The following is a 136,047-nucleotide window of genomic DNA, read 5'->3' as shown; positions in this document are numbered from 1 at the left end:
GCAAGGCCACAGCCCAGGATGTCCCTACTAGGACAGCAACCATGAAAACCCAACAAGGTGGGCTGGACAGATGGCTCTGCAGGTAAAGGCACGGTGGCCAAGCCTGACCTCCCACAAGCACACACACACACACACACACACCATGGCACACTATCAAACACACACACACACACACACACACACACACACACACACACACACACACACACACACACGCACGCCATGGCATACATGTGCCCCCATGTATCCACACAGATACATCATAATAAATAAATATATAAATATAAATGTAGCTGAAATCAAACAAACAAGCAAAAACCCACAAGAGCTAGGGGTGTGGCTCAGCCGATGGGCTTGCCTAGCATGTTTGAAGCCCAAGGTTTGATCCCTAGTACTGCATAAACTGGGTATGGTGGCGCACACCTATAACCCCAGCACTTGGGAGGTGGAGGCAGGAATTTAAGGTCATGCTTGGCTACGTAGGTTGAGGTTTAGGCCAGCCTAAGACCAAGGCAAAAACAAACAAAACCTCCAAAGTCACAGAGAACCAGTGTTGGCAAGGATTTGGCCAGCCCAGGGACCTTGTGTGCCTGCTATTGTCGGGGCTGTGGAAGGTGTTCCTGCTGTGGAAACAGTTTGTCCATTCTTCAGAAAGTTTAATGCAGGCTCAGCAGATGACCCAGCAATTCCATGCACTAACCCAGCATGTGCCAGTAAGCCCAATAAATCGGAGGAGATACTATGTTGCTCAAAATAAGCAGGCAGGGAACCTAGAGACCCGGCTCAGTGCTTAAGAGCGCTTTCTGCTGTTGCAGAGGACCGGGGTTCAGTTCCCAGCAACCACATGGTGGCTCACATGGAGCATGTATATACATGCAGGGAGAATATCCATGCATATAAATAATTTTTAAAAATATTTTAAGCCAGTTGAACAGGACAAGCGCTCTATGGGTTCTTTCATCTTTTTGAGACAGGGTCTCCAATAGCCCAGGTTAGCTTCCAGTTGGTACATAGCTGAGGCTGGCTTCAAACTTCTGAGTGCTGGCTGTATGTGGTGCTGGGAATCGAACCCAGTGCTCTGTGCATGCTAGACAAGCAGTCTACCCACTGAGCCACACTCCCAGCCCATGTGACTCCTCCCATATGATGTCCAGCAAGTAAATAAACTGATAGGGTCAGACAGTGAGGGTGGCTGCTGGGAGCGGGGGTAGGAGTGGAGGTGGGGGGTGGGGGAAGAACAAAATGGAGACAAAGCTTTGACTGGAAAAGATGAAAACTTCAAGAGATGGATGGCAGTTGGTTACACAATTCGAATTATTTAATGCCCCTGAATTGGACACTTAAAAATGGTTAAAATGGCATGTTTTACCATAATTGGAAAAAGCTTAAAAATTACTTTACCAGGAAATAAAAGGCCAATTAGGCAAATACAGGGAAACATTAATAACCATGGAACCCAAGTGGGGATTGCTTGAGCCCGCCAACAATTCAGAATATTTGTGGTGTTTTAAGTGAGATGTCTTCTATAGTCTTGTCCATTTGAATGCTCAGTCTCTCAGTGTTACTGTTTGGACCTTTGAGTGGGTGTGGCCTTGAAGAATGATGCATGTCACTGGGGGCAGGCTCTGAGAGTTTAAAGACTTGCACCATTCCCAGTTCACTCTGCTGTTTGTAGCAATGCCTGCCGGTTGTCACCCTTCTCTGACGTGGCGGCTGTGGCTTCCTATAACTCTTGAACCATAAGCCAGAATAAGCCCTCCCTTCTGTAAGTTGCCTTGTCATATTTTATCAAGCAATAGAAAAGAGACTAACACAATATTTTCATAATAAAAATTAAATTAGGGCTGGTGTCAGACATGGTGGCAACCTGTTTAATCCCAGCACTCAGAAGGCTGGGAGGATCTCTGTGAGAGTTTAAGGCCAGCTTGGTCTACACAGTGAGTTCCAGGATGGTCAGGGCTACATATAGAGTCCCTGTCTCAAGAAAACAAATAAAGAACAACAAAGTACAATATGCAGCTGGCAAGACGGCTCAGTGGGCAAAGATTTTTGTTGCATATGATGATGCCCTGAGTTTGACCTCTAGAAACCACATAAAGGTGGTACCCACAGCCCCTAGGAACAATCCTACATTTTCATTTTGTTCCCCTTTGGGTGCTGGGAACTGAACCCAGAACTGGGAACAGCATGGACTGGGAACAGCATTGACTTTACCCCAGCCCCTAGACGCTGCTTGACTTTATCCCAATCCCCAGAGGGTGGAGTCCTGGGGAAGCTTGTGATTGGTCAATTTGTCACATGCCCTGCATTAGCAGGGAAGAAGGAGCTGAGCCCAGTCTCGCTCCCTTTTTGGACCGCCACTAAGTAGAGAGGACACACGGATACCCAGACACGGAAGGAGCAAGTATACCTCTGTGAGGAATGAAGGGTGGACTGTACACAGACCTCAGTTCCTGGCTGCCTCAGTTTACCCCCTCCACTGGCCCCATGCATTCTGCCTGACTGCTAACTGTCCTGAGGTCCCAGGTCCTCAGCTTCAGCCACCTTGGGTAAGATGGCCTTCTCTTTCTCAGAGCCATTTGTGGCTTCTGAAGCTGCAGACAATCCCCATCATGTCACCACACTTGGAACGGGGGTGGGGGGTCAGGGGTGGGGGCAGGGGTGGGGGGTCAGGGTGGGGGCAGGGGTGGGGGGTCAGGGGTGGGGGGTCAGGGGGGGGGGGGGGGGGGTGGGGGGGGGCTCAGGGCAGGGGGTGGGGGGGGGTGGGGGGGGGGGTCAGGGGTGGGGGTTCAGGGGTGGGGGTGGGGAGGGGGGTCAGGGGAGTCAGAGGGTGTGTCAGGGGGGGGGTCGGGGTGGGGGTCAGGGGTGGGGGGTCAGGGGGTGGCGTCATAGAGATGAGAGGAAGAGGGAAGACTCACAGTTGGCATCTGTCCACTCCAGTGTGAAGGCATCTGGCAGGCGCGTGTTCAAGTCTTTCTGTTGGCATGTTTACCAACTTGGTGGCTCAGCTAAGTCATATGCAATAACTCATCACACAGGACCTTGGGGACAGTTGGAGGAGGGCTGTGTGTGTGTGTGTGTGTGTGTGTGTGTGTGTGTGTGTGTGTGTGTGTCTACAGCTGGGAAAGAGGAATAGAGAGGGCTGCCCCTTAGGAGCTGCCGGCTGGGAGGGAGGAGGGAGCAGACACAGATCCACATAGCCAGAGGATGTAACCATGGCTCCACCACTCTTCTGCAAGTGCTCCTGACAGACTGAACCCCGGAGAAAGCGGAGGACAGCTCACAAGGCCCCACAGGGGCCTATTCCAGCACAGGGTGAGGAGGGCATATGGAAGCCCCGAAGGCACCAGGAGTATCCTGTTACCCAAGTTGTTAGGGTCAGAGCCTGGCTGGGCCCTGGCAGCACTAACAAGCTAGGCTCAGCCTCCAGTCCCCAGTAGACCAATTACCGAGACAAACAATGGTGAAAAGCAGAGGAAAGAGATTTATTCAATGTGGGCACATGGGGAGGAGACACAAAGAGGTCCATCGACCTCCAAGTTCATCTGAGGATTCTGACATGAGGTTTATGTTTAAACAGAGGGCAAGAGGCATGGAGAGCTAAGTAGTCCTGGTCAAGGTAGGGACTGGCTTGTCAGTTGCCCCAGCTCCTCTCTCCTGCGGATGATCTAACAAGTGGGCAGGATGGTGTGCAATCTCTTCCTGGGAGACAAGCTCTGCTCTGGTTGGTGTAGGACTTTAGCCTTTCCCTTCTCCTAGCATGAGACTCCTGGGGAGATTCCAGCATCTCGGGGTTCATCTTAATAGTCTAGTAGCCAAAGGGCGGTGCACAAGTGTCTTGTTAGAATGTCTTCCTGGGCTGGGTGGTGGTGGCATATGCCTCTAATCCCAGCACTTGGGAGGCAGAGGCAGGCAGATCTCTCTCTGAGTTTGAGGCCAGCCTGGTCTACAGAGTGAGCTCCAGGACATCCAGGGCTACACAGAGAAACCCTGTCTTGAAAAACAAAACAAAACAACAAAAAACCCAACCAAACAAAAAGAATCTCTTTTCTTCTGCCAGAATCATTAAAATTCCAGCTCCCTGAAGGCAACAGCCAAATCCCTGTGCTTCTGAGGGGACACCTGGTGTCATCTCCTGGTCCCCAACTTCAGATCTAGTCACCTGGTTCCACAGCCTTTTCCCTTCCAGCGATCTCAGAGCTGTCAGGCCTGACTGTCTGGAGCATGGTCACACTCGCCCCCCTTCTGTACCAGCTCCTGATCTGCAAGGTCTTACTGGATCCAGTGATACTGTAGTTGTTATGATAAAGCTTGAGAGCAACCTTGCATGGGGGACCTTGACCAAGGCCGGGGACAAACACGCCAGGCAGACAGAGCTTAAGTGAGAAGTTTCATTAGAAAGGGAGGGAGGGGGAAGGAAAGAGAAAAGAGGTGAAGAGTCAGAAACAGACAGAGGACAGAGGAGAAGAGGGAGACAGGAAAAGTCCTGTCTGCCCCAGTGGGAAAGAGAGCAGAAGCGGACCGGGGTCTTCCTTTTAAAGGGATCCTTTGCATCTGTGTGCAGACGACACAATAGTAGAACCCTGAGCTGACCAGGGCACTGCCTGGGTGCATTCTGCCAGGTGATAGGGGCAGGCCAGCACAATGCCTGATTCCTTACAGTAGTGGCTCTAGAATCAAGGGCTAAGTCCCCGCTGTGGCCCTCAGAGGCAGGGCTGGGGAGCACCTAGTGCTGTCCCCCAGCAGCTAGGTCTGTACTTTCCCTCAAGACATGAGCACTGCCTTTCCCTGGTCCTGGCAGATCCCTCACTGTATGGGTCCTCTGGCTACATAAAAAAGGAGCTAACACATCCACTCATTCCACCAATCCTTAACCAAGCTCGGGGCTGCCGAGTCTCTTTACAAACTAGAATATCCCCACAGTACTGGCTCTGCAGAGAAAAGCTCTGCATAGAGTTGCTGGAAAATAAATCAGCATGGACCTGGCTTAGAACAGGCCAGCAGGGAGCAGAGGCCTTATGAACCGGGCATACCACACCACTTCTCCATCCAGGCTATCAGTTCTGCCTCCCAACACTGCCAGCCAGACACCACCCCAGCACTGTCCTGCCCTCTCTACTCACCCCAACTGTGTCCATCTGCAAGGCTATTTGCACTCTGACCCTAGCTAGCTAGGAGGTCGAGGAATGCTTGCTAGATTTCCAGTCTCTCGAATCTTCCCAGAAAAGGGCTGGGACAGACGGGTGGGCTGGACAGATGGGGCTCAGGGCCAGCCCAGTGTGTCCCCAGTGTAGGTACCTCTCTCCAAGAGCTGAGGGTAAGAACCTGCCCCCAGCCTGCCTCTGGCCTTGAACTTAACATTCAAGGAAGTGCTCCCAACATGGGACAGGACAGACATTCCTGCTGGGGGGGGACCCCAGCTCACCTTTGGGAAGAGTTATGGGATAGATAGCGCTGCCCCCAATACCAGAAGCGGGGTGTAGAGGTATAAAGACCATGCAGGGCTCAGCCTTCCTGGTCCCTTCTTGAAGGAGGGGGCAGGACAGACAAGAGGGTCAGGTCCCTGCCAAGCTGAACAGCTGACCCCCAGAGGGAGCCAATGTGAATGAAACGCGATTGTGCCCCAGCCGGGCCCACACAGGCGGCCAGTCTCCCTTTATCATCCACGGCAAGCATTTACAGTCAATAAGCGGCCTAATTAATTCCCTTCAAAGACCTCTCAATTACTCATCCGGCTACAGAGAACAATTAGAGCTCGCAGCATCTCGCAGCTCACAGTGGGAGTGCGGCCCGCCAGAGCCACAGATGGAGCCCCCTGGGCCTGCAGCCTCAGTGTCCCCAAGGACCCCTTCTCTGATAGAGGCCTGACCAAGGGTCCCTGGGGCTCAGCAGGGTGGCGCCTCTCAGAAGCGCCATCTTCTTTCTCAGACGCCCCAGCAGTGTAAGCAGCAGGGCGTAGAGGGGGTGGGGGTGGTTCTCCCGACTTCTCAAGGCAGGGCACTGAGACAGCTGCTGGGACCTCTGGGGTTCCACAGCCTTCCGGAGACTGACTTGCAAAGCTAAACTCCAGGCTGTAGGGACCTTCGGGTCTCCAGGAAAAGAATTTGTGCCTGCGGGACAGGGGAGGAAGCCAGAGAGGGGCTGCGGCTCAGGCCAAGCCAGACAACCCCCCCTCTCTCCTCTCTCTCTCTCTCTCTCTCACACACACACAGAGGCTGGAGTATGACTGGCAGTGGGCCCCAGTAAGGCCTCCCTGAGGCCCAGGGGGCTTGGCTAAGTCAAGGCCAGCTTGGTTTCCCTGCTCCAAGTTCCAGACTTGCTCAAGCAACTGGCCAAGATCATACCCCTGTCCACTTTCGCTCCTACCCACGGTCCCCACTCCTGGCTCCCGTTCCCCTTTTCCCCCAAAGAACAGCCCCCGGCATACGCAGGGTTAACTCGCAGCTGCTCCGGGCTGCCACGAGGGGGGTGGGGGCCGCAGGCGTGCCTGTCGGGAAGTATGGATCTCGGCAGTGGTTTTACTGGAAAAGCTGTAGCTGAAGGTGGGAGGGGGTCACCATGGCAACTTCTGGCTGTGGGAACAGGTTGGCTGGTGGGAACCAATTCTTTCTTCCAGGGGCCCAAGGGGGGCCCGGAGGCCCTGGCCACCCCCAAGGATCCTACCCGTCCCCCTTCTCTGCGGCTCGGCGAGGCAAGGAGGCCCTCCTTAACCTGGAATCACCGGTTACCCCGCCTCCCTCCCGCAATGTCTCCCCAGGGCCTGCCCGAGACTCGGCCTCCCGCCCCCACCCGAGAGCCTCACACCCCAGCTGCGAATCGATGCACCAATTACCAGGCTGGCAGCCCCCCCCCCCCGTGGGAGCCGCAGGGGATCTCCCGCCTGGAAGAGTTCTCCTCCGGAGAGCGCTGCTCACGGACTCCGGGAGGTGCGGTGGGGATGCTCTATTTCAGGGGGAGACTCCTGCCCGGGCCCCACACACCCGCCCCGGGGGCCCACTCGGATCCCAGGGGTGAAAACTCCGGTTGAATCACCAATTGCCAGTCCTTTCCACCCGACACAAACACGTAGCGCGATGGAGGCCCCACGATGGGTGTGAGCAAGGGATTGGTGCTCCCAGGGGCATCTGGCTGCCTCACTCCCGTGGGTTTGAGAGTAGCTGCTGGGACAGATGCGGGCCAGCTTCCTTTCCAGGGGGAGAGGGGGAACCTCTCACCCACACTCTCCCTGATGCCCTGCCTCACACGATCTGGTTTAGGGTGCACACACAAGGAGCACATCAGGGCTGACCCAGTGTGGGAAGGTTGACCTCTGAGAACGCAGGGGCAGGTGCGGGGCAAAGTCACTTCACCAGTCTCCAGTGGGATTGCCAGAACTCGGGGACCTAAGCAGGGAGGGATGGACCACACCCACTGCGCTCCATTTGTCCCAGTCATGCTCGGAAGCCCCTAGTCACATCCACAAAATAAACACAATAAGGCCACTCCAGTTCCCAAGCCCTGGAGAGGAGGAATTGAGAACAGGTCACACGGGTGTTGGATGCCAAGGTCTTTGCCTCGGTTGATTTGTTTGGAGAAAATGTTGTTTGTGACAAGCTGTGTAGCCCTGGCTAGTCTTTAATTCACTGTATTGACCAGGTTTGCCTCCAACTCGCACTCACAGAGATCTGCCGCTCAAACGCTGGGATTACAGGTGTGCACCATCATGCCCGGCTCATGTAGGCCTTTGTGTTTTTAAGATTCATTTATTCTGTGTGTATGAGTGTCTGCATGCATGTATGTTTGTGGACTACCTGTAGGCCTGATGCTCAAAGGGGGGGGGGTTGTTCAGAGCCACAGGAACTGGGGTTACAGGCAACAGATGGTTGTGGCACCATGTGTATTCTGGGAACCGAACCAAGACCGGCCAGTGCTTAAAATATTTTTAAAATTATTTTATTTTATGTCTTTTGGTGTTTTGACTGAATGTGTGTATACTCACACCAACGAGGGCTGGAGTCACAGATGCTCGTGAGCTGCCATGTGGGTGCTGGGAATTGAACCTTGGTCCTCTGCAAGAGCAGCCAGTGCTCTTAACTGTTGAGGCATTCATTCAGCCTCCTAATTTGGTTTTTTGGAGACAGTTTCATGTTGCCCAAGCTATCCTAGAACCCACTATGTAGTCCATGCTTGCCTTAAACGCCCAAGCCTCTTGTCTCTACCTCTCGAGTACAGGGACTCCTCGACACACAGCCAGGGCCAGGTTTAGGGCCCTTCTTAAGGCCTCATGGGTGGCTGGCTGCTTGTGCTGCTCTGTTCCAGGAGAACTGGTCCTTGGAGGTGGTACCCCCTGCAACCAAAGCAGAAAGGTGGGTAAACCTGCCAGCCATAGACTCCCATGGGCACAACACATGGGTGCAGCTTCCCAATGCTATCGCATGGGAGAGTCAACACTGCCACTGATGCACCTTGCACCCCGGGGCCAGGCTGATTTGCATCTCTCTGCCTCTACCCCGTTGCCTGCCATGCATGCTTGACTATCTACAGAATCCCAATCAAACATTTGGGGGAGATAAGTGCTCCGTATAAATAATTAAGACCACTGCACATTTGCCAACAACAACAAAAATTAACCCCCATTCCGGGAACAGCTGCCCATGTGGGGCCCTAGGCAGGCTCTTCAGACCCATCCCCTGTGGACTCCACAGGGAGGAGCCCTCCATATCGCTACCCAAAGCCCAGGGGCCAGCCCAGAGTAAGCAGAGACAGGGTGGCAGTAGGGACTGATGCCAGGGGTGGGGTCAGGGCACTGACATACCATGAGGTAGCTTGGGCACCCTGAAGCCTAGCCCCTAGTCAGGGCTCCCCAAGCCTGGTGCCTGGAAAGCTCTAGAAAGTTCTTGGTTCCCAAGTAAACACTTACACAGGACATGAGTAAATTGAACACATGACCTCCAGATTCCAGGGACTGTGTGACGTGAACTGTGTGGCCTAGGCAGGAAGCTGAGTAAACTTTGAGAGGGATCAGCTGCCCTCCGTGCCCCCTCCTCTGCAGGAGGTCCACACTGGACTGTAAAAGGAAGGCTTGCTTCTGTGATGTTCCTGGTTAGGAACTTGCCATGTCCCAGCACAGGCAAGCTGATCTCGGTGAGTTCAAGGTCAGCCAGTGCTGCACAGTGAGATCCTGTCTCAAAAAAAAAAAACCAAAAATCAAAACTCTGGAGGGGCCCCTGACTGTAGGAGCTAATCTCACTTTTCCCAGGGCAGGCATAGCTCCTTGTCTTTGATGAAGTGTCCCCTGGTGCCCACTCCCCTTGCTCATGCCCGTCCTCTAATTTCTCCAGAGCCATCACCTATCTTCTGAAAGAAGCCCCTCTCAGCCTTCCTTTCTCAGTCCTCATGTAGTTCCCGAGGATCCACTGATAATGCCCCACCTCATGACAAAGACACAGAAATGAGAACCCGTGACAGATCCAAGTGAGGGACATGGGACAAACAGTGCCAAAGACCGACTCTGCCTGGAGATAAGCCAGGTACAAGAGAGATAAGAATGGGGCTGTGACTCTTGGTGGAGGTGGGGCTACCATGGGAGACTTAAAAATGGAAGAGGCATTAAAAAAGAGGGAGAGGCAGGCTTAAAAATGGTGGTGACTCATCCAGGTACAGAAGGTAATGAGTGCCTCCTGCCTCACAGCACTGTTCCCTGCTGGCTCCACACACAGCTGGCCCCTACTGTGGTACACGGGAGCCCACACACAGCTGGCCCCCTACTGTGGTACACGGGAGCCCACACACAGCTGGCCCCTACTGTGGTACACGGGAGCCCACACACAGCTGGCCCCACTGTGGTACACGGGAGCCCACACACAGCTGGCCCCCACTGTGGTGCACGGAGCCCACACACAGCTGGCCCCCACTGTGGTGCACGGGAGCCCACATACAGCTGGCCCCTACTGTGGTACACGGGAGCCCACACACAGCTGACCCCCCACTGTGGTACAAGGGAGCCCACACACAGCTGGCCCCCCACTGTGGTGCACGGAGCCCACACACAGCTGGCCCCCCACTGTGGTGCACGGGAGCCCACACACAGCTGGCCCCCACTGTGGTGCACGGGAGCCCACACACAGCTGGCCCCCACTGTGGTGCACGGGAGCCCACACACAGCTGGCCCCCACTGTGGTGCACGGAGCCCACACACAGCTGGCCCCCACTGTGGTGCACGGGAGCCCACACACAGCTGGCCCCCACTGTGGTACAAGGGAGCCCACACACAGCTGGCCCCCCACTGTGGTGCACGGGAGCCCACACACAGCTGGCCCCCACTGTGGTGCACGGGAGCCCACACACAGCTGGCCCCCACTGTGGTGCACGGGAGCCCACACACAGCTGGCCCCCACTGTGGTGCACGGGAGCCCACACACAGCTGGCCCCCACTGTGGTGCACGGGAGCCCACACACAGCTGGCCTCCACTGTGGTGCACGGGAGCCCACACACTGGACGTACAGACTCCATCCAGTCCTGCAGCACTTACAGGCTGGTAACTTTACCTCCTGAGCCTGTTTCTTCACCAGTGAAGCCACTGTCCTGCAATGAAGAACTCCTGGAGGTCCTCTTTGACAGGAGACAAGGCATTCTAACCCGGCACCCAGCAAAGGCTAGCAAACCCATAGATGGGCTGAGAACCCTGGAGTTTTCTCCCAGGGTCTTCCTCTCCCAAATGACAGCTCACCTCGTTCACATCATGGCTGCGCATGCACTGAAGTTGCTGGCACCGCATAGACCTTCACCACCCACGAGAGGAGGAATGCTTGGCAATGTGGTCTGCAGTCGCCCCTGCCTGGTCCAGATTGCCTGTGGAATTCTGCTGCTCCCAGAAGCAGGTCTGCCCGAGGTCCTAAGGCCCCACCCATGGCAGGTGTAGCTTCTGCATGCTGTTCTGTGCTGAGTAGACCGGTCTTATGGTATGGTCATAGGGTCCCACACCTCAGGGTCAGGGCCACTCAGGCTTGTCTCCGCCCCCAGAGAAGCCATTCCCCACTAGAGAGAAGCTTGAGCCTATTGTCACTTGCTCCCCCTACTATGACAATCAAGCCAGCTTGGGACTTTGCATTGCAGACAGCCCTCCAGATAGCCCAAAGAGGGACCTTCCTCCAGCCTGGGCTCAGCAAGTGGGTGCCAGGACGAGAGAGGGGTTAGACCTGGGAAACATGACTTTCAAACCGTACACTGCTAGGACTGTGCACCTACCCGCCGATAAAACCCAACATGTACATGGCAGTTTACAGATTGTGAGGCTCTGTGGGACATGTGTACAATTACTGCATATAAAATATTCACCAAAAAGCCGGGTGTGGCAGCTCATGCCTGTAATCTTAACACTTGGGAGTCTGAGGCCAGACTGCTGTGAGTTCTAGGTCAACTTGGTCTCCATAATATAGTCTCCACAGTACATACCAGGCCAACTAGTGCAAGACTCTATCTCAAAGAAACAAGCAAAACAAAAGCCGTGTACCTCGGCCTTGCACAGCTCAAGGGATTGAGCTAAGTGGGGTAGCCAGGGGATGAAGAAACGATAAACACAGACAGACACACAGACGCAGAAAAGTTGGGATCCAGTGGACTGGGCTCTGGTGGAGAAGGCATAGCACCCAGAAGCTTGGCTTTTAACTGTAGACAATCGAACAGGGAGGCGGGGTTATTGTCTACACATGAACAGGGAGGCGGGGTTATCACAAACAGCTGAACGGGGAGGCGGGGTTATCACACACAGCTGACCAGGGAGGCGGGGTTATCACACACAGCTGAACGGGGAGGCGGGGTTATCACACACAGCTGAACAGGGAGGCGGGGTTATCACACACAGCTGAACAGGGAGGCGGGGTTATCACACACAGCTGAACGGGGAGGCGGGGTTATCACACACAGCTGAAGGGAGGCGGGGTTATCACACACAGCTGAACGGGGAGGCGGGGTTATCACACACAGCTGAACAGGGAGGCGGGGTTATCACACACAGCTGAACGGGGAGGCGGGGTTATCACACACAGCTGAACAGGGAGGCGGGGTTATCACATACAGCTGAACAGGGAGGCGGGGTTATCACACACAGCTGACCGGGGAGGCGGGGTTATCGCATACAGCTGAACGGGGAGGCGGGGTTATCACAGCTGACAGGGAGGCGGGGTGAACAGGGAGGCGGGGTTATCACACACAGCTGAACGGGGAGGCGGGGTTATCACACACAGCTGAACAGGGAGGCGGGGTTATCACACACAGCTGAACGGGGAGGCGGGGTTATCACACACAGCTGAACAGGGAGGCGGGGTTATCACATACAGCTGAAGGGAGGCGGGGTTATCACATACAGCTGAACAGGGAGGCGGGGTTATCACACACAGCTGAACGGGGAGGCGGGGTTATCACATACAGCTGACCAGGGAGGCGGGGTTATCACACACAGCTGAACAGGGAGGCGGGGTTATCACACACAGCTGAACGGGGAGGCGGGGTTATCACACACAGCTGAACGGGGAGGCGGGGTTATCACACACAGCTGAACAGGGAGGCGGGGTTATCACACACAGCTGAACGGGGAGGCGGGGTTATCACACACAGCTGAACGGGGAGGCGGGGTTATCACACACAGCTGAACAGGGAGGCGGGGTTATCACATACAGCTGAACAGGGAGGCGGGGTTATCACACACAGCTGAACGGGGAGGCGGGGTTATCACAAACAGGTGATCAGGGAGGCGGGGTTATCACACACAGCTGAACGGGGAGGCGGGGTTATCACACACAGCTGAACAGGGAGGCGGGGTTATCTCATACAGCTGACCAGGGAGGCGGGGTTATCGCATACAGCTGAACAGGGAGGCGGGGTTATCGCATACAGCTGAACGGGGAGGCGGGGTTATCACACACAGCTGAACGGGGAGGCGGGGTTATCACACACAGCTGAACAGGGAGGCGGGGTTATCACACACAGCTGAACGGGGAGGCGGGGTTATCACACACAGCTGAACGGGGAGGCGGGGTTATCACACACAGCTGAACGGGGAGGCGGGGTTATCACACACAGCTGAACGGGGAGGCGGGGTTATCACACACAGCTGAACAGGGAGGCGGGGTTATCACACACAGCTGAACGGGGAGGCGGGGTTATCACACACAGCTGAACGGGGAGGCGGGGTTATCACACACAGCTGAACAGGGAGGCGGGGTTATCACACACAGCTGAACGGGGAGGCGGGGTTATCACACACAGCTGAACAGGGAGGCGGGGTTATCACACACAGCTGAACAGGGAGGCGGGGTTATCACACACAGCTGAACGGGGAGGCGGGGTTATCACACACAGCTGAATGGGGAGGCGGGGTTATCACACACAGCTGACCGGGGAGGCGGGGTTATCGCATACAGCTGAACGGGGAGGCGGGGTTATCTCATACAGCTGAACAGGGAGGCGGGGTTATCACATACAGCTGACCAGGGAGGCGGGGTTATCACACACAGCTGAACGGGGAGGCGGGGTTATCACACACAGCTGAACGGGGAGGCGGGGTTATCACATACAGCTGAACGGGGAGGCGGGGTTATCACACACAGCTGAACGGGGAGGCGGGGTTATCGCACACAGCTGAACGGGGAGGCGGGGTTATCACATACAGCTGAACGGGGAGGCGGGGTTATCACATACAGCTGACCAGGGAGGCGGGGTTATCGCATACAGCTGACCAGGGAGGCGGGGTTAACTAATTTCTGTAGGGAGTGGTCTTCAGGCTGTAAACGTGGCGGCTGAGAGAGTTATGGTGGGTATTTTCTGCACACACTGTCAACATTCACACTCGGTCCCTAGGTAGGCTTTACTGTCCCTCGTGCTGGGGGAGGTTTTGCCATTCCCATGGGACTGAGGCATTGGTCCTTGACACAGCTGTCCCCGTGTGCCCAACAAGCACATTCACACGCTCCTACAGCCACGAGTGGCGGTGTGCCTCCAGCATATGAGGTGAAGACAGAAGGGTAAGAGACTGCTAGTTACACAGTTCGAGGCTGGTCTGGGGTATATAACACCCTGTCTCTACCCTCCCAATACAAAATAACACTATGAATAAAAAGGCATTAGGATTAGCATTAAGGAGAGTGTGACTGGGCTGGAATGACGGCTCATCGGTTGAGAATATGGCTTAAATGTGAAGTGCAGAATCCTGTCCAGCCCCTGGTCATTCTGCAATCCCACCTGGAGAACAATGCTGAGGAAATGCCCTGGGGACTCCAACTGTGCAGAGTCTTGATGCCTTCTGCTTGGGCCCATCTGCCAGCTCAAACTCCAATCTCCTTCTTCCCAGAGATCCCCAGACTCTGCCACTGCGACAAATGTCACTGCTGATGGATCCAGGGACCAAGAGGGAGGCTTAAGGTGGCCACTGTCCATCTTCTGCCAGACTGCCAGAGGAAGAGAGGTGACAGCTGTCTGTGGAAGGGGATGAACAGTATCAAAATAGGGTCTTTGGGGACAGATAACAAAGGGTTGGCTCCTTCTAATACCAAAGAGTAAAGGCCAGCATATGGCAGTTCAAGCTCTGGCAAGTGAATCCTGGCTCGGGGTAAATGATTGCTGGAGAGCCTACAGATAAGATCACATAGTGGGGGCTGCAGAGATGGCTCAGAAGTTAAGAGTACTGCCTGCTCTTCCAGAGGTCCTGAGTTTGATTCCCAGCAACCACATGGAGGCTCACAACCATCTGTAACGAGATCTGGAGTCCTCCTCTGGTGTGCAGGTATACATGCAGGCAGAACACTGTATACATAATAAATAAATCTAAAATAAAATCACATAGTAGGTAGTCAGTATGCGATATTGAGTGCCTAGTAGGTATTTGACACACAATAGGTGTTTGTGCACAGTCGGTGTGGGGCAAAGTAGGTGTTCAGTACACAGTAGGTATTGGGCACACAGTAGGTGTTCAGCACTTGGGAGGCACTATACATGCCCTTCACTCAGAGTAGCTATGATGAACCATCCTAGATATAAAGTGGCAGATGTGAACACCACCCCTAAGCTCTGGAACATCCCAGCAGGAGCCACAGTCACAGTGGGGTGTGTGGTTTTCCTGATGGTCTCGGGGCTGAGGAGCTGTGGTCCAGCCACTGACCAGAAACTGGGACAGTCTCCTGTCACGTGTTGACAGTCTCCTGTCACGTGTTGACAGTCTCCTGTCACGTGTTGACAGTCTCCTGTCACGTGTGGACAGTCTCCTGTCACGTGTTGAAAGTCTCCTGTCACGTGTTGACAGTCTCCTGTCACGTGTTGAAAGTCTCCTGTCACGTGTTGAAAGTCTCATATCACGTGTTGAAAGTCTCATGTCACATGTTGAAAGTCTAGGAAAAGCTCAGGACAGGAACCATTTCTACTGACTGCTTTTGCTTCACACCCAGTAAAGTCCAGACAGCCTTAAGTTGGGGATATCTGTGAGAACACTGTCCCTGAGCAGAGCAGGATCTGACTGTCCAAAGACTCGGGTCCCAGGTGGGGGGCAGGCAGATGTTTTGCCCACACTCCCTGTGATCTGAGATGCCAAAGTGTACTCGGAAGCCTGGGGAGCCTACCTACCAGGGCTGACAAGTGGGCCGGTCCTGAGATTGTGCATCTCCAGCCGACCTAAAGCCTTGAACACATTCACACACATCTGTCCAAGCCCATCTCCCAAGCCTTCCCACACTTACCCACTGGGCTCTGGCCTCAGGCTGCAGAAGCAGGGATTTCAGGGAACACGGGGGAAGGTCTCAAGACAGGCATGCCTTGTGGGGTCCTCCCACAGGGGCAGAGTGAGGGACACTGCCACTGTGGGCTGGATCCTGAGCCCCAGGGCCAGAGTCCTCTCCTGCACATAGCAGGAGTGGCTAATGAGCCAAGCCCGTCCTGCAGCTGGCCACCCTTCCCCAGCATCTGACCCCTTTGTCTTCCTGCCTACTGATGCAAAAGGTCAAACCTGGGGCTCCAGAGGGGAGAGAGATCTCAGCAGCCTGGGTGCTGACCCCACACCTCAGTCCAGGCTCAGCAGCAGGAAGCTTGAGAGGCGTGGTACCAGTAAGTGAGATGTGAGAGATTAGAGGTCTTGCTGCCTGGTCAGAAGCCGCCTGAAGATAGAGGACAAGTTCCTGGAAGAAGAAGGAAGTTGCACAGTAAATAATGTCAAACGGAGCACTGCCCAGGCCCCAGTTGATAGGAGCCAGGCGGCCCTGTGGGCAGGGAGCTGGGAGCAGGAGCCAGGCTACACTGTGGGCAGGGAGCTGGGAGCAGGAGCCAGGCTACACTGTGGGCAGGGAGCTGGGAGCAGGAGCCAGGCTACACTGTGGGCAGGGAGCTAGGTAGCTGGCATGGAGGGAGGGGCAGGACCTAGAAGGGAGGCTCAGACCTGGAAAGGAACAGGTGGCAGGAAATCCGCAGAAGTACAGCCTGCTGCCAACTGGGGCTTGAGGCACTTGGGAAGGGGTCGTCCTCACACTCTCTAAATACGGCTGGCAGGGATCAGGAAGACTGGCTTCTCTAAAACCCTGCAGGAAAGCCTGAGGCCTCTGCCCTCAATGCCCATGCCTACCACACATCCAGCCGCTCAGAGCGACCCTTAAGTGGGAACTGGGCTGTCTCAAGTACCCCATACTCCTCCCTGCCCCACCCCAATCTGAGATTCCTGGAGGCTGAATGCCTTCCAACCACACACAGGGGCAATCGCCCCCTAGGACTCCCCAGGGTGTCCTCTACTCTTCTAACCCTTTGTCTCTGTTGGGATCCCAGGCTCCAAAGCTGCCCCACCCCACCCTCGCAGTCCCAGAGCATGGGACCTCAAAATATGGGTACATCAGCTAAACACTGCAGTTCCAAGACATCCAATCTCAGCCCTTGTGACATCTGGGGAGTGGATGGCACTGGAGGCAGTGAGATTTACTTCAGCCTGGTCAGAGGGGAGCTGGCTCTTAGCAGAAAGCAAAGGCAGACCGGATCATGAGCTGGTCATGACTGTAACATGTGACCATTCCCCTGACTGGAAGAGTAACACATGACCACCTCTCCAGTTGGGACAAGGGAGCATACACAGGATGTGAGGGTGTGTGGTCTCCTCAATGGCCTGACAAAAATGCTCAAAAGTGACTGGTCTCTGTCCTGCCCATACCTGTCATGGGACGCTCCCTTCCCTCCTGCTCCTTATGAGTCCACATCTGATCTTCTCCCACCGTCTGTGGTCATTCCTCTTCTTGGATGTGTAACAGTGAACCCAGAAGCTACAGGCTTGGAGCAGTTTTGGCAACTGTGGATTGTCCAGCACCCTAGCTTACCAAGAGCCAAAACAGTCTTCAGCCCCTTTTAGAATCGAATTGTCATTGTTGGCTCTATATATGGGGCTCACAGTCTGCCCAGGTCACCTCTGAGTCCCCTGCCCTGGTTTTGGTGTCCCTGGCCTCCGTGGTCCACTCATCATTTCTGGCCATTCTCTAGACCCATGTGAACTGTTCTTTCTTTGAGTCCAGTCCCCTTTGGTTCCCATCTTGTGTCCTGTAGCCTGTCATACTAGCCAGAGCAGGGCATGATGGCCATCTTGAGGCCCATAGGGCAAAGAGGGGGCCAGACATCTCTCCTCCACACTGCCACCCCTCTGAGGGGGCAAACATAGCAGATGGTGAACACACACATGCACGCACGCACACTGAAGATGTGCACACAGCACCATTTCCCCTTGCAGAAGATGAGAGGTGAGAAAACCTGTGACCTTGCAGTGCCGAGGAGAACGTCACAAAGGCTAATCACAAGTCAGCCGTGGTGGCAAACAAAACAACTTTAATTTAGCACCAGGGAGGCAGAGGCAGGCAGATCTCTAAGAGTTTAAGGACAGCCAGAACTACACAGTGAGTTTCAGGATAGCCAGGGCTATGTAAGGAGAACTTATCTCAATAAATAAATTAACATTAAAAAGAAAAGCAAACAAATAAATGCCATACAAGGTAAGAGCAAACCATGGGGGGGGGAACGGGGGGGGGGAAATGGGACCCGGTGTACACTTTTCCTAGCGGGAGTAGGTTACACCCATTTAGAAGCTAACCACTGACTGACTGGTCCTCAGGAAGACAAACCTGTTGCTTAAAGGAAGTTCAAATAGCCCAAACACAAAGCAAGGTCCTGCATGTCCCAAGGACACACACACACACACACACACACACACACACACACACCCCACATGCCTGCCTGCCCAGAGGGCTGGAGTAAGTCTGATGACGCAAGTGTCATCCAGATAAACCAGCAGCAGGGAAGTCGAGGAGCACACCACTTCCATCCCTTGGGGAGATGGCTTGAGAGGTAGCCTGTTATGACTCACTGGTTCCAGCCCAGGCCTGTGCGCCACAGAAGCAGAGGAACTGGAGCCTGGAGCAAGGATGTCCCCAGCATCACGATCTCACAAAGCTGACCTGACCCAGCTGAGGGTCTCTGGAATGGAACTGTGTCCTAGGGCCTTCGAGATGATAGTTCAGCAGGTAAAAGCATTTGCTACCAAGCCTGGTGACTTGAGTTCAAGCCCCAGGACCCATGGGGTAGAAGGGCGAGAATTGACACCCTAAGGCTTAGGTCTGGAGTGGAAAGGTACACGGCCACCACCAAACAGGAAGGACACCCAAAAAGGTGGATGGCTCTCAGGAAGACGGTGCCTAAACACAAGAATTCCACATACACGGTTCAAAATCCAGCCATGGTCTGCTCCCCTGAGAGATGCACACATACTGGCAAACCAGAATGGAAGCAGGTGAATGAGCAGGCAGAGGGATACGGTGGATGGGAAGGAAGTTTCTGGAACCCTGGCCATGGTCCACTTCTTTTTTCTTTTATGATAGAGTTTCTCACTCTGTGACCCATGCTGACCTCAGACTCATGGCAATCCTGCTACCTCAGCTAGGACTGCAGGCCTGAGCCTCCACCAAAGCTAGGTTCAAGGTCCCCTCCTTGATGGGAGTGGCCACGACGTGGGAGTTCATTTACTGTTCACATTTGTTTGTGACACGGCAAAAATATGCTTCGTGTGCTTTTCTGTCAGAGTTCGATTTCATCACTGAGAGAAAACAAAACAAAAAACAAAACAAACAAACAAACAAAAAAAAAAAAAAACCAGGAAAACTCTGCTGAGTCCTGGGATCCGGCCATGCCCAGCTCTCACAGCCAGTGCTGAGGTGAGCTGGTGCAGAGGGGAAAGGCATTCTTGTCCTCCTAGGAACTGAAGCCCGCTGCAGCCTGTCTGCACAGCGAGCCTGCCTGCCTGCTGTACCCCTCTTCTCACTCCCCACCCTCAGAGCACAGCACTGATCTGTCTCAAGGCAAAACCTTCCAACCACATAGGGCATGTGCAAGGACTTGGAGGAACTGCTTTCCCGTTCTCAACTCTCCATCAAAACATGGGCCAAGTACTTGTCCCCTGCTCAGCCCAGCCAGCACCACCCAACTCGGCTAGCACCTGCCCTTGCCCCTCCCCCATGCTGGAAATGGTGATGTCCCGGTCTCCGAGGGTGGTGGGTCTGGGTGGGACCAGTGCCCTATGGAGGGGTGGGCTGAATGGATGGGAAAGACATTTCCCCTGTTTACTGGGGCCCAGCTGCTATCTACAGCTCCAATCTGCTGCCTCTCTTTATCTCTGAGGGACCGCCTGGGTTCCCAGCAGCCTCCCCGCCGCTCACTTCCTGCCAGTGGCCCAGCATTACAGGAATACACACACACACACACACACACACACACACACACACACACACACACACACACACACAGCACACTGAACTAACTCAGCATGTGAGTGTGTTCGTGCACACTTGTGCCCACACCCCAGAGCCTGCACCACCCTGGCCAGGTGTCAGGAAGTCATAGGTACCCCCAGAGGCAGCTCTCCCCCAGAAATCCTGACATGAGCCTCTTAGAATCCTCCCTCAAGTGGCCCGAGATGGTGAGGGTGGGGATGATCTTCATGTTCTCCAGACTGTCCTCAAAGGCAGGACAGCACCTGTTCTCCATGTGTACGGCAGTTACCAAGATCAAGGGGCACTGAACCAAGTGTCCCTCCCCTGTCAGCCACTCAGCTGCCACCAGGATGACTTGACCTCAGGGACACACATATGTGCAGGCTGCCCCATGAGTCGCTCTCTCATCTGCCACTCAGCTGTCATTCACCAAGTCCCAGAACTGGGCACTGGGCTAAGCACACAGGGCTGGCCTTTTGTGCTCAGTGTATCAGCTACACAGAGCGAGTGACAGAAACGTGTGCCTGTGGCTGTGGACAGGGGGAAGACAGAAAGATACCCAGAAAAGATGGCCTGCTCCCTTCCTTGTTGGGCGGGGGTGGGGTGGGGGTGGGGGGACAGCAGGGAAGCACAGAAGCACATTTGGGAGCCGACCAGCACAAGGCAGGTGCTGGTGAAAAGCCCCAGAAAAAAGCCACATCAAGAGGCTGGTTGGGCAAGGAATGGCTGGAGAGATGGCTGCGCTGGGAAAATGCCAGTCTTGTAAGCATGAGGGCCGGAGTGCCTTCCCTGCACCCATGTGAAAAGCTGTGATGGTGGCCAGCATTTGAAATCCCCGCTCTGGGGATGCAGAGACACACATATTCCTAGCTGGCCAGGCAGCCTACCCTAATCAGTGAGTCCCAGGTCCCAGTGAGAGACTGCCTCAAGAATAAGGGGGCAGCACCAGAGGACAGACACCACGTGAGGCTGACCTCTGGCCTGCATGTGCGTGTGTACACAGATGCATGGCTGTGTCTGCACACAGAAGGGACCACTACGGCAGGCACTCGGGTCATCCTGCCCTGCCCAGAGTACTGGCTGTGAGGAGAGAGACAACTGGCAAGGTGAGGTCACCCCGTGACCTCTGCAGTGGGGACTCTTTAATGCTAACACTGCAAACAGGTTACAATTAGAGGAAAAGGGACAGGGGTGGGGGTGGGGGGACCTGGAGACCTGGAAAAAGGCAGAAAACAAAAGGAACTGGCTCAGGAGATTCCTCACCCTACCCAGGCTCATCCCCAACTGTCACCAGTCTATAAACGATCCAGTTAAAGAATTAAAAGGCAGGAAAGGTCTGGAACACAACCCGGAGCATCAGAGCCGCCTCCAGCAGGGCAGACAGGATCAGCAGGCAAAGTAAGGCATTTACTGGGGGTGAGGGGATGTGCACGGCCAGTTGGCACACAGAGAAAAAGACGCTCTGCCCAGCAGAGCGGCCAAACTCCCAGTGTCTTCTGAGGCCTGTGGGCTGGAAAACCTTTGAAATTTTGCATCCCTAATTACAGGCTGGTCAGTTTGGAGAAAGCTAGGACAGTTGACTAGCTCAGAACTGTTGTGTGACATGTCCAAATCCAGCCTTGTCCATCACCAGGGTGCCAAATGATGGGAGACAAAACCTGCCAGGCTTTTGTCTCAAGTCAGAAGGTTGAGGAAGAAGATGGCCATCTTGGAAGTTTGCCAACTTGTATATCCGTCTGTCTATCAGGAAGCCTGTCTATCTCCTGGCCTCTTACAAGGATAACTCAAAGCTCAGGCATAGCCAGGTAAGAATGCAAACATGTGTACACACAGAGATGCACACAGATCCACACATAAACATGCACATATATTATGCAAATGCATTCAGATACACACACACACACACACACACACACACACACACACAATCCATACAGATACACAATCCATACAGATACACACTCAGATACACACACAAGAGAGAGAGGGGAGACAGAGACAGAGACAGAGACAGAGAGCAAGCAAGCTCTGGTACAGTCTCCTCCAAACACACCTGGTTGCACACACGTCAAGCACCAGGAAGGAGGACCTAGCCATACAAACTGTTTGTCCTATAGCCCTGGAAAGAGTATATGCCTCCGCAGGGAGATAGGCCCACTTGGGAAGGACAAAAGCTAGTGGTCCAGCTATGCCACCTGGGTGGGGTCCTCAAGCCTTGTGCCTTGTTCCTCCTCCCCACAGCTGCTTAATGATTGACAGGCAGCCCCCTTGGGAAGGCCTTATAGTTTCTGAAAGGGTTACAAGCAGGTGGCCAATCTCTGGTTCTGCCATCAAAGGGAGGCGCCTGCTCTTTTGTCCCCTCTCTCCCCTGAGAGCCCCTGTGGCTGCTCCCAGCCCATCCACCCCCCTTCCCATGGAGTCTTCGCTCCCGCCCCCCATTTCCCAGCAGAAGGGCTGCAGCCAGACAATGAGATAAGGCCTTGTTTTCTAAAGACTGGAATTCGGGAATTAGGCAGAGCTTGTGTGTGGGTCAGGGCCAGAGCACCCTGCTATGGGGAAGCAGGGAGCCTTTGTACTAGGTGGAGGTCCCTGGGGCCCCAGGCCTATAGGGACTTGACCTCTGCCCCCCCTTTAGGATGGCTCCGCTACGAGTTTGGGAGAGGGGAAGAATCCCTTAGAGTTGGCTCTGTCTCTGCAGGTGGCCTCTGGCTGCATCTCCTCACTTCTCAGGCCCCCTGGACTTCTTCCCACAGGGTCTGCCACCTTCCTGTGGCCCATGCTGTCCCCTACCCAAGTCACTCTCCCCTCCTCCATCACTTGCTTAGTAGACTGTCCTGTCGCCAAATACAGTAGTTTCTTCCAGGAAGCCTGCCTGGCGGCCATGCCTTTCCAACACACCACCTGCAGACACAGCAGGAAGAAGAAGGGGAAATGACAGAGAGGGGCATGGTCAGCACCTGAGACCAGATGAAGTCCCCTAGAGGCACCTCGTTAGACTGGGTCTCCCCTCTCAGACCAGCTTGCTCCAAGCCCACCACAGACAACTAGGAGGGTTGAGTTCCTGACCTCCCGTCACCTTTTGGTCCTGGTAAGTCTGAGTGTACCACAGCAGAAGCACCAAGTTCCAGGGCTTTGCAGCAGCGCCAACATCAGGATAAACAGAGAAGTCTCCCATGAGCCAGGCACAGGGTCATTACCAGAAAGGTACAGCCTCCAGTTCTCACCATAGTTGGGGACTCTGGGCACAACTTGTCTACTGACACTCAGCTGGGAGTGGAGTGGGAGAATCTTATTCTCTCTCTCTCTCTCTCTCTCTCTGAAACAGGGTTTCTCTGTGTAGCTTTGGAGCCTGTCCTGGCACTCGCTCTGGAGACCAGGCTGGCCTCAAACTCACAGAGATCCTCCTGCCTCTGCCTCCCGAGTGCTGGGATTAAAGGCGGCATGAGCCACCACCGCCTGGTGAGGGGGCGGGATTTTATTTTCCTTGCTATTGTTTTATTTTGCTGAGACAGAGTCTCTCACTCTAGTGCAGACTGGCCTGAAGCTCTCAACCATGCTCCCGTCTCAGCCTCCCAAAGGACTGGGATTACAGGCATGAACCACCATACCTACCTTTTTGCAGTGCTGGGGAACCAACCCAAGGGTCTCATATTGCTAGGCAGGTGCACGGTCACACAGTGCTCTTGGGCATGACTTCCATGGAAACGTCTTGTCTCCCAAGGACAATAGTATAGGAAGGAAGGGATTTCTAGATACCTCTGTGACTCAGTTTCCCATTATCCCCTGGGGGATTATACCTCCAGCCCCAGGAGAAGACATCCTTGAGTCCCCTGCCCGGTACCTAGTTAGTCCTCGGTAAAACCATATTGAAGGCTGGACATGGTGGCTCATTCCTGTAATCCCAGCACTTGGAAAGCTACAGGGAGATTTCTCAGAATGAGATCTAGGTTAGTATGATAGTCTGCAGCGTGAGATTATATCAAAAACAAACAACCCCAACAGAGGTACTGGAGAGATGGCTCAACACTAAAAACACACACCTTGTAACTCCAGCTCCAGGGTGTCCAAAGCCCTCTTCTGGCCCCAATGGGCAACTACACTTGCGTGTACATCCTCCCCACTCCCCCATACACACATAATTTACAAAGTTTTAAATTCATTTTATGAGAGACAGAGAGGAGAGAGAGAGAGAGAGAGAGAGAGAGAGAGAGAGAGAGAGAGAGAGAGAGAGAGAGAGAGAGAGATCGCTGGATATGTATCCCATTTGGTAGAGTGCTTCCCTAGGATGCACAGAGTTCCCAACACAGTATAATCTGGGCATGGTGGCACACACCTGTAATCCCAAACGGGACAGTAGAAGTTCAAGGCTACACAGTGAGTTCAGAACTAACCTGGGATACATGAGACCCTGTTTCAGAAGAGAAAAATTAAAAGGAGCTACTCCTTAGGTGCAACATGGCACCACATATGATTCCTGGACTTGAGGAACTCACAGAAGCAGCGTCTGCAGTCTGCTTCCTCCTGTGTGAAAGGACAGTGGTGGGCTCAGCAGTATTCTCAGCACCCAGGTGGTTTAGAGGCTGGCACGCTTAACTAAGTTAAATCTGCAGTGCCGCGAACAGTGCCAGGTGCACACTAAAAGTCACCTGGAGTCAGCTGCATAAAAGATTACCCCTTTAGCAAAGCGAGGAGCTATCATTCCAAATTCTCCTAGTCGGCACGGCGGAGACGAGCTACGACTCCCAGCGTGCTGCGGGACTCACCATAATTGTATAAAGTTCCACAGAGGACTACAACTCCCAGAGTGCCCCGGGCCTACCCCGCTCCGGTCGGTCCGCACCGGGTCAGAATAGTCCAGCCTCCCGGATCCCCGGCAGGCCCGGAAGAGTGTCCACCGCTCCTGCGCGCAAGGCAGGCGGGCGGCACAGCCATGCTCCGCAGACTGGCCCGGGCTGCGGTCCCGGGGCTCAGGGTGCCCTGGGCGCGGTGGTCTAGGAACTGGGCGGGGGTCCCGGCCCAAGTAGTAGACCTGCGCAGCGACACGGTGACCCGGCCAGGGCCGGCCATGAGGCGCGCCATGGCCGAGGCGCTCGTGGGAGACGACGATTACGGAGAAGACCCCACGGTCCACGGTGAGCCGGGCGAGCAGGCCCGGGGCAGGGGTCGCTGCGGTGACCCCGGGACACTGTCCGTGGTGCTGACGGGAGGACAGCATGGACGCAGAGTGGAGAGCCTCCCATGGCCTTTGAGGACGCACCTACAAGCTAGGTGGTGCACTCTGCGCCCCTGCTCGTTCTCCTGCAGATCCTCGGTAATGCAGACTCTTGAGCTCCACGTTGGACGTGGGGAGCCAGAATCTGCATTTTAACTGGACCGCAGGGTGATTTCTGTCCACTGTCCCCCAACTGCCCAGATGGGTGTTGTCCAGCCTTGCAAAGAATGGCTCTGGGGTGGCCAGAGTGGAGCTCAAGGACCCGTATCAGGAACAGGGAAGAACCAGGGTTGGAGATGTCTTATAACTACTCTCCTTCATTCACTGACTGACTTCACAAAGACAGAACCAATCGAGGAAAGGTTTCTGGGCTTGCCGCACCTTCCCAGGGGCAGAATTTCATAACCTAGGCAGTGCTTTAAGGAGACAGCAAACCAAAGCCCACCCGGGGTCGACAGTCACTGTTAAAGTGGACTTCTGTGTTGCTGGGGTGTGTGCAGCTTCTGGGCGTCAGAGATAACCCTGAGATCACCACTTTGACCCCTGGAGGCCTGTTTGTGGGCCCAGGGGTTATTGAGGCTGATACCAGGAACTTCAAAGATGCTGAGCTACTCCTCTCAGCCGACACCTGGGGTGTAAACAGGTCCCCACATCAAGGCTGGGGAGGTGCTTGCTTCAGGGATCTGGGGCTGGGAGGAGGACAGAGTAGAGCTTGCTAAAGTCTGAGTGTCAGCATTCAGGGTGCAGGGAGACACCTGTGTCTTCTGGGGACAGAATCTAAATCACTTTAGCGTCGGATGTCCTGCCACGGAGGGAAGCCACCTTGGGCTTTAGACAGCCCTCTCACTCACCCACTAGCTACACCCTTGATGCCAGCTCCCCCGACTCCTCCCTAGTGATGTGGAGAGGAAGTCTGCGGGGGGGAAACCGCAGGGCCTCACCTGCCAGGGCTGATGGGAAAGGAAGAAAAACAGGTGTGAGGTTGGGGTGGGAAAGGGGGTTCAAACCGCTAGACAGTTTCGGTGGCCTGGGGCAGGGGACTGTGACCCAGGAGGAAGTAACATGCAGAGGACTGACAGAGGGGCTCTGGACATGTCACGTGATTACCAAGACCCACAGACTACAATGGATGGTAGATGGGCTCCAAGCCCCGCCATGGGCCCTCATCTGAACAAATGCCCTTTTTTGGAGGGAGGGGCTTAAGACAAGGTCTTGCCATGTAGCTCAGGCTGCCCTCAAACTCAGCTCTCCCCCTGCTGCAGCAGAAGCAGAGAAGTACAGGTGCACTCCATCACACCCAGCAACAAGTCATCACTGAACTGTACCAGGGGACAGTGGCTCTGAGCAATTGTTGATAGGCGCGTTCTTGCTCTACCCTCCCTTCTCCCTTCTCAGAACTGCAGGAAAAGGCTGCGAAGCTGCTTGGGGTGGAGCGGACCCTGTTTGTGCCCACCAACACCATGGCCAACCTCATCTCTGGTGAGTGTTCACCACCCTCTGAGCTGGGGTCTGTGGCTCTGGTGGACACATTCCTGGGTTTCTTTTGGGTGCAGCCAGTGGAGCACCCTGGCAGAAGGCAGGGGGTGAGTTAGGTCTGCAAGTCTCTGCCACTCCCTAGCTCTTTTTTCTGGGCGCTTACCTTGCAGCCCTGGCCAGGATTGATCCCCAGTGTGCTTTTGTCCTTAGTCTTCCGACAGGGCCTAGTTGCTGCTAGTGCCCTGGGCTGCCTGTTCCCAGTGACAGCACCCTGGCACTCTTCCCTGCTGGAAGTGTTCTGCAGTGGGCCACAGGGCTCTAATGCAGGTTGTTGGCAACCTAGCCCAGAGTTGTGTGTCACACTAGCCTTTGCATCACACAACAGTGAGGTGTTTGAGGGTTGACGCAGCTCCCTAACTGACAGAGGTGGTCTGAGCTCACTGGGGCTCCAGGCTCAGCTTGGCCACGCTGAGCAGGGGCAGTGGGACCCTCTTGGACCCAGTTCCAAGTCCTTTCCTCCTCCCATATATCTCAGTGATGGGTCACTGCCGGCGCCGGGGTTCCCAGGTCCTCCTTGGGCAGGAATGCCACCTCCACGTCTATGAGCAGGGCGGGGTGGCTCAGGTAAGGACCAGGTACCGCTCCCCTGGGGCCTTGGACATCCTCCAGCCAGTTGGGATGCCAAGGTAGGCACCTGCTTCCCAGACACCAGGCCAGAACCAGCAGAGGGGAGAAAGGGAAAGGCACAGGGAAGCCAGCTGGGAAGATGGGAGGGAGGGCCTGGGCCCAGATTTGCTCATCTGCCTCGGTGCCTTACTGCCCTCTAGTGGGAAGATGGAGCACTAGCACTCCAGAAAGGCACCGAAAGACATCTGGACAGAAACTAGCAGCAAGGGGCCAGCAGCTTCCCCAGATAGGATACTAATGCAGATAGATGCTCAGAACACTCTGGACCCCAATGGTGGCTCCTACTGCAGAGGAGCCTTCCTACCTGGAGGAGCCACTAGACCCACCTGATCCAGTGTCCTCTTGGCCTTCAGATTGCCGGGGTGCACTCCCAGCCCCTCCCAGACATGCCCCATGGCACCTTGGACCTGAATGAGCTGGAGAGAGCACTCACTCGGGGCTTTGGGAGTTCCTACCATCCAGTCTGCGAGCTCGTGTGCCTGGAGAATACACACAGCAGCGCCGGGGGCCGGGTCCTCTCCATCGACTACCTCCGCCAGGTAGGCTGCCTCCCAGCTGGACCCCAATAGCAGCTCACTCTTGACTTTCTGTGCCCCCTGAACAGTCCCTATGCCTAAGGATAACCCTTCCTACACATGCCATGGGCGCCTATCAGCGGGCGGAATGTCGTAGGGGGATGAATGTGTTGGTCCTAGGCTGAAAATGGCTTCAGGCTCCTGATCTATCTGAGGACAGAAACATGAGCAAAGGATGACTTCTCAGGTCCCAAATACACAGAGACAGCAGGCTTCTGAATCTAGACCACTCATGCTGAATCTAGACCATTCCTCAAGATGCTGAGCTCTGGGGAGATTGAGTGGTTAAGAGCAGTTGCTACTTTTTTCCAGAGGCTGAGTTGGGCTGGATCAAAATATCTGTAACTCCGGCTCCAGGGGATCCAGTATCCTCTTCTGGCCCCATAGACATGCCACTATACATGGCACACACACCCCCACCTCCCACACACACATAAAATAGAAATAAATCTTTGGGGGTTTTTTGTTTTGTTTTTTGAGACAGGGTTTCTCTGCAACTGTCCTGGAACTTGCTTTGTAAACCAGGCTGACCTCAAACTCACTGAGATCCACCTGCCTCTCCCTCCCAAGTGCTGGGATTAAAGGCGTGCGTCATCACTGTCGGGCAATGGTTCAGTGGTTAAAAGCACTGGCTCTTCCAAAAGACCTGAACCCGATCCCCAGTGCCCACATCAGGCAGCTCACGCCATTCTGTAACTGCAGCTCCTGGGGGACTCCAGTGCCTCTGGTTTCCACAGGAGTTTGCACTCATGTACATATCTACATGCAGATACATACCAGACTAGTTAGTAATAAAATAGTAAGTTTTAAAAATCTTTTTTAGAAAATGATGCCAAGCCCAGATGCTCTCCCTACCCTGGCCCCTCCTTGACTGTTGCCTGACCTTTGCCTGACCTTTGCTTCCAGGTGCACCTCTTGGCCCACATGCATGGAGCTCGGGTCCACCTGGATGGGGCACGGCTGATGAATGCAGCTGTGGCTCTGTGTGTGCCCCCTGCTCGCCTCGTGGAGCACTGTGACTCTGTGTCCTTCTGCTTCTCTAAGGTGGGCCGACCATCCTGAGGCAGATAGGGTGTGGGCACCCCACTGAGGGTACAGCTAGATCCCTGAGCTCCAGGGCTCCCAGAGCCTGCCAGACCTGCGAGCCCTGGGCAGCACACCCACCTCCCCACCTCTAGGAAAGGCTGTGAAAATAGGCCCGTCTCTCCTCTCTTCTCTTAGGGCCTCGGTGCACCAGTGGGGGCTCTGCTTGGGGGAGCCAAGGACTTCATTGAAGAAGCCTGGCGCCTCCGCAAAGCCCTGGGTGGAGGCATGCGGCAGGCTGGCGTACTGGCTGCGGCTGCCCTGGTGGGCCTGGCTGAGGCAGAGGAGGTGCTGCCAAGGGACCACGAGAATGCCCAGAGATTTGCTAAAGGTGCCTGGACCAACCCCCACCCTCACTTGACTTCTCCCTACTGACTGGGCATAGATGTCCCCAGCCGCAGGACCAGGTTCCCAGCCGCAGGACCAGGTCCCCAGCAAGCTTCTAGGAGGGCCCGGATCTTCTTGCCTCACCGGGCCCCTGCTCCGTGGGCCACTCACACAGGGATGCAACCAGTTGTGTCAGGAACCAAGCCAGCATGGAGCCTCTAATATGGGCCTTCTATACATTTTCTAAATTCTCCTATGATGATATGGGCCTTCTATACATTTTCTAAATTCTCCTATGATGATATGGGCCTTCTATACATTTTCTAAATTCTCCTATGATGATATGGGCCTTCTATACATTTTCTAAATTCTCCTATGATGATATGGGCCTTCTATACATTTTCTAAATTCTCCTATGATGTCCCCATGCCTGAGACCCAGAGAAGTAGAAAAGCAGGAGCCAAATCATGTTCCCAAATCAGGACTCAGGGTCTGTTCCCAACCACAAGATAATGGGGCTGCTCTTCTGCCTTCCCTGCAGGGTGGTGGCCCACGGTTGGGCCCTGGGGTGGGACTGTACTCACCACTGTGTCTGGCTCCAGGACTCCAGGACCTGGCATCACCCATTTGTTCTGTGGATCCTGTCACTGTGGAGACCAACATAGTGCTGGTGCAGGTGGCTGGGCTGCCTCCCGCAGAGCTGTGCCAGCGTCTACAGGCTGTGAGCGCTGAGGAGGTGGCTCAGACTGGCTGTGCCGTGAGCGTGTTGCTGTTTCCCTGGACAGAACACTCCGTGCGGGTTGTGTGGCACCGAGACGTGTCTGCTCAGGACACGGAACTGGCCCTGAGGAAGTGGGAGTTTGTGCTGAGACAGTTGAGGCCCTGAGGTCAGGGAACCAGGGATCCTGTGACCCTCTTAGGATTGAAGTGGGGAGCCATTAGCCTGGTGGAGGGTGACACCACTCAGCCTCTGCTTTCCTCCAGTGACTCTCATGTGATGGCCTCATTCAGTCAGGAGTAACCGGGCACAGGCCAAGATAAAATGTGGCTGAAGGTCAAGAGAAGGAAATGGGGGGCTGGAGAGATGGCTCAGAGGTTAAAAGCACCAACTGCTCTTCCAGAGGACCTGAGTTCAATTCCCAGCAACCACATGGTGGCTCACAACCATCCATTATGAGATCTGGTGCTCTCTTCTGGTGTGCAGATAGACATGGAAGCAGAATGTTGTATACATAATAAATAAATAAAACGTTAAAAAAATTTAAAAAAAGAGAGAAGGAAATGGAAATAGGAAACAGATCCCCAGGCTGGGACATGTAATATGGCTGCCTGGTGTGCATCGGCCCTGGGTTCAATCCCCAGCCCTGTATAAACAGGTGCAGTTTATACTAATACTAGCATGCTGGAGGATTAGAAGTTCGAGGTCATTGCCAGCTACAGAGTGTGACCCGATCCTGGGCCACATGAGACCCGTTCTCCAAACAAACAGATCCTTATGTGACGGGCATAGTTATTAGAGATGGACTGTGAAATAAAGTATCGAAGGAGCTGTATTGGTTACCTTTGTGTCCTGGCTAAATAAAGACAGAAGCAACAGGTTTGAATCCCAGCACCCACACGGCAGGCAGCTCACAACTGCGGCGGTGGGGCTCGGCGGCTTTTGGTGGAAAGATTTATCGTAACACACAACCATCTCTAACTCTAGTTCCAGGGGATCTGACACCTTCTTCTGGCCTCCACTGGCATCAGGCATAGACCTACATGCAGACAAAACACTCATACACATAAAATTAAAAATAACTTCAGTATCGGAACTGGAGAGATAGTTTATCAGTTAAGAGCACTGGCTACTCTTCCAGAGAATCTGGGTTCGATTCCCAGCAACCACAAGGCTGCTCACAACCATAACTCCAGCTCCAGGTCGAGGTGGCAGGACGCTCAAAGGAGCAGGCGGGGACATCAGTGTGACAGTTGGGGCTGCAGTGAGTGCAATTGGAAAAGAACAGGAGACTGCAGCAGAGGACTGTCTGTCTCTACCCTCACCCCTTGGAAAACTCTAGATATATCTGGAGTTCGGGGCTCCCCATGCCCCAGAGCTTTTCTCCTGGGCCTGAGGTGGGGGCATGAAGCCAGAGCCTTCTCCTTTGTTCTCCCACACTGCCTTTAGGAGATATGCATTAACTCACTGCTGAGGAAGGGCCACATACCCCCGCCCCCAAGCTAGTACCTCAAGCCGGCAGGAAATCCTCACTAGTTCTCTGAGTTCCTGGCCTTAGGAACTGGAGGGTTAGCTTAAGCTCTGACCTTTCCTAATCAAGGAATGTGGGCATCTGCCTCCGTGGCGGCTTGTCTGTACCCTGGTCTTATACCCGCCTGCCTGGGCAAGCCCCTTCTCACCCCAGCCTTGGCTCAGTCGGCTCCCCTTAGCACCAGTGACTGAGAGATTGAGGCAGGACCTCCCAATGCGAGGCGACATTGTCTGCTTCTCCCTATGTATCCCCAGGTCAGTCCTGACTTAGTGTGTCAGAAAAGGACCTGAAGGGGAGGGAGGGACGATCTCCCCGACACCTGGAGGCTGCTGCTGTAGCGCATGGATGCTGGCCCAGGTGGGGAGTGAAGCCTGCATACGGGAGACACCGAATTCTCACGGGTCAAGCTCTGGTGGCATCAGAGGGTAAATGGCCAGAAGCAGCCATGGCATGGCAGAGGAAAGAGGAGAGCAGGGCCTTTGCAGATGAGTAGTGAGCTCCGGGGCTTCCTAGCTGGGCCCACATTTGGCTGCAGGAACTGAGGCACACTCATGGAAGACTGAGCATCCTGCCTGTGTGTGTGGGCAGGGGGGGGGGGACTACGGGGGCTGGCTCCCCACTTGTCTCTCTTCTCTCAATGTAAGACACACTGGAGCCTGCTGCCTGTTCACATCAGCTCTGAGCTGCTAACTCCTCCCTGGACAGCACTCGCCTGCCTTTTCACCTGGGCCTCACAGCCCAGCTACCCACTGAACCATGAAACAAGACAAAACCCTTGGGCCAGTTACTAAGGAGACTGGCCCATCAGAGCAAAGGCCTCAGCTAGCTTCAGTAAGTCCCATGTCTGGTCACATGCCCAGGTACACAAGCACATACCCTTAGGCAATTGTGGGAATCTTCACAGCCACCATGTGGGTCTTCCCCAGGGTAATCAGAAGCCTAAAGCCACACACATTCAGTGGGGCTGGAATTCATAAACTAGCTTCCAGCAGGCAGGCACCTCAGCAAATGTCCATGAAGCCAGACAGGGAGAGGCCATCACTTTCCTGTAGCTCCTGTGAGCCACCCCAGGTCCTGCTGAGGCCCAAGGCTCCTCTCAGTTTCTAGAGCTAGGAAGGAGGAGGCAGTTGTGTCTCATGCACACAGGATGTCTGTGACAGGCATACGCGCGCACACACACACACACACACACACACACACACACACACACACAAAAGCACATCACTGACGGCCAGAAACACACACTAGTGTGTGTTCGCCCTTCCAACATCAGGAGAAATGAGTATGTTTCACCTACTTTGAAGAATTCTAGGCTGGCCCTGGTGATGCATATCGGAAATCTCAGCACCAGGCAGGCTGAGGCAGGAGGCAGCAAGTTCAGGCCTACACAGTGAGGCTCTGTCCCTGTGCACACCCCTTCCAAAAATAATACACCACGTGGCAGAAAGAGAAAAATACACACATTGCAGCGGATTTATTGGGACACTTGGCAGTGCTCTTACATGGGATGGCAAAGATTAGAACACAACCTGGGAGGTCGCCATCAGCTCCAGTCCTTTGCCCAACGTGGGTCACATTAAACCCTGCAAAGTATTCCCTGCTCCCTATGAGCTTCCCATATCCTTAGAAGCAATCAAAAGTGGCTTGGGGATACCGCCAGGACAAAACCTTGAGATGAACTACCTTTTCTGGTACTTATCCTAAACTCACGAGGAGCCTGTACCAGAATCAGGTACAGTTTGGGGAACTGCATAGGCCCTACCTTACAGCTGGCCACTGTCCAATTACATAAACTCAGGTCTGCCCCCTGACCAGAGATAATTCAGTTCCTACCTGTGTTGTCCCAGACTGGGAGTGAGTGGGCTGAGGCAGCCTGTGAGCTGAGCAGCCCACACCTGCAGCCAAATCCCCAGGCCTAGCTTCTGCCCAAAGCAGAAGTTCCTCTCTCTAGGCAACCCAGCAGGCAGGCCAGGGATGGCTCCACCTCACCCCAACTGTGGCCAGACTCAAGATACCCTCCTGGTTGTTGCTGCAAAGAGGAAGTAGCATACCAGCAGGGCAGCAGCCTGTGCCAGGACAAGGACCTAGATTTGAAGGTCCACCCTGCCTGGAATCACTTAAGTAAGTGACCCACTTGGTGGCTTGAAAACCAACCTAGACTGTAACCTCCCACCCAGCCCCAAGCCTCCTCCCTATCAACCTCCCCTTGGGAGAAGAAACAAAACAGAACCGGGGTCTTGCCAAACTTCAGTGACACCCGGATCTGCCATCTGTCCTCAGGTTTTCTGGCTCCCACTCTGTGGCATAGGGTGAGTGGTTACTAATGCCTAGACTGGGGATGGAGAGGTAAGGAAGCCCTCAACCAGCTCCTAGCACAGAACGGACTGCCTCAGCAACTGAGGGCCAGAGTGGGCCCTCAGAGTAAGAGCACCCCCTGGGCACCCTGAACCCTGAGGCACCCCATCAGACTGTGCCATCAACAGCTCATGACTGGAGACACGGGCTATCCATCTGGAGAGGAAATGAGCACTTCCCCAACACGTCATCCCCAGGGCACCTTCCCAGCCAGGATTCCAGCAAGTGCTAAGGGTGCCTGAGCCTTGCCTTCTCCCCACCACCCTGCCACCCGGGGACTCAGATGATCACAGAGTGGGGCATTCCTGGGTGTTGGCTCAGGCTGAGGAAGCGGGCAGCTGTAAGCAGGAGGGCACCGCTGAGCACCTCCAAGGCGCAGGAGCCCCAGGCCAGGGCCAGCGACCAGCCGAAGCTGATGTGCACATCCTGTACATGCTGTACCCCATACAAGCGGGCAGTCTCCACAAACGCCAGGTGTGAGTAGCTGATGTAGACGCTGACCCCCGCCAGGGTCAGGGCACCTGGGGAGAGAGGGGCAGCAAGACTGCTCAGACCCAACTTTAGGTCTCCACTCCTAGGACAGGCACAAGCATAGTGAATTCTGAGTTTTAGGGGATGTGGTGCTAGAGAGTTCCAATACAGCCCTCCAACCTGAGACCTCATGGACAAATCACTTGTAAATAGCTCCAGGACTCAGTTATGCCAGAAAAAAAGCACAGATCTGTGGCCCAAACTATCTGGCCTCCATCTACCCTAGCCCTTGGGGTGGAAGGGGAGTGAGTGGATTTCTTTTATTTTGTTGTTTTTAGACAGGGTTTCTCTGCATAGTTTTATAGACCAGGCTGGCCTCGAACTCATGGAGAATGGCCTGCCTCTGTCTCCCGAGTGCTGGGACTAAAGGTGTGTGCCGCCACTGCCCGGTTGAGTGGGTGGATTTCTAACCGCCCACAGAAAAAGCCACAGGTTTAATCTGGGGAAGGGTGTGAAACAGACCCTAATACATTGCACGCTGGGAGAGGCAGGGGTGGGGTCAGCACCACAGAGGAACTGCCATGCTCCCAGGCTTCCCCAGAGCCAGCACAGATTGTGTCCACCTCACCTGTGGCACCCAGCTCCCTGGAATGGCGACCTGTCTCCCAGCCTTAGCCTTCTTACAGTCCATCTCCCATCTGGTCCCTGAAGCCTTGGCTGACAACTCCAGAGCCATCTGCCTCAGCTCCTGATTTCCGGACTCAGGGGACCCCAATCCCTTGCTCCTTTCCCTCTGAGGGCCGAGTACACTGTGCTCAGGAGAGCTGTGGTCAGCTCCCTCCGACTCGCCACATCTACCAGTGTCTTTACTTCAAGAAAAATGCAGAGGCTCCGTGTCGCCATGAAGCTTTCCAGTTAAAGTCCCAATCCCTTATAGTTGTCCAAGGTTTCCCCGTGGCTTCTTAATTGGATTTTGCACTCCTGGGTCTCCCGGGTCAAGGCTGTAGAGACCTGGGTCTCCCGGGTCAGGGCTGTAGAGACCTGGGTCTCCCGGGTCAGGGCTGTAGAGACCTGGGTCTGAACATCTGTCTCATTAGCTTGTGGCTGCAGGTTCCTCATCTCAGGGCCATCCCACTCCGAACAAAGATCTCTTGGGGAGCCCAGTGCTTCCTGGAGGGAAGCGGGCTTGTCTGGGAGATCTCAGCGTCACAGCTGAGTCATAGCCCTGAGAGTAGGACTGGTCCCAGGCAACAGAACTGCACAAACCTGGCCCCAGTGATAGATAGAGGCTGCTGTAGATGGATAGACCCCTGCAGGGCCACATGCCCACTGTGGTGACAGCTAGCCTAGGTGGCTGGAACAGACTGTACCAAGAAGGGGGCAGACCATCAGTTTCCTTCTGGCTCTGGAAGCCTTGTGTGTCTAACCTGCTGCAGTGGCCTTAAGGAGCCACCGGGGAGCTCTTGGCCCCGTGCTGGGGCTAGTTATAGCCCTGGAGTAGGGCGGGTGAGAGCCAAGGATGACATGCTCTTGCCTGCCCTGCTCTACCTCAACCATTCTCACCTGGTAGGAGAGAGGAGCGGATGGGGTCAAGACCCACACCCCTCTTCTTGCACCATCTGCCCACAGAGCTAGTCTTGCAGTTACCATGGAGACCCGGAAGTCTCTGGGGCCAGGGTAGAGGTAAATGACAGTCAGAGCCCCACTCCCACAATCTGAGGTCCAAGATCCTCCAAGGGACCTCTCACTCACCCCCTAGCAAGAAGTAGCAGCCAGTGATGAGCAGCAGAGGGACACTCTGGGACAGGGAGCTGAGCAAGCCACAGACCCAGCCACACACGATGAGGATGAGGCTGAGAGGCAGGACCACCATGACTGTGCGATGCAGCGCTGTGGGAAGGAAGAGTGGGCTCCGGCAGGCAGAGAGAGGGGCCTGCCTCTAAGAAGGAGCCGCCGACAGTCATGCCTTCACCTGCTCAGGTCGCCCGTAGGGTCGAGCAGATGCCCATCTCCATAGTAACATGAGACCCTCCCAGGGGTCATCCCTTTCTGGTACAGGGCTTCCTGAGGCCAGGCTGAGAGAGGCTCTGCCAATGCCCTCCCCGTCTCACCCCCACCGTCAGGCTCTCAGGGGCAGTAGGTGTCTATGGCCATCCAGCTAGAGAGCTGGCCAGTCCAAAGGGGGGCTTGTGTGTCCCATGAGGTCTAGTCATGCTCTGAGCTGGAGCACATCCTCGTTGAAAAGGAACTGAGGTATGAGGAGGGGAGGGCAGGCTGGGATCCCAGGATCTGTGGTCAGGGGTCTATGATGGGAACACCCTTGGGGTCACCAAGGTCTCAGAAACAGTTTGGTGGGCTGGGGTGAGGCGGCTGGGGTAAGGTGGCTGGGGTGAGGCGGCTGGGATGAGGTAGCTGTGGTGAGGTGGCTGGGGTAAGGTGGCTGGGATGAGGTGGCTGAGGTAAGGTAGCTGAGGTAAGGTGGCTGGGGTAAGGTGGCTGGAATGAGGTGGCTGGGGTGAGGTAGCTGAGGTAAGGTGGCTGGAGTGAGGCGGCTGGGGTAAGGTGGCTGGGGTGAGGTGGTTGAGGTGAGGTGGCTGGGGGGGGTGGCTGGGGTGAGGTGGCTGGGGTAAGGTAGCTGAGGTAAGGTGGCTGGGGTAAGGTAGCTGAGGTAAGGTGGCTGGGGTGAGGTGGCTGGGGTGAGGTGGCTGGGGTGAGGTGGTTGAGGTGAGGTGGCTGAGGTAAGGTGGCTGGAGTGAGGCGGCTGGGGTAAGGCGGCTGGGGTGAGGTGGTTGAGGTGAGGTGGCTGAGGTAAGGTGGCTGGGATGAGGTGGCTGGGGTGAGGTAGCTGGGATGAGGTGGCTGGGTAGGGTGGTTTGGCTTCAGACCTGCCTGAAGAGTCAGAGATAACACTGTCCCAGGACTCACAGAGAAGGTGCTGTATGGAGGGGGAAGCTTCCAAGCTGTCGCTGGCAAACGGGTCAACCAGGGGTACACAGCTGTTGTGTCCTGAAAGTCAAAGTACAAATGGGGGCTGGGAAACACGGGTGTCATAGCCTTGGGATCCTATTGAACTCTTGACTGAGGCCCTGGCAGGTCTTCCTCTGACCTCCATGGAGGTACCTAGACCTAGAGAGGCTAAGGAGATACAAACTGTCACGTTACTCAGAAGCAAGGGACAGAGCCACGGTCCACCTGACCTGTCAATTCCCAACGGCACCCCAACTGTTCCCAGGCAGGCCCCAGAGGAAAGCTCTTCAGAACTTCAGAAAGCATAGTGCCAGCCCGGCCCCCTTCTTCCCACCCACCGCCACGATGGCAGCACCTGCCCCTGAGCTTCTTCAGGCCCTTCCACAGCCCAGCTGTCATCCAGCAATTTGAGGGGAGACTCCCTGGGGAGCGGACCGAGATGCCACAGAGGTTGAGCAGGAGGGAGTTGTAGGGGCAGGAAGGCAGAAAGTGGAAATGGACCAGGTGGGAGGGGAGGGGACCTACTGGGTCTCCGGGAGCATCTCACCTTCGCAGGTGCGCCAGAGCCCAGAATGTGAGGAGAGCTGCTGCGCGCCGCCTCCGGAGCCGGAGCCGCCAGCGTTCGCCACCTCCAGGATGTACCAGTAGTCGCTGGCCACCGCCGCCGCCAGCAGTGCGAAGCTGAGCAGGGCGCCCAGGGCTGCGCTCAGGAGCAACGCGGCCACAAGGGCCATAGGGCAGCAGCCGGGTAGGGATGCAGGGCCGAGTGGGAAGCGCAGCTACGGATGGGCTGCACGGATGGGCTGCACGGAAGGGCTGCACGGGGTGGCGGGGAGTCGGAGACAAAGGGAACTGTGGGCTGGGGGCAGTCAGGGTTCTGGACAGAACTGATGCAGGCTGATGAAGGTTTAGGCGGTGGGAGGGGCGGAAGCCTCAGCAGGAAAGGGCATGGGAGGGGTGTTGAGGAGCAGAAATGGGTGGAGGGCAGGGGCATGGGAGAGGCAGGCGCTGTCCTAGGGTCTTCAGCTACCGCTACTTTCCTGCCACCCTGACTGGCCAAGCTAGCGAGGAAAAGGATGCACCTTTCTGTGCTGGCCAGGCAATAAGGGAAGAGAAGGGGAAATCTAAGGTCGTGGCAGAGCTGGGGACCACAGAGATGAGTTCAAATACCCATGTTGCCACAAACTGGTCGACACAAGCGTGTTCCCTCCCCACCCCTGCCGTGTGGTGCTGAGAAGAGGGTCAGAGGTCAGCCGGAGACTGCTCCCAGGAGCATGGGCAGCGGCAGCCTGCGACTGGACTACTGCACCAATCACCAATAGCTCCTAGGAAAATGCGTTTTCTCCCTGCTGCAGGGCTTATCCCATTGATCCTCGGAACTGATGAAAGCCAGGACCCCAAGCTGAGATGTGTCACACTCTGAGTCGTCCCTATGTGTGCCCAGCTGGGTCCCATATGTTCAGGGCACACACTCACAGGGCACTATTTACAGTGCGCACACCTACAGGACACACACAAATCACACATAGAGACCCCTTGAGGACAGGAGTCAGATGGTAATGGCAGGAGAGACAAAGAGGCCTGACCAGGAGGAACCTAGGCAGTGAAGCTGGGTGGTTGGGGTTACACTCTGGAGAATGCCAGGGCCTCTGAATCATTGCCCTGGGTGGACAGAGCCTGAAGGCGGGGGCCAGAGGTGGTCTTTCTTGAACACAGGAGCTTTGTGCCTCAGGTCAGCCAAGCCCTCCCTTGGACTGTTTGGAGATTTCTCTCTGAAAGCTCTTGGTTTGAGGAATACAGTCCTGAGATAAAAGCCATCTTAGCAAAGTTATTAAAACAATATTTCAAGTGGAATTCAGACAGAGCACAGAATCCTTCCAGTGTTTTGTGAGCTGTTCTTTCTACACATACACTGGGCCATCCCTGCCCACATCTGCTGTGTGGGAACCTCTGCAGCTGGCACTGTCCTGCAGACACCCCTGCTCTGGAGCCAGGTAGTAGCCAGTGGCCCACTGACTGGGAAGGACTAGGAACCCAATGGGTACTCAGAGAGCGGCAGCCTTCCCAAGGCAGGAGGAAAGGGAGAAGGGAGACTCTTGGATTACAGCTGAGGAATAAGGGCAAGTCACACAAACTTGAGGTCACCTAGCTGTTATCTCATGGTGTCACAACATGGTAAGAATCAGTCTTGCTTTCCGCCAAAGGCTCCTTTTATAGAAAATGTGGATTGACATGCTGGTCTCGTAAGCATTGTGGGGTGAGCCACAGAATACTGAGTGTTACAGTTGGGAAGGAAAGGTATTCTGCCACTCAGGAGCCAAGGAGTACCACAGGTCATAGTAAGCATAGCAGCTTACAGCCCTGCTCCAGGGAAAGGCTTCCCCAGTGTAACAGCTCTGCTCCAGCAGGGAAGGGTTTCCCCAGCAAAGTTGTTAGAAAGTGGTACAACCCTGCTCCACTTGCTCAGTAAGAAGTTACTTCTCTCCTCTGCTCCATTCCCGCCAAGGAAGGTCTCACCCAAACCTCATTCAAGAAATTTATTGGGAGGGAAGAATCCAGGAGAGTGGCTGCCTCTGGCATGATGGAAGCAAGCAGGCAGCCAGCCAACCACAAGCTGAACAGACAGGGGGTTTATATGGGGCTTCTTAGGGGCAGAGTTTTTCCAGGGAGATTTCCAGGGTGGGGATTGGTCAGATTTCAGTCCCTGAGCTCAGATTGGCTAGATCTCATGCTCAGGGATTGGTTGGTTTGCTGCTCAGGTTCAGGGTCAAATTTGGCTCTGGTTTCAGGACCATAGTATGTTTCTTTCACTGGTCCTTTTTAGCCTTTTGGCTCGAAGGGCCAGAGTGTATTTCTTTCACTGGCTGTGATTCCAGGGACAAAGTGTGTTTCTTTGGCTGGCCATCTGCCTCCCTCTCATTGAGCTCCCTGCCCTTGAGCTGGTTTGCAAAGGTTCATGCTTCTGCTACAGAACCAGCAGGTCTAGTGCATCTTGTTAGGGTAGGCAGCAGCCATGCCAAGGCCACTGCTACCCTGGGGAAAGTGACAGCAAGAGGCACCCACACCATCTCTGCACTAATTCCCCCAAGCTGAAGGGCTGGAAGATGGCCTGCTAAGAAGTCCATACCCACTTCATTTCCAACCCTGGGTTCTGTGCAGCTGACGCCACTGATTGTCTTTTAGGCAGCAGGCGCTGGTCCCTGAGGGGTGGCTCTAATGAATTCTGCCAGCGTACATCCCCAACTGGACCCAAAAGACACTGAGCCCAGTCTGCAGAGGTGCTGCTTTAGAACGACCCAGCACTCATTACATGCTGTCTCATCAAATGTGTGAGCGTATTAGGCAGGCTGTGTGCTGCCAGTGACTCTTCAACACCAGCAAGATCCATCATCACAGATGTCAAAGACAGGTGGGCTTCTGGAGGAAGACGTCCAGTCTTGAGTAACAAAAACAGGCTGTATCCAAGCCTCTTTAACTAGGTCACATTTGCAGCTAGAACGGGAGTCAGTTTCTAGTGGAAACCATCTGGCTGATGAGCCAGCCTCCTGCCCCAGGCTCTCTGGCTATTGCCTCCAGCCTGAGTTTAGGGAAGCAGTTGGAACTGTCAGCTAAATTACCCTCCAGCAGCTGGGCATCAGTTATACTGACAGCTCATTTTACTGAGCTTGGCAAACATCCTCCCACAGATGAGCCTCAAATTACTGTCCAAGGGGGCCGTTCGTCTACCCAGCATGCGGGATGCAGCTGGCTAAGTCCAGCAAATGCAAGAGCATAGGTCAGAAACACAGAGCTTTTCATCTTGGACAAACAAGTCTGCAGCCAAGACTGTTCACATACGCTTAGGAAGCACTGAGCTGGATCCATTCAGAGATGTGACCATGTCTAGGGGGCAGTAACTGGAAGAGCAGGCAGTCCCAAACCCACAGGTCTTTGTGGCTCCACCTGCTGAGCTGGCCACAGAAATCGGAGAGAAAGAGTAGAGGAGTTGTTGGAGGAGAGCAGAGCCAACAGCATGGCTGTGAGAGGCAAGGACCCTTGTCTAGACAGCTCTCCAGGGAGCCTGCCTCCAGCTGGGACTTTGCTGTGTGAAATGTTTCCAGCACCATGTCCCCGCCACTCTACCATCAGACTACATTTAGTGAGCAGAACCCACACCTCACTCCTGACCTGTGCACACGCCTGTGCTGGTGCAGCTGTGCTCCTGACAAGGGCTTGGATGACATAACAACGTTCAGAGATGCCTCTTCCTGTTGCCACCCAGGGTGCTCAGGCACACTTGCCCAGGGCTCTTGCTGGCCTTTTATCTTCTTAGAGTTCAGAAAGCAAGTAGAGACTTTGTCAGCTGACTTCAGGAGATGGGGTCCTGGGTGCACTGCCAGTGAATGCACTCAAACTAATGTCATCACTTTGGTAACTAAAGGGCACAGCCCTTGGGGGCCGAGACCCAGTTTGTTCCCTCCCTGTGGAAACCTATCAAGTCCCATGGACTTTGCCAGTGGGCAGTGGGCAGGAAACATGCAGCTGTGCTGTCTCCTGACTGTCCCCTGACTTGGTTCAAGATTGAGGTGCAGTGGGCCAACGGCCAAGCTGGCCTCTGTACAGGCGTCTTGGTCTGGAGCCTGCCCCACCTGGGCTCAGATGTCCACTTGGTGCTTGCCCATGGCCTTGATGAGTTCCCACCCATGTGTTGGCTCTGCCCTCCTATTTCTGATTTCCGTTTGGTGAGGTGGAAATAGGCACAGAGACCCAGCTCTTAACGTGCACCACAGTTCCCTTGTCCTTTGTACAGAGCTGCTGCAAGGCCTCAGGGAGGCCACCAGAATGTGTCAGGTGGTTCTGGAGACAGTCAGGCCCCAGATGTGCAGAGCAGCTCCTAAAATGGCTGCCCAGCAGCTATCTAAGTGAACACAGATATCTTGCAACATTCGTTGAACCAAAGTCCGATCCTGAGATGGCTGGTTTGGTTTGCCAGTGCTCTTTCTGAAATTCAGTGGCAGGCTGGGTCATTCAGAGCTGCTGGGGAGCCTCTGCAGGCCACCTGGGCTGTCATTTCTTCATTGCTTCATGCCCTCCCTACTGGCTTCCTGTGCTGATACTCTGGAGTCAGTGAGGCTGGGAAGCCAGGCAGAGAGCAGAACTGGACTCTGGCCAAAGACGCTTGAGAAGAAGTTTATCAGCATGGTCTGTATGGGATAAGCACAGCTGTGAAATCTGTCACAGCGCAGTGTGCCTTTCCCCGCATGCTTGGAGAATGGTCACGTGGTTTGTTTGAGTAGGGTGTCCTATGGGCCAGGATGACCTCGGCCCCATACGTACAGCTTAGGGTAACCTTGAACTCCTGATCCTTCAGCCTCCGCTTCCACCCAGTGTCTTAGTTTATCCTGATGTGTGATCAAATATTCTGACGAAAGCACTTGAAGGGCAGAGTTTCCTGTGGCTCAGTCCATCATGGTGGAGAGTCAGGACAGGTCAGCAAGCAGCTGGTCAGTCAGGAAACGGAACAACAGCTCTCCATTTATACAGCCCAGCACTCCACATCAACTAATGTGATCAAAATAACCCCCAAAAGCCCATCTCCCAGGTGATTCTAGACCTGCCAGGTTGACAGCATGACCATCACCCCTGACTGCCTTGATGGGGTTTCATTAGGGAACGAAACCCTGCCCCATGGGAGTCATGCTGTAATCCCTGTACCTTTTCACTGCTGTTCAATTATGCAGCTCATGCTGGGACTGACACTTAAATGCCACCCAATTTATGACATCATAGGGTAAAACGAACAGCACCTGGTACAGTGTCATGAGTCAGCGTCTCAGCACCTGGGAGGCAGGGGCAGCAGGACTGAGTTCACCCCCTCTCAAAAAGCCAAACCATTTCCAAGACAGAAAGAGCTTGCAATCCATTTTTTAAATGATTTTATTCCATCACCCTGCAGTAGAAGACTCACGCCAGAGGACAAATGAATCACCAGCATAATACATAACCACACCTACAGTGCACGGGAGGCATCAGCTCCCGGTAGGAAAACATGAAGACCAGAAACACCTTGCAAGGCCCCCCTCCCCCCACAGGTGCTGTCACTGGACACTGCCCTTCTCGCCCACTCGTTTCCTCAATGCCTCAGTCCAGGTCACAACAGAGCAAAGCCACAAAATCAAGAGAGGGAGGCACACAGGCTGAGCCACTTCCAAGCGAAGACAAAAATAATATTTGACATCCAGTTTCAAAATATCATTATTTCTTTCTTTAAGACACTGCTAAGCGGCCCAGGCTGGGAAAGCTGGGACACGTGGCTTAAATGTGGCATGTCACTCAGGTCCAGGTCACCCCCAGCAAAGGCTCACTTCGAGGCAACCAGCTGCTCAATGGAGCAGCGAACGGTCTTTGCAGTTTCTTCAAATTCTTTCTGCTTGCTGTTGGTCTCCTTTGCCTGGAATAATGAAAGGATACATTGGGGCTGGGGTGTGGCCTAGAGGGGCTTGCCTAGCAAGAGTGAGGCCTTCATTACATTACCAGCATGACAAAATAACTAAATTATTATAAGAAAAACTAGTGTGTATAGCTTGAAATTGAACCTAGGGCCTTATGTATAATAAGCAAATACCCAAATACTGCAACTTCTTTCTTGCTTTTTTTTTTTATTTTTTTATTTAAGAAATAGGAACTCATGCTGCCCAGGATAGATAGCCTTTAATTTACAATCGCCCTCCCTCAGTCAACCAAATTAGTTGGGATTGCACCCTAGGCTGTATCCTATGCCACCAAACCAGGGTTAAAGAAATCTTAATTTAAAAATACTCAATTAAAAAAAAACAACAAGAAAAAAGCCCCTGGAAAATGGCAGTCTTCTTGTGGTGGGCACTCCACAGACCCACAGAGCAGCAGCCTTAAAAACATCCAGGCGGCTAGAGATGGCTCAGCTGCTGAGTTCCCAGCACCCACATGGTGGTTCACAACCATAGCCAGCTCCAGTTCTAGGGGTTCCAATGACCTCCTCTGACCTCCACAAGCAGAACATCCCATACACATACAAAAAGTATAAATAAATAAATGGCAGTGCACGCCTTTAATCCCAGCACTCGGGAGACAGAGTTGGATGGATCTCTGTGAGTCTGAGGCCAGCCTGGTCTTCACACTGAGTCCCAGTGCAGCCAGGGCCAGGGCCAGGGCCAGGGCCAGGGCCAGCTAGCAGTCAGCCTTCAAGCATCAGGGACACAGTGCCTCTGCCTCCTTCTCGGTGCTTTGCCAGTAAACCCCTGCCTGGTTAAATTTGAACTTCAGATAAACAAACAACTGCAGTGAATAATCCATGAAAAAACGGAGGACAATGTTTACTGTGAGCTCTGGCCTCTGGCCAACCTAACTCTTGTCTGCATGGGAGCCGCCTGCCTTCCCAGTGAGGTCCACGTGAATGGACAAGAGGCCAAGTCCGGCTGGACCTCGGCTTCTGTCCCCCCCTTAGCCAACACTCTCAACCACGGTTTGCAAACCTCTACCCACACTGCTGCAGCCTGTGTCACGGGCTTCCCACAGAAGTCGCCACCTAGGTGAGAAGGTGATCCTGGTTAGGAACCACCTTTCCTAAGGGGACAGGTCTTCTGACTGTACAACCCCAGGACCATACTCTAGGTCGGTCCTGTCTGTCCTCAACCCCAGACGCTCCCCAGGGTTTGGAGCACTTCCTGAGGCAGACCCTCCAGGGCTTCTGGGGGACTGGCTTTGCTCTCAGTCAGCATCCTCGGTAATACATACAATTTTGTTCTTGGCTCTTTCTTTGTCCAGTTTCAAGAATTCACTGAGGGTCAGTTCTTCAAACTGCTTCTTGACAGTCAGGAAGGCACACTTAGGCGAATGCTTTTTATGTTCCTGCCTGGAGAAACCAGTAAACCAACATGGCATCACCACCAACAGCCCATCTCTCATCACCATAGCTGTCCTTGGCATACACCGCTCTGCATCAAGAGCAAAGCATCAAGTCCAAAATGATCGAGAACACCCCACACAGCCCAGCTTCTCTCCACAGCCCAGCTTCTCTCTGCTGTGTCTCCCCCACACAGCCCAGCTTCTCTCTGCTGCGTCTTCCCTACCCTTATGGCTACATCCTTCTCTGGAGCCCTTTAGCAATCATAGGGAAGGCTGTGTGGTTTAAACTCAGAAGAGCTGAAGAAATGGCTCAGTGGGTAATAACACTGCTGCTCTCCCAGAGACCCTGGGTTTGGGTCTGAGCACCTGCAGGGACTCTAGACAGCCTGGACTCTGGCAAGCAGGACTCCGTCAGGCCTTGCCTTTCTCTCCCATCTCCTCTGCCCTGCTAAAAACTATTAGATTACATTCCTAAAGCTAGCCACTAAGTTCCATTCCCTCATTTGGCCACTTCCTCCTCCTGAGGCTGACTGCCAAGGTCCAGCTACCAAAGTATTGAAGTCCAGCAATCAGAAGCCCCCTAATTAACATGCCCAATCAAAATTAAACACCTCATCCTAACACGGGGCTTCTCCTTTTATCTTTATAAATGCTGCTTGCCCTGGGTCACATCTGTCTCCTGTAGGGAGACACCGTAACCAGATCAGCTCAGCTCCACTAGAAGAATGGGTTCTGCATACTGCCCACATGGACTATAATATACAAGATGCTGGGATCTGGGCAGGAGAAGCTGTCCCAAGAGGTTTCAAAAGACAGCAGGAGATTAAGAGTCCCATAGATGATGACAGAAGGGCTTGGGAAGGAGCAACACCTTACAGGGATTGATACAGGTACCAAGAGGCCAGAGTTCATCACTACTATGAACCAGAGCCTTGGGTAGGAAGAGCCACTCCAGGAGTCCATGGAAGCGTCAGGAACCTAGATGTTTCAGCTCTGGTAGAATGGGACATATAAGGAGAAATTGTAGGCAAAGAAATTCTAAAGATCCCTCATGCGAAAGACCACTGCCATCTGGGTTGTGTAGGAGATGTGGTAAGGACAGACACTGAATCAATGAGTGTAGATAGGCCAGGGACATGCAAGGGAACCCGTTAAGGCCAGAAAGCTCCAATGGGGGCCTCCAGAAGTCCCCCACATCAAAGAAGGTTCAGTCATTTCCAGTAACTGTAGAAGACAATCTGTCACAGGATGAATAGATAGCTCTTCGTCTATTGTGACAATGTCACAGATGGTAGTCTGGCTATCGATAATGAATCAGGTAAGACTGGACAAAATGAAAAGCGCATATTTTGGCAGACCTCAATCAAAGACAAGCAACCTGACTTACGGGTACAAATTAATGATAAAATTGACGGGATAGTGGACACAGGCGCTGATGTCACTATCATTACCCACAAGTCCTGGCCAAAGGAATGGCCACTCAGGGAAGGGAATGTACAATTTTTGGGTAGTGGAACACTATCTAGAGTTCAATAGAGTGTTCGCTCAGTGGTCTGCATTGGACCGGAAGGACAGAGGGAGAATAAAACCTTACATGGCAAATATAGCTATAAACCTATGGGGCCATAATCTCTCTCTCTCTCTCTCTCTCTCTCTCTCTCTCTCTCTCTCTCTCTCTCTGGTTTTTCGAGACTGGGTTTCTCCGTGTAGCTTTGGAGCCTATCCTGGCACTCTCTCTGGAGACCAGGCTGGTCTCAAACTCACAGAGATCCGCCTGCCTCTGCCTCCTGAGTGCTGGGATTAAAGGTGTGCACCACCAACACCCATCGGTCATGATCTCTTACAGCAATGGAAAACTCAAATTAACATCCCTCCAGTGTCAGATACGAATTATAGAGAATCGCTGGATAGTAAAAAGGATCGGGTAAGACGCTATGGAAAATGGTTACCAACCATCCAGGCTGTACAGAAACTAAATACAAATGATAGACCTTCTGAGGAACCAAAGGCCCTGCCATTAAAATGGCTTACAGATAAACCTGTCTGGATAGGGCAATGACCTTTGACCTCTGAGAAGCTAGAGGCTCTAGAAAAGTTAGTATAGGAACAGCTAGAGGCTGGACACATTGAGAAGTCTACCGGCCCTTGGAATTCTCCTGTACTTGTTATCAAAAAGAAGTCAGGTAACTGGAGAATGCTGACATACCTGAGAGCCATAAATAAGGTAATTCAGCCTATGGGCTCTCTACAGCCTGGAATGCCATTGCCTTCCCTAATACCTAAAGGATGGCCGATCACAGTTATTGACTTGAAAGACTGTTTTTCACTATACCATTACAAGAAAGTAATAAAGAGAAATTTGCATTTACTGTACCAAGTCTTAATAACTCACAGTCAGTTCGGAAATATCAGTGGAAGATTTTACCTCAGAGGATGCTAAATAGTCCTACTTTATGTATGCTGCACAAATAAAACCTTGACAATGCTCCAACAAATGTCTCCAACATATTGGAAGTTTTTCAAATATTGTAACATAAAGCATGTGACTGGTATACCACACAATCCTACAGGTCAGACAGTGGTTGAGAGATCTAATAGAACACTAAAGGAGGTGCTCCATAAACAGGTTGGGGGAACAAAAACCCCCAAACATAGGTTACATAATGCTTTATTAACACTAAACTTTCTTAATGCCAATGAGAAAGGACAAACAGCTGAGGAAAGACACTGGACTATGGAAAAAACTGCTGAACTTAATCAGCCTGTATACTTCAAAGATGTACTAACCTCTGTATGGAAACCAGGACATGTGTTAAGTTGGGGTAGGGGTTTTGCATTTGTTTCCACAGGAGAAGAAAAACTTTGGATACCATCAAAGTTGATCAAGATTCTTTGAGTTGCAAAAGACAAACCTCTCGACAAGGATGAGTGACAGGAAAACCCATCTCCAGAAGACCAAGAACACTACATGGGTAGATGCTTAAGAAGAGAAGGTAGCTATAACCATCAAACAAAAGGAACGTGCCATAAGGTAAACTTTACAGCTATCTCTCAAATAACTATTTCTCTTCATTTCCTAGTCCCTATTCAAGTAAATCAATGCTGGATTTAGAGTCGGATTTGGCTTTCCTCCCCTAAAATCCAAGCACGTTGGTTAACTATAGAGTTTCTGTATTATATCAAGAAGCCAACTGATGTAACACAGAATGAGAGAGGAATTGGGGGACTGTCTTTTTCTTGTCTCTTTTCTTCAAGGTGTACACCGTCTCACAATCATTACTTTTCCACGATTGCCTTTTCCAGCATACATACATGTACAAGCAAACATTTCTCTGCCGACACTTATGTTTGAGTCCCACACAGCCAATGAAGACCCGCCTGACAGCAATCCCTGGACGCTCTGGAAAAGGAATTGGGCCACACCTCCTAGATGCACTGGATCCAACTTACTCTGTTTCACCTGACACTCCGACCACAGCTTAAGTACTGACTTCAATCAAGTTGATATTTCAACCTAGATCTTCAATCAAGCAAATCCCATCTAACATGGACTTGATATAACCCGTTATATTCTTTCACTATACTAACATTTTTTCCCACAGGACTCCACAAGGCTACCATCGTCCCATTTCAACAGGAAGTAACTTGGAGGATGCTCCGCCCCCATTCCCCATTATTGTCTATTAGGGTAGTGTAAGCCTAGTTAGGAATGACTTTCCTGTTGTTTAGGGTTGGGATTGGAGGAGGTGTGGTGTTCAGGTTGGACACCTCTTTCAGATGACTTTAGGGTTTAGCTAAAATAGACATAGGATGTACAATAGCAGATTATTGTATCTTCTTGTATTTCACCTTTAAGACTGTTAATTTTGGATATTTTACACTGTTAAGTTTTAATCCTCTTTTAGACTAAAAGGGGAATTGTAGGGAGACACCGTAACCACGCCTCCTAAGGGCTGGCCTCCTAAGGGCTGGCTACAAGTGTGCCTGACTACATCTGTTAAGGCGTGGTCAAGGTGAGGTCAGAGTGACACGGCAGGGGCTCTTAAGTGTCCACGAGGACATGAAACAGTCTCTTCCCCTTCGGCTGCCCCTTCTCTGTGGCCTTCCTGCCTTGCTGCTCCTGGGCACGCTCTGGCTTGTGTTTGGCTGGTATTTATCTGAATAAAGGTATCTTGAATCTACAAGCCTTTTCCTTCAGTCTCCTCTCTCTCTATCCAGAAACAAATGCCCCTGCCCCCTTTCCCTTGTGCTCTATCTCCTTTACCACCACATCCTAGCCCATTCTAACAGATTATCCCCCCCTCTCTTCTTAAAAGTGGCACCTGCAAGGTCATCTGCTGCTGTTTTCTGCCTGAGTCAGAAAGCAATCACTTTAACTTTTCTTCCCTGGTTAATAAAAGGTCTCTGTGAAAACAGGTGTTGGGTGTAGTTTGTGCCTAATCCAGGGTCCAGGAGGAAGCCCCCTCTGTGTGCAAGTCCCCTCAGCACCCATATGACGGCTCCCACCATCTGTAACTCCAGTTCCAGGAGACTGGATACCCTCTGAAGGGTATCCAGTCATGCAGACGGTGCACAGACATACACGCAGGTGAAACACCCATACACAGAAAATTTAAAAATAAAACAAACTCAGAGGAATTGCATGCCAAATCCCTTTAAAATATGTGAAAATAACCAGGCGTTGGTGGTGCATGCCTTTAATTCCAGCACTTGGGAGGCAAAGGCAGGCAGATCTCTGTGAGTTCAAGACCAGCCTGGCCTACACGAGCTAGTTTCAGGACAGCCTCCAAAAGCCACAGAGAAACCCTGTCTTGAAACCCCCACCCCCCCCAAAAAAAAAATCTGCAAAAATGGCTCAGCAGGTGAAGATGCTTGCTACCAAATCTGCTAACCTGAGTTTAATCCCTGGGACTCACACGGTAGAAGGACAGGACTTCCCAAAGTCTTTGTCCTGACATCCACACCTACCACAACACCCACATACAAAGACACGCAGAATAAAACATAAAGTAACAATAATATAAAAAAAAATAATCTGTGGCTAGAGATGGGATAGTGGTTAGGAGTCCCTGATGCTCTTCCACAGAAACCTGACTTCAGTTCCCAGAACCCCCACATCAGGGATCTCATAACTGACTATAACTCCAGCTCCTAGGGATCCGACACCCACACCGGTGGCAGAAATGAAGACATGCATGTGGCATATTAGCCAAAACAAACAAACACCTGAATCTTAAAATATCTCAGGCAGGCCAGGCCGTGGTGGCGTACACCACTAATCCCAGCACTGGGGAGGCAGAGGCACGAAAATCTCTGAGTTTGAGGCCAGCCTGGTCTACAGAGAAAGTTCTTGAACAACCAGAGCTACATAGAGAAACCCATCCCAAACAAACAAAAATCAAAACAAATACCTCAGGCAAAACCATGCAAGCTGGCAGCACTAGGGAAACCGAGGCAGATATGGAGAACTCAAGACTAGTCTTAGGTATATAACAAGTTCAAGGACAGCCTGGAACACGTAACGAGTTAGGAAGACCATGCTCTCCTACTAAATTCAAATCGTTTTCCCCCCAACTCCAGTTCAACCCAGTAAGTTCCCATTGGAACCGGGGCACCAGGGACTTACATGGGGTTGTCATCTGGCTCCCAGCCTTCCAGCTCCTTAAAGCAGAAAAAACACTGGGCCAAGTCAGGCTCGTTCTCGGTAGGGCAGTGGATGAAGCCGGCTTCCGCCATCTGAAAATGACAGCACAGCTCGTGAGCAGAACCAACCGTCTGGTTTTGATTCTGTCACTCCCTGGGGTCGTTCCGGGCCGGCCTCTCTGGGGACGGAGGGAAGAGGTCGGCCCTGTCTGGCCCTGTCTACCGGGCGGGCCTGACGCCTGACAACAGCCGTAGCGAAGGCTGGGGGATTAGTGGGGTGCCCTGGTCGAGGACAGTGCAGCCCTTTCACGTCCTGGGCGGAGCAAAGCAGCCCAGGGAACAGTGCGAAGCGAGGGTGCGGCCCAGGCAGCGGGCCGTCTGTGTGTGTGTGAGCACCACTGCGAGCGCGGGCGAGCGAGCGGGCGGGCGGGAGGGCGGGCGAGCTCACCCGCTCGGGGGTGCAGGAGCAGCCCTCCAGGAAGGGCCAGTTCTTGAAGGTGGAGATGCGGTGCTCCATGAGATACAGCTGCCAGGTCGGGGGCAGAGCCGGAGCCCCCATGGTGCCACCGCCGCCGGGCCGCCTGCGAGCGCGATTCAAAACCCGCGGGCGGCGGCCAGCCGCAGAGCATGCCGGGAGCGCCCCGCCCCCACGCCGTGGCCCGCGGCCTTCTGGGAGTGGGCGGCGACCAGAGCGCCGCGCAGGCCACGCCCTCCGCCGCGTCCTGAGCCGCCTTCTGGGCGGGGACGGCGCGAGGCGAGCCGGGAAGGCCCCGCCCTCCCCCGAGCCCCGCGCGTGGCCTGCTGGGAGTTGTGTCCTCTGCGGCGGTGCCGGAGCTCGCCGGGCGCCTCCCGGAAGGCGCGGAGCGTGACCGGGCGTGGCGCAGTGGCCCGGGCGCCCCCGCCGAGCCTCTCGCCTCCCTGCAGCCGGCCTTGCTGCTTGCGGGCTCCGGGCGGCTGGCTAGGTGCACGGCCCCACCCAGGAGGCCGCCGTGCTCCCCCTGCAGCCGCCGTGCTCCCCGCGGACTCCCCGGGTTGGAGGCGCCGTCTGCGGCCGCCGCCGTACGCGGTGCTGTGTGTGTCTCTTGCAACCCCAGCCGCACCCAGAGGCTGGGGCAGGAGGATGGCGAGTTCCAGGCTCTGGAGTGTCTGAGAGGGGTCATGAGATTCTTGTCTGAGACCGTGGCTTGGCTCACACTCGAGAGAAGCGCCCGAGCACCACCGCAGCGAGCCCAGGGTGGGGCCGCATCACCTCACACTGGGAGCAAGCGCGGGGCCCCAGGCGAACCGCCAGGCAGCTGCGACGAGAGCCGGTTTTGTCAGGTCCCAGAGATACCCGGGACAGGAACCACCTGTGGGTCCAGCCAGCACTTCTCACCCAGGGAGCTTCGCTTCCCTCCCTTCCCCTCGCCTCTCTCGTCTCTACAGTCCTGCCTTTTCAACCCCGCGCTCTCCTGGTCCAGCGCCCTCTGTTCCTCTCTTGGTGCCCTTCCCCTCTCTCCTCTCTCGCCCGCTCTCTCTCTTTCTGTCCATGGCCAGGCTCAACCTGGACTCTTCAGATGTCTCTGGCTGTCCCCCTCACATCTACAAGGAAACCTTTGTCCTCAACCGTGCCTTTGGAGACTTCATGTCCTCGTTTTCATTTATTTTTTAAAGGCCTCAGGCCCTGCTGTGTATCAGTACACTTGAAAACATTTGAAATAGCCACAGTTGTCTGTACCGTAACTCCAAGCTTAAGTTGTCTTGAGCCAGCCCTGCACGGGACAGCTAAGATTCCTCTCCTGCCCAAGGGTAGTTACAGTAGGGGTTTTTGTCTTTTGATTCCCCAACACAGCAACTGAGCTGGCTAATTTTATGTTAACGTGACACAGGTTAGAGTTATCTGACAGGAGGGAACCCTGATTGAGAAAATGCCCCCACATCGGGCTGTAGGCAGGCCTGTAGAGCATTTTCTTAATTAGTGATTTTATGTGGGCGGGGTCAGCCCATTGTGGGTGGTGCCATCCCCGGCCTGCTGATGCTGAATTCTATAAGAAAGCAGGCTGAGCAAGCCATGGGGAGCAAGCCAGTAAGCAGCACTTCTCCACGGCCTCTGCAGCAGCTCCTGCCTCCAGGTTCCGGCCCTGCTTGAGTTCCTGTGCTGACTTCCTTTAGGGACAGACTATGCAGTTTTCATCATAGTAATAGTAGCCCTGGGGCTGAAGAATGGCTCAGAGGTTAAGAGCACTGACTGTTCTTCCAGAGGTCCTGAGTTCAATTCCCAGCAACCACATGGTGGCTCACAACCATCCGTTATGAGATCTGGTGCCCTCTTCTGCTGTGCAAATATACATGGAAGCAGAATGTTGTATACATAATAAATAAATAAAATCTTTAAAAACAAAAAGTAATAGTAGCCCTGACTAAGACCGGATAGGTTCTTTGTTTTATGGCTTTTTTTTTTCTGCTTCAGACCCCTAAGTGCTGGATCCTTGGTCCTGACTCTCTCCATCTTTGGCTGAGATCTTAACACCTCCGGGGCCCAGCAGGTGTGGGAAAAGGGTAAAGGGTTTCAGGGTAAAAGGTTTTGTAGCAAGGACAGAGCTCTGTCCTTCCCAAAGTATATGCCACCCAACTTGGGCTGTGGATTGTTTTTGAAGACAGGGTTTCTGTTGTGAGATATTTGATTACACTGTGTAAAGAGATGTCACTGTGATTGGTATAATAAAAAGCTAGATGGCCAATAGCTAGGCAGGAGGTATAGCCAGGGCTTCTGGACAGAGAGAACGCTGGGAAGAAGAAAGGCTGAGTTGCCAGCTGGATGCAGAGGGAGCAAGACATACAAGAGGAGAGGTAAAAGCCATGAGTCACGTAGATGAATAGAAATGGGTTTATTTGGGCTGGAGAGATGATGGCTCAGATGTTAAGAGCACTGGCTGCTCTTCTAGAGGTCCTAAGTTCAATTCCCAGCAACTACATGGTGGCTCACACCATCTGTAATGAGATCTGGTGCCCTCTGCTGGCCTGCAGGCAGACATGCAGGCAGAACACCATGTACATAACAAATAAATAAATCTAAAAAAGACATGAAGGTGTGATGGGGACATGCCGGTGAGGCCAGACTCGTCTATGTACTGAATTCCGGGCCAGCCAGAGCTACATAGTGAGACTCTCACAAAATAAGTAAATAAACAACAATCTGCACAAAAAAGTTGTCCTCCCTGTATATGTGTGCCCACCTTTCTGTAGAAAGGCACGGGAAAATGTAATTTACAAAATAAGTTTCTGAAAAAAAAAAAAAGAGAGACGATGGCTCACGAGCTCCTGCATTGTTCTCTTTTGTTACAAGATATATGTGTATGAGTACTTTGCCTGCATGTATGAAAGTGTAACCACCTGGGTGCCTGTTGCCTGTGGAGGCCAGAAGTATTGAGATTCCCTGAGGCAGGCTACAATGGTGGTGAGTTGTGTGTGCCAGGAACTCAAGCAGTGTTCTCTGGAAAAGCAGCAAGTGCTCTTAACCACCAAAGCCCATGCGTATTTTTTCTCTGATCACGCTTTTCTTCTCTGTGAGAGAGTTTTGCTTTGGTTTAGTTTTGTTTTTTGTTGTTGTAGTGGTGTGTTTTTGTTTGTTTTAATGGGGTTTTTTGTTCTGTTTTGAGACAGGGTTGCTCTGTGTTACAGCTCTGGCTGTTCTCACTCTGTAGACCAGGCTGGCCTTGAACTCAGAGATCTACTTGCCTCTGCCTCCGGAGTGCTGGGATTAAAGGCATGTGCCACCAACACCTGTCCTTCACCCTTTTTTTTAGATCTATTTTTATGTGTATAGGTGTTTTTGCTTACATGTATATATGCAGTGCCCACAGGGGCCAGAAGAGGGTGTCAGTTCCCCCTGGAACAAGAGTTATTAGACAGTTGTGAGCTGCATGTAGGTGCTGGGAACTGAACCAACACCAATGCAAGAGCAGCCAGTGCTCTTGACCACTGAGCCATGGCTCCAGCCCTATTCCAAGATGGTTTTTGGTTTGGTTTGGTTTTTCAAGACAGGGTTTCTCTGTGTACACCTGGCTGTCCTGGAACTCATTCTGTAGACCAGGCTGGCCTGAAACTCAGAGATCCACCTGCCCCTGACTCCTGAGTGAGAGTGCTGGGATTAAAGGTGTGGGCCACGCCCACCACCACCACCACTTCCACCCCACCCCCCACCCCAGCCTATTTGGCTTTTTTTGTTTGCTGTTGAAGTCTTGACCTCTCTGGAAAATGTGTCCGTGAAAGACCTGAGAAAAGGTTTGTGATGTCAAGGTCTGATTAGGCATCCCCACCCCACCCTGATTACTCAGTAACCAGCTTCAAGCGTCCCGGCTTGGTCAAAGTCGCTCATGGGATAGACCTGTCCCCACAGCTCTCTGTTGACTTGCCTGTGCCTGCTCTAGCCAGGTTATCTCACAGGTGTGTGGAGACTCAGAGCTACTGGGGAAAATCTGGAAGGTTCCTGAGTCCAGGTGAAATCAGATCCTGAAATTAATCTACGAGCAGCTACTGGGTGCTAGGCAATCAGAGAGACCCAAGGCAGGCCCTGGCTTCCCAGGCAGAGTCAGAGAGCAGTTCAGTAGGGCCTCACCCCTAAAAAACCCAAAGCTTTCAGACAACACCAAAACCCCCCAACACCCCCAAGTGCACATGAAGAGCCAGGGCACCCTGTGGAAGTCAGAGGACAATTTTTGAGAGTTGGTTCTCTCCTTCCGCCTTGGGATCGGGGATAGGGCTCAAATGGTCAGGCTTGTTGAGCAAGTGCCTTGACCTGCTGAGCTGTCTAGCCAGCCCTTTCGTGGGCTTTTTGAGTTTTGCTAGGGAGCCCTGACCAGCCCAAGCTGGTTGTGTTGAACTGACTACACTCTTCCTGCCTCTGCCTGTCTGCCGGGATTGCTGGCAAACACGTTCCCAGCCCTTTTCTCTCTACCTGTGTTTTCACATGTAGCATGTGGTATACTTGTGTAAGTGTTTATGTACCCATTTGCTTTTTCTCTTGCCCGTCCTAGGGTACAGCCTAGGAGCAACTCCCAACCCAGGTGAGCAATACCCAGAAATGTGTTCCAGACATTCAGGGAGGGCCTGTGGCTTGTGAGTCACCTTCCTTTGCAACTCCAGAGTGGATTCTGGTCACAGCCATGACATTCCAGTCTCCCAGCATCCAAAAAGGTTTCTGAGAATTTTAATTTTCCTAATTCAGACTACACTAAAGTCCTCAGTCCCCTTTCAGCTCTTACTGTAAAGTCAAAGAACCCAGACAAAGCAGACGCCCCCTGTGTCTTCCTGGCACCACGCCCTCCCCAGAGCACTGACACCTTCCGTGTGGCTCTTTCTAGACTTTTCCCTTGCTAGTCATTGCTCTGTGTCCATATAGAAATGCATGGAGGCAGTGCACTCTGTTAGTCCCAGGAAGACAGAAGCAAGCTGGTCCACCTGAGTCCCAGGCCAGCCAGGGCTACAGAGTGAAACTGTCTCAAAGCCACAAATAAAGCAGAAGCCCATGGATTTTTGTGGCCTCATGTGTGACATTGTGAGACTGGTTGAGCATCTCACTTTCTGTCACTAAGAATGTATATTTACTTTTGTTGTTGTTGTGTAGCCTGGCTGTCCTGGAACTCCATCTGTAGTCTAGGTTGGCATCAAACTCACAGGAACCCACCTGTCTCTGCCTCCCAAGGGCTGGGATTAAAGGCGTGCACCACCACCCCTGCATATCTTGATTTTCTATGTGGTAAGTGTAGATCTGCCATTGGCCTCATGGCAGTTGTCACTCAGACGTTCGGGTGCTCAGTGACTTAGGATGGGGCTCTGTTCCAACAAACTCCCTGTGAACTGAAATTATGTGAAAAATGCATTTAATAGATCTGACCTTCCCAGCATCCTGGCTTAACCCCACCTACCCATAAAGTTGCTCAGAAAGCCAGGCATGGTGGCTGGAGAGATGACTCAACAGTTAAGAGCGATTCGTGCTCTTCTAGGGGATGAGTTCCATCCCAGCATCCATGCTTGGCAGTTCACTGTGTATCCCAGGCCGGCTTCAGACTGACAGTGCTCATTTTGCCTCAGTCTCCCCAGTGGTGGGATTACAGGCATGCTCTACCATGTTTGGCTTTAAGATGTGTGTGGGCTCTGGAGGCAGAGGCAGGTGGATCTCTGTGAGTTCGAGACCAGCCTGGTCTATAAGAGCTAGTTCCAGGACAGCCTCCAAAAAAAAAAAAAAAAAAAAAAAAAAACCCAAAAAACTGTGTGTGGGAGTGGGGAAAGGTTTGTGGGCCCCAAAAGAACACACAGGAGCTACAGGGACTAGCTCCAAGCTTATAGAAGCCGTAAAGAAACTGAGACCGGACCTAACCATATGCAGTGGCCCCAGGAATGAAGTTCAGAGAGTTGCCACCCATGCTTCAAGGGCTTTTCAGGGACATGGCTGCCCTAGAGTCAACTACGCTCCTGTCAGTAACCCAATAAACTCACTGGGTCGCTCGACTTGGTGGAATCCTCTTTGGTCTGTTGTTGGTGCCCTTTCTGGGGTGAGGAGATACTGTTCATATCACCTCACAAAGTCATGTGATAGCATGATGCCTGACAAGGACAGACAAAATAGAGGGGGCAGCTGGTGGCATGGTTCCCAACCGAGGCTTAGCTTGTCTGCCCAGAATGGGAACTGGCTCACACACGAGAACAAGAGCATACAGACGCCCCACTCTAATGAGCCTCCCATTTGGCAGAAAAGGGTGAAAAGGGGGGTACCACAGAAGTGTGGGTTTGCCATTTCTTATCACGATCAGGATGCCAGATGCCATAATTAGCATCAACTGTCAACCTCACGAAAACCTAGACACACACCTGGGGAGAGAAACTCAGTTGAGGAATTGCCTCCATCAGAGCGGCCCATTGCCATGTCTGTGGGATTCTGTCTTAACTGCTAATTCATATAAGAGGTCCAGACCACCGTGGGCGCTGCCATTCCTAGGTGCGTCTGGACTGTAAGGGAAGGCAGCTGAACATGAGTCTGGGAGCAGGACAGTAAGCCCGCCTCTGCTCACTTCTGCTTCAAGTGCCTGCCTTGGCTTCCAGCAATGATAGACTGCAAACTGGAAGAGGAAATTAACCCTTTCCTTCCCAAGTAGCTTTTGGTCATGGTGTTTATCACAGCAACAGACAATCAAACCAGACAGACAGAACCAGAGTATAAATTAGATGTGTGCTCAAGAGCCCTTCCTGGGCCCAAAGGCCCTCCTGCCTCTATGGCTCCTGGCATGCCCCACCACACCCAATTTGGGCTTTAGAGGCTATGGTGTGTGTGTGTGGGGGGGTGCTGCAGGAGTTAGGTCTGGCGGAGCCTGTCACACAGGGGTCTTTGTGCTGGTGGTCTCTGTGGGAGGCTGCAGTTCTAAGTAACTCCTTGTGTTCGTTTGTACAGCAGGCACAAGCATGGGCTTTTATTACCATCACCACCATCACGCATGTGTAGGTGTGTATGCTAAGGTCCACATATACATGACAGTCAAAGGATAAATTGGGGCAGTTGGTTGTTTCCTTCCATATGAGTTCCCAGGACCAAACACAGGTTGTCAGACTTGGTGCCAAGTGCTCTGACCTGCTGAGCCATCTCACCAGCCCTCTTTCTTTGAGACAGGGTCTCCCTATGTAGCTCAGGCTGGCCTTGAACTCACAAGCAAGCTTCCGTGCTGGGATTCAGGTGTGCACCACCACACCGGGCATGCCCATCTCTCTTTCTCTCTCTCTTTTCCTTTATCATCTCTCTTTCTCTCTCTCTTTTCCTTTATCTTTTCTTTGTTAATACCAGGGATTGAACCCAGAGTCCTATGCATGGTCAATCATTCTACCACTGAGCTACACGCAACCCAGTGGCTGGTTGATCTCTTATGTCTTCATTCCTTCTCCCGACCCCACCCTCTTTTGTAGAGGGAGATAGGGGCTGAGTGACAGTCCCAGCCCCAGCCAGTCCACAGTGATACTGAAAAAGGCATAGGAAGCAAGCCAGGCGCTGACTGTCAAGCCCCATCAGCAGGAGGGGAAACAGACTCAGCCAGCTGGTAGCTATGTGCATGTCCCAGTGCCAATCTGTAGGGTTCCCCTGGAGCTCCATCCCGTTGGGGAGAATGACAGGCAGGGTGTGTCCACAACAGGGAGAGTGCACCTCATGGACAGACAGACAGGCCAGTGTTAGGTGGAAGTCTCATCTTCTGGAGGTTTTCTGAGGTGCACACAGGCTGGAGACCAGGTGTCCTTAGAGCATCAGGGAAGATTGTTTTCAAAATGGTCTGCAGTAAGAAGAGAAGATGGGGGGGCTAGAGAGAGGGCTCAGCGGTTACGAGCACTGGCTGCTCTTCCAGAGAATCTGGGTTCAATTCCCAGCAACCACATGGCAGCTCAAAACTGTAACTCCAGTTCCAGGGGATCTGACACCCATACCAATGCACATAAAATAAAATTTAATAAATTATTTAAAAAAGAGAAGAGACAATGGGAGATCCCAGGCTGGATGGCTACCTGACTGAAAAGCATCTGTGGGTGCTGGGGGTGGTGGTGCATACCTTTGATCCCAACACTCAGGAGACAGAGGCAGGTGGATCGCTGAGTTTCAGGCCAGCCAGGCTACATATTCAGATCCTGTCTCAAAATAAATAGACAAAACAAGATGAATAAGTAAATTAAAAAGGTCAAAGCTAGCTGGGCGTTGGTGGCGCACGCTTTTAATCCCAGCACTCGGGAGGCAGAGGCAGGTGGATCGCTGTGAGTACGAGGCCAGCCTGGTCTACAGAGCGAGTGCCAGGATAGGCTCCAAAGTCACAAAGAAACCCTGTCTCAAACTCCCACCCCACCCCCCAAAAAAAGGTCAAAGCTAGCTGGGCCATCCATGGTGGTGCATGCCCTTAATCCCAGAACTCAGGAGGCAGAGGTAGGTGGATCTCTGTGAGTTTGAGGCCAGCCTGGTCTACAGAGTAGGTGTCAGGACAGTCAAGGCTGTCTCAAAAACAACAACAAAAACCTAAAACAACAAAAACAAGTCTATCTAGGCTATTTAGAAAGATCCTGTCTCAAAATGTAAAAGTAGGGAGCAAGAGCGGGTGAAATACATGACAAGCAAATCTGAGGGCTGAATTCAGAGTCCCAGCACCTGCATACACACACACTAGCTGCATGCACCAGCTGTTCTGTGAAGTTGGGTTTCACTTTTGCACCTAGACACAGGCCAGTGGTTTTCTCTGCCCTTGTTGCCCTGGCCACGGCCATGTGTAGTTCCCACCTGGCAGATCACTCCACACTGAGGGGAGAAGGTGGGCTACAGAAAGCCCAGGACGCATTTGCCCCCTGTGTCAGGGGCCAGGGGCCTCAACCTTTGGGATGCTGAGGTAAGCCAGCCCCTCCATGTATTAAGGCAACGGGACCCATACTCTCTACCTCAGAAGGGCTGAACTGAGGGGAAGGGTGACCCCACCTGGGTGAGAACATCATCCTCTTGGGTTAGATTCTCTATGATGTCAAAGTGATCCACGCCAGGCAGCTCCTGGAAAGAGGCCTTCCATCCTACTCGGTGTAGCATCTGGACAAGAAAGGGGGAGGGGGAGGTGTATGCGGCTGGGGGAGGAGGCGGGGTTCTTGGTCCTGTGGATGGCAGGCTCTTTTGAATGCATTTGTTGAATGAATGAATGACCGTCTTAGAGTCCAGTTAGACAAAATACGTCTATCTATTACAGTCCTGGGGATCCTACCAGGGCTTTGCTCATGCTTAGCAAGTATGTTACCACCAAGAAATGTATTTGCTTTCCTTTTAAATTTTGAAACAGGGTCTCTCTAAGTTACTTAGGCTGGCCTTGAGCTCACTTTACAGCTCACCCTGACCTCATGGTCCTCACTCCGGAGTAACTGGTACCACGGAGTCCAGTTCATACGGGCAGAATAATGAGCAAGGCAAGATCACATGACCCTCAACCAGGTGCCATAAGCTAGCCATTGGCAGTACCTCATAGAACTCCCTGGACTGTCGGTGGAATTCTGGGGAGTCATGCTGACCCACAACAACCAACACAGGACAGGCTGGACCCACAGGCTTCGCTGGAGCCACCTCCAAGCAGTGCTGTGGGCTGTTTCTCTGAGCGTCTTCCCTGGAGGAGGGAGAATGGAGGAGTCAGGACAGAGGGGAGGGAGGCCTCAGGTGGGGGGCTGGAGACAAGGGCGGACAACTCACAGGGTCATGTGCAGAGGGGCATTCTGGGAGGTATATATGAGGGGCTCCAGGTCGTAGATCCCACTCACCAGGAGAAAGCCTGTGAAGGTGAGGAGATCAGGCCAGGGACCAGCAAGATGGACCTGCCCATCCTCCAGGTCAGCACCCCCGCCACCAGCCTTTCATCCAGCTGCTCAACCCTCCACCCCTCCAGAGAGGAGAAGAGCTACCTGGCCAGGCCCCAGACCCACAGAAACCGTATGGATTGGACACCAGCCTGGGCTACCTGAGGTCCTGTTTTAACAAACAATAAGAAACCTTGAAGGTTGGGCGTGACACCATGCTTGGTCCAACCGGCAAGGAGCACCATGGCAGCCAGGTGAGCTCCCGCGGAGTGTCCGCAGAGGTAGATGCCCCTGGGTCAGACAGAGAGCTGGATTGTAATCCAGCATCAGGGTTCTGCATCCAGCTCCACAGATGCAGCCTCCCTGCATCCACCAAGAGTGTCAGCAGTGATACCTACCCGTTGCTTGGATACCGCCTCTGTAGGAACACAACGCTGCGGGTCACCTGGTCCACCATCTGGTCCAGTGTGCCTGAGTAGAGGAGAAGCTGGGTCAGGATCCGTCAGGGGCTCTGCCCTCCCCAAGCATCCTCAGAGGCTACCTTTGGGTGCAATGTCGTAAGCCACGATCGCCACGCCCACGCCCTGTGCTGTCAGTGGGTTCACCATGAAGGCCGAGTCATCTTTACTGTGGAAAGACAGAGGGAGTTAAGAGTACTGGCTGGTCTTCCAGGACAAAGGCTTGATCCCTAGTTCCCATGTGGAGGCACACACACGTCTGTAACTCCAGTTCCTCTTCTAGCTCTGCGTGCATTAGGCATGCAGTGGTACACATACGTGTATGCAGCAAAACACTCATACATAAATAACAGCAATAATAATAATAATAATAATAATAATAATAACGTCAAGGAGCCTGTAATGCCACACTTGGGAAGGAGAGGCAGGGGGATCAGGAGTCCAGTATCATCTTCAACTACTTAGTGAGTTTGAGGCTAGCCTTGGCTACATGAGACCCAGTCTCAAAAAACCCCAACAACATTAAAAAGATAAAGTGACAATTGGAGGCATCTTGACCATTTCTGTAAGTCCTGGGCACACTACATGGAAGATATGTGTGCTGAGAAAAAAATAGGCTGCCCTCACTCCGTCATGCTGGCCACAGGAGCTCTGTGGAGTTGGCCCTCTCCTTCCACATTTATGTGGGTTCCAGGGATTGAACTCAGGTCGCCAGGCTTGCATGGCCAGCATCTTTACTCACTGAGACATCTTGCCAACTTGAAATTGGCAATCTAGGAACAGGCACATCTACACCTAAGACAATGCCTTTAAAAAAAAAAAAAGATGTATGGTCAGTGAAGGAGCACACCTTTAATCCCAGCACTTGAGTGGCAGAGGCAGGCGAATCTCTGAGTTTGAGGCCAGCCTGGTCTACAGAGTGAGTTCCAGGACACCCAGGTATACACAGAGAAACCCTGTCTCAACCCTCCCCCCTGAAAAGACCTATTACTTATGTTTATGTACGTGTGCGTGTCTGTGCACATGAGTGCAGTTCCTGTGGAGGCCAGAAGAGGGCATCAGATCACCCAGAGCTGGAAGAACAGTACGCACTCTTAACTCCCGAGCCAGGTCTCCAATCCTAAAATAGTGTCTTTATGAGGATCGGGAGCGCTGGGACACAGTCATCAACGGCCATGTGAAGGCAAAAGCAGAAGATGGAGACACAGACACAGACACAGCGGAGGAACGCCCAGCAGGAAGCTGCGCGCCTCCCCTAGCTCCTCCAGGCAGGCCCCAGGCACCGTGCTTCTGACCTCCCGCCCCACCCATGTGCTAACGTGCACAGCAGCCTGGGAACACAGCCGATCGGGGAGAGGGGACTCCTGCTCTTCCACGGTCACCCACACCCCACTCACCTTCCGCTCTGCCAGTATCCTCCGTGAAAGAACAGCAAGAGGGGGGAAGCTGTAGCAAAGGCAGGGGGCGCTGGTGAGTCTCGCGCCCCGGGGCCTCTGCCGGGGACCAGGAGCCCTGCTCATCTCACCCTGGGAATGCTCATCAGGAAAGTAGATGTCCATTTTCTCCCCTTCGCCATCTCCATAGGGGACATCCAGCTGGTTCCTCCTGGTGGCCCGGGCCTTCCTGGTAGCTGCAGAGGCAGACAAGTTAAGCTCCCAGCGGGAGGCTTCCCCAGCCCTCACACCTAACCTATCTAAGCCTTTGAAGGAAAGTGATATATTTCTTTTTTTTTTTTTCTTTTCTTTTTTTTTTTTTTTTTTTTTTTTTTTTTTTTTTGGTTTTTCGAGACAGGGTTTCTCTGTGTATCTTTGGAGCCTCTCCTGGTACTCACTCTGTAGACCAGGCTGGCCTGGAACTCACAGAGATCCGCCTGCCTCTGCCTCCTGAGTGCTGGGACTAAAGGTGTGTGCCACCACCAACACCGGGCAAAAGCGATCTATTTCTACTTGCATTTTTTATTATGTTTTTATCCATACATTCAACGTACGTGTGCATGTGTTAAGGTGTGAACTAGTCACAGTAGGCTTGTGGGGATCTGGGGGGTGGAACTCAGATCTTCAGAGGACAATTTACAGATGTGTGTGTGCCTGTGAGGGTGTGAGCGCTACCAAGCACTTCATTAACTGGCCTGGCTCCCTGTCCCTTGCTTTATTTGTCTTTGTTTATTTTTATATTTATTTAAAATATTTTTTTTGAGATAGGATGTCCCTGGCTGTCCTGGAACTCACAGAGATCTGCCTGCCTCTGCTTCCCAACGGCTGGGATTGAAGGTATGCACCACCACACCTGGCTCCTTGTTTTATTTTTTGAGGCAAAAAAAAACCCAAAAAACAAAAAAAGTTACATGGAACTCAGGCGGCCAAGCATTACCTGCTAAACCATCTTGCCAACCTGAAATAATAATAATCTTGAGACCTCTAATTAAGGAAAGGGACATCTGAATCTAAGACAGTGCCTTTTGAAAGAGATTATTTTATGCCTTAATCCCAGCACTCGGGAGGCAGAGGCAGGCGGATCTCTGTGAGTTCCAGGCCAGCCTGGTCTGCAGAGCGAGTTCCAGGACAGGCTCCAAAGCTGCAGAGAGAAACCCTGCCTCGAAAAACAAAACAAAACAAAACAAAACAAAACAAAAAAAAAAAAAAGAAAGAAAGAAAGAAAGAAAGAAAGAAAGAAAGAAAAGAAAAGAAAAAACAAAGTGGAAAAGGATTTATTTTATTATTCCTAACAAAAACTGGAACTGGCGCGGTGGCTGCTCTAAGAGGAGTTGGGTTTCATTCCCAGCACCACAGGGAGCAGGCCCATCTGCTCTGGGGTGTTAGCCACTTCCTTAGCTCAGACTGTATACAATGTGGAAGACTACTTGACCCACAACACCCCTTTCTTTGAGTAAACAATGTTTTATTGGCAGCACTGGGCCAGCTAAATATCCAACGTATCCCTACCTCATGCCACAAAGACCAACTCCCGATAGGTTAAACACAAAACAGACTTTCAGAAAGCACCACGGGAGCTATCAGGATGGCTTAGCGGGTAAAGGGGCTTGCCACCACGCCTGAAGATCTGAGTTCAATCTCTGGGACCCACGTGGTGCAAAGAGAGAAACAATCCCTGAAAGCTGTCCTCTGCTGCACACATGCCTCTTCCCCCCACTCATAAAAGGGGCGACAGCAAAACAGATTTTCATGACCCTGAAGTCAACAAAGACCACACACAACCAGAACCCCAGAAATATTTAGAAAAGAAATGAGAGACTGGGCTGTGATCTGCCAACACTAGGGAGGCCGAGGCAGAAGGGTCTTACATGTGCTTACGGTAAGACTCTTTCTCAACAAAACAAAGTATTTCCTCATGCAAACAGCAAGCGCAGGTCACACAGTCATTCTTTCAGCCAGCCACATCGCCTTGTCCCCGCTGCTCTGCCCACAGCTCCTCTCTCTAAGGACTCTCTCTCCACCGCCTATCCTCAAGCAGGGTCCCACTCCCATCAGCACTGAGACTTCCTGGTGGGCTCTGTCTTGTCCCTGGAAGGCAATGACACCCCTCTCTATCACAGTGGGCATTCCATATGGCCACTCCTCGGCTGAGATCCACCCTTGGCCCTGTATAGGTTATCTTGGGCTGCGTAACAACACATTAGGGCTTGTACAACAGAACTTCACTCTCCCCTACTTCTGGAGGGAGAGGTTTCTGGTGAGGCCCCTCTCTCCTTGGGCTGCAATCCTGCAGTCAGTGCTTCACTGAGAGCCTCTGGGCCAGTTCCACACCTGGGCTGTCACAAACCACCCAGCATTCCCTGTTGACCCTGGGAACTAGCACCGGCAGGAAGTGTAACGTCTGGGCTGGAGAGGTGGCTCGGCCACTAAAGGCTAGGCTCACAACCAAAAATATAAGGAAGTGTAACTTCTGGGTCAAAGGGTGGTGCTTGTCTTTAGGCAGTTTGGCCTGTGCTCTCCACAGAAGCTCCCAACAAGTGAGCTGTGTGTGCCTCGGGCCAGGGGTTGATCAAAAGCTAGCGACTTCATTAAGAGTCCTGACAGTTTGCCTGGCTGGGTTAATTTTGTTTTTTTTTAAGATTTTTTTTTAAGATTTATTTATTTATTTAACATGTATACAGTGTTACGCCAGAAGAGGGCACCAGATCACATTACATACAGATGGTTGTGAGCCACCATGTGGTTGCTGGGAATTGAACTCAGAACCTCTGGAAGAACAGTCAGTGCTCTTAACCCCTGAACCATCTCTCCAGCCCCCCCTCCTTTTTTTTTTTTTTTTTGTTTTTTTTTTTTTTGTTTTTTGTTTTTTGTTTTTCGAGACAGGGTTTCTCTGTGGCTTTGGAGGCTGTCCTGGAACTTGCTCTGTAGACCAGGCTGGTCTCAGACTCACAGAGATCTGCCTGCCTCTGCCTCCCGAGTGCTGGGATTAAAGGCGTGCGCCACCAATGCCTGGCTCTAACTGGGTTAAATTTACTTGGTGCAGGTGCATGGGAGCAAATAGTCAAAACACCAGCGGCAGCTGGGTTGTCACCTGTTACCTGTTTCAGGAAGGTGGAGGCAGAAGGATCAGGGGGCTCACGGTCATACTTGACAAGCTCAGGTAGGGGCGGAGGACTGAGGCTCGGGCTCAGAGAATTTTCAGTTAAAATGAGGACCACACAGACAAGTGAAGCAGGGAATAGACACAGAGAAGTGGCGCTCCGAGACGGGCGGGCGGAGGGCGAGCGGGCGGGCGGGGGGCGAGCGGGCGGCGGGAGGGGTAGAGGCGCACCCTCCTCCTCGCTCTGGGCGGAGCAAGCAAAGAGCAAGCACCACAGAGCAGGGCAGAGTCCAGTGAGGAGGCTCACAGCCTCCTGGAACTCCAGCTTCAGAGACTCTCACCCCTCTGTGGGCTCCCTAAGCACCAGGCATGCCTGTGGTGCCCAGACATGCATGCAGGCAAAACACCCATACACATAAAACAACAACAACAAAAATTTTAAAAAATAAAATCAATCTTTAAACAGTAACCACAAAAAGGACTTACAGAAGGAACTGGAAGACTGGATTTAGGCACCTGCCTACCCACTGAAAACCTTAGGAAGGACCAGCAGGATGGCTCAGTGAGCAAAGGGACTTGCTACTATAGCTGTGGTTCTCACCCGATGGGTCGCAACCCCTTCAGGGGTCACATACAAAGGGTATTTACATTGTAATTCACAAAAGCGTGAAATTACAGTTATGAAGTAGCAACGAAATACTTATATGTCTGGTGTCACCATAACTCAAGGAACTGTATTAAAGGGCGCTGCTTCAGGAAGGTTGAGAACACTGTACTACAGTGTGGGCCACTGGCCCATGGCAAGCAAATAACGAAAGGTCAAAGCAAAACTTGTGAAACACACCCAGCCTGGCGAATGTTCATGGGGCACCGCCAAGGGCCGAAGGTGGAAAACAAGCCAGTGTTCACAGAGGGAGAACCAAACTGTGGCGCATGGTGGAATATTGCTGGACCATGAAAAAGGAATGCAAACCTGTTCCCTGCTGAAACGTGGATAGATCTCAAAGACATCACCTAACGTACAGCTCTGTTGTGTTGGTAGCTCTGTGGAGACAGAAATCGGTGGGGAGGTGTGGGGGCTGGGGGAGCCAGGGTGTCGAGCCACTGCTTACGGGATAGGGGTTTGCTCTACAGATGACTAAAATGTCTGGGAACTAAAGCTAAGTCATATTTGTAGTTCTTGCACTGGAGAGGCTGAGGCGGAAGAATTTCAGAGAGTTCAAGTTCAAGTGAATACCAGGATATTCAAGCACATAAAATAATAATAATAAATAATCAAGGAAGAATTGGGGCTAATGTTTTGCAAGTTTTTGTTCTCTTCCATCTTATCGAAGTAGGAAAATCCTAGCTATAAGGTAAGGTCTGCTAATCAGCCAATGGGAGCAGCTACTGTCAATCACAAAACCCCACCTACCTCTCCAGGAAGGTGATTAGTCCTCTGAGAGTCAAGGCATGCCTTGAGTCTCAAGGAGCAAGAAGTGTACCAAGCCCTAAGTTAGGGCACCTTGCCAGGAAGCCTGGTCTGTCATATCCCCAATGTCTCCCTGTCCAGCCAGAGGACAAGTAGTCCTAACATGGCCACTCAGCTCTGCAAACCAGAGCTCCCAGAAGGAATTCCACAGCCATTGAATGGAGCCCCACACATAATTAAATCTTTTACAAAACAGCTGTGAAGCAGGGCATGGTCACACACCTTTAATCAAAGCATTTGGGAAGCAGAGGCAACGGATCTCTGAGGCTGAGGCCAGCCTGTCTACAGAGTGAGGACAGCCAGGCTGCACAGTGAGACTCCTGTCTCAAGGACACGCTGGAGCGGTTTCCCTCTCCTCTGCCCTTGCAGGGAGGTTCTCTGAGATGGCTGGAGAATGCTTTTCAACTTTTCCCCAACACCATCGGTTTACATCACAATGAGGTAACCTCTGAGCCTCAGGGGCAGCTCTGAGGAAGCCTTGGGACAGCTTAGAAACACAGGGGAGGGAAGTGGTTTCTGGTTAGTAGTCGGGTGGACAATTTGACCTTATCCGGCAGGGAATTGGGACATGCCTATCATATATAAACTATAAGGAGGGAGAGGGAGGGAAACAGAGAGACAGAGAGGGAGAGAGAAAGAGAGAGACTTGACTTTTACCAACTCAATAATTAAGGGCCACATTTTAATGCAATAGCCTGTTTGTTTTGATCTGGTTTTGTTTGTTTGTGTCTGAGACTGGCCTCTAACTCACTAAGTAGCTGAGGATGCCTGGTGCTCCCGTTTACCACTGGGGGAGAATGGGATTATAGGTGTATACCACCATGTCCACCCAATGCAATACATTTAAAAATAACAATAAGTGGGGCCAGTGAGATGTCTTAGCAGGCAAAAGCTGCCTGCTGCCAGTGAACCCTTACAACCTGTGCTTCATCTCACGTGGCAGGAGAGCAGACTCCAGCATGCTGCCCTCTGACCGCCACGTGCACACATGGCACTCATGCCCACTTATATGCACACACAAAATAAATGTACACTATGCCGGGCGGTGGTGGTGGTGTGGTGGCACATGCCTTTAACCCCAGCACTCAGGAGGCACAGGCAGGCAGATCTCTATGAGTTCGAAGCCAGCCTGGTCTACAGAGCAAGTTCTAGGATAGCCTCCAAGGCTACAGAGAAACCCTGTCTCGAAAAACCAAAAGAAAAAAAAAGTAATTTTTAAAAAAAAGTTATTTTTAAAAACTGCTAGAGGCTGGGGGCTGGTTCGGTGGCAAATGTGCTTGCCTGGGAATCACAGGAGGAAGACAGTGGGAAGAAAGCTGAAACCCAAGCCCTGCTAGGACACAGCTCACTGTGTAGCCCTGGCTGGCCTTGAACTCCCGACCCAGACCACACTGGCCTTGAACTCTTAGGGATCAGCCTTGAGTGCTGGAATCAAGAGTTGTGCCACCAGGACAGCCCTGCTGGAATTTCTTGAGAGCTGAACACAAGGGTTTCTGAGCAAGCTGGGGTTTCTGGCTACTCTGAACTCTGGCCATTTACGGGTGACGTCCTTCCCCCAAGCTGGCTTTTTTATCCCTCTAGACAAGACAGGCAAATGGGCTCACTCCAAACCCACACATATCCACGTATTTACTGAGATGGCCTTCCGAGCCCAAACCAGGCAACAGCTCCACCCCACACTAAAGGGACAAGGACCAAGACAGAAAGTGTGGATGAACCCCCAAAGCCTGATCCACCCTGGCTATCTCTGTTGAGGAAACTCCCTAGTGCAGGGTCTGGTTAGTCAGCTGAGGCCAGGCAGGAGGCCAGCATCCAGCTCCCCCTCTGAGAGAGGACAGCTAGCAGCCTCCACACCCTACTCTCTCCTAAAAGCAGCTTTCCACTCAGCATGGACGCCTCACCAAGGGTTAGAGCCACCGCCCAGCACTCGGGCTGACCGAAGACCTCACACACACACAATCCCAAACTTTGATTGTTTTAAAGGAAACCAAGGCTTAATTCCTACCCATCGCCACTCCCTTCCTCCCTCCCTCCCTCCCTTCCAATCTTCCTAGTCATGGTCTCATGTATCCCCGTCTGGCTTGGAATTCACGATGTAACTGAGCATAGCCTTGAACCTCTGCTTCTCACAGACATGCATTACCATGTAGGTTTATGCCTCATTATGCCTCACTGAGAACTGAACCCAGGGCTTTGCATGTAGACAACAGTCCACCCAGCATACCCTTCCTCCAGCACCTCCTTCTACACAGAGCAATGATGTGACCTGGGCATAGTGATCCATACCTGCAACCCAGCACCCAGGAGCTGAGGCAAGAGGTTTATGTGTTCGAGACCAGCCTGGGTTACATAGTAAATTGAGGCCAGCCTAGGTTACACTGAAAGACCCTGTCTCAAAATAAAATAAAACAAATTAAAAACTGTTGGTTGACAGCTAGGTGGTAGTGGCACACACTTTTAATCCCAGCACTTGGGAGGCAGAGGCAGGTGGATCTCTGTGAGTTTGAGGCCAGCCTGGTCTACAGAGCGAGTGCCAGGATAGGCTCCAAAGCTACACAGAGAAACCCTGTCTTGAAAAACCAAAATAAATAAATAAATAAATAAATAGCAACAATAGCTTGCTTTCTTCCCTTTTTTCAGCTCACATTTCTATGCTAACCCTAACATGACCTTTTAGAGCAGTGTTCTCAACCTTCCTAACACTGTGACCCCTTTTATACAGGTCCTCATGTTGTGGGGACCGCCAGCCATAAAGTTATCTTCATCCCAACTTCATAACTGTAATTTTGCTACTGTCTGTCATGAACTGCAACGTAAATATCTGATATTTCTGATGGTCTTAGGCAGCCCCTGTGAAAGGGCCGTTTGACCCCCAAAGGGGTCTGTGACCCACAAGTCCAGAAACACTGCTTTAGCGCCTGGAAGCCCTTGCCAACCGGGAGGGAGGAGAGGCTGTGTTTCACTAGAACTTGGCTTCATCCAGGCCTCGTCTGCCTCCAGCTATAGCCCCACTTCTTGCCCAGGCAGCAGAGGTTATAAGGGAGGTACGCCTCAGCGCTTGGGTGCAGCCCCCACCCATAAGTGGCCACGGTGTCCACAGTGGTCCCACAGTACCCTGGCTTCCTGTCCGTACGAAGGTGCTGACAACTTCCTCCGCTTTCATCCGGATGACCCACCTGCTGGGCGAATACTGTCTCTCCAGCTCCTGTGGGCAAGACGGTGCTTGTGAGATGCCCCCTTAGCTGCATGTGCCGACCCTAACCCTAACCTACCCCATGACAGATCCTCCTGTCTGCTTCTCTGCCCTGAAAAGACCCTCTGTAATACACTCAGCTTCCTTCAAGCCCTTTCAGCTTCCACTCCCCACACCCCCCACTAGCTGTCCCCAATTAGGTATTTCAGGAAAACACTTAAGTGCCCTTAGATTGGTGGCAAAGCCGGACCCCAATGGCAGCCATGCCTTTAACCAGCTAACAGCCTTCATGGAGATGAGGTCTGTAAAGTGTTCAGTTAATGACATTGGGAGCCCACATTTCTACAGAAACTGAGACCACAGGAGGCCAAGCAGCTCCGTGGCCATTAGCTCGGTGATCAAATAGCGTGACTCCATTTTCCTAAGAGGACAGTATTCTGATCACAGCTAGACGAAGGGTCACAGGAACAGAGGTGAGTGAGAGAAATCAAAGGTCAGTTTGCAAATGCTGCCCAACCAAATGGCTAAAGCATGGGGTGTGAGGGAGGCAGCTGGGACACAGTGATGTCAGCTGTAATTCCAGCGCAGCAGAGGCAGAGGCCGGAGGAGCAATGCAGTTTTGAGGACAGCCTAGAATATAGCAAGGCCCTGGATAGATAAGTAAGTAAAAAGAAGGAATGTAACCAACGGCAGAGCACAGCACCACGAGAGGAAAATGTAAGATGCCCACATTCAACACAGAAAGTAAGGAGACAGATTACAGACAAAGGGCCCTCTGCCAGCACTGTGGGACTCCTGAAGATGCTGTGTCATTACACAAAAGGCCTGGGGCTGAACCCCATCAACTTTCAATGCTTACTGGCTGTCTCTAGCCTCGGTCTCCTCATTGGTACAATGAGGGTGCTGGCACCCCCATTAAAGGGTTCAGAGAAATAATGTAAACCACACAAACATAGTTGGCTCCCCCTGTTGAATGGCACTCATGGTCAGTGTTAGTATCCAGGCATCTGCACTGGCCTGTCCTTGGGGTTCTGACAGGATTCACCCTCAGCTGCAGACACTAAGAGCACCACCTGTGCACATTCACTATCTTCCCTTTGAAAAGAGCCCTGCCCACCTCCTGTGTCTGTCTCTCTCTCCTTCTCAAGGTGTCTCTCTGCCCCTCCAACTCTGCCTCTCTCTTCTCTTCTGCCATTCCGTTCCCATAGGCCCATCTCCCCTCTCCCCTTCCCCATTCACCTTTCCCCCCAATAAAAGCCCCTCCACCCAAGCTCTGTTCGAATGTCATCTTTCTCTCGAGCTGCTTTTAAAATTACAACAGTCAGAGGTCTTCTGAGCTGTAGAGCCCTTGATACCCACTGGATGTTAGGGCTCCACTTGGCCCTCCAACTGTTGTCATCTTTATAGGTAGCTGAAGCTGGCCTTAAACTCCTCATCTCCTGCCTCAACCTCCCAAGTGTGAGATTATACCCACGTGCCAAGATCCTTTTTTTATTTTTAAATCAGTGTGTGTGTGTGCCTCAGAGCATCCTCTTGGAGCTGGAAGCTGTGAGCCGTCTGACGTGGGTGCTGGGACTCAAACCCAGGTCTCTGGAAGAGCAGTACATGCTGAGCCATCTCTGTAGTCCCTTTCATCATTTTTACTACTAGTATTTATTTATGACTAGTACTATTATTTATTTATTTATTTACTTATTTATTTTTGGGCTTTCAAGACAGGATTTCTCTGTGTAGCCCTAGGCTGTCCTGGAACTTGCTTTGTAGACCAGGCTGGCCTCAAATTCAGAAACTTATCTGCCTCTGGCTGGGATTAAAAGTGCTGAAATGCACTTTGCGTATGCCGTTGGTCATCCATGGCACATAACCAAACACAAGTTCATATTGCGGAGAACACTTCTAGGCATGCTCACTGTGAGCCATAAGGATTTTTAGCTGGAACTAAATGAATGCTCTCAAGTCACTCAATACTGTCTGTCCCTGACGGTGCCTGCCTTGCTTAGCGAGTCACAGCAGGGACCCCAGCCTTTGACAACTTTCAGACCCTGGCTACATAAACATAGACCCACATTGCACAACCTCAGAATAAGGTTCAAAGCCTCAGCCCCTTAGCTCTGCTGGACTTCAGTTTTTCCCTATCTCGTCTTCAAAACCAGGTTAACAAGCTAAACCTGCCCTGAAGGGAGAAAATGAGGAAACCAGGCACGTGGTCTCCCGGAGGGGTGGTCGAGTGCCTTCCTAACATTCCGGCCCGGGTTCTGGGCAGCTGCACCCCACCTACCTCTGCAGACAGGGTCTTCCAGGGCGGCTCGCCCGCGGGGAGCGCAGAGGCTGCCATAGCCGGGTCCAGCTCAGAGGGCGAGCAGCTCGCTTTGCAGGGACAGGGGGAGAGGGGCGGGGCCCACATGCGCCCTGGCCTTGGCACGCCTCCGTCTTCGGCTGCGATTGGTCGGTGAGCTTTTAAAGGAAAGCGCGAACCTGAGGACGCTTCCCACTCACCGACCCCGGACCTTGGCGCTCAGGCTCGCACAGCCGCCATGAATTACATCAATCTGCCCACCGTGCTGCCCGGCTCCCCCAGCAAGACCCGGGGCCAGATCCAGGTGCGGGGTCCGGGCTGCGGGGGTCGTGGTGGTGGTTGGTGCCGGGGCAGGCGGGAGCAGGGACCCCCTAAGATGACTTCTCTCCTAGGTGATCCTCGGACCCATGTTCTCAGGGAAAAGGTAATGAATGGGCTTGGGGCGGGCGGGCCTCCTCCTCTCTGCAGACCCTGGCTCGCCCCTGGCTCTCCCCGCTGGCTCGCCCCCTGGCTCTCCTCTCCCGCCTTCTCCGCCTACTCCGTCCCCGACTAGGCGGGAACTCCGCCCGACCTGTGTGCCTTCCCGCCCAAATCTCTGTGTCCCGGATTCCTGCCTCCCTGCAGCCCAGGCCACAGTCCCTTCCCCCGGGGGACGCTTCTGTCCTCGCTGAGGCGGATCGCACCGGGTTGCAGCACAGACCCCCAGCCCACATCCCCAGAAGCCCACCGGGCAGCCCCATGTGCCCGCGGGGGGCTGGGCGGTGCGCGGACACCCTTCCGTGACAGTCCCCTCACGCATTCCCCATGCGAGCCCGCCTGAAGCCACGGAGCCCAGTTTCCTCTGGGGTGAGGTCCCCCTCTCTGGGAGTCCCACCGGGAGGTTTCTTCGTTTTATTTTTTGGGGTATTTTTATATAAATTTTTATTTGCATTGGTGTTTTGCCTGCATGTATGTCTGTGTGAGGCTGTCAGATGTTGGAGTTGCAGACAGTTGTGAACTGCTATGTGGGTGCTGGGAATTGAACCCAGGACCTCTGGAAGAGCAGTCAGTCAGTGCTCTTAACCTCTGAGCCATCTCTCCAGCCCTTTTTGGGTATTGTTTTTGTTGTCATTTTTTGCTGAATGACTTTCTATGTGGCCCCTACTGGCCTGGAATTCACTCTATAGACCCGGCTGGCCTCAGCCTCCCCAGTGCTGGGATTAAGGGGTGCCCGACAATACCAGGCACCCCCCACTGTGCTTGACCGGCCTGGTGTCACCTGAGTTTTGTCCAGTGCTCGCACGGTGAGGCCCAGGCTCAAGATCTAGGGCCCAGAAGCAAGCACTTTGGTTCTTCTTTAAGAAGCTTTGTGAAGTTCATTCAGAAAACCCAAGTTTGTTCAGGACAGCGGGGGGCCAGCCTTTGTGAACCGGTGAGGTTCGGGATACCCGCCGCTAGGTGGTGGCAGCGAGCCGCCTTTCACACGGGCCTCACCTACCCTGCTGACTCTTGCAGCACCGAGCTCATGAGGAGAGTCCGGCGCTTCCAGATCGCCCAGAACAAATGCCTGGTCATCAAGTATGCCAAAGACACGCGCTATAGCAGCAGCTTCTCCACACATGACCGGTCAGTCCCACCACCCCCTTGGTCCTGTTCTGTGGAAACCCCAGAGGCACAGGCCATTCTGGCAGATGGGCCAGGGCCAGGGGTCCTTAATGTGCTAGGAGAGCCCGGGTTCCGCTGGGTAGAGGCTGCAGATTTTTCATCTTCAGTTGTCTCCCTGCCATCAGGTGGCCTTCACCCCTCTGAAGTGTATCGCAGAGCGCTGGGCACTTCCCTTTGCAACCGGAGGGTGGGAGCTGAATAAAGTGATTTGGAGACAAGTTTGGGCTTTGGTGTTCCCGAGACACTCTTTGCTGAGTGTCCTGGGCTCACCCCACAGCCAAAGCTGACCACGAGACTGGAGCTGCTCGCCAGGATTGCTGTAGGCTGGGTCAAGGTTGAGCAGCCTGGAGTAGGGCGGGTTTGTGAAGCAGAACAGGAATGGAGTGCACAATGTCTAGGAATTAGAGCCATGCTTCCTATCAGGCTCCATGCCGAGATCTTTACTTCTCCGTGCGTGTGTAACCACGGTGTCCACCACACATCTAGAAGGACCAAGAGCGGAGGAGGCAACAAACACGGGGGTGCAGTGTCGGGAGTGGGCCACAGCCAGTCAGTGCCTCTCTGTCTGCTCTGCTCTGTCTGCTCTGCTGCGGGAGAGAGGAGAGAGCTTAAAATGCATGAGTATTGGGTTGGCTCTCTGGTTGGGTCTGAGTTTGGTGCTCTTGTGCCCAGTTCAGAGGACGGCCTCGGGCGATGGTCTTTACCTTCCACCCCCTTTCATTCAGGTTTGTGAGTTCGGGAGTTTCAAACTCGATTGGTCAGGCTTTTTTTGTTTTTGTTTTTGTTTTTGTTTTTGTTTTTTGAGACAGGATCTCTCTACAGAGCCCCGGCTGTCCTAGAACTCACAGCGATCCATCTGCCTCTGCCTCTGCCTCCCCGGTGCTAGGACTAAGGCATGTAGCAACATGCCTGGCCTCAGGATTTCACAGCAAGCCTTTACCCATTGAAGCATCTCAACCCTGTTTTTGATTTGTTTTAAAAAACGTTTTGTTTTGTTTGTTTTTCGAGACAGGGTTTCTCTGTGTAGCTCTGGCTGTCCTAGACCTCACTCTATAGACCAGGCTGGCCTCAGATGCAGAGAGATCCACCTGCCTCTGCCTCCTGAGTACTGGGATTAAAAGTGTGCGCCATCACTGCCCAGCTAGTTTTAAAATCTTTTTATCTTGTGTGTATGGGTGTTTTGGGTATATGGGTGTTTTGCTTGCATTAGGTCTGCACACCACTTGCTTGCCTGGTGCCAGAAGGAGGCCAGAAGCCATCTCTCCAACCTGTTTACTGAGACATGGATGGTCTCAATATGTAGCCTGGGTGGGCCTTGTATCTTGTGACCCTTCCTGTTCCTGGAATTACAGGCAAGCCACACCATATCCAGCCCCTCCCCACTTTAATACTAGGATTACAGACAAGTTCTGGCATGCCCGGCTTCCCAGATCTTGAAGACTATGAGGCAGTAACTAGGCCAAAGAGTTGCCAAAGTTTGTATGTACACTGGACATTGCTTGTCTGTGTTTCAGGAAACTGCTTTTTCTGAGCTTGTTTTGAAAGTGAGCTAGACACAAGACAGAAGGAAACAGAGGGAAGGCATTGGGTGCAGCCCAGCATTCCTCTCCTTAGAAAGCTATGCAGATGGACAGTGAGGGCGGGTTCCCGGTGTCCTTTAATGGCGTTCTGGAGCACATCCAAACTGGCTTTCAGAGGCCTGGGTGGGTTCTTCCTTGCCGGGAAGCGGTGTGCCTCAAGCAGGGGCCTCCCATCTCGGCTCTGGCAGCAGGTAGCCATGTGCTGTGGAGAGTCCTTTAACCCGTGGAGGGGGTTCCAGAGGGTCACTCTGCTGTCTGGCTCCTGGACACTGAACAGGACATTCCTTGTCTCAGTTGCCACTCACAGACTGTCCCCAAGCATGTCACAGCTTTCCTGGGTGCTGGACTCTCTTGTGGGGCTAGAGAGGTGGCTAAATCAATCAGAGCATTTGCTCTTCCCAAGGACCCAGGTTCAGTTCCCAGCACCCTCCTCGTGGCTCACAGCCTTTAGTGACTCCAGTTCCAGGGGAACTGACACCCTCTTCTGACCTGAGGGCACCAGACATGCCCTGGACACACAGACGTACATGCAGGAAAACCACTAATACACATATCTATAAAAAACTTCTGCCAGGGGCAGTGATGCACACCTTTAATCACAGCACGTGGTGGAAAGAGGCAGGCAGATCTCTGTGTGTTCCAGGGCAGCCTGGTCTACAGAGAGAACCCTGTCTCAAATGCATTATTTTGCTTTTTCTGTTGGCACTGACGATAGAGCCCTAGGCGTGAGCTGCCAGGTGTTCTTCCCCTGGGCTGTAGTCCACAATCCCCCTAAAATTTTAAATGTTCTGATGGCAGTAGTTAGGCCAGGGTTATCCTGGTTTGTTTATTCTGAATTTTAAAAGAAATAAAAGTAGTTTTTGCTGTTGGGCCTAGATATTCTCTGCTGCTGGCCTTGCTCAGCCTCATTTCTTCTTCCCAGGAACACCATGGACGCCCTGCCAGCCTGCCTGCTCCGGGATGTGGCCCAGGAGGCCCTGGGTGCGGCTGTCATTGGCATCGATGAAGGACAGTTTGTAAGTTGGCTTGAAGGGTAACCCATACACACACCCCCGACCCCTCTTGTCCCCCTGCTTCAGGAGTCCCTTCTTTCATCGTCTGGGAAAGTCAGAAGACTAACATGCCTCCCATGGTGTGTGAATCCCCTAGACCGTATGCATATTGTTGTCATATAGGATCTCTTTTCCCACACAGGCTAGGGGTACAGGTCAGAAGAAAGCTCCTGCCAGCCTTGACCTCTGCAGTGGCTGGGCCTCCAGTGCACTGACACCAGCCTTGGCTTGCTTTGGGGGTTAGTCTGTATGGTTTTTATTTTTCTGAAAAATCTTGCTCTTGTCCTTCCTGGCCAACTGCATCCCTGGCTTTTTTTTTTTTTTTTTCCCCCAGGGCTTCCTCTGACTGGGTGGGAATTGTCTTCTGTGGTCTTAATTTCCTTCCCAGTCTTGGAAGTTTTGGCTGGAAGCCCCTCTCTTGAGTGCCTGAGGCAGGCTGGGGATGTTTGACCGCAGGGCACCCACCTAGCACGCACAAGGCCCTGGGTTCCATCCCCAGCACCCCGTGAACAGGGTGCGCTAGGTGCCTATAATTCTAGCACCAGAGACGGAGGTGGGAATCAGTTCAAAGTATCCTAGTTTAAGGTCGACTTGGGCTATACAAAGCCATATAAACAAAAAGGGTCTGGCTAGTCTGGCCATACTTTTTTGTTTTGTTTTTTGCCAGTTTTACGTTATATCTAGTCCACGGGGGAGGCAAGCACAGAGGCTTAACAAATGTGCACCAGACTCCAAAATTTTTTCTTTTGTTTTCTTTTCTTTTTTTTTTTTTTTTTCTAGATAGGGTTTCTCTGTATAGCTTTGGAGGTTATTGTCCTGGAACTTGCTCTGTAGACTAGGTTGGCCTCAAACTCTCAGAGATCCACCTGCCTCTGCCTCCTGAGTACTGGGATTCAAAGCGTGAGCCAGCAGACTCTAAAACAACATCATAGATGTTTTCAAAAATATCTGTTGGTGGGTAAGGTGGTGCTGTAGAGTCTCTGTACTTGGGAGACTAAGGCAGGAAGAGAATCAGGAATTCAAGGCCAGCCTCAGCTTCAGGGTGAGACCTTGTCTTAAAAATCTAGAATAGGGCCAGTGAGGTGGCTCAGTGCACACTCCTAGAGACCTGAGTTTGATCCCTGGGACCCACAAAATGGTCAAAGCAGAGAGCCACCTCCACAGAGTTGTCCTCTGACCTCCACACATATGCTAAGGTATGAGTGAGAGCCCCCCCAATCATATGTAGTAATAAACATTTTAAGACAGATAAATGGGCTGGGGAGAAGGCTCAGTTGTTGAGATCACTTGCTGGTGGTGACCTAAATATGATTCCCAGCACGCATGTTTGGCAGCTCTGGCTGCTTATAACTTCAGTTCTGAGGATCTGATGCTCCTGGCCTGTATGGGCACCTACAGGCATGCACACACACATACCCTCACATAGACACATAAAAGCTTAAAGTCTTAAAAGTTTAGTTGTCAAATAAAGATGGAACATATGTTCCTAGTGTGCAACCTAGTGACATAATAAACTACTCGATAGAAAATAATTTCTCACTGTCCTGTGGCTCCTAGTGGCTTGCTCACAAAGCTGAATGGTAGCCCTGGGTGGCCTGAGGCTCTCTGTCACTTGCTGACATTCTGCAGGCTGGAATTTGCTATGGCTCTCTGGCTGTCTACCCCTCTCACACTCTACTCTGGAAGGAGCCAGGCTGGTTTGGGGGGGGGGCAGACTGCTTCCCAGAACAGAGTGAAGCAGCCCCGGCCGTGATGACCTTCAGGTATAGATCCTGTCCCCGCCCCAGGCCCCAGCCTTCCCTCACCATGCTCTGTGACTGCTCTGGATTTCATTCCCACAGTGACGTGCACGTTCCAGCGGTTGGCATCTGTCCATCCACCTGGACAAGCCAGCTCTGTTCTCGTCCTCAGAGGGAAACCTTGGAGCATGAGGGCTGTGCAGACATTATCCATGGAAGAACAGGGCACAGCCCCTCCCTCAGGCCTGCTGCAGCGACCTGCTTATTAGCTATGCTCTCCTGGTGTTCCCCAAGGCTCACACTTGGCAGCAGCCTACCAATTTCCCCAGTCTGTTACCCGTCCTGACCGACAGGAGAGACTTTCTATGCTTTCCCCCCTTATGACCAAGAAAAATTAATTCATCTAGTGGATACTTTGACTTTTTTAAGGTTTATTTATGTATGCATTTAATGTGCTAGTGCTCTATCTGCATGTATGGCTGCATGCCAGGAGAGGGCATCAGAACCCATTATATATGGTTGTGAGCCACCATGTTTGGGGGGATTTGAACTTGGGACCTCAGGAAGAATAGCCAGTGCTCTTAACCACTGGACCATCTCTCCAGCTCCATACTTTGAGTTTTGAGACGGGGCCTTGCTCTGTGGTCCAGGTCAGCCTCCTGAGTGCTGGGGTTACCGTCCCAGACCCCAGTGAGTATTCCTTGTGTATGCTATGTATATACACCACAGTTATTCCATTGTGCCCCAGGCTCTAGGACTGCTCTTTACAAAATTCAGGGTCTCCCTATTGTAATAGAAAGGGGCCTCCCCTCCTTCCTGTGTCCTTGCTTTGGACAGTGGGTAGAGGGTCGTCTAGGGCCCCGGAAACCACAGCTGAGAGTATGGAGCCTTCCAGGTATTCATTTGCCAGGGCCAAGGCCCTCAGGCTTCTTGGCAAGAGTTGAAGTTAGGCAACTACAAGAACTTTGTGTTTTGTTTCTGTTTGACACAAGTGATGACAGGCTTAACCTAGGACACAGTAGAAAGACACTAGAAAGGGGAAGTTTGTCACATCAGCGTCTCTGAGCCAGAGACCACTGGGAATGCCCTGTGAGCTCGACATGGTGGGTTCTAAACCCTGCCCTGCCACAGGACAGACAGCAGTCATGGAACAGTGGGACTCTAGAGATGGGAGAGAGCTCCCTTGGTCATTTGGCCAGAGGGCTGGAGCCTGGCTTTGCTGTGGACCAGGAAACTTCAGGAACATGAACCCTTAGTTGTGGGAGGAAGCCGGGCAGTGGTGGCGCACGCCTTTAATCCCAGCACTCAGGAGGCAGAGGCAGGTGGATCTTGTGAGTTTCAGGACAGTCAAGGTTATTATATAGAGAGACCCTGTCTTGGAAAACCAAAAAAGAAGTTGTGGGAGGGGCCTGGGAGGAGGGTGGTGCCTGACTGGTTCCTTTTGGCATAGACTGTACCTATGTTTTCTTGGTGTTCAGATATGAGTGGGGAGAAGTCTTTATCCATGGTGGCTAGGGTACCTTGCCTGATATTGGCCCAGGAGATTATGCTCAGCCAGTGCCAGGACTCTGAGTGAGTGCCAGCCCAGCCTGGATGCTTCTAATTATATACATGTGTTTTTATAGAGCAGACCATGTCACATGCTGTGACTATTGTAGGAATAGCTGGGTCTAGGGACCAATCACATCCATTCCAAGTTTCTGCCCTTTTGGCTCTGGCATTCTAGGTTCTGGAGACAAAACTGGAACTTCCAGCTCACCCATGCTGGTGGACTACAGCTGGGAGGGACTGAGGAGGACGGCACCTGGGAATGGGGGAGCATAAGGGGGGGGGCACAGTGGCAGCACCTATGAACTCAACACTCAGAAGGCTGAGGCAGGGGGCTGGGGAGAGAATTCAGTTAATGAGGCACTGGCTATGCAAACACGACCTGGGCTCTGATCCCTAGCTCCCTGTAAAACACTGGTTATAGCCAGTGTCCATAAGCCCAGCATTAGAGAGGCAGAGGCAGGCAGGCCTGGAGCTTGCTTTTCAGCCTGCCTAGCTCAATCATTGAACTCTAGATTTAGTGAGAGACCCTGTCTCAAACACAAAGTGGAAAAGCCAGACTTGGTAGCATAGGCCTTTAATCTTAGAACTTGAGAGGCAGAAGCAAGTAGATCTCTGAGTTCAAGGCCAGCCTAGTCCACATAGCAAGTTCCAGGCCAGCCAGGGCTACACAGTGAGACTCTGTCTCAAAAAGGAAAAAGGGGAAAAAAAAAAAAAGAGAAGGAGGAAAGAAAAGTAAACATACAAGGTGAAGAACTATTAAGGAAAATGCCCAGTGTTGGTTTTGGCCTATACAGGTTCACACACATTCTTGGACATGACATGTATGCTAAACAGAAAAGGGCCTGAAAGAACAGAAGCCAGCAAGATGAGGTGTTGGGAACAGGGCAAGGGCCCACCTGCGGCTGTCAGGAGCCAACTGGCCAACATGCACACATGCCTCTTGCTTCTGTGTTTCCCTGGCTGTCCTGGAGATCAGGCTGGCTGTGAACTCACAGAAATCCACCTGCCTCTGCCTCCTGAGTGCTGGGATTAAAGGCCTGTGACACCACACCTGGCCAAGTTCCTTCCTTTTTTTTTTTTTTTTTTTTTTTTTTTTTTTTTTTTTGTGTGTGTGTGTGTGTGTGTGTGTGTGTGTCGCGCGCGCATGCATGCATGCATGCATGCGTGTTTAGCTGTATGTCTGTATGTGCACTGTGTGTGTGGTGCCCAGAAGAGGGCATCTGGGCCCCTGGAACTAGAATTAACAGATGGTTGTGAGTGATCGCACTGGTACTAACAACCTGAACTAGGTCCTTTGCGAGAGCAACAAGTACACTTACCTGCTGTGCCATCCCAGCCCTCCCAAAATTCTTTTTTGTTTGTTTGGTTTGGTTTTTGTTTTGTTTTTTAAGATTTTATTTATTATGTATACAACATTCTGCTTCCATATATATCTGCACACCAGAAGAGGGCACCAGATCTCATAACGGATGGTTGTGAGCCACCATGTGGTTGCTGGGAATTGAATTAGGACCTCTGGAAGAGCAGCCAGTGCTCTTAACCTCTGAGCCATCTCTCCAGCCCCGGTTTGCTTTGTTTTTAAAGACAGGGTTTCTCTGTATTGCTTTGGAGCCTGTCCTGGAACTAGCCTGTCCAGGCTAGCCTCGAACTCACAGAAATCCACCTGCCTCTGCCACTGCCTCCTGAGTGCTGGGATTAAAGGCCCAAAGTCTGTTTTAAACATAATCTGTGTTTAGCTTCTAAAGCTGCCTGAAAAGCATTGAATTTTGTTCACTGACAGTTGTAGAAGGCAGAAATCCAAGATTGATTAAAAGTATAGCAGGGCCAGTTTCTTCAGAGGACGTCTGGGAGGTTCTAGCCTCTCCATCTACACAGGAGTAGGGAAGTCTACTGGCAAGCCCCAGATAGCGTCACACTGCTGAACCACGGGGAAGGGACTGGGTAGCAGTGGGTGTGCAGGTGGGTGTTTCACAGGAATGGTGGCGTGGCCTGGTCTCTAGCTCTGGGCTAATGTGCGTGGTCAGGTCCATCAGGGTCTCCATGAAGCCGCTGCTCAGGGTAGCCACCTCACTTCTTCCTCCACCAACTTTCCCAGTTCCCTGACATCGTGGAATTCTGTGAAGTGATGGCCAATGCAGGCAAGACAGTGATCGTGGCAGCATTAGACGGAACTTTCCAGAGAAAGGTAAGGTGTCTCACTCAGGCTTGGCAGCGGGTCCTGAGAGGGAGGTGGGGATCTTGAGCCTGAGACAGTACACAAGATGTCCCCAGAAGTAGGTATGTTCAGAATAGGAGCTACTGGCTGGTGGGTGCTCTGAGTGGGCCAAGGGGTCTCTATAGAGCACGAGGGTGTGGCTTTCTGGAAAAGCAGGGTTGGGATGGGGTACCCTGAATCATAGGTTTAAAAGAAGTGTTGGGGCTGGCAGAGCTCAGGCTGTAACATGCTGGCCTTGCATGGCATGCAGCCCTACGTTTGATCCTCAGAGCCCTCTTAAAAATGCCAGACATGGTGGTGTGCTTTTATTATCCCACCCCTGGGAGGCAGCGGATCTCAGCTCACCAGCATGCCAGCCTAACCTAAATGGCAACCTCCAAGCCAGTGGAAACCCTATTCCAAAAAACAAAAACCACCAAGGTGGACAGTGCTGGAGGAACACCCCCTAAGCTTGTCTCTGGCCTCTACACACATGCACATGTGAACACAGACAGAAAGGTCATTTAAGACAGCACTTAAATGGGCTTTAAGCACTGAACTTTGTTCCTGGCTAAATGACCCACACACCGGCTGCCCTGTATATATAGGCTTTCGGCAGCATCTTGAACCTGGTGCCCCTGGCTGAGAGTGTGGTGAAGCTGACTGCCGTGTGTATGGAGTGCTTCCGAGAAGCCGCCTACACCAAGAGGCTGGGCCTGGAGAAGGAGGTACCTTCTTGTGCTGCTGTCCATGGGGCGGGATGGGGCGGGCTTGGGCTGAGTCCTACCCTCATGTATCCCTTTCGTGGCCCTGTCCACCAGGTGGAGGTGATTGGTGGAGCAGACAAGTACCACTCGGTGTGCCGCGTGTGTTACTTTAAGAAGTCCTCGGTACAGCCTGCTGGGCCAGACAACAAAGAGAACTGCCCGGTGCTGGGACAGCCTGGAGAGGCCTCAGCTGTCAGGAAGCTCTTCGCCCCTCAGCAAGTCCTACAGCACAACTCCACCAACTGAGAGGACCTGGGGCCTGCCAGCTCCTACCCCAGGTTGGATTCTCAGAGAGCAGAGGACGGGCTGGGACTGCCGTGCCTGATGGACAATGTGCCCTGGAGAGGCTCACCCGCTTGTCACAGCCTTTTTTAGTTCCCTTCTTGGTTGCTGAGATGCTTTAGCCCAGACTAGAGCCAGCGCCTGCCTGGTGGTTAGGGTTTGACATCCAGCCAGAGGTGAGGACAAAGCCACAGGGTGTTGTGACACAGAGGTGCTGGCTTCTTCCTTCTTGGTGGCTTCCAGTCTCAAGGGCCCCGCCCCCGAGCAAGGCTTCACAACCCTCACTTTGTGCTGAAGCTTGACCCACAATGGCCCCTAGGGCTGTCTTTACAAAGTGGTGCTGTTCTTGCCCTACTCAGAGCCCCAAGACTCAGGACTCTTGGTGAGAGCCTGTGCTTCTTGTGCTATAGTGTAAAATGAATAATTAATAATATTAAAGTTTCTACTTGAGAGCATATTTCTCTTTAACCTGGATTTCCCCAAATTTTGCAGCAGGGTCCATATGACTTGGGGGCAGGGATTTCTTCCCATGTCTTTTTGTAGCACTAATGGACTCCACCACAGCCCAAGGGGAACTTCTGTCTGCTTGGTTTTGGGACAAAAATGGAAAAGGAACCAGGGAGAGACAAGGGGATGGTGTTTCTAGCCAGCCCTGGGAGGTCAGGTTTTGTGAAGAGACACTTGGTAATTTGGGTTGATTAAACAGCTCAGACATGCCTTGGAAAGTGGACTGTGACAACTCCCTTGAAGGCCAAAGGCCTGGGTCTAAGATGTGTCCATGTGTCCATGGTGCTGTGCCCAGCTTCAAGGTATGCTGTGGCTGGAGGCTGACAGTTCAGAGCCTGCTATAGCAGCCCCGTTAGTTTATACTTGGGATTTTGAAAGGCACTGTCAGAACCCACTATTGATGGCCTCATCATTGCACAAAAGCCAAGAATTGCCTCAGGGGCACTCTGCTTCCTCATAGAGATGGGTCCACTCTATGACATGTCCCAGGAAGGCGTCAAAAGAGACCAGACTAGACCTCCCTGACTGTGCCCTTCACTTCTGATGGAAAATGTCTGCTCCAGAAGAGGCATCTAGCCCACTGGTCATTCTGTGCCCCTGCCCTGGCCCCACCCCCCACAGGCTCTAGGAAGGCTACAGAACCCAGGCAAGAACCCTTTTTGGTTTTTCGAGACAGTTTCTCTGTGGCTTTGGAGGCTGTCCTGGAACTAGCTCTTGTAGACCAGGCTGGTCCCGAACTCACAGAGATCCGCCTGCCTCTGCCTCCTGAGTGCTGGGATTAAAGGTGTGCGCCACCACTGCCCAGAAAGAACAATTCATCTTTACAAGCTGACACAGTGGCTATTTTAGGGTGCAGCAGAAGGCAGTGTGAAGAATGAGGACCCCATTAGGGGGAGCTGCCTCCCCATGTTCAAAGTACATGTTCTAGCTGGGCATGATGGCTTATAACTTCTCCCAGCACTCAGGAGGCAGAGCCAGGTGGATCTCTCTGAGTTCCAAGAGAGCCAGAGATATACAGTGAGACCTTGAAAAAAACTCTGGAACCAGGCTGAGGCAGGAGGATTGCCTCAAGTTGGAGCTAGCCTGGTTACATAGTGAGATCCTGGTCTAGCTAAGCATGGCAGCACAGGCCTGTGCTTCAGGGTCTCAGTATGTTTTGACGCCAGCCTGGGCTATGTAGATGCTATCTTTGAAAGGCTGGGGTATGGCTCAGTTGCCTAGCAGGAAGTCCAGGGTTTGAAACCAAGCACTTGGGGAGGGACAGATCTTTGGCTATTTAAGTTTGAAGCCTTTTCTCAAAACATTACCAATCAAAGTATATTTCTACCCCTAGCGTGAGGCGCCATCAAGGACAGCACACTGAGAAAAAAAAAAAAAAACCATTTATTCCATCTCCCAACTAGTCTACAGAACCTGAGGGCAGGGGTGTCCCCACCAAGTCTCCAATACATTCAGTGCAGGGGTTCCTGCCCTCCTCATTTGTATCTAATAGCTGCTGGGGAATATTTACATAAAGCTGGGTGTTCTCTCCAGGCTAAGCTCCCTCCTGCCAGGGGCAGGAGCAAGAAGAGAGAGATAGCCAGTCCCCTACCTGCTCCACAGCTGTCAGGCAAGCAGTCTGGGGACAGTTGGCACAGTGGTGACCCCTGAAGACGGCAGTGAGCATAGAGGCCAGCCAGAGCTGGGTAGTGAACCTGAGTGAGGGAGTGAGTAGCCTAGGCCCAGCACTCCAAGGAGATAGGTGCATGAATCCCCAACCTTGTCTTTGGAAGGAAAAAAGACAGTTGGGACTCCGGTGGCCTCAAGCTGAGCTCAGCCTTCCAGCTGAGGAGAAACTATGGCATTTGTCAAAAGCAGGCACCTGGTTCTGGCTGAGATGGGGTTCTGGGTTATCAAAAGCAGTATGAGCTGAGCACACAGTTCAGTGGTGGCACTGGTTAAGCAAATTCAAGGCCCTGGGCACCATCCCCAGTACTGGGGGCTGGCAGCGAGAGAGAAGATCTTAGTGAAAAACCCTTTCCTAAAAAATGCCCTGGAGGATTGGGTGGGCAGCGGTGAAACCCCTTGGGCACAGGCACTTCAGGTGTGCTTTGCCAGGCTGCAGCTAGGATGCAGAAATGGGCTCTTTGGCTGTCAACTGTAACAGGCAAGGGACTGCAGTTCCAGGCAGCAAACCTCCAGAGAGAAGTCCAGGGGAGAGGAGTGGCCCTGGGCTGCTCAGTACACAGGGGGAGGCTGGTAGCCCTCAGTGGTCTCCACATTCTGGGTGAAGGGTGGCTGCTGGTAGTTTTCCACCGAGGAACTGGGGTAGGAGGCGTAGGCTGTGTTAGGGTCTGGGGTGGGGTCAACGTAGTTCTCAATGAAGGCATCCACTCCAGCCTTGTAGCGCTGGTAGGCCAGGAAAGCCAGCACACCCTGCAGGGGGAGACTCAAGGTGTGGGCAGGGCAAGGGGACCTCAGTCTTCACCGAAGACTCCAGAGCTACCCTCCCCAGCCCACCTACCCAGGAAAAGATGGAGAAGAAGCTGAAGGTGATGGCGGCCCGTGCTGAGTCCGCTCCCACCAACACATCCTCAGCTTTAGTGGCTGCCCACTGGTTGGTCAGGAAGCAGAAACCAACGAACCACAGGAAAGTCCAGAGAGCTGGGGAGACAACAAGGAGGGAAGAGTGGGCCCCAGGGACTCATGGGATTCCCAGGAGGGACTCAAGGAAAGGACCCTCCCAAGGCTTTGTGCTGTGTGACCTATAGAAGCAGAGGGAAGTGAGGGATTAGGGGTCAGCTGTTAGGTGGGATGGGTGAGTCCAGAAACCCGATGCCACGCCTCACCCTTATGCCCCAACACCCTTGAGTTTCAGAATGCCTTGTGTGCCATCCCAGCATACAAGGGGACCTAGGGGAAGCCTCATTGACCCTGAGTGGCTATCGGCAACCCCTCCCAACAACACCAAGGCCCCTCAACTGTGAAGCCTGGTGTACCAGTTCCACACTCGTACCTGAGAAGAGCAGGTCACCAATGACCAGGTACTTGCGATCGGTCGCATTGCTTATCTGGGAGAAAAGGGCATCAACCACAAGGAAGAAGGCTGAGGCCAGGAAGGCCAGCACCCCGATGGCACTGCCGTAGCGGCAAGCATCCTCATTCTTGTTGAACACACAGTGTAACTGATCAGTATTGTGAGTGTTGCTGTAGCCCTCGCCGAAGATGCAGGAGAAGACGATCAAGGCCAAGACCTGAGGGGAGAGGAGCACTGATGGGCAGACGCAGACGCCTGTGGGCCATGGCCCGGACACACTCCCCTGGAGCCCAGAGATGAGGATTCTGGCAGGGGCATCAGATGTCTCTGGTGTCTCTCTCATGATGCTCTGTTATGAGACTGGTATTTCAACCCCTTCTGGACTCCTGGGAGTCAGGTGACAGGCAGGCTGTGGCCAGGGCATCATCCACAGTTCCTCACCACCAGGGGCCGGAGAATAGACTGGGCTATTGCAGGAAAGGGCTATCCCTTGCTGCCTGACGACAGGTAGCATCTCATTTAGGCTTGTTACAAAGACAAAGAATAATCCACTCCATTTGCAAATGAGATTTGGGTTGGGTTTTCTTTCTTTCTTTTTTTTTTTTTTTTGAAACAGGGTTTCTCTATGTGGCCCTGGCTGTTCTGGAAATCGCTCTGTAGACCAGGCTGGCCTTGAACTCACAGAGATCAACCTGCCTCCAGAGTGCTGGGATTAAGGGCATGTGCCACCACCTCCTGGCTGTTTTTTTTGTTTGTGTTTGGTTTTTGGTTTGGGTTTTTCATTGTTGTTTCTTTGGGGAGAAGGGGGTCTCATTTAGCTCAGGCTATACTCTGTGTAACCCAGGATGACCTTGCCTCCTGACCCTCCTGCCTCTACCTCCCAAATGCTGGGATTACAATCATGTACTACCATGCTTGCTTGGGGCTCCCCCAATCCATCCCATCCTCATTGGGCAAGTACACCACAGGTTGTTGGTGGGTTTTGTTTGTTTTTGAGAAATGGTCTCACTATGTAGCCCTGGCCATCCTGGAACTCAAGAGAACCCACCTCCGATCGCTGGGATTCAAGGCCTGTGCCGCCATACCTGCTCCAGTAACGAGCACTGACTACTCTTGCAGGGGACCTGGGTTTGGTTCCCAGCACCCACATGCGGCTCATAACCACCTGTAACTGCAGTGCCAGGGGACTAGAAAACCACCTTCTGACCTGTGGACACCAAGCACACACACGGTGCACCTTCACAAACACAGGCTCTCACTCTGGCTGGGGCTGGCCTGAAGCCTCTGACGATCACCCTGCCTCACCCACCGCAGTACTGAGATTTCAGGTGTGAGCCACCACATCCCATTGGAAGGGGTTTTCAACAAGATGGGCTACAAAAATCACGGCGGCGAAACTCAAGAGTTTCATCCAACCCTCACCCCAGCACCCTGTCCCGAGTCAATTCTACAGCACCAACCAACATCTTCCAGAACACCCTTCAACAGCAGCCCTACCTAGCCCCTCCAAGTCTCCGCTAGTGCAAGTGGCTCCCCAGCTGGCCGGCCTTCCTTCCAGCTTTTCTGGCACGCTGGCTGGTCCCCTCCAGAACCCAGCCCGACACTTGTTCCCCTCAGAACAAGGTTCCTGGGGGCGGTCCGATGCGCAGGTCTGTGGGCCAGGCTCAGAGCCCTCCCGGGAGCCAGGGCCGAGGTGGGAAACTCACCAGCTGGTGTCCAGTTTGGAAAACAGCCCTTTTGGAATCGCCCTAGTCATTTCGCCCCCTTCTCACACCTCAAGGCGACGGCCAAGCCCACCTCAACAGGGCAGATGGAGTCGAGCCTGTGGGCCCCTGGCTGCCTCCAGACTCCTAGGCCAGAGCAAACCGATTCTCCCGGAACCGGCACGCTCTCCAAAGGGCTGTGGAACTGAAGTCACACGCCCCGCCTCCCGCTGCAGCTGAAGCCGGAACTCCGGGGCCGGCTGCAGGCAGAGTCTGGGTCAGGACTCCTGGCACTGCCAGCCTGACTGACTGACGGGGTACAACCCAGGACGGAGCCTACCGCTAGGCTGAGAGGCTCGGGGAGCCGGGGCACCTCCAAGACTGCAGGCCCAGATCCCCTGGGGCAGCAGGCCCAGCCTCAGTCCCGCAGCTGAAGCCTCAGCCTTCGGGGTTTGCGTCCCACGATACAGACACCGCCATGCGCGCCTGGTACCGAAGGGCTCGCCCGGGGCTGCTGGGGACGGCTGCGTTCTGGGCGGTTTAGCAGGCCTGCTGCCAGCCTCCGAGCGGGAAGGAAACCCTCCTTCACTCGGGGCGCCAGGCCACCCCCTCCTTGCACCCCACGTGGCCCCAGAAAGTCCCTTCCAGGTGAATTCCCCACGCCGGGAGCCGCGGCGTGCAGGCCACCTGCTGCGGCGTGGCCCGAAGCCTCACCCACTGCCAGCAGGGCGAAGGGCGGGCCTCCGCCGAGCACCTCCGGGACCTCCCGCACCGGGGCGGCGGGGGCCGGGGCCCGAATGGGTGGGTGCGCCTAGATCCGGGGCCACGCAGCGGGAGAGGCGACGGGACGGACGCACGGCCCCGAGGGGGACAGAGGCGGGAGGGAGGGGTGCGGGCCCCGCGCTCGCGCTCCCTGCGCCAGGCCTGGGGCGCGCGGCCGCAGCCACCTGTCGCGCTCGGAAAGCCGGCGGCCCACGGGCCCGAGCGGCCCCCGCGCGCGGCTCCGGGCCGCCTCCGGCCGACTCACCATGCTCACGAAGCGCGTCAGCACCTGAGGCTGCGACACGAAGCGCCGCAGGTCGAAGGAGCCGCCCGCGTTGGCCGCGCCGTAGGCCCCGCTCTCCATGTCGCCGTCGCCGTCGCCGCCGAGCCGAGCCGAGCGGAGCCGAGCCGCGGATGGCAGAGAACCAGCCGGACCGCCCCGCCCCGTTCTGGCCCCGGGGGCGTGGCCGGACGCCGAGTGGGGGCGTGGTCACTGCCGAGTGGGGGCGTGGCCAACCGCAGGGACTCGCCGCAGAGTGCCCCGCCGTGCCTGCCCCGGTGGCAGGTGGCAGGGGGCAGGAACTGCCTGCGGCGCCAGGGTGGGGCAGAAGGAAGGAAAAGCTCACCCCGGGAGGTCTGTCCTGCTAAGTTCACCCAGAGAGGATCAGAGTCCCCTGGAAGAGAAACCCTCGGCGACACCCCCCACCTCACACAGCGCTCTGGCTTCTGCAGAAAGCTCTCCAGACACCCGAATCCCACCATCCCAGAACCTAGGCTCATAAATGCCCAGAGCTCACCACTATGCTCCAGATCAAAGGACTGAGCGTAAGTTCCTGCCTAGAACAGCAGAGGCCCCTGGGTTCGAGCCTCGGGACGACAAGGAATAAGTCCGGCCCCACCAATCGGCTACTCTTCCCCCCCAACCCACCAAGCTAGGCTGGGAGGGGGGTGGAAGACAACCCTTCACCCACCCTTCCTGGACCTGCCAGGGAAAAGGCTCTGGAGGGCAGAGTGTCTGCACCAGATCATACACGGCAAAGCATCTGGCGACAGTCTCAGGAGGAGGAGGGGGAGGCAGGAGAATCAGGAGTTCAAGACCAGCCCGAGCTATCTGAGATCCTGTCTCAAAACACACAAGAACATACATACTGAAAAGAGTGTAATTTTAAAAATTAAATAAGATCATTAGTTCACAGAACCCAGCTATAGCTACCCCTTCCTCCCCCCACGCCCAAAAAAAAATAACATTTACAAAGGGAACTTGGTGCTTACTCTGTAAAGGGATTGTGTGTGCCAACACAGGGCCGCACTGACAGACAAGAGGTCTCTAGACAGACAGCCTTACATGGAGAACACAAATGTGCTGCAAGGCAGACATGGCTGTTGAGGGGTGTGGAGGACTGAGAAGTGGTTAGGTAGACACAAAACAGAGTCAGGACAAGATGGCACTACCATAGTCACTTCAGTGGGTAAGGAGAATGAGGACATACGAACCTCAATAACAGGGGGCTGGACAGCAAGGGAAGTTGGGGCAGAAACCTGGCTCACCAGAGGGGTGCATTGGGGAAAGACCGGAGAGGGCTCAAGAGGAGGGGCTGGGACTTTCTTTCTTTCTTTCTTTCTTTCTTTCTTTCTTTCTTTTTTTTCTTTTGAGACAGGGTTTCTCTCTGTAGCTTTGGAGCTTGTCCTGGTACAGAGTAGTAGACCAGGCTGGCCTGGAACTCACAGAGATCCGCCTGCCTCTTTGTCCTGAGTGCTGGGATGTTAAAAGGTATGGGATGGGCCTTTTAACCGTCTATCCCCATGCTCCCCACACTTACACAGAGTGTGACAAGCTGTTGGTAAGAGAGCACAGGGCCACTCACTCCTTGCTGTCTAACTCCTAAGATCTGTACATGGACACCGTGAGTGTTTGACAGGGCTCTCCCACACATCCTTTCTAGCTGGGCGTTGGTGGCGCACACCTTTGATCCCAGCACTGCGGAAGCAGGGGCAGGAGGATCTGTGAGTTGGAGGCCAGCCTGGTCTACAAAGTGAGTTTCAGGACAGCCAGAGGTGTCACATAAAGAAAGCCTTTCTTGAAAAACAAGCAAAAAATAAATAGAACTTCTCTCATTACTTTTCTTTAATTATTTTGTGTCTGGAGTGAGGACGGGAGGCTTATGTGACAGGGAGGGCGTCTGGTCGGAGACCGTGCTCTCCTTCCACCGTGTGGGTCTTTGGTATCTCATTCAGGCTGTCAGGCTTCACAGCAAGCTCCTTTACCCATCTCTCAGGCCCCTTTTTAGATTTTGTTGTTGTTTTGTTTTGAGACAGGGTCTCACTCTGCAGCCTGGCTGTCCTGGAACACTCTGTAGACCAGGCTGGCTGGCCTCCAATTCACAGGGATCCTCCTGCCTCTGTCTCCCAAGTGCTGGGAGCAAAAGTATACACCACCACACTTGGCCAGCACCTCAATTCTTGTTTTTGTGTTTTTTGTTTTTTGTTTTTTTTTTAATTTGTTTATTTCTTTGAGACCAGATTCTCATACCAAAATTGACCTTGAAGTCCTGATCCTCCTGCCTCTACCTCTCCCAAATTCTGGGATTACAGGTATGAGCCACCACACACAGAAAGATTTTACTGTCGGCAAATTGTTGATGACCCCCCCACACTCCTTCAGTTACACAACTCCCAAAGGGGTCGTGACCAGAAGTTTAAGGAGCCAGGCTCTGGTGTGCCTGTGAGCAAACACACCCACTCAGCTACTCTCGTTCTTGTAGCAAGAGCTGCCAATAGTCACTCATGCAGCAGGAATCCCACACACAATGCAATTTTATTCCTTTGTGCTGTATACACACTAATGCTCTAGATTTCTGGGCCTTTTTGGGGGGTGCACTGCTTTTGGTACCCCGATCTTCGAATACACACCCTTTCTGCCCCCACTCCCCAGGCTCTTTTTCCTTCCGGTGGATGGTTCCTGTATAGGGCAGGGAGGCGAGCCTGGTCTCTGTCCTCTGGTCACAACCTGACGACAAGGGAGTTGACAGTCTGGTCAGACACACGCACCCAACCTTAAGGTTTCAAGCACATCAGGGATCTTACTCACGCCACTAAATTCACTGAATCACCAAGAGGTTACTCACTGGTCCCTGGTCACACAGTCAGCCGGAGCTAGGCCTCTGTACCCCATTTTACAGATGAAAACAATGGGTCCTGGAGAGGCAAGGTGCCCCCGCAGGAGTCTGGCCTCTGGATACTCTTGGGAGGAGGAACCAGAAGTGCCAGCTGGGGGCCAAGCTGAGGTGTGCAAAGAAAGAGAAGTATCCACCACCACAGGCCAGCAGTTGATGCTCAGAGACCACACAAAGGCCCTGGCCACTGTACATGTCAGATGTGAAGGCCTGGAGAGGGGAACCTGGTAGACCTCACCCCCGCAGAAAGGCTGACTGGTGGGACGGCTGTGGAGGGCTGTGGAGGCCAGATGCTCCTGCCCACCCTGGAGACCCACAGGGAGGTCCCCGTCCAGATGTCAGCTGAGAGCCCTGGTTAGGGTGGGGTGTGTAAGGAATGTGCTGGACACTGTAGGCTTTTGGCTTTAATAAGCAGCTTCAGTTGGGCACATGTTGCACATTGAAGACTAACCTGCTGTTCCCATTCAGCACCCTGGCTGTCACAGAGGTGGTCAGCCGCTCACCCCCCATCAAGCCCCCATGGATTACCTGGTTGAGCTCAGCACCACGAAACTAATAGCTGCAATGGAGATGAGACTGCCAGCCAGAATGCAGGTGGGTATCAGGGGCAGCTCCCCTGTAGGGTGGTGAGGAGCCTGGGTTGGGCTTCTGCTAGGCCAGGGGCAAGGGAGGCATCTTAAGGCCCCTCCTTTCCTGGGCAATGGCAGGTCCAGCCATTCCCCAGCTCTGACCACCTTCCTGGACACACTGTAGCCCCTGCTCCAGGCCCGGAAGGGCCTTCTCACCTGGGGGCAGCAGGATGGGAGCACTGCTATCGGCACTGATGCCGTTTGTGGCTTCGCACTGGAACCAGCCCGACATCTGGGACAGCGGGATGGAGAAGGTGGCAGGCTCCCCATGGAGTGGCCTCTGCTGTACACGTACGTGTCCGTCATCCGCAACCAAGCGGTAGATAATGGGTGGACTGCCGGAGGATGCCAGGCAGGAAAGGTTCGCGGTGGGGCCTGAGTCCCCGTTGTACAGTGTGACGTCAGTCTGCAGCTGGGACACGGGCTCTGACAGGGAGGGAAAGAGCGCGGGTGATATGAGGATGCTTCTCAGACTCCCAGTACAGTCTCCTCTTTATATGCAAACGGACCCAGAGACTTAGCTGTGACTGCCACCTCCCCCAGGCTGCCTGCCAGGCTGTCCTCTGCACTGCTTGTCTAGGCTTCCAGGCTGCTTGTAATATATACTATACAATTTCATTTTTTTTTTTAAATTTTGACCTGGGAGGTAGTGGTGGGCACCTTTAATCCTAGTACTCGGGAGGCAAAGGCAGGAGGATCTCTCTGAGTTCAAAGCCAGCCTGATCTACAGCGTGATTTCCAGGACAGCCAGAGCTTCACAAAGAAACCCTGTCTCAAAAATAACAAATATATATATATATATATATATATATATATATATATATATATATATATATATTTTTCTATAAGGGAACGAGGTTTTCAAGACAGAGTTTCTTTGTGTAGCCCTGGCTGTCCTGGAGCTCATTCTGTAGCCTAGGCTGGCCTCAAACTTAGAGATCCACCTGCCTCTGCCTCCTGAGTGTGAGTGCTGAGACTAAAGGCATGCGCCATCACCACCTGACATCACTGAGTAATTTTAAAAATTGTTTTGGACTAAGCTCCTGCAGGGACCAGGCTAAAAATAAAAATGGACTCACAAGAGCTAGGTTCCACATCACCAAGCTAACACTGAGCAGAGGGCAGGCAAGGCTCCCAGGCAGCCTGCTAAGTTCCTAAGTAGTGACCTGGCCAGACATGCAGCACATGCCTGAAATCCTAGCCCTCAAGAATGTGAGGCAGAAAATAATAAATAATTAAATAAGTAAATAAGGAAAGGCGGGGAGAGAGATGGCTCAGCAGCTGAGAGTGTTCACTGCTCTTGCAGAGGAACCTGGTAGACTCCCAGCACCCATGGTGGGTGGCTCACAACCACTGTAACTCCACCTCCAGGGGGTCTTATGACCCTGCCCTCCAAAAGCGCCTGTACAAACCACACACAAATAAGCAGGCTGGGCATGGTGGCACATGCCTTTAATCCCAACACTCCAGAAGCAGAGGCAGGCAGATCTCTGAGTTTGAGGCCAACCTGGTCTATCTAGTGAGTTCCCAGCACTCGGGAGGCAGAGGCAGGCGGATCTCTGTGAGTTCAAACCTGGTCTACAAGAGCTAGTTGCAGGACAGCCTCCGAAGCCACAGAGAAACCTATCTTGAAAAACAAAACAAAGCAAAGCAAAGCAAAGCAACACACACACACACACACAAAGCAGTTGGAGGCATGGGAAATTCCCATGAATTTAAGGCCAAGCTGGATTACACAGCAAATTCCAGGCCAACTTGGGCTACAATGTGAGACCTGGCCAAGTGTGATGGCCCATACCTTTAATTCTGGCACTGGGGAGGCAGAGGTATAGTTCAAGGCCAGGCTGGTCTACAGAGCAATTTTCAGGACAGTCAGGGCCACACAGAGAAACTCTGTCTCAATAAACAAAACAAAAGAAACAAAAAGAAAAAGAAAAAAGTATTTGTTGCTCCTAAAGGACTCCAGTTTGGTTCTCAGCTCTCACGTGGTGGCTCACAGCCGTGTGTAAATCCAGTTCCAGGGGCTCTGACATCCTCATCTGGCCTCCACAGCACCACACATATGTGGAGCACAGACATAGAAGCAAAACACTCAGATACATAAAGCAAAAATAAATCTTTAAGCTAGGCTGGGGATGTAGCTCAGTGATTGGGTGCTCACCTAGCCTGATACACCTGTGGCCTAGAGATTAAAGGTAAGAGCCGTGGATCAGGATGACAGTCTCATCTCTTGGTGCCAGGCAAGCTCCTTCAGGACAAGAGCCACCACTTGGAGAATGGAGGTGCTGGAGTCTTTAGCCAGATGCACGGAGCATCCCCACTGACCAGTAGCTAGCTGCCCATGCCTGGCCTCGGCCTCATCGGTGCAGTATGCAACCTCCCTTGCAGCTTTCCAAGCCAAGCCCTGTGGTGCCCTGTTGTCACCCTGCTTCACAGGCAAAGCAACTGAGGCCTAAACATTGAGAGACTTGTTCAAGATCCACAGCCAGCTCACAAGGAGATCCAGCCTTCCGCATGCTGGGCTGCAAACCCTGAATGCCCTCTTTCAGGCTCTTTGTCCTGGTGTTTTTAGGGGATAAGGATGCTGGGCTCATGGAGGAGAGCAGTACTTCCTTGTTCCTGTTAAGAGGGAGTGACAGCTGGGGTGGAAAGGGAAGAAAGACGTCTCAGGGTAGGCAGTGTGGGGGATGAAAGCAGATGTGGTCACTTGCAGGTTGTCTAAGCAATGCCCTCAACCTCCAGAGAACTTGGACTTCCACAGTGACAGTGGGGGACCTGACTGCCTCCCTGTGGGTGTGGATGAGATAATTAACAGCAATACCTTGATTACCAGCCCCATGTCAGACCTCACTGCACCTTCTGGCCCTTGCCGGGAGACTGTGTCCTCTGGTCACTGTGGACTGTGCTCAGCCTTGGAGGCAGGCAGTCTTCCCTCTGTCCACTCTGCTGCCTCCTCCTCTCTCCCCTCTAAAATCCCCATCTCAAAGTCCACCGTCTCCTCCCCAACCCCTCCAATGATCCACACCCCTCTAGCTTCACCAGCCGCACCCCTGTACTCACTGTCCCACAGCTCCAAGTACATCTGCAGCCTGCTGCTGGGCCCGTAGGTGCCCAGGTCAGAGGCTGCTTGGCAGGAGTAGGTGAGCAGGTCTGGGCTGGATTTGAGTGTGATGTTGATGTTAAAGGTGGCCGGCTTGTAGTCACGCACAACCCTTTTTGCTACCAGGACACCTCGGCTAGCCATGAGAGAGTAAGTGATGGGCCGGGGTGCCTCGGGGATGTCACAGGTTATGAGCACTCGGCGGCTTTGAGGGTAAACTGCCAGCACTTTGTAGGCAATGGTGATGTCTGTGAGGTGCATCGGTCAGGGAAAGAAAAAAACCAAGATGGGTCAAGCACTTTGAAACTCTGGTTGGACAATTCTTCAAAAAGTTAAATAGTCGGAGCTGGACAGAAGTCTCAGTGGTCAAGAGTGCTTGTAAAGATTTGGGGTTTGGGCCGGGCGTTGGTGGTGCACACCTTTAGTCCCAGCACTCAGAAGGCAGAGGCAGGCGGATATCTGTGAGTTCGGGACCAGCCTGGTCTACAAGATCGAGGTCTAGAACAGCCTCCAAAGCCACAGAGAAACCCTGTCTCGGAAAACAAAACAAAACAAAAAACAAAACAAAACAAAAAAACAAAAAACAAAACCAAAAAAAAGAAGAAGATTTGGATTTTTGTCCCAGCATATATCAGTCAACAAACAACCACCTGCAACTCCAGGACTGGGGGAAGGACATGCTCTCCTGGCTGCCAAGGGCACCTGCACAAAGTGGTTCACAAAGACCCATTCAGATACATATACACATAGCAAAAAAAAAAAAAAAAAATGTGAAAGAAGTGTAAACCTAGGGGTTGAGTGTGTATCTCAGTGGTAGAATATAAGGCTAGCAACCATAAGACCCCCGAGTTCAGTCTCCAGCACCATAAAAAAGGCGGGAAATGTTGAAAGAATTAGTGATGATTCAGCAATTACACTCCTGGACACATCCCAACAGAATCAAAGACAGACTCAGCCAGAGCCGTCACACACATGTCAGGGCAGCTCTGGTTATGGCTACCACAGGAAACAGCTTCAAATCCTAAGAGTTGAACATGGTCTGTGCAAGGAATATGATTTGATCTTGAGGACAAATGAGGGTTTAGAGGTGTCATGTCTCAGCAGAGCCTGAGCCTGGCATGTTGAAGGCCCTCCATTTGGTTTCCACTGAGGTCAAAAGGAAGAAGTGAGCCCCACCCATTTCTTGATGCCGTAGCACCAATATAATATGACTCCATGCCTAGAAGCCAGACAGAAGGGAAACTGCTGTATAAGTACATTTTGGGGGGCTGGAGAAGTGGCTCAGTGGTTAAGAATGCTTGCTACTCAGATTCACACAGTGGTTCACAACTGCCTGTAACTCCACTCCCAGAGGGAATCCAAACCCTCTCCTGGCTTCTGTGGACACTGCATGCATGTGGTACATAGATACCGCACGCATGCGTGCGTGCGCGCACGCGCACACACATACACACACACACACACACACACACAGACACACACACACACACAGATATATATACACAGACATACACATGCAGACACACAGACACACACAGACACACAGACATACACAGACACACACACACAGACACACACACAGACACACACACAGATACACACACACACATACACACAGAGAGACACAGACACACACACACTGACACAGACACACAGACATACACACACACATATACACACAGAGAGACACACACACACATATACACACAGAGAGACACACACACAGACACCACACACAAACAGACACACACACACAGACATGCACACACAGACAGACACATACAGACATACACACACAGACACACAGACACACAGATACACACAGAGAGACACACACACACACACACATATACACACAGAGAGACACACACACCCATATACACACAGAGAGACACACACACAGACACACACATACAGACACACACACAGACACCACACACAAACAGACATACATACAGACACACAAACAGACATACATACAGACACACACACATAGACACACACACACAGAGACACACACATACATACACACACACACACACACACATAGACACAAACACACATACACACACACACCACACCACAAAGACCAGGCATGGTGTCAGCTTTTGGCAGGTAGATCTTTGTGACTTTAAGGTTAGCCTCGTGTACATAATTCCAGGACAGCCAAACTACACAGTGAAACCCTGTGTCAAAGAAGAAGGGGAGGAAGAAATAATTAACATCCCAGACTCCAGACTGGATGTGTTGCCCTTGCTCTACTGGGCCTGGAAACTGTACAGTACCATGGTCAAAAAACTTTCCATGGGGGCTGGAATGATGGCTCAGAGGTTAAAAGCAGTGACTGCTCTTCCAGAGGTACTGAGTTCAATTCCCAGCAACCACATGGTGGCTCACAACCATCCATTATAAGATCTGGTGCCCTCTTCTGGTGTGCAGATATACATGGAAGCAGTATGTTGTATAAATAATAAATAAAAATTATTAAAAAAAAAAAAAAAACTTTCCATGGCCTAAGTTAATCCCAGCACTTGGGAGGCAGAGGCAGGTGGATCTCTGTGAGTTCAAGACCAGCCTGGTCTACAGAGTGAGTTCCAGGACAGCCAGGGCTACACAGAGAAACCCTGTCTAATAAACCAGAGAGAGAGAGAGAGAGAGAGAGAGAGAGAGAGAGAGAGAGAGAGAGGAAAACTCCATAGAGGAAGCTCCAGGCTGTCACAAATATTTCCCGGGACTCCCCACACTTCTGACCACTGCACACACTTGCTTTCAGATCCTAGTTCCTGCTCAGGGGAACTTGTGTCTCCTGGCACTGCAGCCAGTGCGGAGGCCAGGGACCCACCCCACACTCCACAGCAGGAAGTGACCCACTGAGACAAAAGAAGCCCCTGGAGAGAGGACAAGTTCTGAAGCCACCTGCATGACACCAACAGAGCCCTTTTTTCTGTGGCTTTTTAAATTCTTTGCTAAGTACTAAGTACTCCTCTTTGTGAGGGAGATTTTATTTTGGTTTTTTTTTGTTTGTTTGTTTGTTTGTTTTTTAATCAAAATAGATTTCCAATTTGAGACACTGGGCCTAACCTTCTCTGGCAGACTTCTTTTTGTTTGTTTGTTTGTTTGAGACAGGGTTTTTCTGTGTAGCCCCAGCTGTCCTGGAACTTGCTCTGGATAGAGGGTTGGCCTTGAACTCACAGAGATCTGCCTGCTTCTGCCTCCCTAGTGCTGGGATTAAAGGCGTGCATCACTAACTCCTGGCTTTGGTCGACTTCTGTCAGCTTGATCTTTGGGGACAACAGAGATCTTAGGGTTCAAGGAAGGTGTTTGGGGCTGAACTGCATCTCACTGGGTGGGGAAAGGAGTTTAGGGCCAAATTGTGGTTACATGTTTGTTTGGTTTTCTCTTTCCTTCATGAAGAGCAACGGGCATGACTTATAAAAGTGAAAAGAAAAAGTGCCTCTCTCATTTCCATCTTGGTGGCCTGGAATAGAAGCTTGGTTTGCATACGTGGGACTGGAAGTGCTAAGAAAGCCCGGTTTGCTCCCCCAGGTGAAAATAGAAAAGATCGCTTTCCACACAGCCTGCTGCGGTGACAGCTGCTAGGTTTGTCGTTTTGTTCTGTTTTTGTTTTTTTGAGACAGGGCCTCACTATGTTGCTCTGGCTGTCCTGGAACTCACCAGGTAGACCAGGCTGGCTTGGAACTCACAGAGATCCTACTGCATCTGCCTCCCAAGTGCTGGAATTAAAGGTGTGCAGTCAGGACTGGTACCTGCCCCCCCCCCACTTTTATCTTAAAGATAGGGTTTCAATGTAGCCCAGCACCTTTGAGCCTCCTGTCCCTAACTTCCAGGAACCACCACACTCACTGGTGCTTTCCATTCTAACAGCCTAGCGTGATCTCTCACTCTCTCTGTCCCTGCAGGAGGGGTGGTGGCTCTATTCTTTCTGTACCTGGTTTTATCCTCGTGGCCTGCCACAGTGCCAGCAAACAAACATCCTCTGAGATTTATGAAGGAACAAGAAGGGATGAGTCAGCCTTCAGAAATCTCCTCAGCACTGCTGAGCGGGGGCCAGGGGCTGAGGGGACAGGAAGGCAGGACCGCCTCTGCCCAGGTACTTTCCTGAGACCCAGCCGCCAGCTCTTTTTTTAGCTATGACACTAATAACCTTTTTCTTTTGTACAGAAATGAGGAAATGGTAGTTTGGTCTGTGCCTCACGAGTCTGAGACCTCCGTCAACAGCACCCTGCACCCCCCTTAAGCAGAACAGAGGGGATGCCCAGGAACGAAGAACAGGACAGGGAGGTGACTGCCTGCCTCCACCACGAGGGGCACGGAGATGACAGAGATGACGCTGAGTGCCACGGGAGGGCCCACGAAGGAGAGGGGAGGGGTGGAGGCAAAGGGGAAGATGGAGTAGGCCAGGGGCTGTGATCTTTCCCTGCTTCTCTTCCTTCCTGGCTCTGTACCTGGACTATTGGGCAGCAAAAGAGCAGGAAGGAGAAGGTAAGGGGAGACAAAAAGAGGAAAGGGAGGAAGGGGAGACAGAAAGACGTGTGTGTGTGTGTGTGTGTGTGTGTGTGTGTGTGTGTGTGTACACGTGTGTGTGTGTGTGTGTGTGTACACGTGTGTGTGTGTACATATGTACATTACACACACACACACACACTCTTAGAGAGAGAGAGGACACTCACTTTCAGCTGCTTCCAGAGCAAAGAATCTTAATGTCCAAGATCCCCAGATCCTTCACCCCCCTCCTCCCCTCCCGAGGGTCCTCTAGGGATAAGTGCACACTAGAATTTTCTGGCCTCCTCTGGATCCCACATCAAGCAGAGCTGTGGAGCTTGGGGCTGGGGGAAGTGTGTTCCCTATGAGGACCTGGGGTCCTGGGGCAGGAGCACAGCTGCTGAGGAGCCCTCCTCTTCACACACTCCAAGCTCCTCCTCTCTCCATGCCTCCTCAAGGCCTCACACAGCCTTGTAGGGTGGGGGCCAGAATCATCCATCCGGGTCCCTCCCACCCCCCTTTCCTCACCATTAATAATCTCTCTCCAGCCAAGGCACCCACCCTCCACAGGCATGCAGCTCTGGCCGAGGCGTTCCCAACAAGATCCTTCTCTCTGCAGTTTGGGGGCTACTCACCTTCTGTCCCTTCTGTGGGCTCCCCTGAGAAGCTGTAGGCAGCTGTAAAAGAGAAGGGTCAGGGGAGCTGGGCAGAGGAGGGAGACAGCCCAGACAGCTCCCTGCCCAGGCTGACACCTGATCAAGAGGTCTTAGGAACTGGTTAGCAGCTCTGATCATGACAGTTATTTTATTTGATCTTACTTCACACAGGGTCTCTCCTGTATTCCAGGCTGGCATTGAACTTACTATGTACCTGAAGGTGGCCTGGAACTCCTGACCTTCCTGTCTCCACTTCCCCCAGTGCTGGGATTACACACACACACACACACACACACACACACACACACACACACACACACACACACACCCTGACCATGGCATCTGCATCCATGGTCAGCCTGGTTTAAATGAAAGCTCTCACACTGGCAATTCCCATTGCAGCAAGTTAATGGGAATCAGGGAACCAGGAGGGATTGGCTCAGCAGTAAAGTGCTTGCTATGCAAGCATGAGAGCCCGAGTTTGGGTCCCCAGAGCCCACCAAAGAGGTGGGTGTGGTGCAGGCTTTAACTACGGTGTTGGGGAGCAGGGTAGAGAAAAGTGGATTTCTGGGCCTAGCTAGCCAGTCTAACTGAAACTGCAAGCTTCATGCCAGTGAGAGAGAGCCTTTGCCTCAAAAACTAAGCTAGGGAAATGACTGAAGAAGACATCAACGCCTTAATGTCTGGCTTCCATATGTATCCACATTGACAACACACACACACACCAGTGGAATTGAGGTGATGCCCTAACACGGTTGATCATGCAAGCATGCTAGTCTATGGGGCTGCTATGGACATCCTGCTCAGCACACCCCCAACACACACACATTCTCCCTCTCTCCCTCTGGTGCTTCTGCCTCCAGGTCTCTCTCAGGACTCTGTAATGCCCCATTCCCTAAGTCTACTTCCTCCAGGCCCTTTCCATGGTGTCTGCAGGAGACTCACCCAGCATGGCCACGAAGAGCAGCCAAAGGAACCTCATACTTCTGCAGGCTGTGGTGCCTCTGGCTCAGGCTGTCAAAAGCCTCCTCATCTGGCCTCGCCACCCTAAGGCCCCTGGATGCCCCTTGGGTGGCTGCCTGCATCTAGAAGATAATCTGAAGAAGGCTGTGGTTACCCAGGGGCCCCTGATACCCTGCGGGGCTAGCTCCAGGGATGTCACCTGTGGGGGAGGGAGGGAGGCTGTGCCTACTGAGTTCCAGATGGTGTTTTTAACACAGGGGCTTTCTTTATCAAGGACATTTTAAAAAGTCTGTAACAATTTATTTTTTTAGATTATTATGTTTATACATAATATACATAATATACATAAAGCCAGGTGGTGGCACATGCCTTTAGTCCCGGCACTCGGGAGGCAGAAGCAGGCGGATCTCTCTGAGTTTGAGACCAGCTTGGTCTACAAGAGCTAGTTCCAGGACAACCTCCAAAGCCACAGGGAAACCCTGTCTCGGGAAAAAAAAAAAAAAAAAGATTATTATGTATACAGTGTTGTGTCTGCATGTCTGCCTGCAGGCCAGAAGTGGGCACAAGATCTCATTACAGATGGTTGCTGGGTCCTCTGGATTATTTTTATTCTATGTACATTGGTGTTTTGCCTGCACGTACGTCTGTGTGAAGGTGTCAGATCCTCTGGAACTGGAGTCACAGACAGTTGTGAGTTGCCATGTGGGTGCTGGGAATTGAACCTGGGTCTTTTGGAAGAGCAGTTAGTGCTCCCAACTGCAAAGCCATCTCTCCAGCCTCACCAACCTTAGTAAAGAGGCTTTCTTTATTAAGGAGCCCTGGAGTGGTTACCTGCTCAGAGGTAGCAGGAGAGATGCTTAGCTTAGGCCCTGTCTATTGATCTGTACCTGACCCCACTGATCTGCTACAGCTGCTGTGTTCTCTCTCCCAGTTAGACCTCAGCGTGTATGAGGCTCTCCCTCACCTGAGAGTATGGAGCCTGTGTCTAAGGAGTCCAGAGAAAGGCAAGCTCATCCCTTAAGGACCTGGACCCAGTCTAATCTGGACAAAGGAGAGTACGTCAGGCAACCAACAGTGGTGTGGCCCCTCCAACCCTAAGGCCACACCAGAGCCAGACCCACAGGGTCTGAGGGACACAGCGCGCCAAGGAAGCAGGTGATATGGGCACTAGAACACGGTGCCCTGTGGGAGGCCTCTCATTTCTGCCCGTCCATGTGGCTGGGCTCCTCACCCCAGTCTAGGCCTGGGCCTGCAGACCAGCCTGTGGCTTTCTGGGCATGCTCAGTGACTGCTCAGCAAACACCCACGTTGGCAGTTTCTGCCCAGTGGAGGTCCCCTGCTGCCAGGTGACAGCCAGGTGTAGATGCTCCACAGAGACTGGTGGGGACTGAACTCAAGCTAGCCCTGCTCCCTGGGAGGATACACAGGCTCTAGCAAGGCCAGTCCAGCCTAGTCTCCTCTTGTCACTCTTGGGGCATCTATGGAGGCCTGGTTTTATCAGGAAGCCCTCTGAGCAGTGGCCGCACAGCCAGAGAGCAGAGGGAAAAGCCGTGGGAAGAGCCAGCAAAGGTCACCTGGACACCAGCTGTGCTCCTCAAGGTGAGGCCACCTTGAGTCAGCTCTGCCCCTGAGCACCCACAGCCTGGCCTCTCCAGGCTGGAGTCTGTACCTGACACCCACCTCTGTAAGTGGGAGCAGGGGGAACAGGGGGACGGGGAGAAAACGTTTTGACTTAGTTTCCAACAAAAGCCCTTTTCTTTGAAAATTAGTTTTTTCATTTAAAACATGTATTTATATTTTATGAGTATACATGTGTGTGCCTGAGTGCATGTATGTCCATCATGTGAGTACAGGAACCTGTGGCAGTCAGAAGGCACTGGATCCCTGGAACTGAGGTTACAGATAGTTGTGAGCCAACATGTGGGTGCTGGGAACCCAACCCAGGTCTTCTGCAAGAGCAGCCAGTGCTCTTGATGGCTGAGCCAGCTCTCCAGCCCTATCTATTTACCTTGAGACAGGGTCTCACTACTGTAGTCCCGGGCTAGCAGTGCAGACACATTCCACAGTCCCCTGGTGCCCATCATCTAGCCCTGGCACACATGGCAGAGGCACTGCCTGGGCCTCCTGCACTGTGACCATCCTCTCAGTGTCCCTACTGCCCACGCCTGGACAGTGTAGCCCACCTGCATGCACCCTGCACCTGCCGATCTCCTGCTCACGTCCCCCTTTCCCCAAAGCTGTACCAGGGAGGACTCCATCAAGCCCGTCCTTGGAAGCGCCATCTCCAGAGGGTCCCTGGCTTGTCTTCTGGCTGGCAGCAGGTCTCAAGTCCCCTTCCTCCTCTCCTACTATATCTTTTGTGCCAGGGTGCACCTTGTAGCTCGGGCCACTTGAAGAAAGAAGGCATTCCAAGAGGTGATTTTTTTTTTCAAGACATGGTTTCTCTGTTTAACTTTGGAGCCTGTCCTGGAACTCACTCTGTAGACCAGGCTGGCCTCAAACTCAGAGATCTGTCTGCTTCTGCCTCCTGAGTGCTGGGATTAAAGGTGCATGCCACCACCATTCAAGGTGACATTTTAAAGCCTATGTGGCAGCCGGAAGGTCCAGCCTCTCTGATGCCATACAAAGGCATATTTATTGTCACATAAAGTGTTTCCGCATACCAAGGTTCCTAACCTAATTTACATGTCTCACTGGAGAGCATCACACTCCCTCATGACTCCAGTCCTTTATCATGCATCATTTGCAGAACACAATAATACAGGAGCCTCAGGTGTACCAGAGATGTCTTGAGACCAAAGTCATGGAATGGCTGCAATGCCCCGTTTTCCCCAAGGATTCCTCAAGGTCACAGTACTTCTAAAAAACAGCTGTTCATTCTAATGTCTACCCCATATGGTGATTCTGCTAAATTCCCACGACACTTTTGTCTACTTTTATGCTGTTACTTTTAGGTAGTTTTTATTGCTTGTTTGTTTGTTTGAGGTAGGGTCTTACTTTGTAGGCTGTCCTGGAACTAAGACCAGGCTGAACTTGAACCCACAAAGACACCTATCTGCCTCCAGAGTGCTGATTACGGGTGTTTCCACCATGCCTGGTCATTTATTTTGGAGGGGAGAGGGGTATATTTGACACAGGTTCTACTCTGTGCCCAGCTGGCCTATAATTCACTACGGAGACCAGGCTGGTCTCAAACTTAAGGCTTTCCTGCTGCCTCTGCCTCTTGAGTGCTGGGATTTCAGGCATGTGCTACCATGCTGGACTAGTATTGTCTTTGAGACAGGGTCTTGCTGTGTAGTCTAGGCTGACCTCAACCTCATAATCTTCCTGCCTCAGCTTCCCAAGTGCTTGAATTATAAGTGCTCATGAGCCATGAGCCTGGCTGAAAATAACAACAAATAGCCAGGTGGTGATGCCCCACACTCAGGAGGCAGAGGCAGGTGACCTCGGAGTTCCTCTGAGTTTGAGGCCAGCCTGGTCTACAGAGTGATTTCCAGGACAGCCAGGACTGTTTCACAGAGAAACCCTGTCTCAAAAAACCAAACCAAACCAAACACAAAACACTGTCCCCACGCCTGGCTACCAGCTATATCCAGACCAACCACCCCAAAGCCAGTAGATCTGTTAGCGTCTGAGGTTTACAGTGTTCCTTCCAAGCTGTGGGTCCAAAGTCACTGCAGCAAGAGATGGGGTGAGAAGAAGAAACCCAGGTAGAGCTCCAGGCTGCACCCCTGCCCGCCTTTGTAGTCACCATGAGCATACCACCCTCGGGGCCACTCCTACAGGTTCTCAAAGTACAGGCCTGCACTGGCCACTGAGAGCCTGGCAGGGTGTGCATTGTCACTCCTCAGAGGCTCAGCTCACTGTCAGTTCACAGGAAGGCTGAGACACAGTGTTCAGCAGAGGTGTGGCCATGGACCCTGACCTGCTTTCCCCAAGGGACCCAGATGTCACTCAACTTTGGGCCCCACCCTGGTTTAATGTATCTTGGAGCCCACGTATCTGGTTCAAGCCCCAGCCCTGCCACTTGGGGAGCATGGCTTCACCTTTGTGCACAGGTGGGTGGAGGGTTAGCACGTGGTGCAATGTTGGGGGGCACACAAGAGCCCTTAGTCTGCAGAGGACTGCTCCAGACCAGGGCTTGCATGGAGAGAGGTATACAAACTTCTGAGACAACCCCTTCCTAAGAAATTTGAGTGATTCCAAAAAATGCATATTTATACATTGTATCCATGAGTTAATATACATACCATTGCGCACACTATAAAACACTCAATAAAACATTTGAAGGGATTTGATAAAATAAGAGAGGTAGAATTCTCCTGTTCTTCCTGCTGACCTGAGGATGAGGTCCTGGAGCCGCCTGTAGGCAGTGGTTCCTGGTACCAGGGTGAGGAGGCGGAAGGGCCAGGGGTGGGGGCACTGGAGGAAGCTGCGGCAGAGCCGCGGGTGGGGTGGGGTGTGTGTTTGGGGAGCTCGGTGCTACCGCTCTGTGCGGCTGGGGAAGTGAAATCTGGAGACGGGATCCGAGGCCCCTGGGGTTCCTGGGGTTCCGGGGCTGGAGGAGCTCAGCCTGGTGGAGGATCCTAGCCGGGGTGTCCTGGGGCCTGGCGAGCCTGGGCACGGGAATCCGGGGCAGAAGGACCGCGGACGCGAAGCTCGAGAGCGAGGGGACTCGGGCTCCGGACTCAGCTCGGGCAGCAGCCGCGACAGGTCGTCCACCAAGTGCCACTTCTCCTGGACCTGCTGCAGGAAAACCGGGGACCAGATGTTAGCTCAAGCCAGCTGCAGCCAGAAGCCACGCCCACGACGCAATCTGAGGCCTCGGCGCCACCAGGGCCTGATCTCCAGGCAGCCGGGCGCCACCTGGAAGCCCGGCCCCTTGCTTAGGTCCCCGCCCCCGACACACCCAGCCCGGACCCCGGCCACGCCCACAGCCAAGGCCACGCCTCCACCGAAGGAGGCTGCCAGTCACAGGCGCCAAGGGTTCCTCCCTAACTCCAGGTACACCGCGCACCGCCCGAGAAAGCAAGCCCTGGCTCTCCTCGGCCCGGCCCTTCAGCCACGCTGCAAACTCCCGAAGCGCCCGGCCGAAGGGCAGCCACTCACCCACACCAGCTGCTTCCGTAGCCCGTGGATGGCTCTGGCATTCGCCCGGGACTGGGAGACGCACACGGTGAGGACGAGGCTTAAGGCAGACAGACAGGACTCCAGGTCAGTCCCCTCCCGCAGCCATCCTCCTGCCTCCGCCTCCCGAGTGCGAGCATCTCAGGTGTGCAGTCTGCCGTCTCAATCGCAAAGCTCTGCGCCCAGCCTTTTGTCGGAAGATTCCCCTTCTTCCCACACCAGCCCTCACTGGTGCCCCAGCATGGCAGGGCTGCCTCTGGGGGGTGGGGGTGGCTCTCGGTGGCCATGCAGTCTTCTTCATGGCATCCTAGGAGCCCAGAGGGCCTGCGTATCCCCGCAGATCACCTCTCTTGGAGCCAGCTTCCCTGGTTCCTGCGCCCCAGGGCGCCGACTGGAGATGCCCAGGTGCACACCACCCCCGGGGAAGGAAAACAAACAAACAAACAGACGGGGTCTCTCCCTCGGTCCCGGCCCTCCAGAGTCACCTGAGCAGGATGAGGAGCGGGAAACTGAAGGCGTGGGAGCTGAGGTAACGGAGGGCGCGCTGGCCGGAAGGCGGGAGCTGGAGGGCCACCAGCTCCGGGACCACCTGCCAGGGGGCTGAGTAGTTGGCGAAGAGGCCGCAGTCCCAGGAGGAGTGGGTGCTGGAGAGGCGGGAAGCCACAGGGCTGTCAGGCTCTGGGGTAGCGGCTGCTGCTGCACCAGCCTCCCAGCCGCCCGCCCCATCACCTGCTGGTCACGTAGCCCAGAGGAACCGCGGCCAGAAGCAAGCCCAGGAGCAGCACCAGTTGGAAGAAGAAGGTGGAGCTGGAGGCTCGGAACAGCCTCGGGGACGCCCTGGAGTTCCTCAGGAGGGTGTACTGGAGGTGGGCGGGAGAGCCGGACTCACCAGGGTGTTTTGCGGACCATGGGGTCTGAGGGCCCGGGGAGGGAGGGAGAGAGGGGGGAGGGCAGAGTGAGGATGCAGCCCCCAGCTCCCCACCTTCTTGATGTAGAAGGTGAGAAAGAGGAAGACGCTGTTGAGGAGCGGCAGCAGGGGGCAGTAGAAGAGGGCCATCCAGGTGACAGTCTGCGCAGCCACGATGTCCAGCACGTTCTTGGGCACCAGGAACTCCTCCCGGTCCAGCCAGGTCCAGAACCAGCCCGAGAAGCGCTCCACTAACAGCCTGGGGTGGGGGTGGGGGTGTGTGCGAGCCACATGGTCTTCACTCTGGGCCATCACACGCTTACTCACGGGGTCAGACCCGGCTCACCACGCTTGGCAGTGGCCTCCAGCTGTGCCCAGGGGCGTCCCCACGGAGCTCACCTCCGAGGCAGGGTGACCAGGAAGGCGAAGGCCACGGTGAGCAGGGAGTTGAAGATGATTAGTTTATACAGCTCTTCACCCACCGAATTCTCCCAGCACTGGGCGCAGAGGAAAGGGACCCATCACTATCCCCGGGTTCCTCCACACTCCCCGCTCACCCATCGCTTGCCGGGGTTGGGGGTTGGGGGTGGGTTGGGTCTCAGTCAGCCATGACCTCGGGGCCTTTAGTAGAGCGGAAGACTCCCAAGCCAGGAGAGCTACAGCACATCGGGGTGTGGTGCAGGGCACCCCCTGGAGGCACGCCGTGGTATGGCAGCCCCGCCTCCTGGGGAAGGACAAGGACCAAAAGGGACGCGGCTCTGGAGTTTTGAGGTGGGGCTTTGTGGGGAAGGATGGGTTGCCACCTGGTATTCGCAGGCGTTGTAGCCGTAGGACTCGCAGCTGGTTCTGTTTCTGCCTACGCACAGCACAGTCTGACCCAGCGAGAAGGAGAACATCCCCAGGCTGGCCAGCTTCAGCACCACGCACCTGCGGGCAGGGGATGGATGCATCGGAGGAGGGTCGGGGCTAAAGCCAGGCCACGGAGTGGCTGGTGTCTGAGACCGCCTCCTTCCAGCCTGCTTCATCTCCCGCCAGTGCTTTTTAAAATGCGTTCCTCAAGGCTGACTCTACTTGGCTCACGGGAATGGATCCTGCCTCTAAACCAGTTTGGGAAATACTGTCCCAGCCAGCTGTCTTCTCTGCTGCCAGCTTGAGTCCTGCAAGGGAAAGTCCGCGCCTTCCTGGGTCCTCAGAGCCTTACTTCAGGACACACCTTCCTCCTCCTCCTCTTTTCTTTCTTTTTTAAAACTATGTAGCCCTGGCTAGCCTAGAACTTACTAGGTAAACCAGGCTAGCTTCTGAGGGCTGGTGTTAAAGGTGTGCACCACCATGCCTGGCCACCTTTCTCTCTCTCTCTCTCTCTCTCTCTCTCTCTCTGGTTTTTCAGGACTGGGTTTCTTTGAGTAACAGCTTTGACTGTCCTGGAACTAGCTCGTGTAGACCAGGCTGGCCTCAAACTCACAGAGATTCACCTGCCTCTGTCTCCCAAGTGCTGGGATTAAAGGCGTGTGTCACCACTGCCTGGCACTACTTATATTTTTAAATTTTTATTTTTTGTCTATTTATTTGAGACAGAGTCTCACTTTGTAGCCCAGGCTGTCCTGGGACTTGTTCTGTGGACCCAGTTGGCCTTAAACTCCTAGAGCTCTGCCTGTGCTCTTTTTACTTGTAAAATGCCGTGTTTTATGTCTGTGTGTAGGATGCGCCTGTGAATATAGTTGCTAGTGAAGTCCAGAGGCATCGGGTCTCCTTGGAGTCAGAGTTGCAGGCAACTGTGAGCTGCCGGGTGTGGGTGGTGGGAATGTGATTTGTGTCCTCTGGCAGAGCCTTATCTCCAGTCTTTACTTTTAAAATTTACTTTGAGACAGGGTCTTTCACTAAACCTGAAGCTCAGTGTTCCGACTGAGACTGTCCAGTAAGCTCCTGGGATCTACCATGTCCCCCCGCCCCCAATGCTGGTGTGGGGTGTGGAGCATTGCCCGGCCCTGGCCTCTTGTTTTCTAAAGCTGCATTGTTTGCAGGTTTGCTGGCCTGAGGGCTTCAGGTGTTTCTCCAGTCTCCCATCTCAACACCGGAGTGCTATGGTTGCATGCGTGTGCCACCACATCTGGCTTTCTCCATGTGTTCCCGGCGTTGAAGCCCAGGTTGTTACGCTACATGCCATGTGCTTTTCCACACTGAGCCATCTCGCCAGACCTTGACTTTGATCATTTGACGGCATCTTGCTGCGTAGCCCAGGCTAGCTTTGAGCTTGTCATCTCCCTGCCTCCTCCGCCTCTCAAGTGCTGGGGCTGGCACAGTTTGAGTTGTTTCTCATGTTTGTTTCAAAGCAAATCGGAACTGACCATGAGGGAAGCAGAGGGGAAAGAAGGCAAGACCCTGAGAAGACAGAGAGAAGTTAGTGAAGAGAAGTTAGTTAGTTAGTTAGAAGAGAGTTAGAGAAGTTAGTGTGCGCCTACAAGGCGCACAGAGGTTTCGAGGGGAACGCTCAGAGTGGGGCTTGCAGTGGAATCAGGACCAAGTGGCAGAGCTAGGGGGTCAAGAGTGACCTAGGCTAGGACTTCAGCTGTGAGAGGAAGACCTCAGGGCAACGAGTCCAGCCTCATGGTTCCCAGGAGCTGTGTCTCAAATCTCCAGACTTTGTACGTATTCACGGCTGGCTCTTGACTCCCCAAGGCCAAACAGCACCCCCCCCTCCCCATGGCTCTCTGCTTCGGGCAGGCTGATAGCTCCCTTCGGGGGAAGCCTCAGATTTGGTCCTGAGGCTGAATGTTCTAGAAGCACTGCCCACCTCCCCTTTGGTGTAGCGATGAACATGAGAGTCCCCCAGTTCAGGACCTTGACGATGCACCCCTGGTACTCACCAGATCAGGGTGAGGTTGACCTCGGTGCTGGGAGGGTAGTTCTCCAGCTGGATCACGACTGTGAAGAGTTGGGGACCAAGGAAGTTGACTAGGGCAATGACTCCAGGGGGCAGGTATTGCAGCACCAGGAAAAGGGACTCCTGTCAGGGGAGGAGGAGGGGAGGCTGAGGTTGCAAGGATGCAGCTCACCTGCAGGGCCTTGGCCTGAGCTTCTGTTTTTCTCGTCTGTAAAATGGGATCACCTATCTCCGCTCACAGTTCACACCAGAAAAGCAAGCAAACAAACCATAAAGAAAGGAATATATGGGGGCTGGAGAGATGGCTCAGAGGTTAAGAGCACTGACGCTCTTCCAGAGGTCCTGAGTTCAATTCCCAGCAACCACATGGTGGCTCACAACCATCTGTAACTCCAGTTCCAGGGGATCTGACTGACACCCTCATACAAGCACACATACAGACCAAACACAAATGCACCAATGAACATAAAATTAATTAATTAAAAAACATAGTAAATAAACAGATCTTTAAAAAAAAAAAAAAAAAAAAAGGAATACACTGTCCCGAACCTCCTTGTTGTCCTGTGAGTACTTGGTGGCCCAGAAGATGGCGCTGATGGCTCCAGCCACTAGGAGTACAATGAGGACATTGGTACGTAGGTAGGCCAGCAGGTGGCAGGCCTTCTGGGCCCGGGTCTGTTGCTGAGCCAGCTCCAGGCGGCGGCCCTCTTCCAGCTCCACCTGAGGGGAGGGGGGGCTGAATCATTTTATGTGCACAGGTATACACCCACCTTTTGTCGTTGGATTTTTAAGTTTTTCTTTTGACACTCTGTGTGCGTGCGCCTGTGCGTGTGTGCGTGTGTGTGTGTGTGTGTGTGTGTGTGTGTGTGTGTGTGTGATGGTGCACACCTGGAGGTCAGAGTACAACTGGCAGGAGCTGTTTCTTTTCTCCCCTGTGTGGGATCCAGAGATAAACCTCAAGAAGGCAGGCTTCACAAGGCCCTTTACCTGAAGAGCCACCCTCGCTTGTGAACCCCTTGTTGAGACAGGGTTTTGCCTCATAATCTTGGCTGGCCCGGCACTTATACAGTTGTAGCTCAGATTAGTCTCAAACTCATGGCAGTCCCCCTGCCTCAGCCTCTGAGTACTAGGATCACAGACACGCACTTCACACCTAGACCCTTTTTTTTTTCTTTTGGTTTTTCGAGACAGGGTTTCTCTGTGGCTTTGGAGGCTGTTCTGGAACTAGCTCTTGTAGACCAGGCTGGCCTGGAACTCACAGAGATCCACCTGCCTCTGCCTCCCGAGTGCTGGGATCAAAGGTCTGTGCCACCAACGCCCAGGACCTAGACACATATATTTATTTTGTGACAGGGTCTCATTATGTGGCCCTGGCTGACCTGGAGCTTGCTACGTTGTAGTTCAGGGGGACCTTGAACTCACAGTGATCCACCTGCCTCCACCTCCCAAGTGCAGGGATTAAAGATGCTTGCCACCAGGCCTGGCTCACACATTCTTACAACGTTTGCATGTTCTCATACACAGCTGGTTCACACTGTCATCTGGTTCATCCTGTTCACACTCACACAGCCCCCCACCCTCCACTTTCCTCAAGACACAGACAGACAGACAGACAGGCAGGCAGACAGGCAGGCAGACAGGCAGGCAGGCAGGCAGACACACACACACACACACACACACACACACACACACTCACACAGCCCCCCACCCTCCACTTTCCTCATGACACAGACAGACAGGCAGGCAGGCAGGCAGGCAGACAGGCACACACACACACACACACACACACACACACACACACACACACACTCTGCCTCCCACACACCTTCAGTTCATTGCTGATTTCGTGTTTCTTGATAGTGGCAGCTTCCCACACCCGGATGCAGAAGTCCCAGGAGGAGAAGACTTTGGCACTAAGGGGCGCCCTGTAGCCCTGGCCCAGGAGTGGCTGGTGTGGCAGCGCCTCTACCATCCTGGGGGAAAGGAGAAGGATTGCTGTGGGGGTTCCTCCACTCTCCACCCTTGGCAGTGGCTTGGCTTGGATTCTGGCCTCAGAAAGTTGGGGCGGGACCCCCTGTTCCTGGGTAACCGCCTCACGGTACAGGAGGCAGGCCGGGGGTCTGGGTGAGCCTCATTGCACAGGGATCTATGTGGCAACTGGTGAAGGACGGCCAAGGATGGAGGCCTGTAGGTGACTCGGAGTCTTCCCTCACCTCCGCAGTGCCCCACAGAAGCAGAGGAGCAGGCAAGCCATTGGGCTGAGGAGGTAGGCCAGGCGGATGCTGTATGCCGAGCGGCGCTCTGGCCCTGCCCGGTAGGCACCATAGAAGAGGTAGGTGTTGTTGAAGGCCTGGAGACATAGCAAGGACATGTGAATGCAGGGCCCTGTCATAAGTGCTTGTCCTGCAAGGACGGACGAGACCTCCCTCTGTATCCCAAGCTGGCCTTCATCTTGTGATCCTCCCGCCTCAGCCTCCAGAGTGTTGGCACCACTGTGCCTGACATAAAATAGCCCTGTCTCACAGACACTCCAAAAAGTTAGGGGACTTGCCCAAGGTCATAAGGATATGCATCCAGGACTTACGATACTGGCTCAGCGGCCTCGAGGAATTGGAGTGTGTGTGTGTGTGTGTGTGTGTGTGTGTGTGTGTGTGTGTGTGTGTGTGCGTATCTGAGAGGCCTGCACACTTTCCCCATTTGTCTCTTGCTCCAGGCTGGGTTCTATGGCTCATGGACACATGTCCCTATGTCCTTATATCTAGCCTGACTGGCCTGTGTGAGACTTTCCCTTAAAAGACAAAATGTCAGTCAGGAGGTGGTGGCGCACACCTTTAATCCCAGCACTCAGGAGGCAGAGGCAGGTGGCTCTCTGTGAGTTCGAGGCCAGCCTGGTCTACAAGTAAGTTCCAGGACAGCCTCCAAAGCTACACAGAGAAACCCTGTCTTGAAAAACAAACAAAACAAAAGCCAAAATGTCTCTTGAGGAGCAGGGGTCCTTTCAGACTGGAGTTGCCCAGATGCCCCAGAGCATAGCCACATATCCCAAAGAGACCTCACTTACCCTGCCAGTCAGAATATTCCAAAGCGGGTTGTGGAACCTTGGAATGCCACTCTGGGGCAGGTGGCTGCCGGAGCACTGGAGGCCTGTGGAGTAGAAAGAGAGGACCAACCAGGCAGGGTCCCCAAGACACGCGTGACATTCAATCTTCCAACTCCTTTGCATCTACCCTAACCCTGAGGCTGTCAGAGTCCAAGGCTAGCCCTTGCAGCATGCCCAGGCTGAGGGGCACAGGGTCAGGGCAATTCCAGCACTCACTTAGTTTCAGGGCAGGGCCTGGCTCGGGGTGGTGGAGCCAGACCAGGGGCAAGAGGACAAAGCTGGCCGTCATCAGTAGCGTCAGCAGGTTGAGCAGCAGCAGGAAGCGAAGGAAAGTAAAGTAGGACTGGATCCCGGTCCCGAAGAGGCCTATGGGAAAAGTGGGGAGGCTCAGGCGCCCAGGCTGGGAATGGCGGGGCTGTGTGGCGTGTGTGAGTGGGGACCAGCGCGCGTCAACATCGGAGCTTCACGTGCAGGATCTCCAAGAGCCCTCGGAGGGCTGTCACACACCAAGGGGAGGTGCATGGGAGCAACCCGAGGGGTGTATAAGGATGGAGGGGCGCACTAGGGAGGTGGGAAGAGAGGGTCGGCATGGGATCCTACCCCCAATCTCGTAGAGCGCTCCCTCCCAGAGCCCGAAGCCGCGGGCCAGCTTCTGGGCTGCTTCCCTCAGGTGCTGTAGAGCCACCTTCTCTCTGCGATGCCACCGCTGCCAGAAGGAGGGCCTGGCCCCCTCGGGCTCCCTCAGTTCCCTGCAGGAGCGTGGTGAAGGGGGCGCCCTTGAGTCGTCCCTCCGACAGGTGCATCCTCGGCGGGCGCTGCCCCCGCCCCGCCCCGCCCCCACCGCGGCTCCTCCAGCGGGCGAGCCGCACCTACCGGATGAAGCGCTTGTCGGCCATGGAGTAGGGCAGCATCCGCAGCGGCTCCCGCGAGGCGCACAGCCGCTCCACTTCTTCCTCCCACAGCTCCTCCGCGGCCGCCCGGGGGCCCGGGCCTGGCTGCACCGACCACTGCCGAGACATCCCGGTGGGCGCGCGGGACGGACGAGCGCGATCCTTGCTCTCAGCAGGAACGAGCGGCGCCCCGGGGTGGTGAGCCTCGCCTCGGCCCTGCCAGGCCCACCGGGAAAAGAAGTCTGCTGGGGTCGCAGCCGGGGCTGTCCCGCTCTCTGCACCTCCCAGCAAGGCCTAGGCCTCCCAGCCTGCCAAATGAGGTGAAGGGCCACCAGGAAATGAGAGAGAGAGAGAGAGAGAGAAAGATAGAGAGAGAGAGAGAGAGAGAGAGAGACAGAGACACAGACAGAGAGAGAGAGACAGACAGACAGACACACACACACACAGAGACAGACAGAGAGACACACAGAGAGAGAGAGAGACAGAGAGACAGACAGAGAGAGACAGAGACACACAGAGAGAGAGAGAGAGAGAGAGAGAGAGAGAGAAAGAGAGAGAGTCAGCGAAGGCTGGCTGTCACGAACCTTAAGCTTTGGAACAACACAATCCCCACTCCTTTCCATGTGCGGGTCGCCTTTTGGGGAAGTCTCCCCTGTTCTGAACCCCGACAGCTCCCAGAACCCTGCTTCCTGCAACACCCAGCTTTGGATGTCCTAGGGCCCCATTCTGTGTGTTGTTTTGTTCAGCCTGGGTATGCTTTGGTCTTCAGGGACCCAGAATAGGAGGAGGCGTGGCTACATCCCCAACCGTGAGAAAAGGAGGAACCCCCAAACCACCCCGGAGGAAGCCATAGACTGGGTCCAACGCCTTTGCCTCAACTCTTTCCCCTCTCACCGTCCTTCCCTCCGCACAGCAGGCAGCTCGTCAAGGGGCGAGGGACCATGCTCTCCCTCGTGCGTGCGACCAGCTCTCGACCCACCAGACAGGGCCCTGAGGAGTGGGGTGGGGTCACGTGACAGGAACGGGGGGAGGGCGAGCAGCGTCTCCTCCCCTCCACCCACTCCCGCCTTCCCGCAGTTTTCTCTGCCTGTGCGTGCCCTTCCTACAGCGGGGGGCGAGGGCTCAGGTGGGCTCGCACCAGGCCTGCCCACTTCCCGCCGGCTCGCCCGCCGCCCGCCCGCCCTCCAGGCGTTAGACCTGTCTCAGCCGTTTGTTATCTGTGCTCCGCAGTCGCCCAGAGAGAGTGATAGTGACACGTGGAGGGTCCCAGAGCACCCAGCCGCTGGCTCTCCAACACGCTGCCATTATTTCCTTCCTTCCTTCCTTCCTTCCTTCCTTCCTTCCTTCCTTCCTTCCTTCCTTCCTTCCTTCCTTCTTCTTTTCTTTTTGTTATTTGAAGGCAGCGTCTCAATGCAAAGCTCTGGTTGTCCTGGGACTCCCTCTCTAGACCAGGTGGCCTTGAACTGGGCGAGCACCAGGCCTCCAGGCCAGTGCGCTATTTCTGAACTTCCCGCTCTCAGCGCAGGCTCTGCCCTCGCTCGCTCGCTCGCTCCCTCTTGTGTGTCCTGGCGCCGAGCCCAGGCTAAGTGCTTAGGAAGCACTCTGCGCGGTCCTCACCGACTAGGAGGACTAGACCTTTAGGAGTCGGTCATCCTGGCCAGTTCCCGTTCTGGGAGCCCCACCCTCTGCTCCCTGTTTACCTCTTTCGAGGCCTTGTCATCTCAGCCCTGGATCCCCCGAGCCTCCCTGTGTCCCTGGGTTTCAACAAAGTTCATGCAGGAAGGCTGCCCCGGAAATGGCTTTCAAGTTGGGACAGAAGCCGTAAAAAGTGCGAGGGCGGCTGAGGAGGGCTGGGTCTGCGGGCCAGGACGCCCCACCCAGCCTCGGGGACAGCTGCGAGACTCTGTCACTGCCCCTCGGCGCCCCCAGCTCCGGGCGACCCTGTGATCGCTGTGCCCCACACGCTTCCTGGCGTCTGACACCCTCTGAGGGGCGGGGCTCGCTCTTCCGCTTTACTTCCTCCTTTCTCACGCTCTCCTGTGGGCCACTCGGGGGAAGGGGCTCCTGGGGCGTTCTGGGGGCCAAGCCCCCTGCTCCAGATGGTGACACCGGGCGCTGGTGAAGCTTCGTCAGCCTCAGTCTCCTCATCTGTGAGACAGAAAGGGCACTGCCTATGTCTCGGCCACAGAAAACCAGGCAACTGGCACAGCCTTGGGGACAGTGGGTGCCGGAAGCGGCTGGAACTCCAGCTTCAGAAATCGACACCACGCCCAGGGCAGAGGAGGAGGCGGTACCCCACTCCTCAGCGGGAGACGGGGGCAGTGGGAAGAGTCTGGGAGCAGGGGTGACCCAGTCCCTCGTGGAGAGGCTGGGAGCTGAGTGCGCTGGGAGACACCGTGCCGTTTAGAAACTCGGAGAAACCCAGTCCTTCAAAAACTGGGGACCCCACCTAGGGGTTGCACACACCCAAATACTGGGCCGCGCCCACTTTGTTCCGGCTTCAGGGCGGAGTCGGAGGCTGGCGCGCACAGGGCACTGTTTTGGATGGGCAGGGCCTCCCCGCAGGCGGGCGGGCGCGCGCGGGGTTGGTGGGTGGGGTCACGTGCCCCGCCGGGCCCTCTGCCACATGGGCGGGTGGCGAGGCTCCCTCCCGCTGCGGGCCCGGGAACGTCAAAGGTGGCCCCGGACCTTAGTTACTGTCTGTTACTGACTTCTGCGGACGGAGCGGGGACTGCGGTTCCCCGCGGCGGGTGCGCGCAGGTGAGCCGGGGGTGGGGGGGGTGGAGCGGGGCGCCTGGCCCGGGTGCAGGGTGGCAGGGTGGCAGGTCGGTTGCGGGCGGGCTGCTCACGCAGGGGTTTGATTGACACCGGCTGGCGCTCCCGCCTGTGCGGTCTGGCTCGGGGCGCAGGACGGTGCGCGCGTCCCGGAACTGCGCGCACCTGGCCGGCCCCAGGCGGACCGAGCCCTGCGGCCCAAGCGGAAGCCGAGGCCGGGCCCGCAGCCTCGGAGCCCTCCCGGCCCCTGGTGGAGAAGAGGGGTGAGGCGGCCCGGGGGTGGGGACCTGAAACCGCGGAGGCGCCACCTCGCCTGGCTGCTTTGCGTGCGGGCGGTGCCAGCTCGGCTGCCCCGGGCCGGCCTCCCCTGCTGAGTCCTGTGCAGCGCAGCGGGGGCGCCAGCCGCGTTTCGGGGGGCCCGGGGGCCGGGGGCCGGCGCCCCGGAAACCGCGAGCTCCGTCGGTGACGGCGGGCAGGGTTCGCAGACGGGGCAGGGCCTGCGTCCTGGGCCACCCCGCAGGGATCAGGTGACGGGCGGGCTGCTCTTCCCGCCGCGCCCTCCCTCGAGGACAATGCGCCCCGTAGGAAGCTCCGCGTGACGGCGCGGGACAAAGGGCGCTTGTGTGGGCTCCGCCGCGGCGGGGCTGGAGGGAGTCAGCCTCCCGGGGGAGGGCACGAGCGCCCCGGCGGGCTTCCAGGAGCCCGGCGAGCAGCCGGGGCGGGGCCGGGGGCCGGGCCGGGCCGCCCTTCCCGCGAGAGAAGCCCTTGGGGTCGCAGGGCGGGCACAGGGAGTCCCAGGGCCACGCCTGACCCCTGAGAGCCCGAAGGGGCGGTGCTCACAGACCTCTCTCCGGTATCCCGGGACCGGTGACATCTAGGAAACCGGGGGACTGCGGCCGGCCTCACCCTTCCTTCCTGTCCCTTCCTCCCCACAGCCGGCGGCTGCTGAGCGAGTTCTCGGGGCGCTCGCTTGGCCGGGTGTTTAGCTGCGGATGCGGGAAGGGTGGAGATTGCTGCAGTGAGCGCGCCCCGAGTGTGCCCCCGGGAGTGGGCGCCCCCGGGCACGGGCGCCCCCGGGCACTGGAAGCGGTTTTGTCTCCCCAGATGGGCGCTGCGGAGTCGGGAGGCCGCGTGTAGCCTCTAGCTGGGGTCTGCAGAGCCGCCGGGGGGTCCGCAGCCATGGCGCAGCCCGCGGCTTTAGTCCTCGAAGTCCCGGAGGCCGCAGGGGACGCAGAGTGAGTCCCGGGTGCGGGTGGTCTGGGTGTCCCCCGCTGTGTGACGCCTTCCGGAGGAGGAGGAGGTGGACGAGGAGGACGAGGAGGACGAGGAGGACGAGGGGGGAGCGGGGAGCGGGCTGGGGCGCGGACTCCCACACCCATCCTCCCGGGCAGCCTGGAGCTCAGCCCTTGCGAGGAGAGCGACGTGCACGACTCCTTCCACCGCCTCATTCAGGAGCAGAGCCTGCGGGTGGCCGAGGAGGGGCTGGAGCTGCTGCCCCGGGGGGCTGCAGGTGAGCGCGGGCCGTACACTCGGCCTGGGACATCGGCCTTGCACGGTGCACGCCTGGGGTGGCCGGGCTGGGCCGGGTGACGCAGCGGCAGCGTCTCCTTCGTTCCTAGGCAGAGGCCGCCAGACCCTCCCGAGGCCCGCAGGTGCCCCGGTCCACAGCTCGGCCACTCTCCGCGTCCTGGCCAGCATGCCGAGCCGCACCATCGGTGAGTGTGCCCGGCCCCGGCCCAAGGCGGGCTCTGGGCTCCAGCCTCCCCGTGGCTGAAGCTCAGCACCGTCCTGTGTCACACTCACCGTCCTGTGTCACACTCACCGTCCTGTGTCACGCTCACCGTCCTGTGTCACTCTCACCGACCTGTGACACACTCTCCGTCCTGTGGCACGCTCACCCCCGTGTCACACTCACAATCCTGTGACACACTCACCGTCCTGTGACACGCTCACCCTCCTGTCACACTCACCGTCCTATGTCACACTCACTGTCCTGTGTCACACTCACCGTCCTATGTCACACTCACCGTCCTGTGTCACACTCACCGCCCTGTGTCATGCTCACTGTCCTGTGACACACTCTCCGTCCTGTGGCACGCTCACCCTCCTGTGGCACGCTCACCCTCCTGTGGCACGCTCACCCCCGTGTCACACTCACAATCCTGTGACACACTCACCCTCCTGTGACACGCTCACCCTCCTGTCACACTCACCGTCCTATGTCACACTCACCGTCCTGTGTCACACTCACCGTCCTGTGTCACGCTCACCGTCCTGTGTCACGCTCACCGTCCTGTGACACACTCTCCGTCCTGTGACACGCTCACCCTCCTGTCACACTCACTGTCCTATGTCACACTCACCATCCTGTGACACACTCCCTGTGTCACACTCCCCCTCCTGTCACACTCACTCTGTCACACTCACCGTCTTGTGTCACACTCACCGTCCTGTGTCACGCTTACCTTACCCCTGTGACTCTCACCCTCCTGTGTCACACTCACCCTCCCGTAACACTCACCCCCTGTCACACTCACTCTGTCACACTCACCGTCCTGTGACACGCTCACCATCCTGTGTCATACTCACCCTCCCGTCACACTCATCCTCTGTGACACACTCCAGAATCCTTGCTGGATTCTAAGCATGGTGGCGTTTGTCACCGGGGTAAAAACAGCTGGTGGGGCTGTCCAGTGTCAGCACAAGTCTGTTTATCTTTTATCCTCAATAGATTTTTTATTGAGCTATGCGTTTCCCCCACTACCCTCCCCCCTCCCATCCTCTCCTCCTCCCCCCCCCCCCGTCCCCTGCCCTCTGTGTGTGTGTGTGTGTGTGTGTGTGTTGTGTGTGTGTGTGTGTGTGTGTCTTAGGGCCCTCCGTGTTACCTAGGTTCTCTGGGGTTGTAGACTGTAGGCTGGTTGTCCTTGGCTTCATGTCTAATGTCCACTTAGGAGTGAGCACATATTATATTTGTCTTTCTGGGTCTGGGTTGCCTCACTCAGGATGGTTTCCTCTAGTTCCATCCATTTGCCTGCAAATTTCAAGATGTTGTTATTATTTTAGTGCTCCATTGTGTAAATGTACCACATTTTCTCCATCCATTCCTCAGTTGAGGGGCATCTAGGTTGTTCCCAGGTTCTGGCTATTACAAACAATGCTGCTGTGAACATCGTTGAGCAGGTGTCCTTGTGATGTGAGGGTGCGTCCTGTGGGGTAGACTGATTCCTAATTTTCTGAGAAACCACCACACTGATTTCCAAAGCGCTTGTACAGGTTGCCACTCCCACCAGCAGTGGAGCAGTCCTCTTACTCCTCATCCTCTCCAGTGCAGGCTGTCATCAATATTCTGACAGGAGTAAGATGGTGCCTCAGAGTGGTTTTGATTTGCATTTCCCTGATGGCTAAGGATATTGAGCAGTTCATTAATTGTCTTTCTGCCATTTGAGATTGTTCTGTTGAGAGTTCTCTGTTCAGAGCTGTACCCCATTTTTTAAATTGGATTATTTGGTCTTTTGATGTCTAGTTTCTTGAGTTCTTTGTATATTTTAGAGATCAGCCCTCTGTCAGATGTGGGGTCGGTAAAGATCTTTTCCCAGTCTGTGGGCTGCCGTTTTGTCTTGCTGACCGTGTTCTTTGCCTTACAGAAGCTTCTCAGTTTCAGGAGGCCCCATTTACCAATTGTTGCTCTCAGTGTCTGTGTTATTGGTGTTGTATTTAGGAAGCGGGTCTCCTGTGCCAGTGTTTCAAGGCTACTTCCCACTTTCTCTTCTGTAAGGTTCAGTGTGGCTGGATTTATGTTGAGGTCTTTGATCCATTTGGACTTGAGTTTTGTGCGTGGCGATAGACATGCATCTTTCTGCAGTCTTCTCCATGTCAACATCAGTTATGCCAGCACCATTGTTGAAGATGCTTTCTTTTTTCCATTGTATAACTTTAGCTTTTTTGTCAGAAATCAGGTGTTCATAGGTGTGTGGGTTGATATCAGGGTTTTCCATTTGATTCCCTGGTCCACATGTCTGTTTTCATGCCAATACCAAGCTGGTTTTTTTTTTTTTTTTTTTTTTTTTTTTTTTTGTGTGTGTGTGTGTGTGTTGTTGTTTGGTTTTTTTTTTGTTTTTTTTTTTTTTTTGTTTTTTTTTTTTTTTTTTTTTTTTTGTTTTTCCTGTAGCTCTATAGTAGAGCTTGAAGTCAGGGATGGCGATGCCTCCAGATGATCCTTTAATGTTTGTTTGGTTATCCTGGGAGTTTTGTTTTTCCATATGAAGTTGAGTATTATTCTTTCAAGGTCTGTGAAGAATTTTTCTGGGGATTGCATTGAATCTGTAGATTGCTTTTGGTACAATTGCTATTTATACTATGTTGATCCTACCTGTCCAAGAGCATGGGAGATCTTTCCATTTTCTGATGTCTTCTTCAATTTCTTTCTACAAAGACTTAAAGTTCTTGTCATAACAGATCTTTCACCTGTTTGGTTAGAGTTACCCCAAGATATTTTATGTTACTTGTGGCTATTGTGAAGGGTGATGTTTCTCTATTTCTTTCTCATCCTGTTGATCTTCTGCATATGGGAGGGACTACTGATTTTTTTTTTTTTTTGAGTTAATCTTGGATCCTCAGTAGCACACATCTTTAATGCCAGCACTGGAGAGGCAGAGGCAGGTGGATCTCTGAGTTCAAGGCTAGCCTGGTCTATAGAGTTCTAGGACAGCCAGGGTTCCAACAAAACTAACCAAACTGGTAAAGGGATTTTCCCCAGCCCTGGGAAGTTCTGAGGGACAGGACAGGGATGTGAGGCTGGTCCTGTCTTTGCCCTCTACTACCCTGCCATCTGTTTCCCAAGGTCGCAGCCGAGGGGCCATCATCTCCCAGTACTACAACCGCACAGTGAGGCTCCGTCGGCGCAGGAACAGCCGGCCCCTGCTGGGGAATGTGGTCCGCTCTGCCCGTCCCAGCCTTCGTCTGTATGACCTGGAGCTGGACCACACCGTCATGGAGGAGGATGGTGAGTGAATAAACTAGCTCGCCGAGGGTTGCCTGGCTGTGAGGCCCCTGGAGTATCAGAAGTGAGCTGCAAAGGTCTCCTCTAGGGCCAGTATGCCCCTCCCCACCTCCAGCATCCATCACTGACGATTGATGGTGGTCTGTAAGCCAGTCTTAGCTTACTTCCTGCTGGGAGAGCAGGAGACACGCTCAGATACAAGCACACTCAGAGCAGACACTGCAGGAGAGCCACCTGGGAGTGGCCCAGCCTGGGGCTCCAAGGAGGCTTCCTGGAGAAAGTGACTGGAGCTGAGGAAGCAAGTGCCAAGGCGCCAAGGCTGGAGCAGACTTGGCTTCATTCTCAGCCGCAGCAGCAGCCGGTGTGAAGAGGCTTCTGATGGTGGCAGTGGAGTGCTTTACAGTGTTATGGGTTCTGCGTACTGGTGACTCCCCAGCTTCTCCGTCTACTCTGCCACCTGGCCGTATTCTGCCTTCTTGATGGTCTTTTCTCGCTTGCTTCTTCGCCCCGCCCCCCTCTTCCCTCTCTGTTGATGCAACCCAGGCAAACACTCTACCCCTGGTCTGTGTTTCCAGCCCTTGGTGACGAAGACAGGGTCGAGGTCTGCCCAGGTTGGCCTTGAACTCAGATCCTCCTGCCTCTGAAGATCTGTTATGTGTAAATTTGGAGTTAGGAAACCCCTCCCATGGACTGGTTGTAGCGATGAAGGTGGCATCTGCCTGTTTTGGGGGGCCGGGAAGTGTGGCAACAGTTTCTCTTCCTGTTGTGATAAAATGCTCTGCCAAAAGCAGCTTAAGGGAACCAGGGTTTACTGTGGCTCACAGCTCAGACTATGACCAGTGTGGCAGGGCTGTCACAGTGGTAGGAGTGTGAAGCAGCTGGTCACGGGTACCCACAGTTGAGAATGATTGTGTGCAGGGGCTCAGTTCATGCCCTCCACTTTATATTGTCCAGAGAACATTCTTGTTCACAGATACAATGGACCACTCTTCCCACATTGATTAAAATAATCAACATAACCCTCACAGGCATGCCCCGGCGCCATCCTCGGGTGATTCTAGATTCTGCCAGGTTGATGGCTGCTAGCCTGTCCCCATTCCCTTGTGACTTTTGCACATCTATTGTGACAGGCTTAGGGCCTCTCAGATGAGGGAGAACGAAGCTGGGTCCTGAAACTTCTTTTGAGAATTTCTTTATTATGTATATAGTGTTCTGCATGCATCTCTGTGTGCACTGCAGGCCAGAAGGGGCCATCAGATCACATTATAGATGGTTGTGAGCCACCATGTGGTTGCTGGGAATTGAACTCAGGACCTCTGGAAGAGCAGCCGGTGCTCTTAACCTCTGAGCCATGTCTCCTGCAGTAAGCCCCCCTCCCCCTACTCTTTATGTTGAGTCCCAGGGCACCTTGATTAGGTCAGACCCTGCCCTCCACTTTACAAGGACTGGTCACAGCTGGGAAGTCCTGGCCCCAAGGATGTCAGGATCTGGTGGCGATGGGAGGAGAGGCCCCTGGGCTCGAGGGGTAGATGGGTGAGGGTAGAGGGCTGTTGGAGGACAGTCTGGTCTCCTGGCTGGGGTCTGGCTTTGGCTGTCAGACAGAGGGTGGGTCTTAGAGGGCTGTGTTGGCCCTGGTCAGTATGCAGCAGTAAGGGTGCTGGGCACTGAGGGACCTTCTTCCTCTGGGCAGAGAAGCGGAGCCTGCTAGTGAAGGAGCTTCAAGGTCTGTCAATGGCCCAGCGAGACCACATGATCCGGAACATGCCCTTGAGCCTGGGTGAGAAGCGCTGGCTTCGGTGAGTGCCCCATGACCTCAGCTGGCCTCCCTGAGCCAGGAGGCAGCCACATTCCTCTGTAGTCTAGGCATATATGATCTAGGCATTGTCTCTGTCCCCAGAGAGAAAAGCTGGAGTCCAAAGGGAAAGCAACAGGGCCAGAAGGGCCGAGGTGGGACCTTCTCCTGCAGCAGACTCAGATACAGCTGCATTCTGGTACGAGCCCTGAGTTGGGAGGTGTGCTGTGGGTGTGGCTGGCTGGGATGGGGGGTGCCCTGTCCCGTTGCTATCCTGTCAAGGGATTTCTAACCCAGACTGTGCATGATCTGTCCTGGTGTCCCAGCCCTTGGGACTGACCTGCAGCTGTTCCTACAGGCTCTGCACAGCCTGGGACTGGTGTTGCTTTCAGGACTGTATGCAGCCAGGCCGTGGCGCTATGCTCTGAAGCAGATTGGCGGCCAGTTTGGTTCCAGTGTCCTCTCCTACTTCCTCTTCCTCAAGACCCTGTTGGCCTTCAATGCGCTGATGTTGCTGCCTCTGCTGGCCTTCCTCGTGGGTGTGCAGGCTGCCTTCCCACCTGACCCATCCGGCCTGGTCCCTACCTTCTCTGGTCTAGAACTCCTCACAGGCAGGGTGAGGTCTTCAGCTCCTGCTATGCCCTCCTGTGCCTGTCCTGTCCAAGCTTCCCTGGTGGGCTCCTGCTTGTTTGTGGGTGTCCCTGAGGGTGGTTTCCTCTCCTTCTGGAGGCCTGAGGATAGGCTAGGGCAGCAGACCTCAACCTGTGGGGATTGCATAGCAGGTACCCTGAGTATCACATGCATTGTGATTCATAACAGAAGCAAAATTGCAGTTATGACACAGCAACAAAACAATTCTATGGCTGGGGTCACCACAGCACGAGGCACTGAATTAAAGGGTCGCAGCATCAGGGAGGTTGAGAACCGCTGGGCCGGGCAGGGGAGCATCCCTGACTCTATCTGGCCTCCTGACAGGGCTGTTTCACACACACCGTCATGTACTACGGTTACTACAGCAACACCACGCTGAGCCAGTCATGCGCCTCCCCTCGAGAAACTGGCCAGGACAGCCTGCCCTATAACATGCCGCTGGCCTACCTCTTCACGGTGGGCGCCGCCTTCTTCATTACCTGCATCACTCTGGTGTACAGGTAATGGCCCTGGTCATGTGGCCCTCACTCTGAGCCCCACACTTCCATCCACTCTCCTCTGGCTTTGTCTAGCCCCTTGTCTGCCCACCCAACCACTTCCCCAGACTACCTGTCCATGTTCCCACTGATGCACTAACTCTTCATCTTGATGGCTTTTCTCCTGCTCATATTTCATCCCTTCTCCCACTCAGACCACTCATTCATCTACACAGCCATCAGCCTGCCTGCCCATCTGTCTACCCACTCACCCATCCTCGCATTCCCCTGTTCTCGGTGGGTGCTTTCTTCTACTTGTCAGTCCATCCACCCATTGCCCACCTACCTGCCTGCTAACCCATTTACCAGTCTGTCCACATATCCATCCACCCATCCACCCATCCCACCACCCATCCACCCAACACCCACCCATCCCACCACCATCCACCCAACACCCACCCATCCCACCACCCATCCCACCCAACACCCATCCCACCCAACACCCATCCACCCAACACCCATCTACCCAACACCCATCCACCCAACACCCATCCCACCCACCCATCCACCCAACACCCACCCATCCCACCACCATCCACCCAACACCCACCCATCCCACCACCCATCCCACCCAACACCCATCCCACCCAACACCCATCCACCCAACACCCATCTACCCAACACCCATCCACCCAACACCCATCCCACCACCCACCCATCCCACCCAACACCCACCCATCCACCACCCATCCACTCCCATCCCATCCACCCACCCACCCACCCATCCCACCCATCCACCCATCCACCCATCCCACCACCCATCCACCCAACACCCACCCATCCCACCACCATCCACCCACACCACCCATCCCACCACCCATCCCACCCAACACCCATCCCACCCAACACCCATCCACCCAACACCCATCTACCCAACACCCATCCACCCAACACCCATCCCACCACCCACCCATCCCCACCCACTCACCCCTTCACCCGCCCACCTACCCACCCACCCACTCATCTGCCCGTCTACCCATCCTTCCCATTGTTCACTTCCTGCCTGTCTCTACTGCCTGCTAGCATGTCCCACTCCTTTGGGGAGAGCTACCGGGTTGGCAGCACCAAAGGCATCCATGCTCTTACGGTCTTCTGCTCCTGGGACTACAAGGTGACTCAGAAGCGGGCCTCCCGTGTCCAGCAGGACAGCATCTGTACTCAGCTGAAGGTAGGCAGCTACCTGCCCACGAATGGTCCTAGAAACCGTGTTGACACCCAGCTCCTGCAGTCCTGGCCTGGATCCTCTCAGGATGCTGTTGTGGTGTCTGCGAGCTGGCGTTGAGGTTCTGGCTGGGTGGTCTTTCCCTCACAGTGCCCAGGCAGGTCTGATGCTCCTGCACCCTTGCTTCAGTTGCGTTGCCTCTGTGGCGTTAGCCCTGAGCTCTAGGGACATGAAGGGGCTGGAGTTACAGAAACTGCTCTGGTGTGTTTAGGCTTGGGCCGGGAGGATGACCGGGTCCCTTTCTGGGGCACTTTATCCCCCTATCCTGAACCTGTAAGCTACAGCTAAGAATGGCTCCCTTTATAGTCCTTTAACCTTGAAGTAGCCAGGAGCTAAGGACTAACAGAGGAGATTGAAGCATTGAGGTCAAACCCTTAGTACAAACTTCAAGGTCCCGGGGCCTCATGGGAATTCTCTACCTTTGTGCTGTGACTCATTGGAGTTCCTACTGGGGACAGGTGTCTTCACCCCCCCCCCCGGGGGGGGCTCTGGTTGGCTAGGGGCCATTCATGCCCATAGAATGGGGTGAAGGCCACAGGCTAGGCACTTAGGATCCCTGGAGACTAGGCTGTGGCGAAGGGATGAGGAGGGGGGCTCACCGGGCATTCCCTGTGTCCCAGCAGAAGCGAGCCTGGCCTGGGGCCTCTTTAGGGAAGGGAGGGGTTTGGGCAGCCTGCCTGTGTTGTTGGGTGTGTGACTCCTTGGGATGCAGTGACAGGGACACTCCACGTACCATCTGCAGGAGCTGCTGGCTGAATGGCAACTTCGAGAGAGGCCCCAGAGCGCATGTGGGCAGCTGTGGCAGGCTGCCATGCTAGGCCTGGGATGGTTGCTGTGTCTGGGCACCACGATGGGCTGTGCAGCGGCTGTTCTTACCTTCTCAGAGGTCATGATTCAGGTAAGCCAAAGACAGGATGTCCTGGGACCGCAACCCCACAACCCCACTAGGCCCATGGTTCCCACGCTCCTCCTCGCTTCTTGTGTGGTTGGAACTGAGGCCTAGGGCTCGCTATGTGTCTTGGAGGGAGGTGCTACCTGCCACGTTGCTCCCATCTGCCAGGCCAGCTAGACCCTTCCTATAGTGCCCGCTCCCACAGCACAGCCGAAGTGAACATGTCCCCATGCATGGTGTGCCTTTTCTGACTGAACCCTCTCACTGTCGTCATAGAGACCGGATGCTGATGGCCAGGGGGTAGAGCTGCTGGCCCTACCCTTGGTGGTCAGTGTCCTTAATCTGGGTGCCTCCTACCTGTTCCGTGGTCTGGCCACTCTGGAGAGGCATGACTCCCCCGTGTTGGAAGTATACATGGCCATCTGTAGGTGTGTGGCTGCGGGTGTGGGCTGCTGGGAAGGGCTCTTGGAGTGTCTGTTGTCCGGCATTCCCCTCAGCCTTCACAACCTCTGCCTGCACAGGAGTCTCATCCTGAAGATGGCTGTCCTGGGTGTGCTTTGTTATCACTGGCTGGGCCGCAGGGTGGCCAAGCTGCAGGCCCCGTGCTGGGAGGACTTTGTGGGCCAGGAACTGTACCGCTTTCTGGTTGTGGATTTCATCTTCACGCTCTTGGATTCCCTTTTTGGGGAGCTGGTATGGAGGTGAGGAGGCTCCGCCTGGCCCTCCCACCCTGCCCTCTGGGCTCCTGGTACCCACCTCAGTCAGGGACAGGTGGGGCACAGCTGATGTGTGCTAGGCTGCCCCTGCCTCCCCATGAGAGGTCCCTACACTGAGGAGGATGGTGGGCGGTAGGATGACAGGTAGTTTCCGATTGCAAAGGAAAAAGGTTTCAGTATTGCTCAGACAGGAAGAGAGGGAGGGATACCTTTAAAACGTTGTGGAGGGCTGTGGGGTGTAGAGCTTTGAGTGCTTGAGTCCTTTTGTGCTTTCCTTTGAGAATACGTGGTTTTATTGAGAGCTGAAAAGCAAGATATCCTTTCCACACTTTCCTTACACACTATTTATTGTGTGTCCTTTTGTGCACGCGTGTGTACGCGTGTGTGCTGGGGAATGTGGAGGTCAGTTCTCTCCTAACCATGGTGGTCTTGGGAATTGAACTCTGCCATTAGGTTTGGCAGTAAGCATGTTTCCGGGCTGAGCCATTTTAAGCCCCACCCCCCCCACACTTTCTTTTTCATTAGAGGTAAATCTTGATGAGTTGCCTAGGTAGGCCTTGAACTTTAATCCTCTTACTTAACCCTTCTCAAAACAGCTGAGTTCACAGACCTGTGCCACCCAACCCAAATGTCCTTGTTTGGTTTTGGTTTTAAGATAAGGTCTCTGTAGTCCCAGCTGGCCTGGAGCCCCCTACACAGACCAGGCTGGCCTCGAACTCAAAAATCCACCTGTCTCTGCCTCCCAAGTGCTGAGACTGGAGGTGTGGTTTCCTGACACACGGTCTCACTGTGTAGCACAGGCTGCCTTGGCCTCTTGACTTCTGGGAAAAATAGGGATTTATTATTTTTGTCTTTTCTAAGACAGAGCCCTGACTGGCCTTACGCTCCTAATCCTCCTGTCTCAGCCTCCCGAGTACTGGGATCTCACACATGTACCTTGCCCACTCCAGTTTGTTTGTTTTGTATGAGCACCCTCAACACACAGCATTATGTTGAGATTGGTGTCTCGGCTCAGAATTGCTTCTGTGGTGACAGCCCCTAGGCCCAGATGACCACTGTCTCTCCTGACATTTGCTGGGTGCTGGCTTGCACTGGTGCAGGTGGTCCCTGCCTGGTGCCCTGGGGATGAGCGTCTCCCCTGCCCGTCTCTCAGGGGCTCCTCTGTCCAGGCTCATCTCTGAGAAGAAGCTGAAGAGGCAGAAGCCTGAGTTTGACATTGCTCGGAATGTTCTGGACCTGATTTATGGGCAGACTCTGACTTGGTGAGGGTCTCTCACCTGCCTCCCGCTGGCTGTCAGCCACTGCCTTCCTTCCCTGGGCCACAGCAGCGGTCTTTTGGTTCTGGGTGGGCAGAGGTCCTGGGTGGGTGACTCTCTGGGCTTAGCAGCCCTGTCTGCCTTGGTCCCCAGGCTGGGTGTCCTGTTCTCACCGCTCCTGCCTGCTGTGCAAATGCTCAGGCTGCTGCTCCTGTTCTATGTCAAGAAGGTGAGCTGGGAGCGGTGGTGGGCACTTTTAATCCCAGCAGTCGGGAGGCAGAGGCAGACAGTGTCTGAGTTCAAGGCCAGTCTGGTCTACAGAGTGAGTTCCAGGACAGCCAGGGCTACACAGAGAAACCCTGTCACAAAAAGAAAGAAAGAAAGAAGAGGGTCACTTGGCAGCCGAGTATGAACAGCACTGGGCTCCCCAGTCTCTTGGGAGTGACTCTGGGTCCCTCTCCTCACTTGGTGTGCTCAGGGGCTGACAGCCAGCACCTTGGTCTCCACTGGTTCTGGGCCCCCTTCTGGTCCTCCACACTGGGGTGGTACTCACCAGACTGATACAGGTGGGCAGTGTAGACCCAGAGCACCGTCTCTGCCTGGGCTCAACCTTGCCCACCTGTCCCTTGCTCCCCCTTTGTACTGGGTTTATTCCGGCTCCTTTGGAGGGTGGGCAGTCAGTCCATTGTGATAGGAAAGGCAGTAGGTCACATGACTTCCTCAGTCAGGGAGCAAAGGTGAAGACTGGGACCCCAGCTAGTGGGATGGCACCGCCAGCATTCAGGGTGGGTTTAGGAATGCTCACGGGGTGCCCAGAGGCTTGTCTACTAGGTGGTTCTAGATCCAGTCAGGCTTAGTGGATGACGGTGGGGGAGTTTGGGGGCAGGGCGTGGTGGTCTTGGACAAAACATAGCCTTTGTCCCCAGGCAAGCCTGATGGCCAACTGCCAGGCTCCTCGCCGCCCCTGGCTGGCGTCACACATGAGCACCGTCTTCCTCACGCTGCTCTGCTTCCCGTCATTCCTGGGCGCCGCTGTTTTCCTCTGCTATGCTGTCTGGCAGTGAGTGGGGGACTGGTTCTTTGGCTTTGGGGTGACACAGGTCATGCCTTGTCCTTGCTGATTGTGGACTGTTGCCTCAGGGTTTCTTGCCCCCGTCTTCTCCAGGGTGAAACCCTCAAGCACTTGTGGCCCCTTCAGGACTCTGAACACCATGTACGAGGCAGGCACCGTCTGGGTGCATCGTCTGGAGCGTGCCGGCTCTGGGGCCTCCTGGCTGCCCTGGCTGCACCACTTCCTGGTGGAGAACACCTTCTTCCTTTTCCTGGTGTCAGCCTTGCTGCTGTGAGTTCTACAGGTGTGGGTGGCAGTGAGGCTGGCCTGAGGTAGTGCCCTGTGCTGTTCTGGCCCTGCCATCGGCCTTCAGCCTGAGCCCCCATTTCCTCAGGGCCGTCATCTACCTCAACATCCAGGTGGTGAAAGCGCAGCGAAAGGTCATCTGTCTGCTCAAGGAACAGATCCGGAATGTGAGAGCCACGCGTCTGCGCCCCTAGCTTGTGGGGTTCCCCTTGGCACACTTGTTGGTTCTGTTGCTTTTGGAGATAGGGTTTCACTCTGGAGCCCACGTTGTCCTGTGTCCTGAGGATAACCTCGGCTTTCTGATCCATGTCTTGTTCATGTGGTACTGGGTATTGCACCCAGGGCCTTCTGTATGCTAGGCAAGCCCTTTACCAACTGAACTATATTTCCAATCTTTTGTTTTGAGACAGGGTCTCTGTGTAGCCCTGACTGTCCTGAAACTCACAGAGATCCACCTGCCTCTGCCTCCTGAGTGCTGAGATTAAAGGCGTGCGCCACCACCCTTTTTTTTTTTTTTTTTTTTATGATTGTGTGTGGAGTTGGCTCTCCCACTTCTTTGTGGGTTTGGGGAGCTTTTCTGCAGATCATTTTCGGAGCCTTGGTTTGTTTTTGAGATAGGGAACTGGGATTAGTGTGAGCCACTTCCATGTGCCTGGGGCTAAGCAGAGAGCACAGGCATGAAGTGGTCGGGATGGAGTGGGCAGGCAGCCTGCTGTCTGGTTTGGGTTTGGGAAACAAGGGGCTCACACGAACTGTCGGGACGTAGGTATCTCTGGGGCCCAATGTATGCACATGGGCCGTCAGAAGGGATCAGGACTCAAAACACTTAAGGAGACTGTGAGCCAGGCGTGGTGCACACCTGGGATTGCAGCAACTGAGGTCTGGTTCAAGGCCATTTCCAGTTGCATCAGTTTGAGACCCTTTCTCACAGAAGAAGGGAAGAGGGGCAGGCGGGGCAGGGGCAATTTGAGACTGCATCATAGACTTTCCCAGTGACACTTTCCATCTTTACCTCATTACTAGGCTGAGACACAAATATGCTTGCTTCTTTCTTTCTCTTCCACTTTTCTGATTTTTGAGACATAGTCTTACTAAAAGCCCTGCGTAGCCTAGATTTTGCTACAGAGACCAGTCTGCCCTCATGGAGATCCGCCTGCCCTGCCTCCTGCCCTGAGACCTGAGGTGTGGGCCTCTTAACCCTGTGTCTTGTGATGCTGAACTCAGAAGTCTAGACAAGGCCAACTCTGGGCCTGAGAGATGGACGACTTCTCACATTTGTGCCCTGATCTTTCCAGGAGGGCGAGGACAAGGTCTTCCTCATCAACAAGCTTCACTCTGTTTACGAGGCGGGGGAGCGGAGGCGCAGGTGAGGAGGCTGGTGTGTGGGGGGCAGTGTAAAGTGGCACTCCCCTGTTGCAGTGGTGCTTCCTTGATGAGGCACTGTTGGGTTCTGGGAGTCAGCTCCTGGCTTGCCTCCCCTCTACCTCCAGTGCTCTGCTACTTCAGTTAAAGCTGGGACGGGGCTGCTGTGTATTCAGGACACCCACGGGGATATGCAGAGCTACGTTCAGCCATCACTGAGGTGTTATGGGTGGTGTTTTGCTTGCATGTATGTACGTCTGTGCACACGTGTCTGGAGGTCAGAGGGCATCAGATCCCCTGGAGCTGGAGTTAAACTACCATGTGGGTGCTGGGAATTGAACCTGGGTCCTCTGGAAGTGCAACAAGTACTTTTAAACACAGCCTTGGTTGTCTTGGAACTTGCTCCAACTGTCTGTCTGCCTCACTGGTGCTGGGATTAAAGGCATGTGCCACCACAGCCAACATTCCACAGACCAGTTTTATAGTGACCTTGACAACAGAATTTCTCCCAGCTGAGTGGTGCATGCCCACACGGAGGTCCACCCATCCCCAGCAGTCTGAGGCTTGTTCCCCCAGGCCATGTCTGTAGGTTCTCAGCTGCAGCCATCAGGGCTCCTTCTCTGCAGATCAGGGAGGCATCTCACAACATCCACCACTCATCATGGCCTTCAGGCTGTCTTGTAGGGGAACCCAAGGTCAGAGACACACAGCCTGCCTCTGTGCCTTGTAGACACTGCAGTTTCCCTTAGTAGTGGGGCCTTGGCTCCATGTGGTCCTCGTGGCTGGTGTACCTGGTGTACGTGCTGTGTTCCTTGAGTCCCTGTAATTGATGACAGGCCTTTACTGAGGGGACTGTTACTTCGAGCCATTCCACACAAGGCTGCCGATACTCCAAAGTTTTGGATCACAAAAGTGGCCAGTTCACGTGGCCCAGCAATCATTCCTGGAATGTATCCCCTGGTGGTTCTTTGTACGGCTCTGCCAGCCTGGCCTTTGCTGCTATAGAGCCTTCAGCCTCGGAGGCCTGACATGTGTCACTAGGAACACAAGAGCATCCACTGAGCTGGAGGGGCTTTCACGTTGGTTGGGTTACCCTGACGCTCCTTACTGGCAGGCCTGGCAGAACCCAGGAGGAACCTTGTAACCCCAGTCACCATGACCCTGCACGCAGAGACCTGGACCTGAGGTCCCCACAGGACACAGCCGTAGAGTGACTTTCCACAAGCTCCCCGAGGTGATGATGGGGCAAGGATGTGGTGGTTCTCCAAGGGACCCTGTTCTACCTGGGACTCCCTTCCCCTGGGTTTTTAATTTTCTTTTTTTTCCTTTTTAAAGACAGGATCTATTTACACAGCCTTGGCTGGCCTTGGGTTCAGAGATCTTCCTGCCAAGTACTGGGATCAAAGGCACGTGCCACCAGGCCCGACCTTCCCTTTCCCCAACTTTTTTTAATTCTGATTAAATGGGTTTTGCAACATGGGTTTGTGTTTTGGAATGAGCTTGCAACTGTTCCTGCCAGGTGCTTGGGGCCCACTAGGCCTTCCACGGAACCCTCAGGGCCAAGGGCCTGGCTGTGCCCAGGGTGAGAAACCAATCAGTGGTGATGTTGTGTGGGCAAAAGGAGGGCAGATTTAGGGAAGGACTCCTAAAGGATGACTTGATGCTTTGGGTGAGAGGCCCCTTAGTAGAGGGCCCCACAGCACCCAGTCTACGGTGGGTGGTGTGCGGTGAGACACCCTGGGTAGGCTGAGCTATAGGAGCCTGTAGATCTCTCCTGGGACTGAGCAGCCACAGCACCCCACCTCACTAGTTGTAGTTTTCGGGGAGTCACCTTGGGTCGGGACATGCCAGCAGTGCTGGGCACCAGTCATTCCCCAGCTGATCCAGTGCCACACCTAAGACCAGCCCCATGGAAAGCTTCTGTGACACTAAAACGAGTATCTCAGCAGAATTTCTAAGCTGTCACGGTTGATCTGGGCGGGATGGTGATGCTCTGTGTCTCCAGTCCCTGTGGGCACTCCACATATCCTAACCAACCTGGGCTCTGTACTAAATGAAGATGTCAGAGGGATGACTTTGATTGTCATCAGTTCTGTCTCACACACCACTGAGAAGGGGAAAGAACATGCCCAGGGTGTTTCACAGAATCACCAGCAACTGTCTTCTGTCAGCCCAGATCCAGGTGTGGAGTGGATACAGACTCTGCCTTGAGGGGCAGAGGCAGTCAGCACCCCAGCTGCCCATGCCTTTGGTCTCTCCTACCTCCATTCCTCACCTCGGGACCTGGGAGTGCTAAGCACTGTAACTAGCCATCAGGGGCTCTACTACAAAGTCACCCTCATTGCTGTACTGCAGCCATGGAAAGGGAGGGAGGATGAGTTAGCTGTAACTGGCAAATGAAATCAACTCGACTTGCAAACTACAAACTTGTGTTGAGATGGTAGCGCTGCACCTGGGAACCTGGGAACAGAACTCTGGTGTGTGTGTGTGTGTGTGTGTGTGTGTGTGTGTGTGTGTGTGTGTGTGTGCGTGCGTGCGTGCGTGCGTGCGTGCGCGTGTGTGCGCGTGCGTGCGTGCGTGCGTGCCTCATGTCATCCATGCTGGCCAAGGATGACCTTGAAATCCTGACCTGCTGGTCCAGTGCCACACCTGCAGCTCCCTAATGTTGGCATTGCAGGCTGTCGCCACTGCTTCTTGACCTTGGCTACATGGGGGTGGGGGTGGGGGTGAGCACATGGGTTCTGAAACCACCTGTATCTCTGCTGCCCCAGAGATCCTTATAAGGAGTACCCTGGCCAGGCACTATGATTTTAAGTTTCTGGGAGATTCTAA

At 53.7% G+C, this 136,047-nt stretch overlaps 9 protein-coding genes and 1 long non-coding RNA gene across 26 annotated transcripts; 3 read left to right on the top strand and 7 right to left on the bottom strand.

The window, feature by feature from the left end:
- Window positions 1-7,916: 7,916 nt before the first annotated feature.
- LOC103162891 lies at window positions 7,917-19,099 on the bottom strand. Of its 2 annotated transcripts, XR_004770692.1 has the most exons (6): window positions 16,398-19,099; window positions 15,972-16,140; window positions 14,219-14,452; window positions 10,710-10,874; window positions 8,900-9,160; window positions 7,917-8,326 (listed from the first exon to the last, which is right to left on the bottom strand). It is a non-coding gene; the product is annotated as an uncharacterized LOC103162891 (long non-coding RNA). The 2 variants fall into 2 exon arrangements; XR_004770691.1 differs by lacking the exons at window positions 15,972-16,140; window positions 16,398-19,099 and adding an exon at window positions 15,706-15,956.
- Window positions 19,100-24,565: 5,466 nt separating this feature from the next.
- On the top strand, window positions 24,566-30,705 carry LOC100769555 (Uncharacterized protein R102.4). The gene is made up of 7 exons (XM_027425527.2): window positions 24,566-24,881; window positions 26,357-26,440; window positions 26,973-27,061; window positions 27,478-27,663; window positions 28,606-28,743; window positions 28,921-29,113; window positions 29,712-30,705. Exons 1-7 carry the CDS (start codon window positions 24,680-24,682, stop codon window positions 29,993-29,995), a joined length of 1,176 nt encoding a protein of 391 aa, XP_027281328.1. The 5' UTR covers window positions 24,566-24,679; the 3' UTR covers window positions 29,996-30,705.
- A 1,824-nt stretch (window positions 30,706-32,529) lies between these two features.
- On the bottom strand, window positions 32,530-42,917 carry Tmem235 (transmembrane protein 235). The gene is made up of 4 exons (XM_027425529.2): window positions 37,699-42,917; window positions 37,110-37,190; window positions 35,937-36,074; window positions 32,530-34,234 (listed from the first exon to the last, which is right to left on the bottom strand). Exons 1-4 carry the CDS (start codon window positions 37,883-37,885, stop codon window positions 33,993-33,995), a joined length of 648 nt encoding a protein of 215 aa, XP_027281330.1. The 5' UTR covers window positions 37,886-42,917; the 3' UTR covers window positions 32,530-33,992.
- A 132-nt stretch (window positions 42,918-43,049) lies between these two features.
- On the bottom strand, window positions 43,050-51,298 carry Birc5 (baculoviral IAP repeat containing 5). Its single transcript, XM_027425528.2, has 4 exons — window positions 51,106-51,298; window positions 50,641-50,750; window positions 44,904-45,021; window positions 43,050-43,581 (listed from the first exon to the last, which is right to left on the bottom strand). The coding sequence occupies exons 1-4, from the start codon at window positions 51,214-51,216 to the stop codon at window positions 43,492-43,494; spliced, it is 429 nt and encodes a 142-aa protein (XP_027281329.1). The 5' UTR covers window positions 51,217-51,298; the 3' UTR covers window positions 43,050-43,491.
- A 6,772-nt stretch (window positions 51,299-58,070) lies between these two features.
- Afmid (arylformamidase) lies at window positions 58,071-73,067 on the bottom strand. 2 transcript variants are annotated; one of them, XM_027425530.2, is made up of 11 exons: window positions 72,914-73,067; window positions 70,557-70,647; window positions 62,964-63,068; window positions 62,836-62,884; window positions 61,522-61,607; window positions 61,379-61,451; window positions 61,174-61,271; window positions 60,877-60,955; window positions 60,652-60,793; window positions 60,127-60,231; window positions 58,071-58,948 (listed from the first exon to the last, which is right to left on the bottom strand). In XM_027425530.2, the coding sequence occupies exons 1-11, from the start codon at window positions 73,037-73,039 to the stop codon at window positions 58,826-58,828; spliced, it is 1,077 nt and encodes a 358-aa protein (XP_027281331.1). In that variant the 5' UTR covers window positions 73,040-73,067; the 3' UTR covers window positions 58,071-58,825. The 2 variants fall into 2 exon arrangements, with proteins under 2 accessions (XP_027281331.1, XP_027281332.1); XM_027425531.2 differs by lacking the exon at window positions 60,127-60,231.
- Window positions 73,068-73,112: 45 nt separating this feature from the next.
- Tk1 (thymidine kinase 1) lies at window positions 73,113-84,193 on the top strand. The gene is made up of 7 exons (NM_001244494.2): window positions 73,113-73,235; window positions 73,324-73,355; window positions 74,426-74,536; window positions 77,078-77,171; window positions 82,593-82,682; window positions 83,300-83,419; window positions 83,513-84,193. The coding sequence occupies exons 1-7, from the start codon at window positions 73,170-73,172 to the stop codon at window positions 83,702-83,704; spliced, it is 705 nt and encodes a 234-aa protein (NP_001231423.1). The 5' UTR covers window positions 73,113-73,169; the 3' UTR covers window positions 83,705-84,193.
- A 1,418-nt stretch (window positions 84,194-85,611) lies between these two features.
- On the bottom strand, window positions 85,612-90,168 carry Syngr2 (synaptogyrin 2). 2 transcript variants are annotated; one of them, XM_027425533.2, is made up of 4 exons: window positions 89,994-90,159; window positions 87,243-87,480; window positions 86,751-86,890; window positions 85,612-86,662 (listed from the first exon to the last, which is right to left on the bottom strand). In XM_027425533.2, exons 1-4 carry the CDS (start codon window positions 90,090-90,092, stop codon window positions 86,465-86,467), a joined length of 675 nt encoding a protein of 224 aa, XP_027281334.1. In that variant the 5' UTR covers window positions 90,093-90,159; the 3' UTR covers window positions 85,612-86,464. The 2 variants fall into 2 exon arrangements, with proteins under 2 accessions (XP_027281334.1, XP_035303201.1); XM_035447310.1 differs by lacking the exon at window positions 86,751-86,890 and having other exon boundaries at window positions 86,472-86,662; window positions 89,994-90,168.
- Window positions 90,169-92,531: 2,363 nt separating this feature from the next.
- CUNH17orf99 (chromosome unknown C17orf99 homolog) lies at window positions 92,532-96,988 on the bottom strand. The gene is given in 4 exon segments (XM_035447311.1): window positions 92,532-93,520; window positions 93,523-93,552; window positions 93,687-93,956; window positions 96,591-96,988. Coding segments are annotated over 4 exon segments (696 nt in total). The 5' UTR covers window positions 96,892-96,988; the 3' UTR covers window positions 92,532-93,425.
- A 9,955-nt stretch (window positions 96,989-106,943) lies between these two features.
- Window positions 106,944-118,159, bottom strand: Tmc8 (transmembrane channel like 8). Of its 7 annotated transcripts, none has more exons than XM_027425547.2 (17): window positions 116,855-118,159; window positions 116,242-116,647; window positions 115,641-115,873; window positions 115,368-115,516; window positions 114,984-115,133; window positions 114,729-114,811; window positions 113,881-114,017; window positions 113,493-113,640; window positions 112,217-112,387; window positions 111,651-111,790; window positions 109,590-109,713; window positions 109,186-109,283; window positions 108,862-109,045; window positions 108,609-108,739; window positions 108,365-108,523; window positions 107,862-107,940; window positions 106,944-107,495 (listed from the first exon to the last, which is right to left on the bottom strand). In XM_027425547.2, the coding sequence occupies exons 2-17, from the start codon at window positions 116,278-116,280 to the stop codon at window positions 107,235-107,237; spliced, it is 2,286 nt and encodes a 761-aa protein (XP_027281348.1). In that variant the 5' UTR covers window positions 116,281-116,647; window positions 116,855-118,159; the 3' UTR covers window positions 106,944-107,234. The 7 variants fall into 7 exon arrangements, with proteins under 7 accessions (XP_027281348.1, XP_027281346.1, XP_027281349.1 ...); XM_027425545.2 differs by having other exon boundaries at window positions 106,944-107,498; window positions 116,855-118,148; XM_027425548.2 differs by having other exon boundaries at window positions 106,944-107,498; window positions 115,641-115,965; window positions 116,552-116,647; window positions 116,855-118,148.
- Window positions 118,160-118,252: 93 nt separating this feature from the next.
- On the top strand, window positions 118,253-134,816 carry Tmc6 (transmembrane channel like 6). Of its 8 annotated transcripts, none has more exons than XM_027425539.2 (21): window positions 118,255-118,417; window positions 119,537-119,667; window positions 119,824-119,942; window positions 120,052-120,147; window positions 123,273-123,434; window positions 125,122-125,227; window positions 125,329-125,422; window positions 125,582-125,839; window positions 126,199-126,374; window positions 127,434-127,578; window positions 128,375-128,530; window positions 128,801-128,952; window positions 129,046-129,225; window positions 130,410-130,502; window positions 130,650-130,725; window positions 131,423-131,556; window positions 131,662-131,838; window positions 131,942-132,020; window positions 133,149-133,219; window positions 134,330-134,449; window positions 134,551-134,692. In XM_027425539.2, the coding sequence occupies exons 2-20, from the start codon at window positions 119,612-119,614 to the stop codon at window positions 134,427-134,429; spliced, it is 2,430 nt and encodes an 809-aa protein (XP_027281340.1). In that variant the 5' UTR covers window positions 118,255-118,417; window positions 119,537-119,611; the 3' UTR covers window positions 134,430-134,449; window positions 134,551-134,692. The 8 variants fall into 8 exon arrangements, with proteins under 8 accessions (XP_035303194.1, XP_035303193.1, XP_035303195.1 ...); XM_035447305.1 differs by having other exon boundaries at window positions 134,555-134,690; XM_035447303.1 differs by lacking the exons at window positions 131,942-132,020; window positions 134,330-134,449 and adding an exon at window positions 119,368-119,450 and having other exon boundaries at window positions 118,253-118,417; window positions 134,551-134,816.
- Window positions 134,817-136,047: the final 1,231 nt, after the last annotated feature.

The sequence above is a fragment of the Cricetulus griseus genome, chromosome 7, assembly GCF_003668045.3.
Source record: "Cricetulus griseus strain 17A/GY chromosome 7, alternate assembly CriGri-PICRH-1.0, whole genome shotgun sequence".
NCBI lineage: Eukaryota > Metazoa > Chordata > Mammalia > Rodentia > Cricetidae > Cricetulus > Cricetulus griseus.
Note: the sequence above shows the minus strand (reverse complement) of the source record. Positions and strands in the feature narration are given on the sequence as shown.

Excerpts from the sequence above, each read along its gene's own strand:
- Afmid (XM_027425530.2), bottom strand. The coding sequence starts at position 73,039 with ATGTGGGCCCCGCCCCTCTCCCCCTGTCCCTGCAAAGCGAGCTGCTCG. Across the intron at positions 61,608-62,835 it reads GGATACTGGCAGAGCGGAAG|TAAAGATGACTCGGCCTTCA; the intron begins GTGAGTGGGGTG and ends GTCTTTCCACAG. Across the intron at positions 61,452-61,521 it reads TTACGACATTGCACCCAAAG|GCACACTGGACCAGATGGTG; the intron begins GTAGCCTCTGAG and ends TCCTCTACTCAG.
- Tmc8 (XM_027425545.2), bottom strand. The coding sequence starts at position 116,280 with ATGGAAAGGAGTGGGGATTGTGTTGTTCCAAAGCTTAAG. Across the intron at positions 115,874-116,241 it reads GTGTTGTTCCAAAGCTTAAG|GGCCGAGGCGAGGCTCACCA; the intron begins GTTCGTGACAGC and ends TGGGCCTGGCAG. Across the intron at positions 115,517-115,640 it reads GCCGACAAGCGCTTCATCCG|GGAACTGAGGGAGCCCGAGG; the intron begins GTAGGTGCGGCT and ends ACGCTCCTGCAG.
- Birc5 (XM_027425528.2), bottom strand. The coding sequence starts at position 51,216 with ATGGGGGCTCCGGCTCTGCCCCCGACCTGGCAGCTGTATCTCATGGAG. Across the intron at positions 50,751-51,105 it reads GCTCCTGCACCCCCGAGCGG|ATGGCGGAAGCCGGCTTCAT; the intron begins GTGAGCTCGCCC and ends TGTCATTTTCAG. Across the intron at positions 45,022-50,640 it reads GAGCCAGATGACAACCCCAT|GCAGGAACATAAAAAGCATT; the intron begins GTAAGTCCCTGG and ends TGGTTTCTCCAG.
- Tmem235 (XM_027425529.2), bottom strand. The coding sequence starts at position 37,885 with ATGGCCCTTGTGGCCGCGTTGCTCCTGAGCGCAGCCCTGGGCGCCCTG. Across the intron at positions 37,191-37,698 it reads GCTCTGGCGCACCTGCGAAG|GACACAACAGCTGTGTACCC; the intron begins GTGAGATGCTCC and ends TTTGACTTTCAG. Across the intron at positions 34,235-35,936 it reads CTGCTACTTCTTGCTAGGGG|GTGCCCTGACCCTGGCGGGG; the intron begins GTGAGTGAGAGG and ends CTCTCTCCCCAG.
- Tmc6 (XM_035447302.1), top strand. The coding sequence starts at position 119,612 with ATGGCGCAGCCCGCGGCTTTAGTCCTCGAAGTCCCGGAGGCCGCAGGG. Across the intron at positions 119,668-119,823 it reads GAGGCCGCAGGGGACGCAGA|CCTGGAGCTCAGCCCTTGCG; the intron begins GTGAGTCCCGGG and ends CCTCCCGGGCAG. Across the intron at positions 125,228-125,328 it reads GGTGAGAAGCGCTGGCTTCG|AGAGAAAAGCTGGAGTCCAA; the intron begins GTGAGTGCCCCA and ends CTCTGTCCCCAG.
- Syngr2 (XM_027425533.2), bottom strand. The coding sequence starts at position 90,092 with ATGGAGAGCGGGGCCTACGGCGCGGCCAACGCGGGCGGCTCCTTCGAC. Across the intron at positions 87,481-89,993 it reads TGACGCGCTTCGTGAGCATG|GTCTTGGCCTTGATCGTCTT; the intron begins GTGAGTCGGCCG and ends CTCTCCCCTCAG. Across the intron at positions 86,663-86,750 it reads TCTTCTCCATCTTTTCCTGG|GGTGTGCTGGCTTTCCTGGC; the intron begins GTAGGTGGGCTG and ends CTCCCCCTGCAG.
- Tk1 (NM_001244494.2), top strand. The coding sequence starts at position 73,170 with ATGAATTACATCAATCTGCCCACCGTGCTGCCCGGCTCCCCCAGCAAG. Across the intron at positions 73,356-74,425 it reads CCCATGTTCTCAGGGAAAAG|CACCGAGCTCATGAGGAGAG; the intron begins GTAATGAATGGG and ends TGACTCTTGCAG. Across the intron at positions 77,172-82,592 it reads GCATCGATGAAGGACAGTTT|TTCCCTGACATCGTGGAATT; the intron begins GTAAGTTGGCTT and ends CAACTTTCCCAG.
- LOC100769555 (XM_027425527.2), top strand. The coding sequence starts at position 24,680 with ATGCTCCGCAGACTGGCCCGGGCTGCGGTCCCGGGGCTCAGGGTGCCC. Across the intron at positions 26,441-26,972 it reads CATGGCCAACCTCATCTCTG|TGATGGGTCACTGCCGGCGC; the intron begins GTGAGTGTTCAC and ends CATATATCTCAG. Across the intron at positions 28,744-28,920 it reads TGTCCTTCTGCTTCTCTAAG|GGCCTCGGTGCACCAGTGGG; the intron begins GTGGGCCGACCA and ends CTCTTCTCTTAG.